The following is a 144,179-nucleotide window of genomic DNA, read 5'->3' as shown; positions in this document are numbered from 1 at the left end:
AGCAATCCTAACATCCAGCTCTGCCATAAACCTGAACTTTTTTTTTCCATGATGGAATAAGCCTCAAGCAGGCCAGCCATGGAGGATATATGTTAAAACCGTTAAGGCTTATTAGGACAGAGCAGCAGGCTTGTGAGATGTCGATGCTGCTGAGATTTTCCTCCAGTCCAGGCACACACACACACAGTGAGAGAGTTCAGCTGGATGAGTCTTCCAGTTTATTAATAGCAAGGGAAGGAATCATTGCATATGAATGTGTAAAAAAATGTAATTTTTTTCCCTTGAATTCAGTGTCGTGTTTATTAATCCTAGAAGAAAGAAACACTGGGAGGTGACATATGATGATCAAGGATATTATGTTTTTTCATCATTCTAATAATGAATCTTAGAGCCTTGTTGGGCTGACAGGCTGACTGGGCATCTACGTAAATTCCAGAGGCGTTCCTTGCCTTTGTCCTTGGAAACACGCTACAGTGGAGAGTTTCATTTGACAGCACCCTGGACTGTTGAGAGAACTGAGAGAAAGAGTTGACAAGATGATCTAATAGATCTTTTGTGTTTCTTACTTTTTTCCTGGGTGGAAATAGTAAGCAAGTATTCAGAAGTGGTTCTTGTCCTTTAGTGGGTGAATAGAAAATGTCCATATTTGTACACACTTACTCTAAATATCCTTTCATGTGTGAATTTGCATTGTTGTGGACTAGTAGAAAAATCAAAGATCAGCAGAAATGCAGGGACTCTGGCCAGAAGTTAAATGTGGCCATAATAGCTCCTGGGGATGAGACCACTGGCCACTGTAAAACTCTTTGAATGGGAAGCTGGGTTTGCACCAAAATATTTCTCTTCCAGACTTTCTCCATCTCTCAGTACTTTTTACCTGGCCTCTTTTGTAATGAAACAGTGACAACCATCTCTTTCATGGTCATCAGGATTCTGGTATTTTTCAGAATACAAAGGTCATTACTATACTTGGGCCAACATTAATTTTAAATCAGGCTGGGGACATATCAGAGTCATGTCTTGACATTTTGATATGGGCATATTTAGATGCTGCTTGACTTTATTTTTCCTTCTGACTCTAAGTCTAGGATGAGGACAAGATGACTTCTCATAGAGTTTTCTACAACGGTGGGATACACATGAGATTATATGGGGAAAAAATGTGATGCACAACAAAGTTGTAGTCCTATTGTGATTACAAAAGCTAGTCAATCCATCAAAGCTGCCTTGTGTGACAGTCCTCGGTGTGATGGGCAGCTGGCATGATTCTATTCTTCTTTTACATTACACATTCTCAATGTCTAGTCCTCTTTTAACAAGCTTATAGCAGCTTTTGATTGCATTCTGACTTCTGTCCAGGTGTCTTAATTCCTACTATACTACTTTGCTGAGACCATTCCCTTCCATCTAAAACACCTGCCCTTCCTCTGTCAATTTGTGCTTCTTCATGACAATGAAAGTGCCTCCGAAGTCCACTGTTTCACGTGTCATTCACATCTGATCAGTTCTTGACATTCGTTGAGATGAACAATGCAAGATTCTTATTTACCATTTTGGAAGTAATAGGTCATTTTGTGCATGTTTCCTCCCAGCCAGGTATCAGTGTCCTTAAAACAGGTCCTGAGACTTGCAATCCCCTCTCTCCTCCTCAGTGCACAGTGAATGCCACCTAATTCAGGATGACACACTAATTGCTTGGTGAATGAATCTGATATGCTTAGTATAATTTTTAGTATTTTATAGAGAACAATAGCAATAGAAGTGGGATCTGGGAATGCATATGAATTAATACAAATTATTTATATATCCATTGTTTACAGTCTAAAAGAATAAGAAAACTTTCTGAAGAAAATGATGCTGTGAGCCCAAATAAGCCTTGTTAAGTTTCACAGTTGCTTATTTTGGAGGGCTCCTGAATACATGTATTCAATGATTATATATCCCTGACTGAGAATCTAAGAGAAGTCATTAGCTCAGAGATTGTTACTAGAAAATAATAGAGAAATAAGTTAGACATGAATTGATTTATCTATTTCCAAGGCCTTAACAAAAATCATCATTTTGAGCCCTTAGAATTGATTCAGTTATTTTAAAGACATTTTTAAATTTTAATTTTAAAGATAATTTTGGAAAGATACTACTAATGAGGAAAAGTTGTGATTGAAGAAAGATATTTTCCTAACATTTATTTTTTAGGTACATTGGAAAAAATTATCCCCCAATGAAGAACCAGTTTTGTCCTTCTGAACATTCAATTATAGTTAATGCCTAAAATGCCACATCTGAGAAAATGAGAAAAATTACCCAACAAAGTGTTAAAACATTAAGACAGGTAGAGACACAATACTGGGTGGGATTCCAGTCTGCATATTAATTCCATGGTCTAGAGAATTAACATATTTTCCCAGAAAAATCACATTTGTTTTCTGGGAGTAGTTATGATTAATTTAGTACCAAAATCAGTAGCTGCTTAATAGGTTTATATATTACTTTCTTGGAATTGAAAATCTTTCTTAAAACAACAGCAATTAATATTATTTTCCTAGTCCTGTAGCTGAAGTGAATATTTTGTGTGATATTTGCCATCCAAAAATTTTTTTTCATGTTTTTGTTTCTTTTATTTGTGTCTAATTTCAATAGGTTGCTTGGAGGAACCAAGTATTTTAAAAGAAGATACTTTGAGTGGGGAAGAATTGGTTACAGTGGAACTAATGAGCTCATTCATTCTTGATTTCTTGATATTTTATCTAGAGAAGAATCTGAGGACTATAATGTGTTGTATTAGTACATGTGTTTATGTCAGTTAATTTTATTGGTACTTGAATCCCATATTGTACATGCAAATAGAGCTCTGAACATGCAAATGCATTTGACTTCAACATGAAAATATTTACTTGTGCATACAAAAAAGTGAGATTTCCTACTCATAAGCTATAGTGTTATATACTTTCAATTTTAAGTTAATATACAAATTTCTCTCTATATATAGAAGACATTAATTGCCCATATAATAACAAATTTTTACAAATACTTTAAACCAGACTTCAAATTATGCTAAATGCAAAAATAAATAAATAAATAAATACAGCCTGGACAACATGTCTAAGAAGAATATATTCAACTCTACAATTTTCAAAATAATAACATAATGTAGCATTTCACAAAATAGCTTAGACTAGGAAAATAAAATATTCACAATATCAAGAATTGTGACCTTGTGAGACAAAACATACTGGCTAGAGTAAAACAAAGACGTCAAAAGTGTAATTCTCATAATTCTTCCTATTTTCTATTTAAGGGTGATTTCAAGTACTTCAAAATGTTCCTAAAGGTAGCCTTTTTAAATTGACAGGTGTAGGTGGTTTTATTACCCTGAAAGCTAATCTAATATAATGATGTTAGATGATTGTACTAGTGGTTAATATTCCTTCTCAAGGAAAATTTCCACTTCTGAATAATCAACCTCCAATAGTGAAATGATCTGAGATGGACCTTGAATATTTTCAGTTGACTCAGTAATATTTTTTAATGATTCCACTTGGTTTGGGAAGAGTGAGTTGTTTGTTTTTTTTTTGAGTGAATATTATTTGATGAGGCCATTACCTTCAAGAATCAATTGGCTGGAGGAGCTTCAAGATGGCGGAAGAGTAAGATGCGGAGATCACCTTTCTCCCCACAAGTACATCAGAAATACATTTACATGTAGAACAACTCCTACAGAACACCTACTGAACGCTGGCAGAAGACCTCAGGCCGCCTAAAAGGCAAGAAACTCCCCACGTACCTGGGTAGGGCAAAAGAAAAAGAAAAAACAGAGACAAAAGAATAGTGACAGGACCTGCACCTCTGGGAGGGAGCTGTGAAGGAGGAAAGGTTTCCACACACTAGGAAGCCCCTTCGCGGGTGGAGACTGCGGGTGGCAGAGGGGGGAAGATTCGGAGCTATGGAGGAGAGCGCAGCCACAGGGGTGCGGAGGGCAAAGCGGAGAGACTCCCGCACAGAGGCTCGGCGCTGAGCAGCACTCACTAGCCTGAGAGGCTTGTCTGCTCACCCACCGGGGCGGGCGGAGCTGGGAGCTGAGGCTCGGGCTTCGGTCAGATCGCAGGGAGAGGACTGGGGTTGGCGGTGTGAACACAGCCTGAAGGGGCTAGTGCGCCACGGCTAGCTGGGAGGGAGACCGGGAAAAGGTCTGGAGCTGCTGAAGAGACAAGAGACATTTTCTTCCCTCTCTGTTTCGTGGTGCATGAGGAGAGGGGATTCAGAGCACCGCATAAACGAACTCCAGAGACAGGTGCGAGCCGCGGCTATCAGCGCGGACCCCAGAGACGGGCATGAGACGCTAAGGCTGCTGCTGCTGCCACCAAGATGCCTATGTGCAAGCACAGGTCACTCTCCACACCTCCCCTCCCAGGAGCCTGTGCAGCCCGCCACTGCCAGGGTCCCGTGATCCAGGAACAACTTCCCCGGGAGAACGCACGGTGCGCCTTGGGCTGCTGCAATGTCACGCAGGCCTCTGCCACCGCAGGCTCATCCCGCATCTGTACCCCTCCCTCTCCCCGGCCTGAGTGAGCCAGAGCCCCCGAATCAGCTGCTCCTTTAACCCCGTCCTGTCTGAGCGGGAACAGACACCCTCAGGTGACCTACATGCAGAGGCAGGTCCAAATCCAAAGCTGAAACCCAGGAGCTGTGCGAACAAAGAAGACAAAGGGAAATCTCTGCCAGCAGCCTCAGCAACAGAGGATTAAATCTCCACAATCAACTTGATGTACCCTGCATCTGTGGAATACCGAATAGACAACAAATCATCCCAAATTGAGGAGTTGGACTTTGGGAGCAATGATATATATATGTTTTCCCCTTTTTCTCTTTTTGTGAGTGTGTACGTGTATGTTTCTGTGTGTGATTTTGTCTGTATAGCTTTTTTTACCATCTGTCCTAGGGTTCGGTCTGTCAGTTTTTGTTTTTTTTTTCATTACTTAAAAAATTTTTTTTTCTTAATAATTATTTTAAAATTTTATTTTCATAACCCTACTTTATTTTATTTTACTTTATATTATTTTATTTTATCTTCTCCTTTCTTTCTTAATTTTTTTTCTCCTTTTTATTCTGAGCTGTGTGGAGGACAGGCTCTTTGTGCTCCCGCCAGGCATCAGGGCTGTGCCACTGAGGTGGAAGAGCCAAGTTCAGGAAACTGGTCCACAAGACACCTCCCAGCTCCATGTAATATCAAACAGTGAAAATCTCCCAGAGATCTCCATCTCAACGCCAAGACCTAGCTCCACTCAAAGACCAGCAAGCTACACTGCTGGACACCCTATGCCAAACAACTAGCAAGACAGGAACACAACCCCATCCATTAGCACAGAGGCTGCCTAAAATCATAATAAGGCCACAGACACCCCAAAACACACCACCAGATGGGGAACTGCCCACCAAAAAGACAAGATCCAACCTCATCCACCAGAACACAGGAACTAGTCCCCTCTACCAGGAAGCCTACAAAACCCACTGAACCAACCTTAGGCACTGGGGACAGACACCTAAAACAACAGAAACTACGAACCTACAGCCTGTGAAAAAGAGACCCCAAACACAGTAAAATAAGCAAAATGAGAAGACAGAGAAACACACAGCAGATGAAGGAGCAAGGGAAAAACCCAACAGACCTAACAAATGAAGAGGAAATAGGCAGTCTACCTGAAAAAGAATACAGAATAATGATAGTAAAGATGATCCAAAATCTTGGAAATAGAATGGAGAAAATACAAGAAACGTTTAACAAGGACCTAGAAGAACTAAAGAGCAAACAAACAGAGATGAACAACACAATAAATGAAATTAAAAATTCTCTTGAAGGGATCAATAACAGAATAACTGAAGCAGAAGAATGGATAACTGACCTGGAAGATAAATGGTGGAAATAACTACTGCAGAGCAGAATAAAGAAAAAAAGATGAAAAGAAGAGAGGACAGTCTCAGAGACTTCTGGGACAACATTAAACACACCAACATTCTAATTACAGGGGTCCCAGAAGAAGAAGAGAAAAAGAAAGGACTGAGAAAATATTGGAAGAGATCATAGCTAAAAACTTCCCTAATATGGGAAAGGAAATAGTTAATCAAGTCCAGGAAGCAAAGAGAGTCCCATACAGGATAAATCCAAGAAGAAACACGCCAACACATGTATTAATCAAACTATCAAAAATTAAATAAAAAGAACAAATATTAAAAGCAGCAAGTGAAAAATAACAAGTAACATGTAAGGGAATCCCCATAAGGGTAACAGCTGATCTTTCAGCAGAAACTCTGCAAGCCAGAAGGGAGTGGCAGGACATATTTAAAGTGATGAAAGAGAAAAACCTACAACCAAGTTTACTCTATCCAGCAAGGATCTCATTCAGATTTGACGGAGAAATTAAAAGCTTTACAGACAAGATATAGCTAAGAGAATTCAGCACCACGAAACCAGCTTTACAACAAATAATAAAGGAACTTCTCTAGGCAGGAAACGCAAGAGAAGGGAAAGACCTACAATAACAAACCCAAAACAATTAAGAAAATGGTAATAGGAACATACATATCGATAATAAACTTAAATGTAAATGGATTAAATGTTCCAACCAAAAGATATAGACTGGCTGAATGGATTCAAAAACAAAACCCATATATATGCAGTCTACAAGAGACCCACTTCAGACCTAGGGACACATAGAGACTGAAAGTGAGGGGATGGAAAAATATATTCCATGCAAATGGAAATCGAAAGAAAGCTGGAGTAGCAATTCTCATAACAGACAAAATAGACTTTAAAACAAAGACTATTAGAAGAGACAAAGAAGGACACTACATAATGATCAAGGGATCAATCCAAGAAGAAGATATAACAATTGTAAATATTTATGCACCCAACATAGGAGCACCTCAATATATAAGGCAACTACTAACAGTGATAAAAGGGGGAATTGACAGTAACACAATCATAGCAGGGGACTTTAACACCCCCACTTTCACCAATGGACAGATCATCCAAAATGAAAATAAATAAGGAAACACAAGCTTTAAATGATACATTAAACAAGATGGACTTAATTGATATTTATAGGATATTCCATCCAAAAACAACACAATACACATTCTTCTCAAGTGCTCATGGAACATTCTCCAGGATAGACCATATCTTGGGCCACAAATCGAGTCTTGGTAAATTTAAGAAAATTGAAATCGTATCAAGTATCATTTCTGAAAACTTCACTATGAGACTAGATATCAATTACAGTAAAAAATCTGTAAGAAATACAAACACATGGAGGCTAAACAACACACTACTTAATAACCAAGAGATCACTGAAGAAATCAAAGAGGAAATCAAAAAATACCTAGAAACAAATGACAATGAAAACTCAATGACCCAAAACCTATGGGATGTAGCAAAAGCAGTTCTAAGAGGGAAGTTCAGAGCTATGCAAGCCTACCTCAAGAAACAAGAAACATCTCAAATAAACAACCTAACCTTACACCTAAACCAATTAGAGGAAGAGGAACAAAAAAAAAAAATTCCAAAGTTAGCAGAAGGAAAGAAATCATGAAGATCAGATCAGAAGTAAATGAAAAAGAAATGAAGGAAACAATAACAAGGATCAATACAACTTAAAGCTGGTTCTTTGAGAAGATAAACAAAATTAATAAACCATTAGCCAGACTTATCAAGAAAAAAAGGGAGAAGACTCAAATCAAGAGAATTAGACATGAAAAAAGAGAAGTAATAACTGACCCTGCAGAAATACAAAGGATCATGAGAGATTACTACAAGCAACTATATGCCAATAAAAATGGACAACCTGGAAGAAATGGACAAATTCTTGGATATGCACACTCTTCCGAGACTGAACCAGGAAGAAATAGAAAATACGAACAGACCAATCACAAGCACTGAAATTGAAACTGTGATTAAAAATCTTCCAACAAACAAAAGCCCAGGACCAGATGTCTTCACAGGCGAATTCTCTCAAACATTTATGGAAGAGCTAACACCTATCCTTCTCAAACTCTTCCAAAATATAGCAGAGGGAGGAACACTCCCAAACTCATTCTACGAGGCCACCATCAGTCTGATACCAAAACCAGACAAAGATGTCACAAAGAAAGAAAACTACAAGCCAATATCACTGATGAATATAGATGCAAAAATCCTCAACAAAATACTAGCAAACAGAATCCAACAACATATTAAAAGGATCATACATTATTATCAAGTGGGGTTTATCCCAGGAATGCAAGGATTCTTCAATGTACACAAATCATTCAACGTGATATACCATATTAACAAATTGTAGGAGAAAAACCATATAATCATCTCAATAAATGCAGAGAAAGCTTTTGACAAAATTCAACACCCATTTTTGATAAAAACCCTCCAGAAAGTAGGCATAGAGGGAACTTTCCTCAACATGATAAAGGCCATATATGACAAACCCACAGCCAACATCATCCTCAATGGTGAAAATTGAAACCATTTCCACTAAGATCAGGAATAAGACAAGGTTGCCACCACTCACCACTATTATTCAGCATAGCTTTGGAAGTTTTAGCCACAGCAATCAGAGAAGAAAAAGAAATAAAAGGAATCCAAATTGGAAAAGAAGAAGTAAAGCTGTTACTGTTTGCAGATGACATGATACTATACATGGAGAATCCTAAAGATGCTACCAGAAAACTCCTAGAGCTAATCAATGAATTTGGTAAAGTAGCAGGATACAAAATTAATGCACAGAAATCTCTTGCATTTCTATACACTAATGATGAAAAATTTGAAAGTGAATTTAAGAAAACACTCCCATTTACCATTGCAAAACAAAGGGTAAAATATCTAGGAATAAACCTACCTAAGGAGAGAAAAGACCTGTATACAGAAAATTATAAGACACTGATGAAAGAAATTAAAGATGATACAAATAGATGGAGAGATATACCATGTTCTTGGATTGGAAGAATCAACATTGTGAAAATGACTCTACTACCCAAAGCAATCTACAGATTCAGTGCAATCCCAATCAAACTACCAATGGCATTTTTCACAGAACTAGAACAAAAAATTTCACAATTTGTATGGAAACACAAAAGACCCCGAATAGCCAAAGCAATCTTGAGAAAGAAAAACGGAGCTGGAGGAATCAGGCTCCCTGACTTCAGACTATACTACAAAGCTACAGTAATCAAGACAGTATGGTACTGGCACAAAAACAGAAATATAGATCAATTGAACAGGATAGAAAACCCAGAGATAAACCCACGCACATATCGTCACCTTATCTTTGATAAAGGAGGCAAGAATATATAGTGGAGAAAAGACAGCCTCTTTAATATGTGGTGCTGGGAAAACTGGACAGCTACATGTAAAAGAATGATATTAGAGCACTCCCTAACACCATACACAAAAATAAACTCAAAATGGATTAAAGACCTAAATGTAAGGCCAGATACCATCAAACTCTTAGAGGAAAACATAGGCAGAGCACTCTATGACATAAATCACAACAACATCCTTTTTGACCCACCTCCTAGAGAAATGGAAATAAAAACAAAAATAAACAAATGGGACCTAATGAAACTTAAAAGCTTTTGCAATGCAAAGGAAACCATAAAGAAGACGAAAAGACAACCCTCAGAATGGGAGAAAATATTTGCAAATGAAGCTACTGATAAAGGATTAATCTCCAAAACATACAAGCAACTCATGCAGCTCAATATCAGAAAAACAAACAACCCAATCTAAAACTGGGCAGAAGACCTAAATAGACATTTCTCCAAAGATATACAGATTGCCAACAAACACATGAAAGAATGCTCAACATCATTAATCATTAGAGAAATGCAAATCAAAACTACAATGAGATATCATCTCACTCCTGTCAGAATGGCCATCATCAAAAAAATCTACAAACAATAAATGCTGGGGAGGGTGTGGAGAAAAGGGAACCCACTGTTGGTGGGAATGTAAATTGATACAGCCACTATGGAGAACAGTATGGATGTTCCTTAAAAAACTAAAAATAAAACTACCATACGACCCAGCAATCCCACTATTGGGCATATACCCTGAGAAAACCATAATTCAAAAAGAGTCATGTACCACAATGATCATTGCAGCTCTATTTACAATAACCAGGACATGGAACCAACCTAAGTGTCTATCAACAGATGAATGGATAAAGAAGATGTGGTACATATATACAATGGAATATTTTTCAGCCACAAAAAGGAACAAAACTGAGTTATTTGTAGTGTGGTGGATGGACCTAGAGACTTTCATACAGAGTGAAGTAAGTCATAAAGAGAAAAACAAATACCGTATGCTAACACATATATATGGAATCTAAAAAAAAAAAAAAAAAGAAAATGGTCAGAAGAACCTAGGGGCAAGATGGGAATAAAATGCAGACCTACTAGAGAATGGACTTGAGCATACAGGGAGGGGGAAGTGTAGGCTGTGACAAATTGAGAGAGTGGCATGGACATATATACACTACCAAACGTAAAATAGATTGCTAGTGGGAAGCAGCCGCATAGCACAGGGAGATCAGCTCTGTGCTTTGTGACCACCTAGAGGGGTGGGATAGGGAGGGTGGGAGGGAAGGAGATGCAAGAGGGAAGAGATATGGGGACATATGTATATGTATAACTTATTCACTTTGTTATAAAGCAGAAACTGACACACCATTGTAAAGTAATTATACTCTAACAAAGATTTTTTTTTTTAAATAAAAAAATCAATTGGCTTTTACATCTTCAATTTGGCCTCCCTTTCCCATCTGAACTCATTCTTACATTGACTTCTCATTAGGAAAAAAGGAGACAGATTGCTTGTGGTAAGGATGACATGGCAGGAAATGCTCTGAACTGGATGTCCTGAAAGTTGGGTTTCTCTTCTTCTACAAGTAAGCAGATTATTGAACTCCTTGAACCTTAATTTTGTAAGGGAAACATTCTCTTCTTTTAGATTGGCTAAATTGTTTCTTTAAGTAACAGAGATGAGACCTAAAGATTTAAAAGACCTGAATAAAATGTATTCAATTGGATAGAAGTACAGTCAAAAGTACAGACTCCACATTGTTTTGTGCTTACCTCTGCTCTCTACCATGACTCCTGAAAGCTTCATGGCTGTGTTTCCTAGATAACCTCACCAATTCTCAGTTGAACCATGACACATTATACCTAAATACACTACCTTTTCTACTAGTATGATTTTCTACCATTATTTCTACTAGTAAAAAACTTACACTGTCTTCCCATACAAAATGAAATCAGTATCAATAGATCTAAGAAAGAAAGAAACATGTCAAAACAGCAAAAGTGTTTACAATTTATTGGCCCTGCTTCTTTAACATATCCATCAATTAAAAAATTCTTATAGATGTGTATTTAGGGACATATATTATTGCAGAAAAATAAAATTTATTGGCATTTTGCTGTACATTAAGTGGAGAATGTTAACCTTCTTTTGGAATTACTCTAAGGTTGAGAATGTTAATCTGAAAGAAACCAGACTGAGGAGGTCAGACTAGAGGACAGGACCAGAAAACAGGGTCATGAAGTTATGTAGTTATATTTAGCCATTTGAATTAGAATTCGAGTTAGAAAACTATAAACTTATTTTAGAATTTAACTATTTTGAAGAAAAGGCAAAATAAAAAGCTTTCTTTTTTTCTTTTTTCTCCTAGGGAAGTCCACTTAAATAAATAGTAAATATGTAAATAGTAAAACAACCACGATTGTCTTCAATAAAGTACAATGGGTCTCAAAGCACCTCTAACATTTTTAGGGGTTTAGGTCAGTGCCTTCTCCTTGATCCCCCCCCGCCGCAAGATTTTACTTTGATACCTGTATTACCCTACGGTTTCCACAGTTGTTTATCTCTCTGTGATGATGATATTGATCACCAGTTACTTAGTCTGATAACATATCATTTTTTTTCAATGATTGACAGCTAAGAACAATTATAACAAAGTAATGTCTTTTCATTTCTATTCTTTCCCTAAGTAATTTCATTTGAACTCATGGCTTTAATTAAATATTCCCTAAAAATGAATGACTCTAAAATCTATATTTAAGTTCTAACTACTCCCCTGGGGAGGTATCAGAATACCCAAGTGCCTACATGTTGGTCATTTATCAGAATGTTAAAATCAATCTGTTCAAAACAGAACATTGCAGCAAATAGATGAGTGCTATTTTTTTATATTATATAGAAGTATAAATGCCAATGATCTGGCACAAAATGATATTCCTTTTTTCCTTTCATAAAACAATCTAAATGTTAGTCTGATATTTTACTTTCACAATAATACAAAAAAATGTGGCAATAATTATTATCCAAAACTGTTATGCATAGCAGAGTGAAGATTCTTTTCTTCCATTTCCTGTTTTCCTCTTATTATTTGAACCAGAGTTTATTGTTAATTATAAGGGGAAACATCCGAAAACTAAATCCATCTCCCAAATGAACTGAATGGATTTACCTGACACAAAATAGACTAGAATCATTTGACCACAGATACCACAAATTTGAGGAGTTCCCACATTGAAAAAAGTTATTTTTATCTATCAGCTTCTGCAACAGCAGCTTCATCTGCTTGCATGTTCTTTCTTCTGTTTTGCAAACTGGCTTCATTTTAAAAGCAGATTTAGAAATTTAATAGTAAAACCATTAGAATGGGAGAAGTCCCCTTAAGAAAACTTGAAAAAATTATGAAACATAAAAGGCAGAGAAAGAATAAGCAAGAACATACTTGGAAAAAGACAAACATGGAAAAGAGGAGTGGTGGATCATGGCAAAGCCTTTCCCAGTGTCGTCAATACCCTATTTAGGGACAAAGGCAGTCACTTCAAGACCACTGCAGCTGAAGTCACCACAGGGCCACCTGTGAACTCAATAATACACACAATATCATTGTTAAAAGTAATAACAATAATACCATAACTGTTAATAATAATATTAGTATATCAATAACTACTTAACTGAGGCCATGGAGAATACCAGACATGTGGCATGATATCAAAATTCATCAGTTAACTCTAAGAAATGGATACTGTGTACACTTTACAGATGAGGAACTATATTCCTCTGTTCCCTTGGTCCTTCTCTCTCTCACCTTCAGAATGACTCCCACAACCTTCAGCTTTCTTCAGCTCAACAAATATTTATCAGATGCTTATAATATAACACAATTACAGATGACACAATTACTTTTCTCTTAAGAGACTCATAATTTAGAGGGTTGGAGTAGCAAAGAAAGAAAGAAAGTGTAAAAAAGAAAAGAGAAAGAGAGAGAAAGAAAAGGAAAGGAAAAGAAAGAAAGACTTAAAAGACTTAAGTGATCAACACAAAAAGCTATCTACAAAGTAAAAGTAGTTTGTGTAAAGAGTGATTAACATTTTGTTGGGCTGGGCTGGTTTGGTTCAGGTGACATTTGAACAGTGATGACTGAGAATGTATTAACTGAATTGTAATTAACCCTCAACAAGTAACTGAGGATGGTAATTCTTCCATTGTTAACATTTCTAAGCACCCTACCTGAGAGGTCCAGTGAGGTTCATGAAAGCCATTGAATGAATCAAACACTTGGCCAGATGTTCCTAAGTCACCATAATGATTCTCAGCTCCTTTGTGAATTGAGTAGTGCTGGAAGGGAAAGACCACTGAAGGTGAAAGAGAAGCCTCAGTGATGGTCTTCCCCCAGACTATGATCTCAATGATTTTGCCCTAGTGGCATTCCATATTGGTAGCTATGCTCTGGCTCCAAAGCTTTGCCTTTGACAGCTCTACTATGGAATTCTCCCCCGCCCCCCATCATGATGAACTTACCAGCCCTGGAGTCATTTCCTTACTGAACTATAATTGCCATTTAATGTAATTCTTTCATCCCCTTTTAAAGGATTTAATATTGAAGGCTTATTTTCTCTTTTTTTCCTGGCCAAGTTTCTTTCCATTGCTTTCAGCTTTATTGTCTTTAGAAATCCTTTAAATTCTATGACAGAGCACTAGAGGAAATGAAGCAAGGAGCTGAGTATATACCACCGGAAACCAGCCCAGAGTTAATACCTACACCATTTCTCTTGAGTGTATGTCTGATTTTATAGCTTCATCCAGAGCACATGTGATGAAATGATTTGTGACTGATGGGAATGGAGAACTCCAGGATCCTTGCTCTCCCTCCACAAAAAGAGGTAGGAAGGGGCTCTCTGCAGTGAGGCAATGGATGCATTTCCCAGACACTCAGGGGCTCTTGTAAAGCCCCCTGGAAGGCGTCCCTGTTCCATTGCTGACAGGCTGACTGGCAGTGCAAGCACACAGCTGGCTGTAGATGAGAAAGGGCAGTGAGAGGAGAGGGAGTGGCCAAGGAAGGACAGAGAAGAGGGTAAAGCTCAGGAGTGCGCTTTGATACCAAATCTGGTAGAACGATTCTAGATTTTACCGTCATCTCAGAGGACACAGCTACTCCATGATGGTTAGCACAACCTGTGAGTATGGTTAGCACAACCTGTGAGTTTTATTAGAGGTCGTAACACACATTATTTAACAAATGTCAATGTATACTCTTTTGCTCTCTGAATCTGAAATAAATGTGGGGAATTCCAAGTTCTTTTCTATGCAAACAACTGGAAGAGGAAGCTATAGCTCTTAATGCAATAGAGGCAAATTGTAGTGTCATAGGCTTGTGTCCTATGAAGCATGGTAGCTGCCAGTGTGGAAGATTCCAATCATCAGGTGTATTTTTCTTTCACTAAGGGAAACTGATCCTTAACCAAAGTGATGCCGTCTTCCTAGGTGGCTGATCACAATCGTTTTTAGAAATCAACTTTTTTTTTATAACAACCACTAATTAGGAAATCCTGAATATCTTAATTACATCTCTTCTACAGAGGGTATAATCTGAGCCTCTCTATTCTCATTCTATCTTCAGAAGAGACAGAGAACAGCAGGTCACCATCTTTAATAAAACAACTTTATGTAGTTCCTGGAGATTATTAAGCCACTCATCAGCTTGGGTCTTTACTTTAGTATGGAATAATCATTGTAACATTCATATGAAGTCACAGCTTTGAACACCAGTCAAGAGTGTTAATTTATTTCTTTGGACTCTCCTCTCTAGTTGTCAGTATTTTCATCTTAAAGTGACAAAGTCATAGTTAGGAGACCATGCAATAGCAGAAAAAGCAGATATTCTTTGGCTCTCTCCCCTGAGAGACACAGACATTTTCCTGCAGAGATGAAACAAAAAGTTAAATTGATAAATGAAAAAAGGGCAACCATCCCAGGACTGAAGCAACTTTACTCTTAAAGATGCTAGCCTAGGTCTTGCCTCGTATGTCATGCTTAAGAAATTTAGCCCTGAAAGGTTGGCAACAGGAATCTTTCCTGAATTGCTCCATGGGTAGGAAAACTCAAGTCAGTTCAGAACAAATTTGAAGAAGAAAAGTCATGTTTTTCTCACATTTTCAATGAATTAATTTGGTGAAAGGTGCTGGATTTGTAGTACTTAAAAGTAATTCTCTCTCTCTCTAGGATATACATATTGATATGAGGATGGTAAAACTGGTGTCCCCTTTTAGCCTTAAATTGCTATCCATTGTGTTGCAGTGGTCCTGTTACCAATCACTTTCTAGCTTTTGCTGAAACTACAAATTATAACCCAAAGTCAGCCTAGCAGATGACTTTCAAAAGTCATGAGAATAAAACAAAGACTCAACCTGGAAAACTTGCATTGGGTGCCATCCTTCTTTTCGCTCTTTCTTTCTCTGATGTGCTGTTCCCTGCCTCTGACCCATGCTCATCCCCATTGGATCAGCCCTAACTTTCTCTTTCAGGAACTCCTCTAGCACCTAAACATGATAGATACAGGACCACCCAAGTATTGCATTGTAATCCTAAATTGTTCCCATATATACAGTAGTCCATAAAGAGCAGGTAAAAAGAGGATAGAAAGAAGTTTGCTTATTAAGTCACCTTTAGTTCTTATATTTCTTGGGCTCTAAATTGTCTTAACCCTTCTCATGTCACTGCTTATTGATTTTTTTGGTAATTTACTATAAATTCATCTCACATTTTCTCGAGACAGGGCTTTGATAATCCTAATTCAATGATACTAAAGTATAGGGTTAGATTTGAAATGTGTTAATATCTGTGATGAGCTACCTCTAGTTGGGTGCTTCTACAATATGGTCCAGTGTATAATTTCATCAGGATGATAATTTTCAAATATGGTAGTACCAGCATTTTATCTTAATTACCACTTATTATCTTAATATGACACATTCATAGTTGGGAAACAGTGATTTTAATGCCTAAAAAATCCAACAACAAGTGTCAATTTTCTAATTGACATTTTTTTATTCATAAAGTATGTTCCTGTGTTTTAGGAGTGTATTCCTTTTTCTTATCACAATATATAACTCATGAATGAAAAAAAATGTGGCATATGGGTATATTAATATTTCCTGAGTTTTCTTTCTTAAAAAAATGATTGCATGTGATAGCTCAAAATGAAATTTTGAAAGCTTACTAAATTTTAGTCAAGTAGCGGTCAGACTTGATGTATTTTATTATGTATTTAAAAAAATCCCAGGTTCAGGATAGCGTAATACATAGTTGTCAGAATTTTTAAACAAATAAATAGAAGAAAAAAGTGAAAGATTATTGCCTAATTCTGGGAATAATAGGCCAAAGAAGGAAAGTTTAATTAGCCAATTTTCATACAGCACTGATTATATTCCTTTTATACATGCGATTACTGACCAAACACTGATGTCTAATAAGAGTCTATCAGAATTGAAGCAAATAGAAGATCTCATGAGCCGTGACCTACAAGGCTGCTTAGTGATGGGGAGAAGAACTCTGAGGCTTTATTTTGATATTGACCCCCTTTGAAAGATGCTCAGCACCGCAGGGATTCATTTGAAGCAGCTGTAGGCCCTCTGCTTTCCCATCTGTTTGCTTGGACTTCTTGTATTTTGATCAACATGTCAAATTCATGGCTTCTGCTGTCTTCCTAGACAAATCTTTCATGACAAAGGAAAAACATCCCTGTCATATCTCAGCTCTCTTTTACTGAGCTTCAAAGGGCAAATGGTTAGGAGCCATATGGCAAAGTCTGCTTTCTGTTAGATCTCTTGTTGGTCATTTCCCCTTCCAGCTCTAAACGAGCATAGTCCAAGATTCCACTCAACAGTGAGCCACGCTGAATTCCTGAGGATGTGATCAAATCAAAACCCTATCTATGTGTGTCTGGAAAATGAAAAAAGTAACAGAGTGCTACCAGGGCTTGATTATAATTTTACGTGCATAGTCAAATTGTAACTGAAAGGCTCTTTCTTCTAACTATACTTTAAAAACCTGTGTCTCAAGTTATTAGTAAATCAGGTATATTATATGATTCCAAGTTAGGCATTTTTGATTTCTTAATGGAGTTGTTTATAGTTGATATGAAACTTTCCACTTAGACCAAAAATTAGAAAATGTTTGAAGAACAGGGTATAAGAAACTGTCTCAATTATTTAAAATATTTCTTGATAATATATGCTTAAGCTTTGGGCATATTTAAAATAATTTGTCAGAACATTTGTAGATGCTGAGCACAACTTAGAATAAATTTATATTATTTGAAAGACTTATATACTGATTTTAAGCAATTTCTTTCTTTTGCATTCCAAATGTTTAGTTGAAACAAGTCAGCTATTCAAAATGACATTTCAAATATATATAATATGTAAGATGTATAATATATAAGAAAGGGAAATAAATATTTGGCCAAATTTTCAGAAATCTGAATTTATTTCTTCAGTGCTACCTGCTAGCCACCAAGTTTTCCACCATTATAGATTTCAGTAACTTATTTGACATTTTCTTTCTTACTATAGCCATAATATTACTATAGCCATAAATTTATTATTATTTTTTTATAAGAGAGCCTTTATATCTGGAAGGTCTAAAAGAGTTCCTGAACTTTTAAAACTCTATCCTTAGAATTTATTTTAGAATCTGTTAATTCAAATTTAAATAGGATAAATCATGGTTATATTTTTACAGGGTTAAAAAGCAGTGGAATCCATTCTCTCCCTCTTAATGTTGAAGGAAATGCACCAAGACCTCATACAAGAGTGTGGAATCAATGATTTAGAGTGCTGGGATGGTCCAGAAGAAGAGCATCTTACTTTTGCTTCTTGGATGATGATCTGGAGCAAAGTTTCTTTTGAAATTATGTCGTATTTTGATACAGGCAGTATTTGTCACCTGAAGTCCATCTCTCTCTTTTTTTTTTTCACTCCCCTCATCATTTCTAGTACCCACCTTTGTCCCTAAACAGTTTTCATGCCACCTTTATTGCTAGTTAGGAACCAGTGATCCAATAAGGCCCTTCTTTGAGGGCATTTCTTCTTCCAGAAGTGGTTGTGTTATCTAGTATAAGTCCAAATCTATGATGTAAAAACCTTAGGACCAGATAAGTTTTGGAATTCAGAAATTTTACAACTTCAGATTCTGATAGGTGTTATGGTACATATACCCCTAACTTGTAATCAAATATACTCATATTTTTACAGTGAAATGTAACAACTAATTGGGATAAAGTTAATAAAGACTGCGCATAGTTTCAATTCAGATTTTGCCACCAAATGAACTGGGGAAAAAAACCAAACTTTCAGTTTCTTAGATTTCAGAATGGCAAATAAATGATTACAGACCTATAAAAACATCACAAGGAAATACAACCAATTGAATGAATTTGTGGGGTTGGAATATGAGACAGAGGTGGGCCTTCCCCTTCCAATGCATTCCAAAACATCGTTAGGTTTCTTCTTTTATCTACAAGGAAAGAATACTAATGGGCACCTAACTTGTTCATTTCAGGAAGATTAAGACCCTGTTTCCTAAGGCTTCTTTTCAAAAATTCTGAAAGCATGCTAACACCCCACTTCACCCCCAAATTCACACATATACACATCCATACAGAATCACACATTTCGAAGGTAAATGACAATAAACCTATTTTACAAGATACATTCTTGCAAATGACAATAAATGTTAATTTAATTGTAGAATACAGATACCATGAATAAAGCTCAATTTCTTTGAAATTGTAAAAGTATAATTGTATTTAAGGATGAAGATGTTTGCTCTACTTTTTATTTAAATTTCCTTTAAGATAAATGCTAGGAGGGGAGCACTTTTTAAAAACTGTTTTTGTGGGAACAGAAAATGAATCTTTCTTTGATCCTTTTTGAAAGAAATTGATATTGGCTCTTGATATTACCACAGTCAGAAATGCATCGAGATCAATCAGAAAGAGCCAAATTCATGTCAACTTTAAAGGATAAAGAAGGTTTGAAGTCATAAAATGTGGTTTTTGGTAAATAAGTAACAACAAAAGAAATTTTCTTTAAAAACACAGGGTAGTTAGAAAATACCCATGTGCACTCATTTACTTTGGAATGAGCATGAGACCTATTTAAACAAAAATTACTCCTTATTCCAACAATTCAGAGAAAAGTACAATTTTACCATTCATGTTGATGTTCATACATTTTAGTGAGCAAAGGTCCCATGGGGACAGCCTTGTTCTGCATATTACTTTTACTGATTGCAGTTTAGGAATAAAAGCCACTAAGACTTCCATGAAAAATTAATCACTGTTCTGGGAGAAATACTTCAGAGAACATTGGGACTGACATTTTTTTCTCTGTAACACAGAGTGGGGTCAAAGGTTATTTTCACTCCTCCAAGGTGCTTTGGATACACCAAGGAGCTTATTCTGAGGCACCAAGGAACTGAGGTGAATTGATTTCATGTTGACCACTGGGTAGCACTGGAGGAAAAGGAATGGACTCTTGGTAGTGTTGCTTAATGTATCCTGGTCCAGCTGCTGGGAAAACAATGCAAAAGTCACCAAGAGTGAGGCTGAAAGAGGCCTTGAGAAGTCTATCTTTTTTGCAAGGCTGGCGTGTAGGGCACTGATACAAAGGTGGTACTGAGGGTGGTACTCAAGAGAGTCTAGAGTAACAGCAACTGAAAGCTCATTGGGAGCCACCTCAGAAGGAGGACTTAACAGGTTAGCATCAAAGGTCACTGTGGGCATAAAGAGAAGTTTCAAGTGAAAATCCAGCCAATGTCATTGGGAGAAAAAGGGATGCTGCAGCTATGGAATCAGGTCATAAGAAAGCGGAGTGGAGAGCCCAGTTACCCTGGAACGAAAGCACTGCAAAGATTGCTAAAGAAAACATCTATGTGCTTAGTCTGGTGTGGCCGGGGAAACAAAGGGCACATAAAACAGGCCCCTGGTGGCAGGACACTGGACACGTGGTCTTTTGAGGGCTTTTCCAGTACTATTTTTTGATTTCTAAGCAAAATTCTGGGAGGATGTAACAAAATCAAGTTTCCACTGTCCAAAATGAAAGATTTTTATGCCTGAGGTCTTTTGTTATGTGATTACTGATTTTTCCGCTTTGTTTTCATTGGTCAAGAAGCATGAAGTGGAAGGAAACCATCTATCAGTTCCTGCAGCTCTTCCTCCGGGACAGACATATCAGATGGGCAAGCCTAGAGCAATACAGTATCCCAACAATAGCACTGCCAAAGTGGAGAGCTAGCCTTCCCTCCGGCAAGAGATTCCCCAAACAGGTACATGGCACTGACTTCAGAGATGTTTGTTAGTGGAAGAACCTGAGTGGTTCAGAGACTTGAATCTTGGCATGTTTTATTTTAACTGAGGCTCCTGTTGGAGATAATTCTTAGATGCCTTGAGAAGTCCTATCATGTAGAGGAAGCCAATTAATTATAGGATCAAAGACTCAGATGAAGGGTGACTTGATCCAGAGGATATGAGTAATGCTTTTCAAATGGAAGTTTTGAATTACACTCATCTGTCTCCACCATCCCCCAGGTAAAAATACAATATGAAGTTAAATTTCTCCTGAAAAGATGACTTTATCTGTGCTTATTTTGATACTAAATATTTCTGCTTATTCTTTTGACTCTAGTGCTATATAGCATGAGACCAAATGCTACCTCTCTAGAAGAGCTCTTTGTAATCTAGTAGAAGGTACACTGAATGATGCCCTCCACATAAGACCCCCCCCAATTACTGTTCTTGCTATCCCAAATCAGGTTCAAGTCTAGTTCCCAGGATCCCTTTTCAATCAAAGAGCTACTTCAAATTTCCTCTTAAATAGAAATTCTGTGCTGGCTGGAAATAACCTTACAATATCTGCCATTGCCTTTATAAATTTTCCTGAGATGATTTTGTAGTCATAATTGTGAGAAAGAAGTTTAATAGTTTATTCCTTCATTGAGTCCAGAATACACTTGTTACTCAGGGCAGTTGCCAACTCTCTCTAATCATCCTCTCATGTAGCTGACAAGTTGATAACATTAAAAAAAATGTATAAAGGGCCATACGTTTGTGGAATTGACAGGTAAACATTGAATTGGTAGGTTACCAATGGGAACTTTTGTATTTTCATTCTGATGTTCTATGATTAATCTTACATTTCTTAGATTACAGGAATATTTAAGAGCTAAAATCACTTTTGGACACATATGCAGTAGTGAAATCAATGCATATCAATTTGGCCACATAACCAGAAATCACAGGGCCTAAAAACTCTTTTAATTTTGTGTAATAAACCAGAGCATTTTTTCCTCTTTGTAGTTTTTAATTTTCTTTTTCAAGCGGAAATGCCTAAATTTTAAAAGTTTTGAAAACTGACTCATGTTGAGTGAATATCCAGACTCTCCCAGATAGAGAAAATGTCAAGGCTCCAAGATTTGAAAATTCCTTGCAGCATCTCAATGAGATTGTGATGTCTTCTTGCCTTCACTTGGAACATGTTACCATCTAGATGTTCTATGGGAACCCTGTCAGGACTAACTTCTGATCCAAGCATGAAAGAGTCGCATAAGAGTAAAACTATTGAGGATAAATCTTTAATTCTGAGTATACTTCATTAAAGTACTTATGTGTTAGAATTCTAGTGATGGTTTAAGGGACCCACAGCCTGAAGTTCACTCTTTTTCTGTGTTCCGTTCCCTTAAGTCTCTGCAGAACCCTCCAGGCTGGATTCAGAATGTTTCTGTTTCATCCCTCCAACTAGCACTCTTGATGAAAACTGAGAGATACTAGGCAGACACAAGATGGCAGTAGCATACCATGTAAACCTTTATGATTTGATCTCAGGGATTAGAGTTGTATTAGAAATCAGAAGTATTTTTTCACGGTTATTTTTATCCCTTTTTTGGGGGGTCAGGGGGCGGGTCATGGACCTCTTTGAGAATCAGATGAAAATAAATGATGGTTTCTCTCCATCACAACCACTATATATGTATGTATATATATACATTTCTGATGAGGCTCTTCCATAGACTCCTAAGGATAAAAATACCCAATTATAAGTCTGGTTCTATGAATGCTAACATATCATCAATTTGAAAATAAATACACAAAAGGAACAGAACGATACAAAATGTTCAGAAATTTAAGTGTCAAGGGAAAACAGACTCAGAAGTCCAGGCCAACTTTTATAGCATTTCATCTTCTGTGCTGTCTTTCTACGGAAGACTGATAAACTGGAAACCTCTAAACATTTGTATTGTTTCTTAGCACTTTCCACTATAAGAGTAGAGACACATCAATTAATTTGGTGATTATTTCTTTGTTATTGATGGGTTCTTTTTTGTGTGTTTGTTTTTTAATCCCATAAGTGATCATTTTCCAAAGTTTGGTGGTTTCCTTCTATGAATTATCTGAATTCAAAAAGCACACACAACTTTTCCTAGGTCCTAAAAGATGTAATTTTTAAAAATTATGAACTTGTATTCTTTTATTGTTCTTATTATTGTTTTTAAAAATATAGCACAATATAATCTCTGTGGTCTAAGTTATCAACTAGTAATTCAGCAATTCAGATGTATAAATACATCCTAAATTTAAAAATATGTTTAAAATAAAATAAAATTTCAAGCAGAATAGCACATGGTTTCAATTAAAGTTTTGTTATTTGGCTCTACAAATCTTAGTAAAAATCCTGAGGAATGAGTTCTAAGTCTGGCACAGGTACAGATAAAGTAACCAGCTTCCATGATTGGTTTGTGCAAACTTGGGAAAAAAAAGAACCGGGGCGGGGGTGGGGGCACAGCTGATTATTCTAGAATTCTGATTCAGAGTTACAACTTTCAAGTTGGCAAGAAAGTACTGGCGATTTCCCAGAAACAAGCAGCTACCCTGGATTTTACAGAACGCCAGGGGGCAGAATTGCTCTTTTCAAGTCTCTGCCCCGAATCAAAATTTAGAAAATTTTGTAAAGAGCAACAATTGTTGAGACACTAAATATCCACAAACTTTAGGGTGATAATACATGTAACAAAAGAAAAAATGTAATATGAAAAACACATTATACTAGCTTCTTGTAATTTACATAAAGAAAGTGAATATGTTATGGTAAGTTATTTTTAAAAAGCGTGTTTAGTAAGTTACTAGAGGTTCACAGTGAATCATTCTCATATTTTAATAACTACCTGTGTTTTTTTATGAGTTGCAATAATGCAAAGTTCTAAAGTTAGAAAAGGTATACTCAAGAAGTATCATTTTAGTGTATAATTTTAGGTGAAATTTCATACAAAGTCTAAAATGTATATTGACACCAGATTTTTGTACCTAAAAATACAAATTTTGTTTGTTACACAAATATATAAAAACATCTTATAATTATGGAAAAGATAGCAACACAATATGATGCGAGGACCATACACCTTCAAACATCAGTATTTGAGAATTATGTAATCTATAATAAATGTTAGTCATTCTAGTAGATATGACACAAGGACGTTTTCCTAAATTTATCTGAAAGCGTTAAATGAATAAGTTTATTTATCAGATATCACCATGTAAAATATTTAAAAATTTTTATATTGTAGCAGAGATTGTCAGAATTTGTGTATTAGTATGAATAGTATCCTGAAAAAGTAAATTCTCTGATTGAAGAGCTATATACAGCCCCTATTTTATTTTCACATGGAATGTTTATGAAAATGTAATTTATAACTGAATCACTTTGCTGTACACCGGAAACTAACACAACATTGTAAATCAACTATACTTCAATATAATGTAAACATTTTTAAAAATTAAAAAAATGTTATTGGAAGTCAAACAATAAACTTAAAGACTATAAAGAGGGTTAAATTTCTGAGACCTAAAAAATGCTCTCAAGTCCTCAATTCTGGAGTGTGAAGAGACGGTGTCCATCAGACCTGGACAATCCTTTAGGTGATGTGAGCTCCAGAGAGCACCAAAACTCAGCGTTCTGGGACAGGAAGCAACTTCCGTCAAGGTGGTTGATGGCCACACAACATTCACCTAACTATTGGGGAAAACCAACAGGGCATTTTTCTTTTCTGCAGGTCCACAGCTACTTCCTTGACTTCTTTTTTTTTTAAACTTAGTTCCCTGACCAGGGATCAAACCCTATCCCCCTGCAGAGTCTTTAACCACTGGTCCCCCAGGGAAGTCCCACTACTTCCTTGACTTTTGACTTCTCCAGGGCACTGGAGGTGGTAATATGGGCAGTCACCAACCTCTTACCTCAGCATCAGGTTACTTGCTTTACACAGCAGGGATCACAGAAAGATACTGTGCTTTCCTCCACCCTGCAGCCTGGTCAGTGAGTTTGGGACCTCTTTTGGCCATATTCTCACATGGGCAGGGGTTACTTCGGTCAACCTCTCCTCTTTCCACCACTTATTGCAGCTCTACCCCCATCACCAAGGGATAGAAGAAGAGTTTGAACTAAGAGAGGACACGACCTCCTAGTGCCCCACTTGTGCAAGCAAGTTTAGGGTGCCTCTGTGGGCCCATATTGGCCCAGGAGAGAGGAAAGCTCTTCCATTTGATGTTAGCATTTGCTCACAAATACCCTTAAACACCTGAGAGGGGGCAATTCCAGTTTCCTGTCCCTGTCCCTCATCCCCAGCTACATGAGATAGAAATAATGTGTTTGCTTGGGTCTGTCAATAATCAGAGAGTATCTGAAAAAAAATCAAATATAATGTACTTAGGAAGATAGATTTAGTCTAATCAATGCATGATTTATGGTGGGGATAAAAGGTCAGAATATCTGAAAGACAGATTTAGAGTGGTCAGTATAGGATACCTGTATGTAGACTATCATACATAGAGAACTGATAGCTTTTTTTTTTTAATTTTTTTTAACAAAGGAGAATTTGTACTTATGCATACCAATGTGCTGGTTTGCCATTTGGTCTATGGGATGTGAAGGACTTAAGTGAGGAGAAAGAGAATTAGAATTTATTGAGGATATACCGTGTTCTACACACTATGCTATTCATTTCATTCCCTTTATGTTGTGATAGCTTTACAATAACTCCCTGAGGTCCCATCATGAAGCCCACAACGGTTTGGTCTCTATAAGTAGGACTTCAGCTTATTGATTTTTCTTTCTCCTTCCTGTGTTCACCTGCTGTTTTAAAAAAAAATTATAAAAAGCCTATTCTGTGGTCATTAATAATGATGGTATAAAAATCATGATCTCTCTCATGTGTGTTGGGTCTTACACAAATGAATATATCTCCATTAGCAGAATTTCTAGTCAGTGGCTGAGAGGGAAATGGTTTTAGGTGAGAGAAACAGTGTGGACCAGGATAACACTAACAATACCCATATCTCTCTAGGCATAAAGTATGGGTGTTGCAAAGGAAGCCGTCAACAAAATGAACAAGCAACCTATGGAATGGGATAAAATATTTGCACATCATATATCTGTTAAGGGGTTAATATCCAAAATATATAAAGAAGTCATAAAAATCAATAGCAAATAAATAAATAGGGACTTCCCTGGTGGCGCAGTGGCTAAGAATCTGCTTGCCAATGCCGGGGACATGGTTTCGAGCCCTTGTCCGGGAAGATCCCACATGCCACGGAGCAACTAAGCCCGTGCGCCACAACTACTGAAGCCCGCGTGCCTAGAGACCGTGCTCCACAACAAGAGAAGCCACTGCAATGAGAAGCCCACGCACCACAGCAAAGAGTAGCCCCCGCTTTCCACAACTAGAGAAAGCCCATGCACAGCAATGAAGGCCAAATGCAGCCAAAAATAAATAAATAAATAAATTTATTTAAAAATAAGTGTAATTTTTTAAAAAAGGAAAGAAATAATCCAATTGAAAAATGGGCAAAAGACCTGAAAAGACATTTTTTCCCAAAAAGGCATAAAAATGGCCAACAGGTACAGGAAAAGATGCTCAATATCACTAATCATTAGAGAAATGCAAATCAAAACCACAAAGAAATACTACTTCATACCAGTTAGAGTGACTGTTATCAAAAAGACAAGAGATAGCAAGAGTTGGTGAGTATGTGAAGAAAAGGGAACCCTCATGGACAGTTGGTGGGCATGTAAATTGGTGCAGCCACTATGGAAAATAGTATGGAAGTTCCTCAAAAAATTAAAAATAAAACTACTATATGATTCAGCAATCTTACTGTTAAAGGAATTAAAAAGTGTCTCGAAGAGACATCTGCACCTCTATGTTCATTGTGGCATTATTCACAATAGACAAAATATGGAAACAGCAGATGTTGTCAACAGATGAATGTGTCAACAGATGAATGGATAAAGAAGATGTATGTAGTATGCATATTACTCAGTCATGAGAAAGAAGGGTATCTTGTCATTTGGGAAAACATGGATAGACATTGAGGACATTATGCTAAGTGAAATAAGTCTGATAGAGAAAGACAAATACTGTATGATACCACTTATATGTGAAATCTAAAAAAGCTGAACCAATAGCAACAAAGAGTAGAATGGTAGTTACCAGAGTGGGGGGTAGGGAAAATGGGAGATGTTGGTCAAAGAGTATAAATTTCTAGTTATAAGATGAATAGATTCTGGGCATCTAATGTACAGCATAGTGATTATAGTTAATGATACTATCTTACATACTTGAAAGTTGCTTGGAGAGTAGATCTTGAATGTTCTCACCACACACACAAAAAGAAATAGTATTTAGGTGATATGATTTAGGTGTTACCTGATGCTATGGTGGTAATCATTTTACAATATATAAGTCTATTAAATCAAGACACTATCTCTTAAACTTGCACATCATTATAGGTCAATTATATATATCTCAGTAAAGGTGGAAAACAATAAAATAGGTGTGTCATGTCTCCACATTAACTGCTTGAACATGTTTTCTAACATCTCGCAGATCAGTAACTAATATGATACAATTTTACCTATTCTAATAGTGAGGCCAACTTAATTAAAAAGAAAAATGGGGGCTTATCTTTTCTCTTTGAGCTTGTGTTCACTCTTCAGTCTCTGAATTCTGACTAAGTCTTTGAAGAATCCCCTTACCTCCTAGTTGAGTAACTAAAAAATGCTCAGTTTCTCACTATATCCATGAGTTAACATGAGTACAGCTGATGTACAAAACACCCATAATGGTTTAACAGAGCCCAGAACCTTTTGAGATGAAAGAAACAGACTAGTGTTATATGCGTGTTCTGTTTGGATTTATATTAACAAAAAGTCTCAAGTAAGAGCTAGAAAGGTACTTTTCAATTTTAAGCCAGTTCAAAACTGCAATATCTCTGTTTAAGACTGAGCATCTCCCTGAATTGGGTTTGCCAGATTTTATAGTTCTAAGAGAGAAAAACATTTACCAAAGATTCTTGGTAAACACTATTTAAATCATTTGGCTGTAAATTTTTCCTTGACATATTTCCAAAGGTTTCCTCCAAAACAAGCGTTTCAAAATAAAAGAGAACTACGTTTAAAATCATGAATAAAAATGAAAACATTTGAAAAAATCTCCAGAGGTCTGAACTCAAATATGCTAATTAGTCTTATCAGTCCAATATGTTTTGCCAAAACAATCTTCTGCTTGATTTTAGTGTTGTTTTTCAGTGAAGATCAGTTTTTGGATATGTTTCATAAAGAATGAGAAAGAACAAGGAAAACAGAATAGAATGAAGAGCTATTTGCATATGATATGACAATGCATGGGATTATTATTTCATTTCAGAACACTATATACAGATTTGGGTACAATTCTAAATGGCGAAGACTGTATATGGTTATTTCTACTTGAATTTTCATCAAACCTATTTTTATAATTCCACCATGGAATAGATTCTTCTATAAACACTACTTTCTTATTCTACCTAGATTCCCACACTCAGAATATTGGTATGTGTTTATGGATGTGAACAAAACTAACCAAATACAATCTGCAAAATTATGGGGAAGACATAGAGAAAGAAAAAAGAAAGCTCAAAGTAGTCATGAAGGTAAGTATGTAAGAGAATGTCCTTGTTCTTGGGAAGTACGTGCTAAAGTGGTCAGGGAATAAGGAAGTGTGATGTCTGCAACTTAATCTTAAAGGTTTAGATTTATATGTATATATTATTATATTATTTATGTGTATATTTAAAGAGAAGAAGAGAGGAAGAGAGAGAGCATGAGTGAGCAAGTTGGCAAAGTGTTAATTGTTAAATATGGCTGGAGGAAGCAAGAGAGTTCTTTGTAAATTTGTAACAACTTTTCTGCAACCCAGAAGTTATTTTAGGATAAAATATTAATGCATAAAATAGCAACATGAAAGAAAAATCATTATGAGTTGAGAGTAGGAAACAGAAGTTCTATTGCATTTAAATGCTTTGACATTCAATTTCTTCAGAGATGTTCTCTTGGTGAATTAGAACTCTTTTTCCTTTCATCAGGAAAACTCTGATATCAAACATAATATACAACAAATATAAATCAAATAAACATGGAGCTAACATGATTAAACTGGAAACATGGGACATTTAGCTTCTCGTCACCTTTTTAATCCTACATTGGTCTCTGTTGTAGCTCAGGCTGCCATAACAAAATACTATAAACTGAGTGGCTTAAACAACAGAAATTTATTTTCTCACAGTTGTGAAGGTTAGAAGCCCAAGATCAAGGTTCTGGCTAATCTGTTTCTGGTGAGAACTCTCTTCCTGGCCATCTCACTATGTTCTCATATGGCCTTTCCTCAGTGCTTGCATGTGGAGAGTGAGAAAGAGAGCTCTCTGGTGTCTCTTCTTACAAGGACACTAATCCTGTCAGAACACAATCCCACCCTTAGGACTTCATTTCACCTTCATCACTTCCTTAGAGGCCCCGTCTCCAAATATAACCCCATTGGGGTTAAGTCTTGAAGATATGAATTTTGGAGGGAAACAAACATTCAGTCTATAACAGTCACCTTCAAAGAAAACCAGGTTCTCAAGAAACATAGAGAATCAATGCTTTATACTATATGCTAAATTGTTTTTATGGTATAGAGTACAATTATATGGGATAATATTCCTGACTCCAGCCCATACTTCTCTCAGCAAAGCATCATCCTATATTTTATTGTGACGCTATTTTCTCAAAAGTTTGTAGCAAGTGAAGTACACTACATGGTTTCCTTATTCTTGTTTTCTATGACTTGGTTAATATATTTGTTATGATAGCATATTATGAAGTATCATCATGATATATTATGGCTTTTATTTCCTCAGTGTTGATTTCATTTATATTCTGTTTTGTGTTAAGAATTTAGTCATCTGGACATTATATAGGCTGATTCTAAAAGTTGAAAAACATAAATTGCAATTAAATTGGCATGTCTATGTAAATAACCTTTACAACAGTGTCAAATGGTGTGATATAATTATGTCTCCTTTTCTACAGTGACAACCCCATTGATACTGCTAGGAGAATGTTCAAATCAATTCTCATTTCTTACTGAGTTTCAAATACTCAAAATCATGACCCATTTTTGTTTTCTTCATATCTTTACCATGCTTTTTTTACTACCTGGGGTTTCTAAATGTTTTCATTTTGTTTTGTTTTTCTTGTTGGAAAAAAGAAACATATGTTTTCTTTGTCACATCATCTAGCTTTTTGCTCATTCTATCTATTGCTTAAAATCCATTCCATTTTTCCTATAGATGGTCACTGGCTTCCTGTTTTAATTTGGACCAGTAATGTGATATGTGGACCATAATTGCTTATGCAGATGTTTGTTTTACTTGGAGTTTGGGATTCATTTCTTTTATTTCATGTTTTGATCATAGCCTTGATTTTATCTCTTCTCTCAGTCATGCTATCTATTCTTCAGAGTTTGTTTGTTTGTTTTGCCTGGAGATTTTTCTGCTGAAGTCCATGTTCTTATGATCTGTCTGAACTGGTTACTTTCTGATTTACACAACTATCATCCTGGGTCAACAATTCATAACTTTCTGGGTTGTTGAATTCACCCCTTTATTGATCTAATGTTGTCTTTATTTTTGACACTCCCCCCCCTCATTTTGCTGCAGTATATTGTATCAGTTAAGGTTCAATCAGAGAAGCAGAGCCAACATAGATAAAAGAATAAATTCTTGGGATCAGACCACATATAATAGTGGGAGCTGACAAAGAAGTCTATGGAAGACTGTTGACGTTGTATCTGGTGGTGGACCTGAAGTTGTCATAGGTCTACAAGGTTGGTAGTTAGGGGAAAAAGTTGGATATGGAGTAGAAGAGAGAGCAAGAACAAACTGGAATCTACGAGAAAAAATTGGAATCCACGAGGAAAAACTGGAACCAACGTCTGAGTCTTACCTCCTCCAATCTTGATGATATGAGTGTCCTACAGTAGGAACAGATCTCTCCACCTGGGAGCAACATCTATACCTGAAGCTAAGGAAGAGATCTGGCAGGATCTGAAAGAGCTGTGGGTCTGGCTGCTTCTGCATTCCACAAGGTGATTCAGCAGGTCAGCGACAATGTATGTGAGCTGCAAGGTTCCTAACATCTGCTAGTGACCTACAGAGATTAACAGCCACTACTTGGCTTCCGCTGTCCAAATCTTGTGCAATTTATCTTTTGGCCTACCCACATCCAGAATATATAGGAAACAGAATTCTGGAAGACCTAGTTCTAGCTTAACTAAGTTGACACCATAGAAAGATACCATAGTCTTCCCCTTATCAACTTGACATTCAACTTGAGTTTTTTTGTTTTTGTTTTTAACACCTTTATTGGAGTATAAATGCGTTACAATGGTGTGTTAGTTTCTGCTGTATAACAAAGTGAATAAGCTATACATAAACATATATCCCCATATCTTCTCCCTCTTGTGTCTCCCTCCCACCTTCTCTATCCCACCCGTCTAGGTGGACACAAAGAACTTGAGTTTTTTAACTTCCAAATAAAGACATAGAAAAATCATGTTTCTTGCTAACAACAGAACACATGATAACCATCTCACGAGAAGAGAAAACAATATCCCTCTGGCCATCTTTGGATAAAGTTCTTTTCTTTTCTAGATTTCACATTCCCTCTTGGAAGCTCTGAGCTTAAATGTTGAGATATAAGGTTAATTACTATTAATTATGTATATTTTATGTTAGTAAGGGAATGAGAGAATAATATTTAAATTTTTTTTAAATTTAAAAAATCAGTTAATATATACACTAATATATTCATGTTAATGTAATGAAGAATGTTCATAACAGTATAGTTCTAATTTCTTCAACTTATGTTGTCATTTTGCATTTTTGAAGATTAGAATGGAATTACCTGTCTTCCTCGTCATAATGTATGTTCTGTAGAAGGAAAGACTATATTGGAATTGTTTATTACTTTATCCCCGAGGACAACAGCTGACACAGAGCAGACATTTAGATAGCATTTAATTAGTATTGGACTGTTTGTGTATGTGTGTGTTTGTGCTTATGTGTAAATGTGCACATACCTTGATGTTCCTGGGTGTTTTAAGAACAGCTTTCAAGTTGAATGCTGACTGAAGAAATATAGCTACTGTACAGATACGATTTCACATGCAATTTCCCAACATCTACACTAACAAATGTCCCCTCTTGCTCCTTTGTGCCATTTTGGTCTCCAGCTAAAGCCACTTGAAGTTCTGCTGTTTGAGGGTTTCAAAACTGCTTTGATGTGAATTCCCCTTCATAAATATTTTCTTGTTTTTGTTCCTTGGAGCTACCCAGTGAGGTACCCAGAGCAGCTATTATTATTTTTCTAATTTACAAATAAGGAAAGACTCAGAAAAGAAGTCGTGTCATCAGTGGTCATAAGTACTCAAATTCAGGTCTTCTATTAGTCCAGTGCTCCTAGCACTATAGCATATTGGTATTTCACAATTTTAAATGTTTACTAATGGACTGAACTTGAATAACACACTAATGGAAACATCAAATGGATTTCCTCTTCCTACAGCTGTGGTTTTAAAGCCACATAATATTGCTCAAGGGACAAACTAAATGTAAGTTTCTCTGCTATAGTTCAGTCATATGACACATGATTAGAAACATATAAAAATTACTAATAAAGTTAGTTACTGAAAGCATTTCTAGACATTTGGCATGACCCATTTTAGTGTTGCAAACTGTTTTTGATTTTTGGTCTTTATTGTACAGGATTTGGCTGTTTTTCTGGCCCCTTTGTCACCAATACTGACTCTCTGGGTATGTGCTTCAGAGTCCCTCCCTCACATATCTGTGGTTTAGAAAACCAAAAGTGGTATCTCATTTTCTCTACTAAAGGACCTTCTTAAACATTTTGAAATGCTGATGACATTTACAGAACACAACCCTGAAAAAATAGCCATATGCTTTGGGTTTGTCAAATTCTTACCCAAAGCAAGTGTTCAACATGCAAAGAGATATTTTAAAAATGCCAGCACAGTCATTTTTAATTAGTGGACATTCTTTGTCAGGAAGGTAGGGTTTCACATTTCTTCAGGTATGAAGTTATATATGAATATGTTCTGTCTCTTTCTACTTAAAAAACAAACAAATAAATAAAACCTCTTCATTTTATAATTAGACTAGAGTGAACTTAGCTTCAAATTCTAATACTCAGATTGTTGTCTGGGAACAAGTCATCATTCTATTAAATCTGTTCCTCATTACAAGGGGTATCTATTACCTGAATAAATGCTTTCAAGATCTTTTTCCATGGCATGCCTTTGCCATGAGCCAGGCACCAGGGCATTGTACACCATTACCAGATTATCCAAAGGAGCTCAGAGGGTTCATAACACAGTGATGATTTTCTTTATTCTGAAATTTCATTTACCATCTCTACAAGGGAGTACTTAGATTGATTTTTGCTTCATGTGTTTCTATATTTTCAAAATTAAAGGAATAGATCTTTCTTATTGGCTGAACATCCAGAAGCAAAAAGAAAAGTTCATTAAACAGTCTCCAAAAAACAAATTTGGACCAAAACACTTAGTACTAAATCCTATTGTGGTTATAAAACCAGTATTAAGCAGGTGGCCACCAGGAATCTGATTGTTCCTGCTCATGATAGAATTCTGAAATAGATACTAATTGTGTGGTTTTGCCCTCCCTGGGCTCCAGAATCTTGACTCTAACAGTCAGGTAAATCTATTTTCTGTAATCAACTTCTCATGTTGAGTTAGTAAGCCTCCATCTTCTCTGTGGTTTGATCCCTTTTGCCTCAGCAAAATCGTTGCATTCTATTTACCTTAACATCAGTCATTTCCTTGTCTCAAGGCCCTAATTTTAAGTCATGGATGCATAACTATGTATGCATTTGATCAAAGTTTCCTCCCAGTATGATTTTAAAAATCAATCTCTCTCAAGAGAATTTCTGTTTCAGGAAAGATAGAGTATATGTACTCCTACTAACTACAGCTGAAAACCCCAGACATTATATATAAAACAAACATAAGAAGACATTGAAAGATGAAGAGAAGAAGGCAGACTAGCTAAGAATCTTGAAACCCAAAGAATGACATGATGATGAGTTCGTGTGTTTTCTTTTTGCCTCATATATATCAAACTTGGAGCTGAAGGAGCTGGAAACCCAGAAAAGCCAACAGCTGTGGAAACAAAAATCCCCAACAAAAGCCTGCTCTCTGTAGCCAAAGGACCAGGAAAGGGGCAGACTTGCAAGAAAGAAAACTTTTAGATAATAACTGCTCTACTCTGGCCAGACACCATAGAGAAAACTGTGGTCTTACCCCAAACCCAGGCAGCAAAGGCCAAGTGAGGGGCCTAGATTTCCACTCTTCTTCGATTGTGGAAAGGTACCTCAAACTCTCTCTGGGGTGGTGTCAGAGAAGGCTGAGTAGGAAGTTGTAACTTTAATCCCTACTCAGAGAAATGAGTCACACTTGTTGGGCTTTCAGCCTCACCTGGAAATAAAGAGAATCTCTCCACTTCCTTTCTAGAGGAGAGTCAGGGCTTTCACCATTGTCCACATTACCTTCTCTGTGGTGTCAATGGAGGCCACATGGGAAGCAATAATAAAGCACACTACTCTACTCAGCCAGGATGATATCAGGGGATGTCTAGTGGGGGAGGTGGAACTCCCACACTCATCCAACAGTAACAAGGATCGCCTCTCCCCCTTGGGTGATAATGGAAGGTAGATGGGGAACCTGGACTTCTATCCCCACCTGGCAATAACAAGTAGGCATTATCTCCTGTCTGTGCAGAGACAGCCAGCTAAAACAGGCTTCAATAAGACCAGAGTCTCATAACATAATACTGAAAATGTCCATGATTTAATAGAATACCACTCATCATGCCAAGAAACAGGAACATCTCTAACTGAATAAAAAGACAATCCATAGATGCCAATACCAAGACAATGAAGATATTACAATTATCTGACAAAAATTTCAATATAGCCTTCACAAAAATTCTTCAACAAGCAATTACAAACACATTGAAAATAGAAAGTAAAAAGTACCAGCAAAGAAACAGAAGCTATAAAGTAGAGCAAAATGAAAATTTTAAAACTGAATAATATAATAGCCACCCCCACCTAAAAAGAAAAAAACAACCCTCAAAAACCTCAATGAATGGGCTTTACAGCAGAATGATGAGTTCAGGGAAAAGAATCAGTAAACTGGAAGACAGAGCAATAGAAATTACCCAATCTGGTATTATAAAAAATATTAAATATTCATGTCATCAGAGTTCCAGAAGGTGAGGAGAAAGAAGGTGGAGCTAAAAAAAAAAAAAAATCCAAAGAAACAATAACTAAAAACTTCCCAAATTTGGCAAAAAACATAAATGTACAGATTCAAGAAACTAAGAAACAGGTTATCCAAACATGATAAACTCAGAAACATTCACACCAAGACATTTCATAGCTAAATTTCTGAAAAGTGAAAGTAAATACAAATCTTAAAAGCAGCTAGTGAGAATTGAAATCTAACCTATAGGAGAAAAACAATTTGAACAACTTTAGATTTCTTAGCAGAAATCAGTGGCACAGCATTTTTTTTTACATGCTGAAAGAAAAGAATTGTCAACCCAGAATTCTATATACAGTGATCATTCCCATCAGAAATGCAGAAAAAATTATGACATTTTCCAAGGAAGGAAAATTAAGATACATACTTTATCAGCAGCAGACCTATCCTAAAAGAATGGCTCAATAAAGCTCACTGTATTAGTCTGGGTTACCATAACAAAATACTAGAGACTGACTGACTTAAACAACATTTATTTTCTCATAGTTCTGGGGCTTGAAGTGTGATATCAGAGAGCCAGTATTGTCAGTTTCTGGTGAGGTCTCTCTTCCTGTCTAAAGAAGGTGGCTGCCATCTCATTGTGCATGTTCACATGACCTCTTTTCAGTGGAGAGAGACAGAGATACAGAGAGCAAGCTAGAAAGTGATTGCTAGTTCTTTGGTGTCACTTCTTATAAGGTCACTAATCCTGTCATATCAGGACCCCACCCTTAGGATCTCACTTAACCTTAATTACCTACTTAGAGGCCCTATCTCCAGATATAGCCACACTATGGGTTAGGTCCTCAACGTATGAATTTTGGAAAGACACATTTCAGTCCATAGCATTCTCTAAACAAAAAGAAACTGATAAAAGAAGCAAACTTGAAATATCAGGAAGGAAGATAGAGCATGTTACAAGCAAATATATGGGTAAATAAAATACATTTTACGTCTCCTCTTGAGCTTTCTAAGTCATGATTGATGGTTGAGGCAAAAATTGTAACACTGACTCAGTTGTTCTAAATGTATAGGAAATATTTAAAACAATTATATTATAAACAGGAGAGGGAAAAGTGATGTAAAGGGAGGTAAGCTTCAACACTTCGCTTGAACTGGTAAACATTCAACATTAGTAGAAATGATGTTATACAGATATATACTGTAATACCTAGAGCAACCACTAAAAAGCTATATCAAGATATATACTAAAAATCTTGATAGATAAATCAAAAGGAAATTCTTAAAAATTGTCACATTACCTATGGGAAGACAGGTAAAAGAAAACAGACAGAAAATGAAACAAGACCTAGATGACAGACTTAAGAAGACCCAAAATATTAATAATTACATTAAATATACCAATTAAAATACAAAGATTCATAATGTAGATTAGAAAACATGACCAAGCTGCATTCTGTCCATAAAAAACTCACTTTAAATATAACAATATAGGTAGGTTAAAAGTACAAACATGGAAAATATATGTCATGAAACATTAATAAAAAAAAAAAAAAAAGCAGAACTAGCTATATTATTATCACATAAAGTAGATTTCAGAACAAAGAAAATTGCCAGGGACAGAGAAGGGTATTATATAATGACAAAAGAGTGAATACTCCAAAAAAGTTATAGCAATCCTAAATGTGTATGCTTCAAACAATAGAAGTGCAAAATATGTGAAACAAAAGATTATTGAACAGAAAAGATAAGTAGACAAATTCACAGTTTTGTTGGAGACTTCAGCACGCTTCTCTCAACAATTGATAGACCAACTAGACAGAACATCAACAAGGGTCTAGAAAAATTCAACAACGTCAACTTTTAAGATCTGGCTGATGCTTATAGAACATTTCTACACAACAGGAGAAGAAAAATTTTTATTAATGTCCCTGGAACATGTATCAAGACAGATCATATGCTGATCTAAGCAAACCTAGACAAATTTAAAAGAATTAAAATGCAAAGTGTGTTCTCTGATCACAACGGGATCAAACTAGGAACCAATATGATAAATATAAAAAGGAGAATCTCCAAATACTTGGAAACTAAACAGTGCATTTCTATGTAATCAACGGGTTAAAGGGGAAGTCTCAAGAAAAATTTTAAAAATCACAAAATGAAATGAAAATAAAAATATATCACGTTTGTGGGACATAGCTAAATTAATACTGGAAAGAAAATTTATAACACTACATACACACATTAGAAAAGAGGAAAATCTCAAATCTTGCTCTCACCTCACAAATCTAGAAAAAGGAGAGCAAAATAAACCTGAAACAAGCATAAGGAAGAAAATAATAAAGGTAAAAGTATAAACTGATAGAATTAAAAACAGAAAATTAATAGAGAAAATTAATGAAACAAAAGCTGGTTCTCTGAAAAATCAAAAAAATGACAAACCTCTAGCAAGATGAACCAAAAAAAAGAGAGAAGACGTAAGTTGCCAATTATCAGGAATGAAATGAGGATATCAGTACAAAGCCTACAGAAACCAAAAAGAAAACTACCAAGAATTGTATTTACAAAAATTTGTCAACTGAGGTGAAATGGACAAATTTCTCAAAGAGCACAAAATGTCACAACACTCCAATCCGTAGTAAATAATTTGGGTAGCCCTGTAACTATAAAGGAAAGTTAATTGTAACTAGATCAAATTTGTAACTAAACTCCTAAAAAAAAAGAAATCTCCAAGCACAGATGGTTTCCAGAGAATTCTACTAAATTTTAAAGGAATTAACACCAATTCTACACAGTCTCTTCCAGGAGAGAGAAGTGAACATTTCTCATTATTTTTATGACGTTTGTATTCCTTGATACCAAAAACAAAGAGAATAACACTAACAAAACTACAGCAGACCAATATATCTCATGAATAAGGATGTAAAACTCTTTATCAAAATATTATTAAATAGAATTCAGCAATATAGGAGAAGAATTCTGCACCATGACTAAGTGGGATTTATTCCTGTAACGGGAGGCTCATTTAATATTTGAAAACTAATCGATGTAATTCAGTATATTAACAGGCTAAAGAAGAAAAATCACAAGATTATATCATTAATACAGCAAAAGCACTTGGCAAAATTCAACACCCAATCATGATAATAACTTTCAGAAAAAATAGGAATGAAGGAAACTCTATAAACATGCTAAAGAACATCTATAAATCACTTCCATCTACCATCACACTTAATGGTAAAGGCTGAATGCTTTGCTCCTAAGATCAGAAACGAAGCAAGGACATTCACTTTCACCACCACTATTCAATGCAGTGCAAGAAGGTCTAGACAGAACAAGATAAGGCAAACAAAGGAAATAAAAAGCATGTGTTTCAATAGAAAGGAAAGGAAGAAGTAAAACAGTCCCTATTTGTAAACAACATGACGGTCTACATAAAAAAATGCCAAAGAATCTACAATCAACTCTCCCCACACCCAAATAAAACTAGAAGTAATAAATGAGTTCAGAAAGGTCACAGAATACAAAATAAACATAAAAATGTCAATTCTATTTCAGTACACTAGTAATGAGCACATGAATTAAAAATGCAGTGCTGTTTACAATTGCTCAAAAAAATGAAATGAAATACTAAGTTGCAAATTGAACAGAACACCTATAGGACTTGTATGATGAGAGCTATAAAACACTGATGAGAGCAAGCAATGAAGATCTAAATAAATGGAGAGACATACTACACTTAATGGATTCATAGATTCATGTGTTCATGGATTGGAAGACTCAACATGATAAACATGTCGATTTTCCCCAAACTGATATACGGGTTTAATGCAATTTCTATCAAAATCCCAGTGAGACTTCTATGTAGGTATAGACAAGACTATTCTAAAATTTTCATAGAAAGCAAAATAACTGAAATAGCTAAAATAATTTTAAAACAGAATAAAGTGAGAAGAATCAGTCTACCTGATTTCAAAACTTTGAAATATAGTCATCAAGATCATTTGGTATTGGTTAGACACAAAGACCAATCCATAGTGGCTGTTGGAGTCCTGATTTTCACATCTACCATGGTTTTGAGGCTGCTGGTTCTCAAGGCTACTGCAGAGTTACAGGAGTATGGGTGGATGGAAATAGGGCAAGTTAGGAACATTACACATTTCAACTGTTCTCATTGGGATCCACCTTTTTTTTCATGAGCAGGCTATAGATGATTGAAAACCTTTCATTAATTTCAAAAAGTTGTGAAAATGTTGATTCAGAAAATTTCTGCCAGTATTCTCATAGCTTTTATAGAGAAATGGATTTTCAGAGGTCTTTATGCTGCTGAAAGGGTTTCTGCCTTTTAAGTTTTAATTACTCATGAAAATTAATTCCTGTTTCCCTACACGGACATAAAAGTACATATCAACTTTACATTATATAAGTGAATTCACCTTATAAAAGGGTTTTGTTTGCAAATATTAGAATAATAATGGAATATGTGGGAAGACCTGATGCCATAATTGCAAGTTGGTATCAGTAATAATTCATTAGTAATTGGTCTTAAGCTTTACTTCTTCTATGAGTTTTGGAGTTATCAGTGTCTGTATTGCAACACACTTAAAGATGCTGAGATTTCTAGAGACCTGGGGTGAGAAAGTGCAGGAATAGCAAACATACCCATCAGAACTAGGTATTTTAAGAAAGGAGAATTAGGTCACACACAAAATCATAAAGATGATAGGAACGCCTCCTTTAAAAAATTATATGTTCCATTTTTTGGTCTATTCTTTCCTTTGAAGGTCATTTGCCAAGCTCATCCCCAAGGATATAAAAGTTACACACAGTAAAAACTCAATTAGTATGCCAGAAAAGTTAATTGCCCTCTAAATCCATATTAAGTGTCTCCCTTCCTATGGAAATACTAATAATACTTGATTGTTCCCTTTAGAAAAGTGAAAAATAGTTATTGATTGCTGATATAAACTACTTGGTTCACTCTCCTTAACTTCTCATCTTCTCTCTTTTTCAAATGCTTGGCATCAAATTAAAAAATAATTTTGGACTATTTTAAACATTCTGGAAGATATAGAGATATTCTAAGAAGCAAAATGTATTCAAACAGATATTTGCAGAACATATGTTAAATACCGGTTTTATCTGTAACTACTCAGTCTTTTCCTTCACGTCTTGTCAACTGCTAGCCTAGTGTCACAGAAATTCAATTAGAGAGACCCCCAACGTCTGTGTAGTGCTCAGATTCGGGACTCTGGTTATCTCTGCCTGTTTAATTGGGCTACTCATTTCTTTATACTCTCTGACTTCTAGTCAATTGACATCTCTTATTTTTTATTTTTTTTAGATTCCATATATATGTGTTAGCATATGGTATTTGTTTTACTCTTTCTGACTTACTTCATTCTGTATGATGGATTCTAGGTCCATCCACCTCACTACAACTAACTCAATTTTGTATCTTTTTATGGCTGAGTAATATTCCATTGTATATGTGTGCCACATCTTCTTTATCCATTCATCTGTCGATGGACACTTAGGTTTCTTCCATTACCTGGCTATTTTAAATAGAGCTGCAATGAACACTGTGGTACATAAATCTTTTTGAAGTATGCTTTTCTCAGGGTATATGCCCAGTAGTGGGATTACTGGGTCATATGGTAGTTCTATTTTTAGTTTGTTAAGGAAACTCCATACTGTTCTCCATGGTGACTGTATCAATTTACATTCCCACCAACAGTGCAAGAGGGTTCCCTTTTCTCCACACGCTCTCCAACATTTATAGTTTGTAGATTTTTTGAGGATGGCCATTCTGACCAGTGTTTCCTTATTTATTTTCATTTTTGATGATCTGCGCATTGGTGAAAGTGGGGTGTTAAAGACCACTACTATGATTCTGTTACTGTCAATTTCCCCTTTTATGGCTGTTAGCTTTTGCCTTATGTATTGAGGTGCTCCTACATTGGGTGCATACATATTTACAATTGTTATATCTTCTTCTTGGATTGATCCCTTGATCATTATGTAGTGTCCTTCTTTGTCTCTTCTAATAGTCTTTATTTTAAAGTCTATTTTTTCTGATATAAGAATTGCTATTCCAGCTTTCTTTTGATTTCCATTTGCACAGAATATCTTTTTCCATCTCCTCACTCAGTCTGTATGTGTTCCTAGGTCTGAAATGGGTCTATTGTAGACAGTATATATATGGTTCTTGTTTTTTCATCCATTCAGCCAGTCTGTGTCTTTTGGTTGGAACATTTAATCCATTTACATTTATGGTAATTATAGATATGTATGTTCCTGTTCCCATTTTCTTAATTGTTTTGGGCTTCTTATCGTAGGTCTTTTCCTTCTCTTGTGTTTCCTACCTAGAGAACTTCCATTAGCATTTGTTGTAAAGCTGGTTTAGTTGTGCTGAGTTCTCTTAGCTTTTGCTCGTCTGTAACAATTTTAATTTCTCCATCGAATCTGAATGAGATCCTTGCTGGGTCGAGTAATCTTGGTTGTAGCTTTTCCCCTTTCCTCAGTTTAAATATGTCCTGCCACTCCCTTCTGGATTGCAGTGTTTTTGCTGAAAGAGCAGCTGTTAACCTTAAGGGGAATCCCTTGTATGTTATTTGTTGTTTTTCCCTTGCTGCTTTTAATATTTTCCTTTGTATTTAATTTTTGATAGTCTGATTAATATGTGTCTTGGCCTGTTTCTCCTTGTATTTATCCTGGATGGGACTCTCTGTGCTGCCTGGACTTGACTGACTATTTCCTATCCCATATTAGGGAAATTTTCAACTATAATCTCTTCAAATATTTTCTCTCCCTCTCTTTTACTCTTCTTCTGGGACCCCTATAATTTGCATGTTGGTGCATTAAATGTTGTCCCAGAGGGCTCTGAGATTGTCCTCAATTCTTTTCATTCTTTTGTCTTTATTCTGCTCTGTGGTAGTTATTTCCACTATTTTATCTTCCAGGTCACTTATCCGTTCTTCTGCCTCAGTTATTCTGCTATTGATTCCTTCTAGAGAATTCTTAATTTCATTTATTGTGCTGTTCATCATTGTTTGCTTGTTCTTTACTTCTTCTAGGTCCTCATTAATCGTTTCTTGCATTTTTTCCATTCTATTTCCAAGATTTGGATCATCTTTACTATCATTCCTCTGAATTCTTTTTCAGGTAGACTGCCTATTTCCTCTTCGTTTGTTAGGTCTGTTGGGTTTTTGCCTTGCTCCTTCATCTGCTGTGTGTTTCTATGTATTCTCATTTTGCTTAACTTACTGTGTTTGGGATCTCCTTTTCACAAGCTGCTGGTTCATAGTTCTGGTTGTTTTTTTTTTTTTGTCTGCCCCTAGTGGCTAAGGTTGGTTCAGTGGGTTGTGTAGGCTTCTTGGTGGAGGGGACTAGTGCCTGTGTTCTGGTGGATGAGCCTGGATCTTTCCTTTCTGGTGGGCAGGACCACGTCCAGTGGTATGTTTTGTGGTGTCTGTGACCTTATTTTGATTTTAAGGAGGTTCTCTGCTAATAGGTGGGATTGTGTTCTTGTCTTGCTAGTTGTTTGGCATAGGGTGTCCAGCACTGTAGCTTGCTGAACATTGACTGGAGCTGGGTCTTAGCATTGAGATGGAGATATCTGGGAGAACTTTCACTGTTTGATATTACATGGAGCTGGGAGGCCTCTGGTGGACCAATGTCCTGAACTCAGCTCTCCCACCTCAGAGGCACAGGCCTGACAACCTGGTTGGAGCACCAAGACCCTGTCAGCCGCATGGCTCAGAAGAAAAGGGAGAAAAAAAGAAAGAAAGGAAAAAATTAAAAAATAAAATAAATAAAATAAATAAGTTATTAAAATCAAAAATAATTATTAAAAAGAAAAAAATTAAAAAGTAATAAAAAAAGGAGAAAAGAAAGAAAGAAGAGAGCAACCAAACCAAAAAACAATTCCACCCATGATAACAAATGTTAAAATCTATACCAAAAAAAAAAAAAAAAATACAACAACAACAAAAAACGGGCAGGCAGATCCCTAGGACAAATGGTAAAACAAACCTATATAGACAAAATCTCACAAAGGAGCATACACCTAACACACTCACAAAAAGAACAAAATGAAAAAAATATATATATCATTGTTCCCAAAATCCACTGCTTCAATTTTGGGATGATTCGTTGTCTATTCTGGTATTCTACTGATGCAGGGTACATCAAGTTGATTGTAGAGATTTAATCTGCTGCTCCTGAGGCTGCTGGGTGAAATTTCCCTTTCTCTTCTTTGCTTGCACAGCTCTTGGGGTTCAGCTTCGGATTTGGCCCTGCCTCTGTGTGTTGGTCTTCTGAGGGCATCTGTTCTTTGCTCAGAGAGGACGGGGTTAAAGGAGCAACTGATTAGGCAGCTCTGGCTCACTCAGGCCGGGTGGAGGGAGGGGTATGGAATGCAGGTCGAGCCTGAGGCAGCAGAGGCCAGCATAACAATGCAACAACCTGAGGCGCGTCCGTGTGTTCTCCCTGGGAAGTTGTCCCTGGATCATGGGACCCTGGCAGTGGAGGGCTGTACAGGCTCCTAGGAGGGGAGGTGTGGATGGTGACCTGTGCTTGCACACAGGCTTCTTGGTGGCTGCAGCAGCAGCATTAATATTTCATGCCCGTCTCTGTTGTGTGCGCTGATAGCTGTGGCTTGCGCCCATATCTGGAGCTCATTTAGGCGGTGCTCTGTATCTCCTCTCCTTGCACACCCTGAAACAATGGTCTCTTGCCTCTTAGGCAGTTCCAGACTTTTTCCCGGACTCCCTCACAGATAGCTGTGGCTGACTAGCCCCCTTCAGACTGTGTTCATGCAGCTAACCCCAGTCCTTTCCCTGGGATCCGCCCTCTGAATCTGGAGCCTCAGCTCCCAGCCCCCACTAGTCCCGGCGGGTGAGCAGACAAGCCTCTCAAGCTGGTGAGTGCTGGTCAGCACTGATCCTCTGTGCAGGAATCTCTCCACTTTGCCCTCCACACCCCTGTTGCTGCGGTCTCCTCCATGGCTCTGGAGCTTCCCCCCTTGTGTAATAAATCATCTGTTTTCATGTTAATCTGCTTTGAGGAGCCATGAATTTGTAAACACTCTTTGCAAGTGTATTTAAGGACATGCAGGTTTTACATCAAATCAGAGTTTTCAAAGAATGAACTACAAAATGGAAATGAAACTTAATTTTAGATGAGATATAATTACCAGAGAACTACAATTTTACTTGTGTCTGGAAATTGATCAAGAAACCAAAATACCTGAAAAACCTTTTAAAATAATAGAAAGGCCTTAGGAAGGCAGAAGTGAGATGTTTCTCACAGAATGTGTGAGGACATTTACAGTGGAGACCCCAGGGAATAACATAATTATTACTATTAATTTTATTATGTTTTGATTCATTCTGTTGTTGGTTCTGGCTTTTTTTGTTCTTTTTTTTTTTCTTTCTTTTTTTAATTTGTTTGGTGTTGCTTTAGTATTTATTATTATTATTATTATTTTATTTATTTTTTTGGGATCTCTGTATTATCACATACTTTTTAGTTTTAGCTTTTTTATATACTTCTATTTTTACTTTGCTTTTCTGTTGTTCTGAATTCTTATTCCTTATTTTTTTTCATCTTCTTTTTCTTTAATTTAATTTTTATTTTAATATTTCCATTTCTACTTTGCTTTATGGTTGTCCCTTTTTTCCCCTTTTTATTTGATTATTTTTTTAAATTCTTTTTATTGGTTTGTTCTGTTTCCTTGCTTTATTCTTCAGTTCGCACACTGCTTTGGTTTTGTTTTTAGGTTAGATGTTTCTGTTAGTTTTAATCCTAATTGTTTGGTTTCGTTTTTGAGTTTTTCTCTTTCTCTGGTTGTTCTCTTGCCTTTTGTTTTATTTGGTTCTGTTTTTGTTTCTTTTATGTGTATGTGTGTTTCCTTGTTTCTGTTTGATTTTGTTTTTACCATTTCTCTGGGGTTGTTTGTCTTTTTTTTTTTTTTTTAATATGTTTGCTTTTTTTATATTTCTATTTCTACATAGCTTTTCTGTTGTTCTATCTTCTTTTCCCTTTTTCTTTTTTTTTAAATCATTTTTGTTGTTTATTTTGTTTGTTTGTTTCTTTGCTTCATTCTTCACTTGGCACTCTGCTTTGTTTTGTTTTTTGGTTTTTTGTTTTTGTCAGTTTTCTTTTTAATTGTTTAATTTCATTCTTGGGTTCTTTTGTTTGTCTGGTTGTTCTCATGCTTTTTGATTTATTTGGTTCTGTTTCTGTTTCTTTTGTGTGTGTGCATGTTTCTTTGTTTCTGTCTTTGTTTGACTTTACTTTTTACCATTTGTCTGAGGTTGTGTTAGTCTTTTTTTTTTTTTTTTAATCCCCTTTTTTGTTGGGATGATTGACTTGCGGGTTCTTGGTTCTTTGTCTGGAAGTCGGGCCTGAGGCTCTGGGGTGGAAGCACCAAGTCCAGGACGCTAGACGACTAGAGAATTCCAAACCTCAGGAAACATTAATCTCTGAGAGCTCTCACAGAGGCCTCTATCTGAATACAAGACCCGGCTACACCCAACTGTCAGCAGCTCCCAGCGATGGATGCCTCACACCAAACAACAAATAAGAGAGGAACACAAACCCACCCATCAGTACACAGACTTCCTAAAGTCACACTACTAAGGTCACAGACACCCCAAAACACACCACCTGACACGGCCCTGCTCATCAGAGGGAAATGACTCAGCTTCACCCACCAGAAAGCAGGCACTAGTCCCTCCCATCAGGAAGCTTATGCAAGACAAAGGACCAGCCTCACCACTGAGGGCATAGGATAGAAGCAAGAGGAACTACAACCCTGCAGCCTGGGGAAGGTGACCTCAAATACAATAAATTAGACAGAATGAGGAGACAGAGAAATATCTTGCAGGCAAAGGAGCAAGATAAAAATCCACAAGACCAGATAAATAAAGAGGAAACAGGCAAACCACCTGAATAAGAATTCAGAGTAATGATAGTAAAGATGGTCCAAAATCTTGGAAATAGAATAGAGAAAATACAAGAAACGTTTAACAAGGACCTAGAAGACCTAAAGAGCAAACAAACAGTAATGAACAACACAATAACTGAAATTAAAAATACTCTAGAAGGAATCAATAGCAGAATAATTGAGGCAGAAGAACGGAGGAGTGAGGTGGAAGATAGAATGTTGGGAATAACTGCTGCAGACAGCAAAAAAAAAAAAGAATGAAAACAATGAAGGAGAGTCTCAGAGACCTCTGGGACAACATTAAGCGCATGAACATTCAAATTATAGGCATCCCAGAAGAAGAAGAAGAAGAAAAGAAAAGGTCTGAGAAAATATTGGAAGAGATTATAGTCAAAAACTTCCCCAACACGGGAAAGGAAATAGTCAATCAAGTCCAGGAAGCTCAGAGTCCCATACAGGATAAACCCAAGGAGAAATATGCCCAGACACATTTTAATCAAAGTAAAAAAAATTAAACACAAAGGAAAAATATTAAAAGCAGCAAGGGAAAAGCAGTGAATAACATACAAGGGAATCCCCATAAGGTTAACAGCTGATCTTTCAGCAGAAACACTACAGGGCAGAAGGGAGTCACAAGGTATATTTAAACTGATGACAGAGAAAAACCTACAACCAAGATTACTCTACCCAGCAAGGATCTCATTCAGATTCGACAGAGAAATCAAAAGCTTTTCAGACAAGCAAAAGTTAAGAGAATTCAGCACCACAAAACGAGCTTTACAACAAATTCTAAAGGAACTTCTCTAGGCAGGAAACAGAGGAAAAGGAAAAAAACCTCCAAAAAAACCCCCAAAACAATTAAGAAAATGGTAAAAGGAACATACATATCAATAATTACCTTAAATGTAAATGGATTAAATGCCCCAACCAAGAGACACAGACTGGTTGAATGGATACAAAAACAAGACCCACTTCAGACCTAGGAACACATACAGACTGAAAGTGAGAGGATGGAAAAAGATATTCCATGCAAATAGAAAGCAAAAGAAAGCTGGAGTAGCAATACTCATATCAGACAAAACAGACTTTAAAGTAAAGACTACTACAAGAGACAAGGAAGGACACTATATAATGATCAAAGGATCAATCCAAGAAGAACATATAACAATCACAAATATCTATGCACCCAACATAGGAACACCTCAATACATAAGGGAAATGCTAAAAGCCATAAAAGGAGGAATAGACTGTAACACAATAATAGTAGGCTACTTTAATACCCCACTTACACCAATGGACAGATCATACAAACAGAAATAAAATAAGGAAACAGAAGCTTTAAATGACACATTAGACCAGATGGACTTAATTGATATTTATAGGACGTTCCATCCAAAAAACAATAGAATACACTTTCTTCTTAGGTGTGCATGGAACATTCTCCAGGGTAGATCACATTTTGGATCACAAATCAAGCCTCAGTAAAGTTAAGAGTATTGAAATTGTATAAAGCATCTTTTCCAACCACAATGCTATGAGACTAGATATCAATTAGAGGAAAACAACTGTAAAAAATACACACATATAGTGGCTAAACAACATTCTAGTAAATAACCAAGAGATCATTGAAGAAATCAAAGGGGAAATAAAAAAATACCTAGAAATAAATGACAGTGAAAACAAGAAAACCCAAAACCTAAGGGATGCAGCAAAAGCAGTTCTAAGAGGGAAGGTTATAGCAATACAATCCTACTTCAAGAAACAAGAAAAATATCATATAAAAAACCCAACTTTACACCTAAAGCAATTAGAGAAAGAAGAAGAAGAACAACAACAAAAACCCCAAAGTTAGCAGAAGGAAAGAAATCATAAAGATCAGATCAGAAATAAATGAAAAAGAAATGAAGGGAAACAATAGTGAAGATCAATAAAACTAAAACCTGGTTCTTTGAGAACATAAAGTAAATTGATAAACCATTACACAAACTCATCAGGAAAAAAAGGGAGAAGACTTAAAACAACAGAATTAGAAATGAAAATGGAGAAGTAACAATTGACACTGCAGAAATACAAAGGATCATGAGAGATTACTACAAGCAGTTATATGCTAATAAAATGGACATCCTTGAAGAAATGGACAAGTTCTTAGAAAAGCACAACCTTCCAAGACTGAACCAGGGAGAAATAGAAAATATGAACAGACCAATCACAAGCACTGAAATTGAAACTGTGATTAAAAATCTTCCAACAAACAAAAGCCCAGGACCAGATGGCTTCACAGGTGAATTATATCAAACATTTAGAGAAGAGCTAACATCTGTCCTTCTCAAACTCTTCCAAAATACAGCAGAAGGAGGAACACTCCCAAACTCATTCTATAAGGCCATCACCCTGATACAAAAACCAAACAAAGATGTCACAAAAAAAGAAAATTACAGGCCAGATACACTGATGATCATAGATGCAAAAATCCTCAACAGAATACTAGCAAACAGAATCTAAAAGCACATTAAAGGATCATACACCATGATCAAGTAGGGTTTATCCCTGTAATGCAAGGATTCTTCAATATATGCAAATCAATCAATGTGATGCACCATATAAACAAACTGAAGAATAAAAACCATATGCTAATCTCAATAGATGCAGAAAAAGATTTTGACAAAATTCAATACCCATTTATGATAAAAACTCTCCAGAAAGTGGGCAAAGAGGGAATCTATCTCAACATAATAAAAGCTATATATGACAAACCCAAAGCCAACATCATTCTCAATGGTGAAAAACTGAAACCATTTCCACTAAGATCAGAAACAAGACAAGGGTGCCCACTCTCACCATTACTATTCAACATAGTTTTGGACGTTTTAGCCATGACAATCAGAGAAGAAATATAAATAAAAGGAATCCAAGTTGGAAAAGAAGAAGTAAAACGGTCACTGTTTGCAGAAGACATGATAGTATACATAGAAAATTCTAAAGATGTCACCAGAAAACTAATCTATGTATGAGCTAATCAATGTATTTGGTAAAGCAGCAGGATACAAAATTAATGCACAGAAATATCTTGCATTCCTATACACTAACAACAAAAAATCTGAAAGAGAAATTAAGGAAACACTCCCATTTAATATTGCAACAAAAAGAATAAAATAACCTAGGAATAAGCCTACCTAAGGAGGCAAAAAACCTGTGTGCAGAAAACTATAAGACACTGATGAAAGAAATCAAAGACAATACAAATAGATGGAGAGATATACCATGTTCTTGGATTGGAAGAATCAACATTGTGAAAATGACTATACTACCCAAAGCAATCTACAGATTCAATGCAATCCCTATCAAACTACCAATGGCATTTTTCACAGAACTAGAACAAACAAGTTCACATCTTGTGTGGAAACACAATAGAATAGCCAAAGCAATCTTGAGAAAGAAAAATGGAGCTGGAGGAATCAGGCTCCCTGACTTCAGACAATGCTACAGAGCTACAGTAATCAAGACAGTATGGTACTGGCATAATAACATAAATATAGATCAATGGAACAGGATAGAAAGCCCAGAAATAAATATATACATACACGGTCACCTCATCTTTGACAAAATTGGCAAGGATATACAATGGAGAAAAGACAGCCTCTTCAATAAGTGGTGCTAGTATAACTGGACAGCAGCATGTAAAAGAATGAAATTAGAACAGTCCCTAACACCATACACAAAAATAAACTCAAAATGGATTAAAGACCTAAATATAAGGCCAGACACTATACAACTGTTAGAGGAAAACATAGGCAGAACACTCTATGACATAAATCACAGCAAGATCCTTTTTGACCCATCTCCTAGAGAAATGGAAATAAAAACAAAATAGAAAAATGGGACCTACTGAAACTTAAAAATCTTTTGCACAGCATAGGAAACCATAAACAAGACAAAAAGACAACCCACAGAATGGGAGAAAATATTTGCAAATGAAGCAACTGATGAAGGATTAATCTCCAAAATGTACAGGCAGCTCATGCAGCTCAATATCAAAAAAACAAACAACCCAATCCAAAAATGGGCAGAAGACCTAAATAGACATTTCTCCAAAGAAGACATACAGATGGTGAACCAACACATGAAAAGATGCTTAACATCATTAATCATTAGAGAAATGCAAATCAAAACCACAATGAGGTATCACCTCACACTGGTCAGAATGGCCATCATCAAAAAATCTACAAACAGTAAATGCTGGAGAGGGTGTGGAGAAAAGGGAATCCTCCTGCACTGTTGGTGGAAACGTAAATTGATACAGCCACTATGGAGAATAGTATGAAAGTTCCTTAAAAAACTAAAAATAGAACTACCATATGACCCAGTAATCCCACTACTAGGCATATACCCCGAGAAAACCATAATTCAAAAAGAGACATGTACCGTAATATTCATTGCAGCACTCTTTACTATAGTCAGGAATATGGAAGCAACCTAAATGTCCATCGACAGATGAATGGATAAAGAAGATGTGGCACATATATACAATGGAATATTACTCAGCCATAAAACGGAACGAAATTGAGTTATTTGTAGTGAGGTCGTTGGACCTAGATTCTGTCATACAGTGGAGTAAGTCAGAAAGAGTAAAACAAATACCATATGCTAATGCATATATATGGAATCTAAAAAAAATGGTACTGATGAACCTAGTGGCAAGGCAAGAATAAAGATGCAGATGTAGAGAACTGACTTGAGGACACAGCGGGACAAGGGGAAGCTGGGTCGAAGTGACAGGGTAGCACTGGCATATATACACTGTCAAATGTAAAATGGAAGACTAGTGGCAAGCTGTTGCATAGCACAGGGAAATCAGCTCGATGCTTTGTGACAACTTAGAGGGGTGGGATAGGGAGTGTCAGAGAGAGGCTCAAGAGGGAGGGGATATGGGGATATATGTATGCATAGAGCTGATTCACTTTGTTTTACAGCACAAACTAACGCAACATTGTAAAGCAATTACACTCCAATAAAGATACAAAAAATATAAAATAAAATAATAGAAAGGGAAAAGTCATATGTAACCATGATAATATATCTTAGTCCATTCAGGCTGCTATAACAAAAATTCCATAGACAGAGAGGCTTTTACAATAAACATTTGCCTGGAAGGGATTCATATCATTTTTGTTCATACTAGTTTAGTGAAAACTAATCACATATCCACATATGGTCATAAGCAGGGAAAGTAAATGTACTTCTTAACTGGGTAGCTGCTTCCTAGCTACAAGTACATAGTGAGATTAGTGAGGAAAGAGCTACTCCTACAGTCCTTTTTTTCTAACCACCAAATTTACCCTTATTTCCTTGGGTGGGAAACGTGCACCTTTCTTCCCACCCAAAGCATACACCCAACTTCTGATTAAGTTACTGCATCCAGCTCAAAAGCCAGGATCTCTGGGTGATGTAGAGTCTCCTCCATGCACCAAATGGGGCTTTTTTTTTTTTTTCCTCCTGTTTATTGGCCTGTCAACTGAAAACATAAGCTAAATGCCTCTGCTTGTCCCCACACCAAATATACAGTGGAGGAAGAAGGGTAGGCTATTACGTCAATGATCTCATAGTAGTTACTACTTCTTGGTCATATTTTGCAGAGCATACATTAAAACATTCCCTATGAAATATTATGGATTAAGCCTCTATTTCTCCTTGAGAAGACTCTCATGTCCATTGTTCTCCAGGGCTCCTGGTTTCATTTCTAAAGTTTCTTTCCTCACCCATTTCCTCCATGGCATCACTGGAAGTGAATATTGGGGATTCTGGTGAGGGCTGACCAGCTTTCATAGCTGACTCCTTGTTCATTCCAGCTAGGAATCCAAGGGTTAAGGTTGTGCATTAGTCACTGGCTTTTGGAGTCCAGGCTCATGTTTCTTTGTCAATACAACTCTTTCAAAATATTAATAGGCTTCAGAAGTATTTGCTCCTTGTTAGTTCCTTGTGCCTATAATCACATTCAAAATTCTTTCCCAGACATGGTTCTTAAGTCTGTCTTACAATTTTGCTTTCTCTCTCTCATGCCTGTTTCTCCAAACTTAATAGGTGCTATCTTAAAACCATCTACAACAAGCTGGCGTGGGAAAGCAATGCCTTTAATTGGACCTTTGCCACATGGCTGCTTCTTTTTTTCTGAAAAGTCTAAACAGTATCTGGGGAGCAATTCTCTGTGGACTCCAAGAGCTGCTGACTTTTCCAGCCCTGCTACTTTTTGGTCAGTCATATATGAGCTAATCCTGTTCTTAAAATACTTTGCTACATCTAGCATGAAAAGCCAACACACACTAATACTTGGGCTCCTTCCAACAATTTTCTTAGAAACACAGTTCTAAGAACTCTTCTGATTTCCAACTTATCTCTGACAAGATTTTAACTAAATATTCTGACACTGCATAGCACAGGTCCCCAACTTCCTAGCCTACATCATGTTTTTTTCTCACTACCCAACTCCTAAGCCCATGCTGTCTATTTTAGTTTTCTGTTTTTTTCTATATAGGAGTATTTCATTTCAAGGTGCCAATTTATAAGCTGTGATAAAAAATATGCTAAATGTGTAATGGCTCAACGCAAGAGATTATTATATTTTCACCCCCATAGTAACACTTCCAGGTATGTATTTCTGATTATTGGGCAGTTCTTTTCTATATCACAATTCAAGGACCCAAGCTTCTCCCATCTTCTGTCAGTTCCTGGGACCATAATCATTTTTATCTAGTTTATGGAAGGAGAAAGAGAGCATGGAGATTGCACAAGGTTATGACCTTGGTCAGAAAGTGGCACACCTAATTTTCATTTTGTTGATATGAACTAGTCACAAGGCCATACCTAGCTGCAAGGTGGTCTTGGTAATGGAGCTCCTATAGCTCCATTAAGCAGCTACAGCAGTATACACAGAAGTGGAGAGGCAGTTTTGATGGACAGCTAGCTGCCTCAGCCTCTTCATCTAATTAACATCTTTATGTGTCTGTATAGATTGCAAAGCACCTCTCACTGTATAATGTGAATATCCTAGCAATTCTGTAATACAAGAAAAAATATCTGCAGAGAAATTAGTAATTTGCCCAAGATCATACAGTTAGTAAAAGTCAAAGTCTGGATATGAACCCAGTAATTCTCTTTTGAGAAACTGGTTAGGAAAAAAAAAAAAAAAAGAAAGAAAAAGAAATGACTATTCAACATGATACAAAATTTGAAATTAATACCTACAAATCGTTTAATAAATATCTAATGAATTTTTGATCAGTATCACATGGCCACAAATCTGAGACCATTTAATATTATATTTTTCTGACAATAATAAAATTATAGAATCTAATCCTATTAGTGAATTTAACATGGGTGTATTTTTTCTTTCATAACTTCAAAATTGACCAGAGTCTTCAAATATAACTCTTTTTCTTTTAAGAAAACAGAATAAAATGATTTTTTTGTGAATGGGAAATCACAGTTCATATTTGCCAATCTCTGAATAATAGATACATTTAGCGGTTTATTTAAGACTTCAAAACCAATTTTTCTAATGTGCAATGTATATTAGGAAATTGTTTCTTATTAGACAGTCATTTATTCCTCTCTATTTTTTAAAGTCATTGAGAAATAACTGCTTGAAAGGAGGCTCTGTACCAACTCTTCCAATATTGAAAAGACATGAAAAGAAAGTTCAATGAAGATACATTTCCATCTTTTTTTTGTGCTTTTAAAAAATCAAGTAAATACAGTCAGCATCATGGAGGGAATTTTATTTGTTTTCTTTCTGCCTTATCTTTTTCTACTTTAAATTTATTACACATTCATAGAATCTTAAAATTTTAAATTGGAAAAGAGCTTTGAGATCATCTCTCCCAATCTCTCATTCAACTTCAGTAGAATTTAATGTAGTTATAATAATCTTAATATAGTTTAAAGAAATTAACTTATAGCATACAGACTTTTTTCTTTCATAGATTATGCAATTTGAGTTTATTACCTCAGCCAAATTATTTTTAATGATAACTTTCTAACTTTCTTGGCGGGGCAAGGAAAGTTCTGATGGTCTGCCCCTCCATTGGACAAGGCTATTAAAACTGGCTTTTCATTTTTGTGGGAAAGGTTTTATGAATTCTATGATTTTTCTCAGTTTTTATTATTGCAAATGATCTGATATAGCCCTTAACCATGTGGAAGTAATGTTTTTGAATTTAAGAGCAAACATATTTAATGAGCTGAACAGGGACACCATTTTGGGTGGTGTTATCATGTCTCAATAATTACTCTGACTAAAAAGAAAGGAAGATGAAAATGCTAGTCCTTTCTTTGCACAATCTTATTGACATAATGACATTTGCAATTACTATCATAAATTCCCTGCTTTTAGACTAAAACTCGCTATTTGTAAAAATTAAAATTCTTCAGTGAGTAACTATGGTTTCTGTAGGCTAACACAACTTTACTTAGATATTGTGGGTTTGTCTAATTGAACATACTGGATTAGGCAAATAGTTAATTAACAAGTGCTATGTAATAGTATCTTTGTTAGCCTGACAATTTCCTGTACATAGTAAGATTGATCTTAGATTTTTAATGTCAAGGATGCTTTGAATTTGGCCATCTGTCTCCATATAGGATGTTAGACACGTTTTATTTGACATGCATTCCCACTTTATTAGAGATTTATTATTCTTGAATTTTTCTTCAGTGATTTGGGGAAAATAAATTTATTCAAGTTATGTAACAACAGAATAGCCTCTATATTGGGATTTGTGGCTCACTGTCTAAAACATGGTCTAGACAATAGCAAATTACTCAATTCTGAACAGGCAAATGTAAGTTGACAACTTGAACACTGATTTATCTGAAACATTACATTTCATATTTCAAGGTTGCATTCCATATGATTGCACTAAAATGTTGGACATAGAAACAGAATTCTGGTGTTCTGATTCCATGATCTAGCTATGAGTTTGTGCTGCTTGGATACGACCCAGAAGACCGAAGTCTGCTCAGAACACTGAACACCAGCTGCTTGACTGCAAGCACTAGACTGTGTATGCTTCTTACCACTTTGATAAACACCAAAGTGAAAAGCCCAGTACACAATGAATCAGATTCTTCCAGTGTGTTGGTCATAGCCTCAAAGCTAGCTTGGCCATCTTGGTAATCAAATTAATGGTTACAGGTCACTAAGATGCTAAAGAGGTCATATATTGAAAGGTATGGTTTCCAAAGTTACATAATTTTCTCCCCAAATAGTTAATACTAATAAACCAGTCATGTAACTCCTGAAGCAGTACATTTTTATACCCAATATTTTGATAAAATATGCCAGTTCTTGCTATTCAACCAAAGAATAATTTAAAATGACTTTTGTCAATCAAATTAGAACTGCTGATGAAGCAAGATATTATCACATTTACCTTTTCCTTCTGATTTCTACTGGAAACATTAAGAAGGATAAAACCCATGTGGTCAGAGGGAATAGGAAAGGAGCCATCACTGCAAGTGAGATGTTGATAAATGCCTACCCAGGTGAAATCAATAGAAAGTGAGACGGTTCACACCACAGAGAGCAGGACATGGAAGCATCACATACTTAGCAGACCTTATCAGGTGGGTCAGGTGGGATGCTTATTATAGAAGACTTAGATGAAAATATGTGTACAGATTGAATTTTTAGTGCCTCTATAATTTCCTATCCTACACAATCCTACCCAAGAATGCTATGTAAGGCAGGACTTCTGAAGTGGATTCTATAGACAAACTGAACCTGAGGTCATATAAAAGGTGTCTTAGCTCAGGCTGCCACAATAAAAGTCATAGACTGGGTGGCTTAACTTTCTTACAGTTCTGGAGCCTGGAAGTCCAAGATTAGGTGACAAGGATTGTTGTGGTGAGACTTTCTGTCTAGCAGAGAGTCGCTTTCACACTGTCTTCATAAGGCAGAGAGAGAGAAAGAGATCTCTTGTGTTCCTCTCCTTTATGTCTTCCTTATAAGGCTGTAGTCTTGTCAGAATAGGGTCCTCCACTTATGACCTTACTTAACCTTAATTACCTCTTAAAGACACTATCTCCAAATACAGTCACATTGGGGGTTAAGGCTGCAACATATGAATTTGGCAGAGGGGTACAAGTCAGTCCATAGCAGAAGACTAAATCTGTGACTGAAATAGATCACCCTTGAGTCTACGTGTGCTCAGTATGCATATAACCCTGTCATAGTCTAATGATATACCTTATTTCTAGAGGTATCAAAGGTTCATAAATATCCATGAGTAAGCCCCTTGTCTTTCATTCTGAGAACTATTGAGAGGAATACCCAGGTTTTACTCACAGAATGTGAAATGTGGTTCATTTTCTAAGAATAATCACTTCATTTTTAATCTAACACATGTGTCCTTTAGAATTCATCCTATAAACAGGAACACTAAAGGTATTATGGGTGGAAGGGTTTTATTATGGCAATTAAAGCTTACAAACATGTAGAAGGATGTGGGCATGTGAAGGTCTGGAACAGGGAAATGAAATTCAGCAAAAGTCACTAACCAAGAGAGCCTGTTGTGGGTGGACTGATCAGAAGTTGCAGAAAAGTTCCAGAAAATGCACATGTCTGGCTACTGAATTGGGATTTTATATAAGGGCCAGGTGTTTGAGGAGATGTCTGTGGAAGCTACCACCTCGGTGTAGCTCAGAAGTTGGCTTGAGCCACTGTTGGTTGATGAAAACATTAAAATGATAAGTTAAAATTGGAACCCAGTCAACACTATGCAACTTTCTGTCACCTTGTTCTCCACAATCACAACCTTCCAGAAGTATTGGTTTCTTCACTCAAACAAGCTCCTCTTTTATCTAACTCAAATCCAGAAGCACATGGAGAAAGGGATTCTAAGGTACATAGATCCCAGTCTCAGCTAAATTGACATAACAAAATCCAGTATATATATGTATTTTTATTAAGGATATATGTTGTGGATTATTATGTAATTATTGAAAGATGAAAGTACAATACTAATTTCAGTGGATCTCATAAGACCATTTCCAGGATCAGCTGAGATTTCAAGATACAGAAATGGACAATGCATGAAAAACTGTAGTGAGGTCAACAAGGATGAGATTTAACATAGCTTGTTAGGTTTGGCAATTTGGAAGCCATTGGTGACCACTGAAAGAATGATCTCATTAGAGCCATGATGAGCAGAAATCTGATGCAGAGTAAACTAGAAGTGAGGAAATAGAAGTATATAGTCTATATATACACATAAACAAATGCATGTATAAAATATCTATGCTATAATATAGTTCAGGAGCTCAGAGGTTATTGTCTATTTTGTTTACTACCACACTTGCAGTCCCTAGTGTCAAGATGAAAAGTCTGAGATCTTAATCAATTGTAATTTGGCAAGTTAGCCAAATAGGCTGCCATGTAATCAGCTAAAAAAATTGAGACATTTTATAACTAAGAAAGGAGAGAAAGGAATTTGTAGGTGACTGGCAGTCTCTACAACAGTGACTGTGACCATTTACTTCCATTTTCTGAGACTTAGTTAATATTGATAAAATTGGAAAAATAACATCTTACAGGAAATGTAAAATGCCTGACACATGGTAGGCACCACATAACTTGAGCTTCTTTCCCTTCTTCCTTCCTCATTTCTAACCTGATTTAACTTCCCACCAATATGAGAATTCCTTTTCCAACATCATTGAAAATAAAGTCTTTGGTACAATGATTTCATTGATAGGAAGCCTATTTTCTAATAAGTCTACTTACTCCATTGTTTAAAATCTCCTCTATTTGGAGGCTGTGTCTGCATATTGAGCTTAAATTAATTTTCTGTAACTTTGACCAACTGATTTGTTTTATAGCCACTTAACAGGGAATTTTCTTGCTCATGTAAAAGAGCTCCTCATAGTAGAAATAGTTACAAATACATATCTGCTTTACTATATAAATATTTACTTCTTTTTTTACCTGGTTTGTTACTCTGGATTTTATCTTAATAAATATAATGCCACAAAGTTATGAGATTACTCACAATCACATTTGGAAATGAGCTATTCCTGGAGAGTCTCAGCTTTTATTTTATTTGTGGGTTCCCTATGTCATTAAAACGTCTATCTTTTCTCATCTTTTCTTTTGAAATGGTACCTCTTCTACAAACTGTGATTGAGTCTCTGGTTTTGGAAGAAATACCTTGTAACCAGAGATCTCTTTGTTCCTCTTTAAACCTGTCACAGTGCTGGCCTGGTACAGGAATCAGTCACAACCCTTTCACTCAACAGGGTTTTCAAGCTGCTACTCCAGGACTCTGAACTGCTCCCTCATTGCCCATTCTCCTGCTCTATGCACTGCAATATAGCCTCTCTAGAACAAACCCTCTCTCTCTTCAGGGGTTTCCCTCTATCCCTGAGCAACACAAACCAGCCCTGCTCTCATTGCTTTTCTTCAAACCTCACAGCAGCCCTCAATGTTCTATTTCGAGAACAGACACTGTCTTGTACACAATCAATGACTTGGGACATTGAAAGACAATCACTATCCTTGTCTAATTAATTCACTCCCTGTTCACCAAACATAAGAGATATTCTCATCTCACCTGTACACTCTTTTTTTTAAATTAATTTTTATTGGAGTATAGTTGCTTTACAATGTTGTGTTAGTTTCTGCTGTACAGCAAAGTGAATCAGCTATACGTATACATATATCCCCTGATTTTTGGATTTCCTTCCCATTTAGGTCACAAAAGAGCATTGCGTAGAGTTCCCTGTGCTATACAGTAGGTTCTCATTAGTTATCTATTTTATACATAGTAGTGTATATATGTCAACCCCAATCTCCCAATTCATCCCACCTCCCCTTCCCCCCTGGTATCCATATGTCCATTCTCTACATCTGTGTCTATTTCTGCTTTGCAAATAAGTTCAGCTGTATCATTTTTCTAGATTCCACATCTAAGCAATATTATACAATATTTGTTTTTCTCTTTCTGACTTACTTCACTCTGTTTGACAGTCTCTAGGTCCATCCATGTCTCTGCAAATTGCACAGTTTTGTTCCTTTTTATGTCTGACTAATATTCCATTGTATATATGTACCACATCTTTTTTTTTTTTCAAACATCTTTATTGAAGTATAATTGCCTTAAAATAGTGTGTTAGCATCTGCTTTATAACAAAGTGAATCTGTTATACATATACAATATGTTCCCATTTCTCTTCCCTCTTGCATCTCCCTCCCTCCCACCCTCCCCATCCCACCCCTCTAGGTGGTCACAAAGCACCGAGCTGATCTCCCTGTGCTATGCGGCTGCTTCCCACTAGCTATCTATTTTACATTTGGTAGTGTATATATGTCCATGACACTCTCTTACCCTGTCACATCTCACCCCACCCCCTCCCCATATCCTCAAGTCCATTCTCTAGTAGGTCTGTGTCTTTATTCCCGTCTTGCCACTAGGTTCTTCATGGCCTTTTTTTTTTTTTTCCCTTAGATTCCATATATATGTGTTAGCATACTGTATTTGTTTTTCTCTTTCTGACTTACTTCACTCTGTATGACAGACTCTAACTCCATCCACCTCATTACAAATACCTCCATTTCATTTCTTTTTATGGCTGAGTAATATTCCATTGTATATATGTGCCACATCTTCTTTATCCATTCATCTGTCGATGGACATTTAGGTTGCTTCCATGTCCTGGCTATTGTAAATAGAGCTGCAATGAACATTTTGGTACATGACTCTTTTTGACCTATGGTTTTCTCAGGGTATATGCCCAGTAGTGGGATTGCTGGGTCGTATGGTAGTTCTATTTGTAGTTTTTTAAGGAACCTCCATACTGTTCTCCATAGTGGCTGTATCAATTTACATTCCCACCAACAGTGCAAGAGTGTTCCCTTTCCTCCACACCCTCTCCAGCATTTATTGTTTCTAGATTTTTTGATGATGGCCATTCTGACCGGTGTGAGATGATATCTCATTGTAGTTTTGATTTGCATTTCTCTAATGATTAATGATGTTGAGCATTCTTTCATGTGTCTGTAGGCCATCTGTATATCTTCTTTGGAGAAATGTCTATTTAGATCTTCTGCCCATTTTTGGATTGGGTTGTTCGTTTTTTTGTTATTGAGCTGCATGAGCTGCTTGTAAATCTTGGAGATTAATCCTTTGTCAGTTGCTTCATTTGCAAGTATTTTCTCCCATTCTGAGGGTTGTCTTTTGGTCTTGTTTATGGTTTCCTTTGCTGTGCAAAAGCTTTTCAGTTTCATTAGGTCCCATTTGTTTATTTGTGTTCTTATTTCCATTTCTCTGGGATCTGGGTCAAAAAGAATCTTGCTGTGATGTATGTCATAGAGTGTTCTGCCTATGTTTTCCTCTAAGAGTTTGATAGTGTCTGCCCTTACACTTAGGTCTTTAATCCATTTTGAGTTTATTTTTGTGCATGGTGTCAGGGAGTGTTCTATTTTCATACTTTTACATGTTCCTGTCCAATTTTCCCAGCACCACTTATTGAAGAGGCTGTCTTTTCTCCACTGTATATGCTTGCCTCCTTTATCAAAGATAAGTTGACCATATGTGTGTGGGTTTATCTCTGGGCTTTCTATCCTGTTCCATTGATCTATATTTCTGTTTTTGTGCCAATACCAAACTGTCTTGATTACTGAAGCTTTGTAATATAGTCTGAAGTCAGGGAGCCTGATTCCCCCAGCTCCATTTTTCGTTCTCAAGATTGCTTTGGCTATTCGGGGTCTTTTGTGTTTCCATACAAATTGTGAAATTTTTTGTTCTAGTTCTGTGAAAAATGCCAGTGGTAGTTTGATAGGGATTGCATTGAATCTGTAGATTGCTTTGGGTAGTAGAGACATTTTCACAATGTTGATTCTTCCAATCCAGGAACATGGTATATCTCTCCATCTATTTGTATCATCTTTAATTTCTTTCATCAGTGTCTTATAATTTTCTGCATACAGGTCTTTTGTCTCCTTAGGTAGGTTTATTCCTAGATATTTTATTCTTTTTGTTGCAATGGTAAATGGGAGTGCTTTCTTAATTTCACTTTCAGATTTTTCGTCATTAGTGTATAGAAATGCAAGAGATTTCTGTGCATTAATTTTGTATCCTGCTACTTTACCAAATTCATTGATTAGCTCTAGGAGTTTTCTGGTAGCATCTTTAGGATTCTCTATGTATAGTATCATGTCATCTGCAAATAGTGACAGCTTTACTTCTTCTTTTCCGATTTGGATTCCTTTTATTTCTTTGTCTTCTCTGATTGCTGTGGCTAGGACTTCCAGAACTATGTTGAATAATAGTGGTGAGAGTGGGCAACCTTGTCTTGTTCCTGATCTTAGTGGAAATGGTTTCAGTTTTTCACCATTGAGGACAATGTTGGCTGTGGGTTTGTCATATATGGCCTTTATTATGTTGAGGAAAGTTCCCTCTATGCCTACTTTCTGCAGGGCTTTTATCATAAATGGGTGTTGAATTTTGTCAAAAGCTTTCTCTGCATCTATTGAGATGATCATATGGTTTTTCTCCTTCAATTTGTTAATATGGTGTATCACATTGATTGATTTGCGTATATTGAAGAATCCTTGCATTCCTGGGATAAACCCCACTTGATCATGGTGTATGATCCTTTTAATGTGCTGTTGGATTCTGTTTGCTAGTATTTTGTTGAGGATTTTTGCATCTATGTTCATCAGTGATATTGGCCTGTAGTTTTCTTTCTTTGTGACATCTTTGTCTGGTTTTGGTATCAGGGTGATGGTGGCCTTGTAGAATGAGTTTGGGAGTGTTCCTCCCTCTGCAATATTTTGGAAGAGTTTGAGAAGGATAGGTGTTAGCTCTTCTCTAAATGTTTGATAGAATTCGCCTGTGAAGCCATCTGGTCCTGGGCTTTTGTTTGTTGGAAGGTTTTTAATCACAGTTTCAATTTCAGTGCTTGTGATTGGTCTGTTCATATTTTCTATTTCTTCCTGGTTCAGTCTCGGCAGTTTGTGCATTTCTAAGAATCTGTCCATTTCTTCCAGGTTGTCCATTTTATTGGCATATAGTTGCTTGTAGTAATCTCTCATGATCTTTTGTATTTCTGCAGTGTCAGTGGTTACTTCTCCTTTTTCATTTCTAATTCTATTGATCTGAGTCTTCTCCCTTTTTCTCTTGATGAGTCTGGCTAATGGTTTATCAATTTTGTTTATCTTCTCAAAGAACCAGCTTTTAGTTTCATTGATTTTTGCTATTGTTTCCTTCATTTCTTTTTCATTTATTTCTGACCTGATCTTTATAATTTCTTTCCTTCTGCTGGCTTTGGGGTTTTTTTGTTCTTCTTTCTCTAATTGCTTTAGGTGCAAGGTTAGGTTGTTTATTCGAGATGTTTCCTGTTTCTTGAGGTAGGCTTGTATTGCTATAAACTTCCCTCTTAGCACTGCTTTTGCTGTGTCCCATAGGTTTGGGGTCGTCGTGTCTCCATTGTCATTTGTTTCTAGGTATTTTTTGATTTCCCCTTTGATTTCTTCAGCAATCACTTCGTTATTAAGTAATGTATTGTGTAGCCTCCATGTGTTTGTATTTTTTACAGATCTTTTCCTGTAATTGATATCTAGTCTCATAGCGTTGTGGTCGGAAAAGATACTTGATACGATTTCAATTTTCTTAAATTTACCAAGGCTTGATTTGTGACCCAAGATATGATCTATCCTGGAGAATGTTCCATGAGCACTTGAGAAAAATGTGTATTCTGTTGTTTTTGGGTGGAATGTCCTATAAATATCAATTAAGTCCATATTGTTTACTGTATCATTTAAAGCTTGTGTTTCCTTATTTATTTTCATTTTGGATGATCTGTCCATTGGTGAAAGTGGGGTGTTAAAGTCCCCTACTATGATTGTGTTGCTGTCAATTTCCCCTTTCATGGCTGTTAGTATTTGCCTTATGTATTGAGGTGCTCCTATGTTGGGTGCATAAATATTTACAATTGTTATACCTTCCTCTTGGATCGATCCCTTGATCATTATATAGTGTCCTTCTTTGTCTCTTGTAATAGTCTTTATTTTAAAGTCTATTTTGTCTGATATGAGAATTGCTACTCCAGCTTTCTTTTGATTTCCATTTGCATGGAATATCTTTTTCCATCCCCTCACTTTCAGTCTGTATGTGTCCCTAGGTCTGAAGTGGGTCTCTTGTAGACAGCATATGTATGGGTCTTGTTTTTGTATCCATTCAGCCAGCCTGTGTCTTTTGGTGGGAGCATTTAATCCATTTACATTCAAGGTAATTATCGATATGTATGTTCCTATTCCCATTTTCTTAAATGTATTGGGTTTGTTATTGTAGGTGTTTTCCTTCTCTTGTGTTTCTTGCCTAGAGAATTTCCTTTAGCATTTGTTGTAAAGCTGGTTTGGTGGTGCTGAACTCTCTCAGCTTTTGCTTGTCTGTAAAGGTTTTAATTTCTCCATGGAATCTGAATGAGATCCTTGCTGGGTAGAGTAATCTTGGTTGTAGGTTTTTCTCCTTCATGACTTTAAGTATATCCTGCCACTCCCTTCTGGCTTGCAGAGTTTCTGCTGAGAGATCAGATGTTAACCTTATGGGGATTCCCTTGTGTGTTATTTGTTTTTTTTCCCTTGCTGCCTTTAATATGTTTTCCTTATATTTAATTTTTGACAGTTTGATTAATATGTGTCTTGGCGTGTTCCTCCTTGGGTTTATCCTGTATGGGACTCTCTGTGCTTCCAGGACTTGATTAACTATTTCCTTTCCCATATTAGGGAAGTTTTCAACTATAATCTCTTCAAAAATTTTCTCAGTCCCTTTCTTTTTCTCTTCTTCTTCTGGTACCCCTATAATTCGAATGTTGGCACGTTTAATGTTGTCCCAGAGGTCCCTGAGACTGTCCTCAGTTCTTTTCATTCTTTTTTCTTTATCCTGCTCTGTAGTAGTTATTTCCACCATTTTATCTTCCAGGACACTTATCCTTTCTTCTGCCTCAGTTATTCTACTATTGATCCCATCTAGAGTATTTTTAATTTCATTTATTGTGTTTTTCATCATTGCTTGGTTCCTCTTTAGTTCTTCTACATCCTTGTTAAATGTTTCTTGCATTTTGTCTATTCTATTTCCAAGATTTTGGATCATCCTTACTATCATTATTCTGAATTCTTTTTCAGGTAGACTACCTATTTCCTCTTCATTTGTTAAGTCCAGTGTGTTTTGAGCCTGCTCCTTCATCTGCTGTGTGTTTTTCTGTCGTCTCATTTTGCCTATCTTACTGTGTTTGGGGTCTCCTTTTCACAGGCTGCAGGTTCGTAGTTCCCGTTGTTTTTGGTATCTGTCCCCAGCGGCTAAGGTTGGTTCAGTGGGTTGTGTAGGCTTCCTGGTGGAGGGAACTAGTGCCTGAGTTCTGGTGGATGAGGCTAGATCTTGTCTTTCTGGTGGGCACGTCCACGTCTGGTGGTGTATTTTGTGGTGTCTGTGGCCTTATTATGATTTTAGGCAGCCTCTCTGCCAATGGATGGGGTTGTGTTCCTGTCTAGCTAGTTGTTTGGCATAGGATGTCCAGCACTGTAGCTTGCTGGTCGTTGAGTGAAGCTGGGTCTTGATGTTGAGATGGAGATCTCTGGGAGATTTTTGCCGTTTGGTAATACGTGGAGCTGGGAGGTCTCTTGTGGACCAGTGTTCTGAAGTTGGCTCTCCCACCTCAGGGATAAGTATTATAATTGAAGAAGACACAGCTGAAAAGGATGGCCGGTCTCCCCCGTCCCGCGGCGCGGGGCGGCAGCGGGGCGGAGAGGAATCCACTGAGGAGACAAGTGCCTGGGACTCTCCGGCTCCGATCCGGACCCGGAGCCGGGCTCCCACATCTTCTTTATCCATTCTTCTGTTGATGGACATCACTTGTACCCTCTTACTTCATCTGTACTTGCTCTGTAATTCTTCAACTCCAACCTTCTTCCCCATCTTTTTTTTTTTTTTTTAAGTATTTATTTATTTATTTATAGCTGTGTTGGGTCTTCATTTCTGCACGAGGGCTTTCTCCAGTTGTGGCAAGCGGGGGCCACTCTTCATCGCGGTGCGCCGGCCTCTCACTATCGCGGCCTCTCTTGTTGTGGAGCACAGGCTCCAGACGCGCAGGCTCAGTAACTGTGGCTCACGGGCCCAGCTGCTCCACAGCACGTGGGATCTTCCCAGACCAGGGCTCGAACCCGTGTCCCCTGCATTGGCAGGCAGATTCCCAACCACTGCGCCACCAGGGAAGCCCTTCCCCATCTTTTATGCTATCTTCTATGCCTTTATATTGAATATGGATACTCTTGAAAATCCTTAGCTTTTCCAAGAATGCTCTTCTCTCTCCTTATGCTAAATGAAACCTGAGAATTCTCCAAGGACACCAGAAAGATCCTGCTCTGGGTGGTTGATCATTCTTATACACCCGACAAACTGAGGAGACAGGTGAGATTGTCAGCATTCTCCTGGCTCCCTACTGCTTCTTCCAGAATATCATTCCTTCACATTGAGATCTTTTACCAACCTCTGCCCTTCCTCACTACTGTCATCTACTAACTTTCTGGTCACTTCTCCTCAAATCCATGGGTATTTGGCAAATGGTTTCTTACAAACTTGCTCTTCATTCCAGCTTCTGCCAAAATCTTCAGGGATTTCAAAAAGTGAACACCTCATACCAAGTAGCAGCATAATTTCTGGGTTTTTGGTTCATCACCACAAGACCTTTACTCCAATCCATTTCAATGACACCACTTAAAAGAGAAAAGAAGACAATTCTCACTACAATCTGAGTAATATTTCAAATCACATTAAAATTGAAACACAGAGTTATAGAAATAGAGAAGAATAAGTACATAAATTGTTTACTCTTGCTCCTTTTTAATCTGAACATAAAACCAGAATTCCTACTCCTTCCCTATGACTTAATCCACATTTGCAGCTGAAATGTAGGTGGTGTTCATAGCTATTTTAGATGACTCAGTTCCTTAAATCTGGTGATTCTTATTTCTTTTTCTTCACTGACTTTTGTTCCAAATTTCTTTAGTCATGGAGAAAGTTTTTCATATTCCAAGGAACAAAAAATCAGAAGGAAGAAAAAAACCAGGATGTTAACTGTCATGCAATATTTAAAATAAATGCCAATTTGACTTCCTACTTTTTGCTGAATATTTGTAATTCATTTTTAGGATTACTATCATTTCAGTAGGCTTCACAAAGCACAGAAGAAAATGAAAGAAAAGAAATACTTTGTAAGAAAGCAATTTTGTTTGATTTTGGGGGACAAGTTAGTCTTGTCTTAAAAGTTTGGGTTTGTAATCATGAGAACCTATCCATAAAAATTTCAAAACCAAAAATTTGTTTCCATAATGTTTTGTTGTCTTGATAACAAGAACTTGACACTTCAGTTTGGCTCTTGGTTTAATATTTTCTTATATATTGCCTGCCAGTGAAAAGAATTTGAAGTGCCATGTATAATTTTTACTTTTGAAACAAAGCCTTATTTGGTGAAATTTTTATTTTTTTGAAGCTGGACAAGCATCTTCTCTGTGGCTAATGAGCCTGAAACAGGAAGAGATTCTGATTCAAACAATGACAGTGCACAGCTTGGCCAAACGACAGAAAACTTTAATATACTTCACATTCCATGGCATACTAATTTAAGACAAATCACAATTTCAGTGAGCTTTTGTTTTCTCCTTTGTAAACTGTAGAAGAACATTTTACCTGCTAGAAGAAAGAGCTGATTATAAAGTCTCTTTCATTCCCAAATATTTTTCATAAACTGTAGGAAAATCACTGTGCTAGATTTTATGGCTAATGTGGACGTGAGTAACAGACAAGAGAGCAGCAATATAAGCTGATGCAAAGAGTATGGCATATAGAATAAAAAGTTGAATCCATGCTCGAATTCTGTCATTTATTAGCTCTGTGACTATTACAAAAAATTCAACATTTCTCAGTTTCTTCATTGGTTAAGTAGAGACAGCGTTGTGTGAGAACTAAATATAATTGCCTCTAAAATCATTATTTGAACTAGAAAACATTCTACAAATGTCTGAATTCCAACAGTGCTTAAGATAACTGACCACATGAAGCCTTTAAAACAATTGGAAGGACATTTTTTTTTTCTTTTTTAAAGTTTACTTAGGTATAATTGACAAACAAAATTATAAAGTATACAACAAGTTGATTTGATATACATATATATTGTGAAAGGATTCCCACTCTTGAGTTAATTAATACATCCATTACTTTGTATATTTATTTTTTGGTTGAGACCACTTACATTCTACTCTGTTAGCAAATTTTAATTATACAATACAATATTGTCACCTATAGTCACGATTGTACATTAGATCCTCATAACTTTTTATCTTATAACTGAATGTTTGTACCATTTTATCAACCTCTCCTTGTTTCCCCCAACTCCCAGCTTGACTTTTATTTTTTAGATTCCACATATAAGTGACACCATGCAGTATTTGTCTTTTTCTTTCTTGTTTTTTTCACTTAGCATAATGCCCTCCAGTCTCATCAATGTTGTTGCAAATGTCAGGGTTTCCCTGTTTTTTAAGACTGAATATGAATAATATTCCATTGTGTGTATATGCATAAATGTATGTAAATATACATATACACAATGGAATATTGTTCAGTCACATATATAATATGTATACATATATGTACACAGGTACATCTTATATATATATATATGTATAATATATATGCCCTGTTTTTGTTACCCATTCATCCTTTTATGGACACTTAGGTTGTTTCCATATGCTAGCTATTGTGAATAATATTACAAGGAGCATGTAGATAGAAATATAACTGTAAGACAGTTATTTCATTTCCTTTGAATATATAACCAAAAGAGGACTTACTGGGTCATATGGTAGTTATATTTTTAATTTCTTGAGGAACCTCCATACTGTTTCCATAGTGGCTGCACCAATTTACATTCCCACCAACAGTACAGTAGGGTTCCTTTTTCTCAACATCCTTGCCAGCATTTGTTTTCTCTTGTCTTTTTGATGATAATTATTCTAACAGATGTAAGGTGCTATCACACGGTGGTTTTGATTTGCATTTCTCTGTTGATTAGTGATGTTGAGCACCTTTTCATGAACTTGTTGGCCATTTGTATGTCTTCTTTGGAAAAAAAAAATCTGTTCAGAAACTTTACCCATTTTTAAATTGGGTTATTTATTTATTTATTTTGTTATTAAGATGATGAGTTTGTTGAATATATTAGATATTAACTCCTTGTACATTCTTAGCTCTTTTGTTAAAAATTAATTGACCATATATATGTGGTTGTATTGCTGCACTCTATTCTGTTCTATTGATCTATTATGTCTGTTTTTATGCCAATACCATACTGTTTTGATTATTGCAGCTTTGTAATATAGTTTGAAATGGAAGTGTGATGCCTCCAGCTTTGTTCTTCTTTCCCAAGATTGCTTTGTCTATTCAAGATCTTTTGTGGTTCCTTAAAAAATTCAGGATTTTTTTTGTTCTATCTCTGTGAAAAATGTCATTGGAATTTTGATAGGGATTGCATTGAATCTGTACATCACTTTGGGTAATATGGACATTTTAACAATATTAATATTTCCAATCCATGAACACAGAATATCTTTCCATTTATTTGTGTCTTCTTCAATTTCTTTCATCAATGTTTTATAGAATTAGTGTATAGATTTTTCACCTCTTTTGTTAAATTTATTTCTAGGTATTTTATTCCTTTTGATGCTATCATAAATATGATTGTTTTCTTAATGCCTCTTTCTGATAGCTTGTTGTTATTGTATAGAAACACAACTGTTTTTTGTGTATTGATTTTGTATCTTGCAACTTTTTTCAATTTGTTTACTAGTTGTAACAATTTTATTTGTGTATGTGTGTGTGTGTGTGTGTGTGGAGTCTAGGGTTTGCTATATATAAAATCACATTATCTGCAGAGACAGTTTTCCTTCTTTCTTTCTGATTTGGCTGTCTTTTATGTATTTTTCTTGCCTGACTACTATGGTGAGGACTGCCAGTATTGTATTGAATAAGATTGGTGAGAATGGGCATCCTTGTCTTGCTCCTGATCTTAATGAAAAGTTTTCACTTTTCAGCACTATGTTGTTAGCTGTGGGTTTGTCATGTATGACCTTTATTACACTGAGGTACATATCTTATATACCCATTTTGTTGAGAGTTTTTACCATAAACAGATGTTGAATTTTTTCAAGTGTTTTTTTTTGTGTCTATTGAGATGATCAAGTGATTTTTATCCTTCATTTTGTTAATGTGCTGTATCACATTGATTGATTTGCGTACGTTGAAATCATACGTATCCCTGGAATAAATCCATTTGATCATGGTGTATGATTCTTTTAATGTACTCTTAATTAAGTTTGCTAGTATTTTCTTGAGGATTGTTGCATCTATGTTTATCAGGGATATTGACCTGTAATTTCCTTTTTTTGTAGTGTCCTTGTCTGGCTTTGGTATTAGGGTAATGTTGCCATTGTAAAATTAATTTGAAAATGTTCACTCCTATTCAAATTATTTGAAGAGTTTGGGAAGGGTTGGTATTAGGTTTTCTTTAAATATTTGGTGGAATTCACCAATGAAACCATCTGGTCTTGGGCTTTTCTTTGTTAGGAGGTTTCTGATTACTGATTCAATCTCCTTACTAGTAGTTGGTCTGTACAAATTTTCTATTTCTTCAAGATTCAGTCTTGGTAAGTTGTAATGTTTCTAGATTTATCTATTCCTTCTATGTTATCAAATTTGGTGGCATATAATTGTTCGTAGCAGTTTCTTATGATCTGTAGTATTTCTGTGTTATCAGTTGTAATGTCTCCTCTTTCATTTCTGATTTTATTTGAGACTACTTTCTTTTTTCTGAGTTAGTCTAGTAAAGGTTTCTCAAGTTTGTTTATCTTTAAAAAAAATAGTTCTTAGTTTTATTGATCTTTTCTATTGTGCTTATAATCTTTATTTCATTTATTTCTTCTCTGGTTTTTGTTATTTCCTTCCTTCTACTAACTGTGGATTTAGTTTGTTCTTCATATTCTTGTTCCTTGAGATGCAAAGTTAGGTTGAATTCTTTCTTTTTTTCCCTTAATGTAGGCTATTATTGCTATAAACTTTCCTCTTAGGACTGCTTTTGCTGCATCTCATAAGCTTTTGTTTGTTGTGTTTCCTTTTTCAATTGTCTCAAGAATTAAAAAAAAATCTTTTTGATTTCTTCTTTAAACTATTGGTTGTTCAAGAGCATGCTGTCTAATCTCCATGTATTTGAGAATTTTCCAGTTTTCTTTTTGATTTCTAGTTTCATAACATTTTGGTTGGGAAAGAGGCTTAATATGATTTCCGTCTTCTTAAATTTATCAAGACTTGTTTTAAATTTATCAAGACTTGTAGCCTAACACTTGATCTATCCTGGAGAGTATTTCACATGTGCTTTAGAAAACTGCTTATCCTGCTGCTGCTGGATGAAATGTTCTATATTTTTCAGTTAGGCTCATCTGGTCTAACATGTCATTTAAGTCCAATGTTTCCTTATTAATATTCTGTGTGGATGATAAATCCATTTTAAGTGGAGTATTAAAGTGCTTTATTATGTTGATTACTATTTATTTCTCTCTTCAGATCTGTTAATATTTGCTTTATATATTCAGGTGCTTCAGTGTTAGGTGCAATAAATATTTATAATTGTCATATCCTCTTGATTAAGTGACACTGTTATCATCATATAATGATCTTGTCTCTTGTTACGGTCTTTGGTTTAATGCCTATTTTGTTTGATATAAGTATAAATACCCCTGCTTTCTTTTGATTCCTATGTGCATGGAATACCTCTTCCCATCCCTTCACTTTCATTCTATGTGTAGCTTTAAAGCAGTAGCTGGGAACATCAGGATGTTAGATTAGCCCCTATCAGAAGAGAAACTGAAGATGGGCATTTTTGCTCACTCACTCTGTGCTGAGTCAGAGGGAATAGTCACTGGGAGTGTTTGTGAGCCTAAGAAGGACCTCTTTGTTTGTGTGGCCCCTGGGGGCTCATGAATGCTGAGTGCCATTAGCTCCCAGAGGTAGGTGATTTTGGAGCCAGTTCCTTGGGTGGTCTCCATAGCCGTTGATGTGCCAGATGTGTAGACAAACTCCTTCCAGGGATATGCTGGTAACTTGGTTTTACTGGAGGGAGCCACAGGCAGAAGTGGGGGAAAGTGCCCAATGACTCTTTGGGCTCCAGCGAGGATCACAGCCAGCACTTAGATGTGTGCTAATTAGAAGCCAGACCCTCAGGCATCAGCTTATAAAGCATGCAGTCAAACCCTTTCCAGGGAAAGAGTGGGAGATGGGTGTTTTACCTGCTCCCGCTGCACTGGGCCTTGGGGGTATAGCCATGGTGAGTGCTCATGTGCCTATTAAAAACTGATTCCTTATTTGCTATAGTGTCCTGAGACTCATCAACACAAGCCCTGTGGGCTTTCTGAGCTAGGTGATTTGGAGACGTGTCTCATAGGTGTCAGTCTTAAAAGTTGGGGTGGAAGATGTTTGGTACGACCCTTTACTTCTTAGAGAGAAGCTGGGAGTTGAAGGTTCCCTCCTGATTGTATGGCACTGTGCCAAGGGTAGGGTTTATGGTGAGAGTGTTTCAAGTTTTCCTCTCCATTTCAATGCAGATATTTTCTCATCACCCAGTGTGTCAGAGTCACTCAACTAGTTCCTGGATTTCTTTCAGAGGGAATTCCTCACTGTGGGACCATATATTCTATGAGCAGTTGGAGGAGGGAAATTTAGGACCCTCTTATGTTGCCATCTTGGTGATATGGAAAGGCAATATTAATATAGATGAAACAAATGGGCAACGGGAGGCAATTAAACTCAGAAAATACTGATCTAACCATAAAGAAATTACTGAAATATGTTTTATAACTGTATGAACTTTAAACCACCTAGACCCAAATCTGGCCATCAATATCTGTCTAGTTCCAATAGATGGAATTCATTTATGGCCAAATTAATATAGGTGATTTTTGTTGTTGTTGTTGTTGTTGTGTATTGGCAATTACTTGCAAAGTGAACTGTAGGATATTTTGTTCCTTAGAATTTGTGTCAATTTCAGAATAAGGAAATGAATCTGAAGAATAATATAAGTGAACATTTCCAAATATTAAAAAAAAATAGAAAACAAAAATGTGATTTGGACTTTATTTAATTTCCTGTTGTCATCACATGAAGAATTCTTCAAGTTCTGTAAAAAGGGAAAAGGAGTAAACATGTTTCTTAAATTTAATGACTTTGGCCCAAGTTGACAAATGTTTTTGAATATCAATTCAAAACTATATGACTGCCAGCTATTATCAATTGCTCATTGCAAAATGAGTTTAGTGGGCAGAAGGAGGATCCCAAGCCTCACAGTTGGAGGACTAAATTCAGGCTATGTCTGTAAAGCAAGACAAGACAAACATTACCTCAGAATACCTAACAGTCTGGTATTCTCTACCACCTTAAAAACACATTGGAATATTAAAAAAAATTAATCTGGTATCAATCATATTGTTTGAAGTGGTCTCCAATTCAATAGTGAATGGAAATGGAGATCTGGTTACTATGTGTAAATCCATGGAAGAGTTGATACCAGTGTAAAACAAACCTTTTGAGTCTGCTGTTTCATGCAACAATGATTAAAGCCTTAGCACATGTGACTGGCACATAGTAAGTCTTCAAGGAACGTCAGCTATTGCACTACTTTCACTAAGGACCCAGTCTCAGAACAGCATGCAGGAAAGGAGAAATGAGCTATTATCACACTATTCTACATGCAAGTAGAGAAGTCACAGATTTATTTTTAATCCATAGTTAAAAAAAAAGGTTGTGGATAGAGACCTTCAAGATGGCGGAGGAGTAAGACGTGGAGATCACCTTCCTCCCCACAAATACATCAGAAATACACCTACATGTGGAACAACTCCTACAGAACACTGGCGGAAAACCTCAGACTTCCCAAAAGGCAAGAAATTCCCCACGTACCTGGGTAAGGCAAAAGAAAAAAGAAAAACAGAGACAAAAGAATAGGGACAGGACCTGCACCTCTGGAAGGGAGCTGTGAAGGAGGAAGTTTCCACACACTAGGAAGCCCCTTCACTGGGAAAGATGGGGGGTGGCAGGGAGGAAGCTTTGGAGCCACGGAGGAGAGCACAGCAATAGGGGTGTAGAGGGCAAAGTGGAGAGATTTCCGCACAGAGGATTGGTGCCAAAGAGCACTCACCAGCCTGAAAAGTTGTCTGCTCACCCACTGGGGTGGCTGTGAGCTGGGAGCTGAGGCTCTGGGTTCTGAAGTCTGATCTCAAGGAGAGGACTGGGGTGAGCTGTGTGAACACAGCCTGAAGGAGGTTAGTGCACCACAGCTAGCTGGGAGGGAATCTGGGAAGAAGACTGGAACTGCCTAAGAGGCAAGAGACCATTGTTTCAGAGTGTGTGAGGAGAGGGGATTCAGGGAACAGTCTAAACGAGCTCCAGAGAGAGGTGTAAGCCATGGCTATCAGCACGGACACCAGAGATGGGCATGAAATGCTAAGGCTGCTGCTGCAGCTACCAAGGAGCCTGTGTACAAGCACAGATCACTATTCACACCTCCCCTACCAGGAGCCTGTGCAGCCTGCCACGGCCAGGGTCCTGTGATCCAGGGACAACTTCCCTGGGAGAACACATGGTGCACCTCAGGCTGTTGCAACATCACACTGGTCTCTGCCACCACAACTTGCCCCGCATTCTGTACCCCACCCTCCCCACCATGAGAGTGAGCCAGAACCCCCTAATCAGCTGCTCCTTTAACCCCATCCTGTCTGGGTGGGGAACAGATGCCCTCAGGCGACCTACATGCGGAGGCAGGGCCAAATCCAAAGCTGAACCCCAGGAGCTGTGTGAACAAAGAAGAGAAAGGGAAATCTCTACCAACAGCCTCAGAAGCAGTGGATTAAATCTCCACAATCAACTTGATGAATCCTGCATCTCTGGAATAACTGAATAGACAATCATCCCAAAATTGAGGCCGTGGATTTGGGAGCAACTGTAGACTTGGGGTTTGCTTCCTGCATCTAATTTGTTTCTGGTTTTATGTTTATCTTAGTTTAGTATTTAGAGTTTACTATCATTGGTAGATTTGTTTATGGATTTGGTTGTTCTATCCTTTTTTCTTTTCTTATATATAGATATATCTTTTTTCCCTTTTTCTTTTTTTCTGAGTGTGTATGTGTATGCTTCTTTGTGTGATTTTGTCTGTGTAGCTTTGCTTACACCATTTGTCCTAGGGGTCTCTCTGTCCATTATTTTGTTTTTGTTTTTTTTATTTTTACTATAGTTTTTAGCACTTGTTATCATTGGTGGATTTGTTTTTTGGTATGAGTGCTACCTTCTTTCCTCTTTCTTCTTTTTTTTTCTTTTTTTTATTACTTTAAAATTTTTTTATTTTTAATAATATTTTTATTTTAATAACTTTATTTTATTTTCCAAAATAAAATTTAAAAATTATTTTAATTACCATATATTATTTTATTTTATTATTTTAAGAGTTCTTTAAAAAGTTATTAAACTTTTTATATGAATATTTTTATTTTAATAACTTTTTATTTTATTTTATTATTTTTTCATTTTTTCTACCTTTTCTTCTGAGCTGTGGGGCTGACAAGGTCTTTGTGCTCCAGCTGGGTTTCAGGCCTGTGCCTCTGAGGTGGGAGAGCCAAGTTCAGACATTGGTCCACCAGAGACCTCTGAGCTACACGTGATATCAACCAGCGAAAGATCTCCCAGAGATTTCCATCTCAATGCTAAAACCCAGCTCCACTCAACGACCAAGAAGCTACAGTGCTGGACACCCTATGCCAAAGAACTAGCAAGACAGGAACACAATCTAACCCATCAACAGAGAACCTGCCTAAAATCATAATAAGGTCACAGAAACCCCAAAACACACCACCAGACACGTTCTTGTCCACATGAAAAACAAGATCGAGGCTCACCCACCAGAACACAGGCACCAGTCCCCTCCAACCAGAAGCCTACACAACCCACTGAACCAACGTTAGCCACAGGGGGAAAAACACCAAAACAACAGGAACTACGGACCTGCAGCCTGTGTAAAGGAGAACCCAAACACAGTAAGTTAAGCAAAATGAGAAGACAGAGACACACACAGCAGATGAAGGAGCAAGGTAAAAACCCAGCAGACCAAACAATGAAGTGGAAATAGGCAGTCTACCTGAAGAAGAATTCAGAGTAATGATGGTAAAGATGATCCAAAATCTTGGAAATAGAATGGAGAAAATACAAGAAATGTTTAACAAACACCTAAAAGAACTAAAGAGTAAACAAACAATGATGAACAACCCACTAAAGGAAATTAAAAATTCTCTAGAAGGAATAAATAGCAGAATAACTGAGGCAGAAAAATGGATAAGTGACATGGAAGATAAAATAGTGGAAATAACTACCGCAGAGCAGAATAAAGAAAAAAGAATGAAAAGAATTGAGGACAGTCTCAGAGACTTCTGGGACAAAATTAAATGCAACAACATTTGAATTATAGGGGTCCCAGAAGAAGAAGAGAAATAAAAAAGGGACTGAGAAAATATTTGAAGAGATTATAATTGAAAACTTCCCTAATATGGGACAGGAAATAATCAGTCAACTCCAGGAAGTTCAGAGAGTCTCATACAGGATAAATCCACGGAGAAACACATCAAGGCACGTATTAATCAAACTATCAAAAATTAAATACAAAGAAAAAATATTAAAAACAGCAAGGGAAAAACAACAAATAACATACAAGGGAATCCCCATAAGATTAACAGCTGCTCTTTCAGCAAAAACTCTGCGAGACAGAATGGAGTGGCAGGACATATTTAAAGTGATGAAAGGGAAAAACCTACAACCAACATTACTCTATGAAGCAAGGATTTCATTCAGAGTCAATGGAGAAATTAAAAACTTTACAGACAAGCAAAAGCTAAGAGAATTCAGCACCAACAAACCAGCTTTACAACAAATGCTAATGGAACTTCTCTAGGCAGGAGACACAAGAAAAGGAAAAGACTTACATTAACAAACCCAAAACAATTAAGAAAATGGTAATAGGAACATACATATTGATAACTACCTTAAATGTAAATGGATTAAATGTTCCAACGAAAAGACATAGACTGGCTGAATGGATAAAACAACAAGACCTGTATATATGCTGTCTACAAGAGACTGCCTTCATACCTAGGGACACATACAGACTGAAAGTGCGGGGAAGGAAAAAGATATTCCATGCAAATGGAAATCAAAAGAAAGCTGGAGTAACAATTCTCCTATCAGACAAAATAGACTTTAAATAAAGACTATTACAAGACACAAAGAAGGACACTACATAATTATCAAGGTATCAATCCAAGAAGAAGATATAACAATTGTAAATATTTATGCACCCAACATAGGAGCACCTCAATACATAAGGCAAATACTACCAGCCATAAAAGGGGAAATCGACAGTAACACAATCATAGTAGGGGACTTTAACACCCCACTTTCACCAATGGACAGATCATCCAAAATGAAAATAAATAAGGAAACACAAGCTTTAAATGATACACTAAACAAGATGGATTTAATTGATATTTATAGGACATTCCATCCAAAAACAACAGAATACACTTTCTTCTCAAGTGCTCATGGAACATTCTCCAGGATAGATCATATCTTGGGTCACAAATCAAGCCTTGGTAAATTTAAGAAAATTGAAATCATATCAAGTATCTTTTCCGACCACAATGCCATGAGACTAGATATCAATTACATTAAAAAGTCTGTAAAAAATACAAACACATGGAAGCTAAAAAATACACTACTAAATAACCAAGAGATCACTGAAGAAGTCAAAGAGGAAATAAAAAATACTTAGAAGCGATGACAATGAAAACATGACGACCCAAAACCTATGCAATGCAGCAAAAGCGGTTCTAAGAGGAAAGTTTATAGCAATAAAATCCTACCTCAAGAAACAAGAAAAAACTAAAATAAACAACCTAAACTTACACCTAAAGCAATTAGAGAAAGAAGAAGAAAAAACCCACAAAGTTAGCAGAAGGAAAGAAATCATAAAGATCAGATCAGAAATAAATGAAAGAGAAATGAAGAAAACAATAGCAAGGATCAATAAAACTAAAAGTTGGTTCTTTGAGAAAATAAACAAAATTGATAAACCATTAGCCAGACTCAAGAAGAAAAAAAAGAGAAGGCGCAAATCAGTAGAATTAGAAATGAAAAAGGGGAATTAACAACTGACACTGCAGAAATTCCAAAGATCATAAGAGATTACTACAAGCAAATATATGCCAATAAAATGGACGACCTGGAAGAAAAGGACAAATTCTTAGAAAAGCACATCCTTCCAAGGCTGAACCAGGAAGAAATAGACAATATAAACAGACCAATCACAAGCACTGAAATTGATACTGTGATCAAAAATCTTCCAACAAACAAAAGCACAGGACCAGATGGCTTCACAGGTGAATTCTATCAAACATTTAGAGAAGAGCTAACAGTTATCCTTCTCAAACTCTTCCAAAAGATAGCAGAAAGAGGAACACTTCTAAACTCATTCTAAGAGGTCACCATCAGCCTGATACTAAAACCAGAGAAAGATGTCCCTAAAGAAGAAAACTACAGGCCAGTATCACTGATGAATATAGATGCAGAAATCCTCCACAAAATACTAGCAAACAGAATCCAACAGCACATTAAAAAGATCATACACCATGATCAAGTGTGGTTTATCCCAGGAATGCAAGGATTCTTCAATATACGCAAATCAATCAACGTGAAACACCATATTTACAAACTGAAGTATAAAAACCGTATGATAATCTCAATAGATGCAGAAAAAGCTTTCGACAAAAATCAACACCCATTTATGATAAAAACTCTCCAGAAAGTAGGCATAGATGGAACTTACCTCAACATAATAAAGGCCATATATGACAAACCCACAGGCAACATCATTCTCAATGGTGAAAAACTGAAACCATTTCCTCTAAGGTCAGGAACAAGACACAGGTGTCCACTCTCACCACTATTATTCAACATAGTTTTGGAAGTCTTAGCCACAGCAATCAGAGATGAAAATGAAATAAATGGAATCCAAATTGGAAAAGAAGTAAAACTGTTATTGTTTGCAGATGAAATATTACACAAAGACAATCCTAAAGATGTTATCAGAAAACTACTAGAGTTAATCAGTGAATTTGATAAAGTAGCAGGATACAAAATTAATGCACAGAAATATCTTGCATTCCTATACACTAATGATGAAAAATCTGAAAGAGAAATTAAGGAAACACTCACATTTACCACTGAAACGAAAAGAATAAAATACCTAGGAATAAACCTACCCAAGGAGACAAAAGACCTGTATGCAGAAAACTATAAGACACTGATGAAAGAAATTAAAGATGATACAAACAGATGGAGAGATATACCATTTTCTTGGATTGGAAGAATCAACATTGTGAAAATGACTGTACTACCCAAAGCAATCTACAGATTCAATGCAATCACTATCAAACTGCCAATGTCATTTTCACAGAAATAGAACAAAAAATTTCACAAATTGTATAGAAACACAAAGACTCCAAATAGCCAAAGCAATCTTGAGAAAGAAAAATGGAGCTTTAGGAATCAGGCTCCTGGACTTCAAACTATATACAAAGTTGTAGTAATCAAGACAGTATAGTACTCACACAAAAAAAGAAATATAGATCAATGGAACAGGATAGAAAGCCCAAAGATAAACCCATGCACATATGGTCACCTTATCTTTGACAAAGGAGGCGACAATATACAGTGGAGAAAAGACAGCCTCTTCAATAAGTGGTGCTGGGAAAACTGGACAGCTACATGTAAAAGAATGAAATTAGAACACTCCCTACCACCATACACAAAAATAAACTCAAAATGGATTAAAGACATATATATAAGGCCAGACACTGTAAAACTCTTAGAGGAAAACATAGGTAGAACACTCTATGACATAAATCACAGCAAGATCCTTTTTGGCCCACCTCCTAGAGAAATGGAAATAAAAAGAAAAATAAATGGGACCTAATGAAACTTAAAAGCTTTTGCACAGCAAAGGAAACCATAAACAATACGAAAAGACAACCCTCAGAATGGAAGAAAATATTTGCAAATGAAGCAACTGACAAAGGATTAATCTCCAAAATATGCAAGCAGCTCATTCAGCTCAATATCAAAAAAACAAACAACCCAATCCAAAAATGGCCAGAAGACATTTCTAAATAGACATTTCTCCAAAGAAGATATACGGATTTCCAACAAACACATGAAAAGATGCTCAACATCACTAATCATTAGAAAAATGCAAATCAGAACTACAATGAGGTATCACCTCTCACCAATCAGAATGGCCATCCTCAAAAAATCTACAAACAATAAATGCTGGAGAGGCTGCAGAGAAAAGGGAACCATCTTGCACTGTTGGTGGGAATGCAAACTGATACAGCCACGATGGAGAATAGTATGGAGGTTCCTCAAAAAACTAAAAATAGAACTACCATATGACACAGCAATCCTACTCCTGGGCATATATTCTGAGAAAACCATAAATCAAAGAGTGTCATGTACCACAATGTTCACTGCAGCACTAATTACAATAGCCAGGACATGGAAGCAACGTAAGTGTCCATCGACAGATGAATGGATAAAGAAGACGTGGCACATGTATACAATGGAATATTACTCAGCCATAAAAAGAAATGAATTTGCGTTATTTGTAGTGAGGTGGATGGACCTAGAGACTGTCATACAGGGTAAAGCAAGTCAGAAAGAGAAAAACAAATACCGTATGCTAACACATATATATGGAATCTAAAGGACAAAAAATGATGAAGAACTTAGGGGCAGGACGGGAATAACAAGGCAGACATAGGAAATGGACTTGAGGACATTGGGATGGGGAAGGGTAAGCTGGGACAAAGTGAGAGAGTGGCATGGTCATATATACACTACCAAATGTAAAATAAATAGCTTGTGGGAAGCAGCTGCATAGCACAGGGAGATCAGCTCAGTGCTTTGTGACCACCTAGAGGAGAGAGATAAGGGGGATGGGAGGAAGACTCAAGAGAGAGGATATATGGGGATATGTGTATATGTGTAGCTGATTCGCTTTGTTTTAGGACAGAAACTAACACACCATTGTGAAGCAATTGTACTCCAATAAGGATGTTGAAGAGAAAAAAAAGGTTGTGAAGATCAATTCAGATTAATTTCACAATCAATATTATTTACATTTCTACATTTTTCAAAAGTCAAATTATACAGTATCTTACATATATCATAGCTAGGAATGTGTGTTGAAACAAATAGGTCAAAAGAAAAAATTATATATGTGTGTGCATATATTATCTCTGTCTTCCTATCTATCTATCTATCATCTATCTATCTATCTATCTATCTATCTATCTATCTATCTATCATCTATCTATCTATCATCATCTCCTTGAGTACATTTAAGAAGCTGAAACTGTTGAACTACTGATTCGGCATTTTGTTTTATTTTTACAACTGGTAAACTAGTTCTGTTTCAAATTCAATTAAAAAAGTTGATCGTGTAGCCATGATAAAATACATTCTTTCCTGTACTGCATATTTTACTATTATATGAAACCAAATAAATTATTGGGAAAATTTATTCTTTAATGAGCTACATTTTATGATGTGGAAAAAAGGTTTTGTAGAAAAGAAAAATAGCTATTCTTCCTTAATGATGGCATTCTATTGGAACAGGACCACAGGAACAATATATATTTCATTGCGAATAAGAATTTAACCTTCATGTTGTTAACAGTCTCATTCCCCATGTAAATAATTAGATAATCCATTAATCCAGTAACAGTATCTCTACTTATTTGTTTCTTATATCAACCACAACTGGTGTATTAGTTTCCTACAGCTGCCATAACAATGTACCACAGACTAGGTTGGTTCCTTCTGAGGATTCGATTCTGGGGGAGAATCTGTTCAATGTTTCTTTTAGAAATTCAGAAATAGCAAATTTAAAACCACCAAATTAATAAATAGTATCTATAAGAGTTTATTGTGCATAGAAAAACAGTTCATGAACTGGGAGCTTCCAAATTCAAAGACTAATGTGAAGCTCAGAGGTATGAAGTTACGTGATGGGTTGTAAAGTGAAAATGAGGAAGTTATTAACATTTATAACAATTGGTTATTACAAAGGGGGTTCCTAAACAGCAGGGGATTGGTTAAAATGATTATTTCATACCAATTTTAGGAAGATGACTTAAGTTTCTCTTATGATTGTCAGAGGCATTTACAAAAAATAATCTAAGTTAAGTTTCCTTTATGTTCATGAAAAAAGCTAGATTTAGTTTTCCTTACATGACTTAGGTGGTTTTGTCTGTTCGGGGAAATCTCAATTTTGGTCTCTGTTTTTTTTTTTTTTAATTTTAACACTTTGCTCCTAGTTACTGGTGAAAGCCAGCAATATTTGGCATTCCTTGGCTTGTCCACTCCAAACTGTGTCCCCATCCTCACATGACATTCTCTCTGTGTCTGTCCTCACATGGTCCTTATAAGTGTCCTTATAAGGACACTAGTTATACTGGGTTAGTAACCCATCCTACTCCAGAATGACTTCATTTTAATTTAACTGCAAATGCAAAAACTTATTTCCAAATAAGGTCAGATTCTAAAGTACTGGGGATTTGGACACCAACATATCTTTTTTTGGGCATGGGCAGTGATTCAACTCATAATTGCAAAAGGTTTGATTGGCACTGGTATCGACTCTTCCAGGGATTTACACTGGGGACTTAATTGTAATTTTACTTTATTTATTTATTTAGTTTTTGCTTCTTAATTTCCATCTTTGTCTCCTTATACCATGGAGAAAAAAATGGAGGGTATTTTATTCCTATAGATGATTAAGTTATAGAATTTGGCTTCTTGAGGAAAAATAGGAGGCAGAGGTTATTGCTACTCATTCCAAGATATGTCTTCCCAGATATGAGTATCAGAGTGAACAGAGTTGAGACACAGCATGGTGTGAATAAGCCTTAGAAGGAAATGAAGTGAGTCCAACAGAGACTTCCTGGGAAATAGCATTGTCAATGCTAACCCAGGCACCAGTATGGAGAACCAGAGTGGAGGTAGGAGGGAGGATGAAGGTTTCAGACAAAGGCACAAGGGCCTCATGGTTATGATGAATGAGCCTGAAAGAATAACCTTTTGTAAAAGTAGAATTTGGGGGATGAGAACCAAGTAAGTAATTGCACTCAGTGCTGAGGACATTATTGGGTCAAACAATGCTGGCAAATAAAATAGGAACTTAGAAAAATTCTGAAATTACAACAGACAGGCACATAAGTCCTATAAAAAGTCGCAAAAGATTAAAAAACCAGGATAAAAGTCAAGAGATTGACAAAACAGAAGTGAGAGGTAAACAACTTGGACAAGCTATCCTGTCACTAAAGAATGAGATGTGTGAAAAAAGAATGCAGTCATCAGTCCAGATAGGTCCAAAAGGTGAGCAAAAGGGGGACCACAGGTAATGAAAACTTATTGCCATCCCAGGCAAGAAGCTACAAAGGCAGGAGCCAATTACATCCTGGAACCTGCAAATGAGAGCTAGCCCAGTGGGTTCACCTGCTGGAAAGACAAGGTCAATCGAAAGGTACTCGAGGGCTTGCTGGAGGTGGAGATAGGAAAGAGGATGAGGATGTGGAGTCCACACTGCTGTGGTAATTTTCATTCTGACAATTAACCTGAGCAGTCTGGTTGACTCTTCATCCTCAGGGTGAGGTTGGGGAATGTAGTTTGAATGAATCCATGAGGATTCTCAAAGAGAGTAGAAGCAGTTTCTCTCCCCAAACAAAAAAAAGGAACACATTCCCACCAGGCAAGAGTGCACTAAAATTAGTAGCCTAATTTTGTATGCAGGATGTAATGGTGGCTCTCCCTCTTCTTGAGTATAGGCTTAAGATAGTAGGAAAATACAATGAACCCCAAGGAGGTATAGGGTAGCTGATGTGCAGGTTCCCACCCGATACTACAATCTCCAGCTAGCAGCTTCTCAGGACTCCCTGACACCCCATTAGCCTCATCATCTACCTGAACATGGTTCCAACTCACAGCCATATGAAGCATATGGGAAGGTCTTTGGGCAAGATGGCTTAGAGGTTGAGAATAGGTAGATATCTGGATTTTACTGAGGTAAAAAATGCCATGTACTGCCTTCTTTGATTAATGGAACACATGAAAATTATTGAGGAAGTATAAATGTAAGAAGAAGCTGTGTCAAGGAAAAAGAATTTGCAACATTAACTTCAAATATAATTTTATTTTATTTATTTTTAAAACTATTTTATGTATTATTTTTTTGGCTGCATAGGGTCAGTTGAGGCACGTGGGGTCTTCGTTGAGGCGTGCTGGAGTCTTTCGTTGCAGTGCGGGCTCTTTGTTGCAGCGTGCGGGCTTCTCTCTAGTTGTGGCATGTGGGTTTTCTCTCTCTAGTTGTGGCACATGGGCTCCAGGGCACGTGGGCTCTGTAGTTTGCAGCATGCGGGCTCTCTCACTGAGGCGTGTGAGCTCAGTAGTTGTGGCACATGGTCTTTGTTGCCCAGCAGCATGTGGTGTCTTAGTTCCCCGACCACGGATCGAACCCGCATCCCCTGCAATGGAAGGCAGATTCTTTACCACTAGACCACTAAGGAAATCTCTTAAATATAATTTTAAAAGTTGATCTTTTTTCGAATGGAAGAACAAGGGGTGGAGTGGGTCACGTATGAGCTCTCTTGATATGTATCTTAGAACATATATGCAAAATTCATTATTTATAAAATATTTCTGAGCCTGAGAAAGGTTAAAACAAATAAAAAAATCAAAAAGTAAATTCAATGCTATTGCTGTATGTATATTAATAAATTAACTTGACAAGGAGGATTAAAGAAATAAAGCAAAAAGCAGGTCAGTTTCGGTGAGAAATAACTATTACTGGTCGATGAACTGATTTTAAACTTTAAGAACAACAACAAAAAACTTTAACATACATTTGGCATAAAAGGAAGGTCATGTTGCATATATGTTTCTATGGAGAGTGTCTCCAAAACTGATAATGGTAGTTAAATCAGGGATTCAAGGAAAAACTGAGTGACAGGGGTTCAGAAATAGGAGGAAGATATATATTTTACTGCATGTCATTTTATACATGTTCAGTTTTATACAATGTAATATCTATACAAATTATTAATAAAGTTAAAAAATTGAGTGAAAGTAGGAATGTTTAGAATGTTACCATATTATGATGACATTTATGCATATTTTCAAAAAAATCTTACCTGTTGAAAATGATGTATATTGAATATGTGTAATATCTATGTAATTCTAAGCACAGAAAATGAACTCAAGGATGCAGAGCAAAATTGTAGTACTGATGTCTCAGACTTAGATGTAGAAGGAGAAGAGAGGTGAAAGGTGATTAAAGAGAAATTTGGTATTATCTACAGGATTTTAATTCTTAAAAAATTGATTGACACTGTGTGAAAATGTTACCATTGGTAACTCTAGATGGTATGGATATGTTTATTTGTTTTAGTATGCTTTGTGTATCGCTGTATTTTTAAAGTATTTGATAGTTAATATAGTTGACTTTACCCACTATGGACCCATGTGGGAATATCTTTGAGCCACATCCCCAGAATCAAAATTAGGGTTATGCAGGCCATAACCTTTCTATTCTGCATACCTATCGAGAGATTTGCTCTCTCGATAGTGAATGGCACTATTCACCACTGCTCCTATATCCCTGAATTTTTACCAGTACATGACATTATCTAGTCTTTGTCTAAAAGGTGCAAAGTAAAATCTTGTTTTCATTTACATTGTCTCATTACTATGACACTAATCATCACTTAATGATTTTAAGTATCTCTTTATGTGCTTTTCTGGTTTCTTCTAAAAATAATCTGCTCTGCTCATGAGTTTTTTTGTTTGTTTGTTTGTTTTCCCTCCAGGGGCATCTTTATTTATTTCTTTGTTGATTTGTAGAAACCTATCCTATAATATTTTACAAATTTCACATATCTTCTGCCCTTTGGCCACCTGCCTCTTATCTTGTCTATGCTGTGAATCATTGACTAGAAATCTTTACTTTGATGTAGCAAAAATGATCATTTTTTGCTTTATATTTGTGTTTTTGGTATTTTTTTTAAAGATATCTTTTCAGGACCTTGCCACAAAGATATTCTATGACTTTTTCTCTATAAACTTTACTATTTTACCATTTTTATTTAGGTCTTTAGTGGATCTAGAGACCACACTTGCATATGATGTTATGTAAGAATCCAGGTAATTTTTCTCTGTTTATAGTATGAATCCTCCTCAAATTGAGATCTAATTACAGCTATAAGTTAAAAAAAAATAAAGGATTATAACAACATTAACAAAAATATGACATTTTCCATAAAAATCTCCTGCAAAGCCAAAATAGGTACAGAACAAAAAAAGAGGACTACTTGAAAGATTCAAACAAATGTACACCCCTGCCAAAATACCATTAGCCAAGCGTCACTGTTTTATATTTGATATTCTAGAATTATAGACTATTAGGAAAACCTCAGACTTAGCTAGCAGAAGCTGTTGGCAGGCATGAGGTTTTTCTTGTATCTAATGGTTTTCATGTGGAGGCTGACTGATAGATGGAAAAGGAAAACCTCTTTTTGATAAGGTACAAACAATTGTTTCAAGCACTCTGACTTCACCTTGACCGTTTCCCAGTGAGTAAATAGCTTCAGCTTAGACAACCCTTCACCCCTGGCTCTCTGACCTCAATTCCTTCACTATTTATATCTTTAGAGGCTGGCACCACTTGTTCATGTAACAATGCAACAATGACTCCTAAACTGAGATCTTTTTATCTTCTGCCTAACCTCACAAAAAATGCTGACGTTCAGAGTGTAGTACAGTAGACAGACAATCCATCAAGTCCATTGTGGGGCCGACTGGCTGACTTCTGCGTGGATGGAATTCAAAGACTTGCCAAGTAAATAAATATAACAAAAAACACATCCAAAATTAGACATACCCCTAAATAAGTTATTATGGGTAATTTGCCAAGAGTTTTCTTCTGTCTCCCAGATTGCCTGCTGTTTAAGGTCAACACATTATGCCTAGCAGAGGCTAGCATCGGTTCATTCCACTCTGCCTGATGAACTTTCATGCCTATCACAGCAAGCCTAAAGTAATCCGTTTGAATTTATTGAAGGATTTCTGTGGCAAACCTGCCAGAGCTTCTGACCCTTTTTTCACAACCACTGTTATCTCCTCTTTGAGCCCTGAGCACAGTTTATCTTTCCTCAGAAAGACAGATATGGAGGCTCTTAAGGGGTACACACTCTCTCTACCCAAGGATGAAAAATCAAGTTCAAAAACTAACTCAAATGAGGATTTATTTTGCAAGTTCTCAGCTACTGGGTCATTCTGTCTGATTTCTAAATAGTTCCTGTTTTTGTTAAGGAAATTTCCTGCTTTGAAGAAAACAGTAGAGGGTAGGAAAGCTAAGTGGGATGAGGGGCAGAAACTTGGATTGGAAATAACCGATAAAGAGATGCCTTTCATTTCAAAGCCAACCAAAAGGAAGTTTTTGTTGTTGTAAAACTAGTCTAATGTCAATTAAGCTTAAAATGATTTACTTTTAGGAGAATACAAACCAAAGGAATTTGCTAAGAAGCTTTAACAGTTATAGCTCTATTAAAAAAAAAAAGATAAATAAATACACCCCTGCTGTATAAGTTAAACATAAAATATTTCAGCTCTAATTCTAGTTTATCCTAGAGACGCATGATCAAGTGTGGACCTTGAATGTCACACACTGAAGTGTAACTCTTTTTCTACACAGACCAGGGCATAATTTAGTAACAACACACACATCTGGGGCTCAGAAGTCTAACAACCTTTCCTGGCTTGAGCATTGTCAGGAGTTGGAATTGAGGACTAAACAGTTCCCAAACGTGTCTGAATGGTTAAATTAACAACACAAAACACCAGCTTGAAAGCAGATATAAATCCTACAAGTGAATCTCCTGCCACACCTCAGTAGATTAACTTGATTTTTAAAATTACTTTTTCCCTTTTCACATACAAGAAAACTGAAACACAGAGAGGTGCAGAGAGCAGGCTGGGCCCATGTTATTCTATTCACCCTACAGATGAGAAAACTCAGGCTTAATGAGGTTAAATATATTGCCCAAGTTCACCTATCTAATGTTTTCAGTTTTTTGGAGACTATGAGTATATCTAGCTTAATAAAGATGTGTCCCAATAGCCTTAACTATCAGAAACTTCCTTCTCTGAGCACAAAGTGAAGGCATAGGACTGTCCTTGCAGGCTGGTATTTGTCTAAGCGAGAGCTGACTATTGCTGGCCCTTCAGCTGCCAGCTCTTTCTGCCAGCGTTGCTGGGTCATGAAGGTGTTTTGCCAACTTATAATAAGTGACTGAACTAGATCAGAAGAGAGCTAAAGAAAGTCTAAACCAGGGAAGTGGTAACAGGAGCAGAACCGAGTTAGATTTGAGAAGTGTTTTGGAAACAATATTTGGGACTGACCAGAGGTCAGCTTTCATCACATGCTCACATCCTCTTTGGGAAATATCTCGTGGTCTGTGGGTATCAGCTACAGAGGTAACACTTCATATTATTTACACTCATGTGATCTGTATGTGACTGTTTAAGAACTAGCTCCCAGTCATATTTGACCCATAAGTATTAATAATAAACTTTCAATTGTTTTCTAGATGCATAGATTTTATGACCAAACTAAACAATGGCTGGATTTCTGCTTTAGACAAATGAAATATCAGAAGACTAGACTATATGCTCCCTGATGTGTCTTAGCGATGTAACTCTTGATGAACACAGCCCTTGACAAAGCCTACTAGCCACACCACTGTTGCACTAGTCCAGCTGTCAGCTTTTTTTTTGGCAGTTACTAGATCATTCCCGAAGTGTTCAATGACTTTAAAAGCCATTCCCTTATCATGTAACCATTACAGTTATAACACAGCAAACACACTCTACTAGGGCTGTCTTGTTGAACATTAATTGTGCAATCATTGTAAAAATCACGACACCTGTGGAGGTGAGCGTTCCCTTCATCCATCCTCTTTTTAGCCGCATCTTCATCCTCCTATTGAAAAAGAGCTTCTTACACGTGACATCATTATTATACAATTAATCTTCATTATTCTCGGATTGGGTTATTACAAATTTGCCTACTCACTCAAATTTATTTGTAACTCCAAATCAATACCTACAGATCTTTCATGGTCATTCACCAACGTGTGCTGAGTGACAAAGAATTGAGTCACCTGATGCGAAGGTTCCCAGCTGAGGGAAAACAAGGTGATATTCTGCCTTCCTGTTTTAGCTCTGTTTCAGGAAACAACTGTCCTTTTCCTGTTCTATTTAGTGCCATGTGTTGTGTGTTTTTTGCATGATTGTGCTTTTTATTTATTTTATATTTAAATGTAACTGTTTAAAATGGCGTCCAAGAGTAGTACTGAAGTGCTACCTAGCATTCCTAAATGCAGAAAATACGTGTGTGAGAGAAGCTTCCTTTTCCTAACTAGGCATCGGTTATGGTGCTGTGGGCCACAAGTTCAATGTTAATGAACCAACAATATGGCACATCCAGAAAAAGGAAGAGGAAATTTGCGATCTGTTTGTGAGGCCACAAGAGAAAGAGTGAAATTAACACCCAGATGCAAGATAAAGCGCAGGAACAAAGGAAAAGTGGCTGAATCTGTGGATTTGTGACCTGATCACCAAGAAAAAAGCGTAGTGGACAAGTCTGCTGTGATGCTGAAAGCCAAAGAAATTTCTGGCCACGTCATGTCACCCAGGGTCACAGTAAACCCTCCTTGACTAGTACTGGGAAGCTTGCACATTTCAAAAGGTGTTTATGTTGTGAAAACATTGAACTTGCAGGAGGGACAGATTCTGCAGATCAGGAAGATGAAGAAGAATTAAAAAAAAAAGAAAACCTCCTCTGTATTAAGAAGAAAGAGGGTTTTGTGAAAGAGCAGGTCTTCTACTCTGATGAGACAGGCTAGTTTCAGGAAGATATTGACAAACAAATAATATGCAGGTTTCCCCCCTTTTCAAAGTTCACTTTATGCCCCTTTGCTTTTACAAAAGGTCTACATTAGCACCTGTTTTGGCTAGCTGAAATAAATCTGAAGAGGATTTTCACGTTTATGAAAAAAAGGTGAAAATAGGATTCAACTTTTGTTTTGCAACAAGCTGTTTCAAAGGCAGCGTGCACCCAGAGCAGAGCAGTGAGAGTGGCATCGCCAAGCTCCTTCCCTGGAATTACACTCAGCATCTAAGCATCAAGCTGCCATAGCTTTAAACTGTGTCTGAGCATCTGTGTTTTATCTTGATTTATTTTGTTCATACATTAGCAAGATGTGTCCTAAGGTAATTGCTTTTTCACTTTGCACCATTTCAGCTTAAGAAAGAAACGTTCTACGATAGTGGTGGAAACGCTGAAGACAATGTTGTGAGCAGAGGCTTGGGAGAATCTAACCTTGCATATCCCCTAGAAGCAATAGTTCAGTATTTGCTACCTCAGTGTTTGTGGGGAGACTTTTTAGAGCATACAAGCCCAAATATTAAGAACTGACTCTATTTGTTTTATAGATAAAAGCAGGATTTTCTGTTTTGCAAAACAGATTTCTAAAACTGTATCATAGAATAAGTACTATTAAAAATGGTTGATTCTGTAATAAAATAAATGATACAACAAATAGATAATTTAAAAAATTAAAATCACCCAATTTCATAAAACACTGGGTGAAAGAAAATTAAAGTTTTAAAAACTAATTTCCTCTGCTGGATTGCTCAAAGCTGTTGAAATAATAATCTGTAAAGAAAAATTGTATTTGTCTTTGTCTGAAATCTTTTTAATACCTGTGTGCTGTGGAATAGTAAAAAACACTTCTCAATACTTTTTGTGGACAAAGCATCATTTTAAACACTTCTCTATATTAACACACTTGATCTTCACAGTGACACTGTGAAGATATGGCTTATTTATTAGACCATTTTCAAGATGAGGAAATTAAAGCAAAGAAGGGTAAAACATCTTGCCCAAAGCAACAACTAGCATTGATTAGAGCCCAAGAAAACTGGCTTTACTCTGTACTCTAAATATTATATTTTACTAAACATTTTTAAGAAAATAATGTCCTAAACATGAAGGATCAAACATGGATCATAGAGCTCAAAATTCAAGGTCTTTTGTAATTTGACCTTGACCCATCTGTGCAGGTCAAGGTCAGGTCCCTTTTCCCTTAAACAACTCCAGTTCAGTAAAGCCATCCATTCATTGACCAGGCCTCATGCTTTCTGCTGCTGCCCACCTGCCACACTCAGGTGCTAAGTATCCTTTTCTCCAGCAATTCAATTCCAATTACTCAGTGAAACCTCTCCAGACCTTTCCAAGAAAGGGAAGGGGAAAAAAACAACTAATATCTGTCGTGACACCTTATTACTGTCACTTGTTTTAATTGCAATGTGGAGAATGGCTGGAAGAGGGAGTAGAGTGTATGTAGGGATTTACTAGGTTCAGAGATTTGCCTAGTAGTCCTATCTTGAGTATATATTCTGATTTTCTAACCAAACTCCTTGAAGACTGGGGTAAAGGATTCTGTTTATTTCCCCTGTAAGATATGGAACTGTATTTTAGACATAATGTGCTATCACACATTATAGGAAAATCACTGCCCGTAAAAAAGTAATACACATTTTGTTATTGTATATATTAGAAAGCCAAAATAAAGTGAATATATGTTTTAACCAAAAAAGATGCTTACATATACAAGTGTCTTTTTGTTGAAGTTTTTAATATCTCCCTGAAAATGTAGTATTTAATTTGGAAAGAAATAAATGATCAATTGAACACTTTCTTTCTTTCTTTCTTTCTTTCTTTCTTTCTTTCTTTCTAACAATAAACATGAAATAATGCTTGTTAAACAAAACATAGTGGAAAAAAGAGTTCTTAAGTGTGTGTCATTTGAAACTAAGCATGAGCTAACAGATTTTGAGTAATCTTTCACCCTTTTATGTAAATAGAAAAAGATATATTTTGTAGCAAGTCAGAATTGGACACCTGTAATTTTCATCTGCTTTTGGAAATAAGCCAACTATAAGGGAAGACATTGAAAAAGACTTGGATGGTGATCAAATTTGCATCCACAACAAAGGGATATACATCTGGCCAGAATTTAAACTTAATAAAATTTGATAAATGTCTTTTTTCTTCCTGCATTTAGGAAGAAGTGGCAGTTTATCATCCATAAATATGTATTTGGCTCATTTTTTTCACCTTTATTGTGCATGTAGAAAATGTATACTTCCAGTTGAGTAGACAGAGGCACTTCTTTTACCTAGCGTGGAGTGGTCTTTATTCTGGATGTGAATTTCCCTCCACTAAGATGAGACGCACCATGAAACCTGGTGTCAAAGAGGCCTGGGTTCCAGCTGTACCTTCCAGATGAAGGTCAATGAGATAACTCCTAATTCCTCTGTATTAGTGCTCTTTGTTGCTGAAACAAATTACTACAAACTTAGTAATTTAGAACAACACAAATTTATTCTTTTACAATTCTGGAGGTCAGAAGTTCTAAACTCAAAGCATTGGCAGGGCTGCATTCTTTCTGAAGACCATAGGGGAGGATCTAGTCCCTGGCCTTTTCCTGTCTCTGGAGACCACCTGCCTTCTTTGGCTCATGGCCTCATCCTTCATCTTCAAGTCCAGCAACACAACATCTTCAAATTTCTCTCTCTTAACCTCTGCTGTCATCACACCTCCTTCTCTAATTCTTCTTCCTCTTTCCTTTATAAGGACCTTTGTAATTACACTAGGCCCCCCCCAGGTAATTCAGAATAATCTTTAGATCTGAAGACCCTTAAGTCACATATATTTTTGCCATGTAAGGTAATATATTGACAAGTTCCAGTGATTATGTGGATATCTTTGGGAAGACATTATTCTGTGTACTAGACTGTCCGAGTCTCCTTTTCATCATGTATAAAATGGGCACCATAAACAGTCCCTCACACACAGGGTTGAAATGAACTCAACATACAACTTGGCAGATAGAGGACACTCAACTCCACAGAATTATTGTGTGAGAGTATGTGCAGTGATGCTTTATTTATCTTACATTGTCTCAGAATAAAGTATTCTACAGATAAACACTTTCTATATGTTTAATATTTTAAGCTCTTAAGTTTATATATGTACTGTAATGATTTTAAAAGGGGAAGCTTTCTAAGTTATATTACCATTTCTCTTAGTCTATAACATTGTAAAGAGAGGATAAAACTTTAGAATCAAATAAACATGGGTTTAATCTGTTTCCTCACTTATCAGCTAGGTGGCCCTCAGCTACTTACTTAACTCCTCTGAGTTTGCTTCCATGCTTGAAAAACAGAAACAGTAGCATTTATGCCTTAGGGAGGATTGAATTAGGAAAAAAAAAATCTATATTAGTTTCCTAGGGCTGCTGTTAACAAATTACCACAAACTTGAAGGTTTGAAAAAACAAAATTTACTCTATCATGATTCTGGAGGCCAGAAGTCTGAAATCAAGATGCTGATAAGGTCATGTTCTAGGGGAGAATGCTTCTTCCAGCTTCTGGTGTTCCTTGGCTTGCGGCAGCATAACCAGTCTCTGCATCTGTCTTCTTCTCTGTGTACTTTCCTGTGTCCTCTCTTCTAATAAAGATATCAGTTATTGAATTTAGGACCCATCCTAAATCCAGGATGATCTCATCTTAAGGTCCTTAACTAATTCCATCTGTAAAGATCCTATTTCCATCTAAGGTTACATTTTGAGATTCTAGGTGGTTATGAATATGGGGGGAGGCACTATTCAGCTCACTACAATGTCTTTAACACAAAATGTTTTCTTTGTTGTTTTCCTTTTATTATCTAAATCTTATTGCCTTGAATCATAGCACTCCACATATTATTTATTCAATAAATAATGATTGCAATGGACTCAATGATTATGTCCTATTAAATTCATATTTTGAAACCCAAATCCCCAAGGTGATGGTATTTAAAGTTGGGGCCATTTAGAGGTAATTAGATCATGAGGGTGGAACCTACATAAATGGGATTAGTGCTCTTATAAGAAGAAGCCAAGGAGCTAGCTAGTTTTTTTCACTATCATGTTAGGAAACTGGAAGAGGGCTGTCACCAGAACCCAACCTGGCTGGAACTCTGATATTGGACTTCCAGCCTCCAAGACTGTGATAAATAAACTTCTGTTGTTTATAAGCCACTTAGTTTATGGTGTTTTGTTGTAACTGCCCGAGCAGACTAATACACATAGTAAGTACCAGCAGCTAAAGGCCCTGTGCTCAAATTTTCTTAATTTTTCCAAAGCTAAATTACCTCAGATTACTCCTTTTCTCTTGGTATTTTTCATGTCCTTCATTGCCCTCCTGATTTCACAACCCTCCTTTCCAGATTTTGGTTCTTGCTGTCTTAGTCTGTGAACCCTGTGTTGCCTGGAGGAATGTGTCTGTTCCACACCTCACATGGGTTCCTTGGCTAAGTATGGCCTCAGGCTTAGTTTTCATAACAGAATTTCTTCTCCTATCATCAGCCCCACACTCATTATTAGGTCCTATCTTAACCTCTTGGGCTGGATTCCTGTCTTGATATGTATAAAGAGAGATGCAAAGAATTAAACATACTGGTGATTTAGCAAGGGAGTCTGAGAGGTGAAAACACCTGGAAGAAGGGTTAGAAAGGTAGGGGTATTCATCACAGGCAGCGTCAAATGTAGGGACCCAGAGAGGGGACAGAGTGCTGTATGTTGAGGGCGATACAGGTGTTGCTTTTGGTGCCATGGCAGTAAATGAGGTGAAAATAACAGTCTTGTGTAATTTCATGAAGACCTTTATATGCTGTGTGGAGAGGAATGTCACCTGCCATATCAGTAAAGAAAGGATTTTGCTGCCATCAAGCCCTCAGCCAGTGGAACCACCCCCAACTGTGCACTCTGAGGAGACTTAGGATGGGAAAGAACAGAATAATGGTCGTAGATAATTAAGGTGCACTAGATAATTAAGGTGCATATCAAAGGAAAGATTTCAGTGAGCCCAGACTCTTGCATCTTCTCATACATAGACAAGCGCTAAATTCATTAACTTGAGATGTCTGGTTTTCTTTAATTAACAGTAATATTTTGATGTTCTGGCTACTTGGGTTTGTTTGTTTGTTTGTTTTTGCAAAAACTTCTATATATTCTGGCTCCTTCCATACCTCTTTGGAGCAGTCCCTCAGAGCTATCTGAGAGGTTGTCTTCCAGGATTAAGTCCTCAGGAAGTCTGCTAAATAAAACATAATTCTCAACTATTAGGTTGTGCTTTTTTTTTTTTTTTTTTTTCAGTTGACAGCTATGTGCATTGACAGACTCAGGCAGCTCCTTGACCTACTGAAAGAAGTTTCCCTTTGATGGTCTCTACCTCTCAGTTAGCCCTTGGAGGTGTTAGCTGTTTTTTTGTACCTAGTGGCCAAGCAGGTATATAATCAGAAACTCTACAGCAAGAGCTTGCTTTGGAAAAGGGGCTACCCAATACAGATTACTGTAATATTGCTGATGAGAAATGTTGACCCAAAGCCCTAACTATTGGAATGAAATGAGGATTCCAAGCATATGAGACCTGCCTTTATGCAGGTCTAGCACTTGGAAATCTAGCACTTGGAGTAGGCATTAAACAAGTACTTATCTAAATATTTAACAAACTCCTTGATTCTAAAACATATATTGCTCTTTCTTCTGTTTTAACATCTCTGAAATTGCAAGGCGTCTTACGATCACTGATGACCTTCCAGTAAGTGTGATGTAGTAGTTATAATTAATTGACTATGCAAAGACATTAAAAATTCCAGAATGGGTGACAGCATCCAGGAACAGGCAAGAGTGAAACACTTTTTTAAGAAACACTACACCATCACAGGAAACACATTCCTGATGATACAGAAAAAGTTATTGTGTGGGTAATATAGACACCAACCATTCTGACTTGAAAAGTATTTCAAATTAGTTGGGCTCTGAGTGAATATAAAGATGTTTTATAAATACTTTAATCAATGTCTTTGTTCTTTTCTACTTTTGCAAAAGAGGGGGAAATATTATAAAAATATAGGTGTACATATGGCTAAAGAGGTCTTTTAATAAGTATAAAATCAAAATTCCAAGTGATAAGAATGGAAATGCCATAGTTTAATTGGCAATGTTTTTTCTAAATAATGTGTCTTAAAAGGAATAGATTTTAATTTGATGAAGTATGGCAATAATGATCACAATTGCATCTGTGATGTAAAGACGTATAGAATGAAATGAAAGTCTAAAATGGTGAAATAATAAACTTAGTCTTATAATTTAAGAAGGGTTAACCTGAGGACGTGGCATTAACATATTGATTGCAGACTTCTGGTTTCCAGAACTGTGAGAGAACACATTTCTTATTTTAAACTACCAAGTTAGTGGTAATTTGTTACAGCAGCCACAGGAAATTAAATGCCTAGGGTGAGAAGAGAAGCAGGACTGGGTTTGAATGAAAAACTCCAACATGTAAAATCCACTAGAAATGGAAAAGTTGACAAAGAAGGAAGAAATGCACAGAAAAAGAGAAGTGTGGTGTCATGAAAGCCAAAGGATAAAATGCTTCCATAGGGAGGGAGTTGACATCTGTATCAAAAATTGCTGAACTATGAAGTAACATGACTCTAAATAGTGATCTTGGATTTAGCTACATGGAGGATATTAGGACCCATATAAATATAAAACAGGATGTGTAACAGGAATTAAGTTTTACAGAGTATCTCCCTGAGTATTATTCCCTTCCCCTTAGTAACAACTCAGGTTTATGACTTACTTATAACAAATAAAATGTGATGCTTTGTGACTTCTAAACCAGTTCATAAAAGATTACTCTCACTTCGCTTGTTGGAACATTTGTGCAAGAGCCTTGAGCCGCTATGCTGTGAGGAAGCCCAAACATTCCATGCAGTGAGACCATATGGAGAAGGAGAAAGCCTGTAACTACATGGAAAGAGGCTTATAACCAGACTCCAGCTGACTGAATATCATAAGAGACTCCAAACCAGAACCAACCAGGTGAACCCTTCCTCCTGACTAGAAAGAGCTGGAGAGAAAATAAAGTATGTTTCTATATTAAGCCACTGGTAATTCATACAGGAATAGTAATCAAAACATGAGATAAATAGTTAAGTGATGAAAGACAATATGCTCCCATAGTATGAATCCATTCAAAATAAGAAAAAAAAAGAGAATTTCAGAGCCGCATTGAATCATTTAATTTTGCTGAGACAAATTGATACTTGAAAAATTTTCGTACCGAAGTTTTTGTCACATTTCATTCTGGGATGTATCAGAAGGTTGTTTGATTATCTCATAAAATTAACAGTAGATAGAACTTACATGCACGACTTAATATTTTTTTAACATCTTTATTGGAGTATAATTGCTTTACAATGGTGTCGTTGTTTCTGCTGTATAACAAAGTGAATCAGCTATACAGATACATATACCCCCATATGTCCTCCCTCTTGCGTCTACCTCCCACCCTCCCTATCCCATACCCCTAGGTGGACACAAAGCACCGAGGTGATTTCCCTGTGCTATGCGGCTGCTTCCCACTAGCTATCTATTTTACATTTGGTAGTGTATATATGTACATGTCACTCTCCCACTTCGTTCCAGCTTACCCTTCCCTCTTCCCATATCCTCAAGTCCATTCTCTACGTCTGGGTCTTTATTCCTGTCCTGCCCCTAGGTTCTACAGAACATTTTTTTTTAGATTCCATATATGTGTGTTAGCATACAATATTTGTTTTTCTCTTTCTGGCTTACTTCACTCTGTATGACAGTCTATACGGCCATCCACCTCACTACAAATAACTCAATTTCATTTCTTCGTATGGCTGAGTAATATTCCATTCTATACATGGACCACATCTTCTTTATCCATTCATCTGTCAATGGACACTTAGGTTGCTTCCATGTCCTGGCTATTGTAAACAGAGCTGCAATGAATAATGTGGTACATGACTCTTTTTGAAATATGGTTTTCTCAGGGTATATGCCCAGTAGTGGGATTGCTGGGTCATATGGTAGTTCTATTTTTAGATTTTAAGGAACCTCCATATTGTTCTCCATAGTGGCTGTATCAATTTACATTCCCACCAACAGTGCAAGAGGGTTCCTTTTTCTCCAAACCCTCTCCAGCATTTAGTGTTTGTAGAATTTTTGTTGATGGCCATTCTGACTGGTATGAGGTGATACATCATTGTAGTTTTGATTTGCATTTCTCTGAAGATTAGCGGTGTTGAGCATCCTTTCATGTATTGGTTGGCAATCTGTATGTCTTCTTTGAAGAAATGTCTATTTAGGTCTTCTGCCCATTTTTGGATTGGGTTTTGTTTTTTTCATATTGAGCTGCAAGAGCTACTTATATACTTTGGAGAGTAATCCTTCGTCAGTTGCTTCATTTGCAAATATTTTCTCCCATTCTGAGGGTTGTATTTTTGTCTTGTTTATCATTTCCTTTTCTGTGCAAAAGCTTTTAAGTTTCATTAGGTTCCATTTGTTTATTTTTGTTTTTATTTCCATTTCTCTAGGATGTGGGTGAAAAAAGATCTTGCTGTGATGTATGTCATAGAATGTTCTGCCTATGTTTTCCTCTAAGAGTTTTATTATGTCTGGCCTTACATTTAGGTCTTTAATCCATTTTGAGTTTATTTTTGTGTATGGTGTTAGGGAGTGTTCCAATTTCATACTTTTACATGTAGCTGTCCAGTTGTCCCAGCACCACTTATTGAAGAGGTTGTCTTTTCTCCATTGTATATTCTTGCCTACTTTATCAAAAGTAAGGTGACCATATGTGCGTGGGTTTATCTCTGGGCTTTCTATCCTGTTCCATTGATCAATGTTTCTGTTTTTATGCCAGTACCAAACTGTCTTGATTACTGTTGCTTTGTAGTATAGTCTGAAGTCAGGGAGCCTGATTCCTCCAGCTCTGTTTTTCTTTCTCAGGATTGCTTTGGCTATTCAAGGTCTGTTGTGTTTCCATACAAACTGTGAAAATTTTTGCTGTAGTTCTGTGAAAAATGCCATTGGTAGTTTGATAGAGATTGCACTGAATCTGTAGATTGCTTTGGGTAGTATAGTCATTTTTGGAATGTTTATTCTTCCAATTCAAGAACATGGTATATCTCTCCATCTGTTTGTATCATCTTTAAATTCTTTCATCAGTGTCTTATAGTTTTCTGCATACAGGTCTTTTGTCTGCTTAGGTAGGTTTATTCCTAGGTATTTTATTGTTTTTGTTGCAATGTAAATGGGAGTGTTTCCTTAATTTCTCTTTCAGAGTTTTCATCATTAGTGTATAGGAATACAAGATATTTCTGTGCATTAATTTTGTATCCTGCTACTTTACCAAATTCATTGATTAGCTCTAGTAGTTTTCTGCTAGCCTCTTTAGGATTCTCTATGTATAGTATCATGTCATCTGCAAAGAGTGACAGCTTTTCTTCTTCTTTTCTGATTTAGATTCATTAATTTCTTTTTCTTCTCTGATTCCTGTGGCTAAAACTTCCAAACTATGTTGAACAATAGTGGTGAGAGTAGGCAACCTTTTCTTGTTCCTGATCTTAGTGGAAATGGTTTCAATTTTTCACCATTGAGAGCGATGCTTGCTGTGAGTTTGTCATATATGGCCTTTATGATGTTGAGGTTGGTTTTCTCTATGCCCACTTTCTGGAGGATTTTTATCATAACTGGGTATTGAATTTTGTCAAAAGCTTTTTCTGCATCTATTGAGATGATCATATGGTTTTTATCCTTCAATTTGTTAATATGGTGTATCACATTGTTTGATTTGGGTATATTGAAGACTATTTGCATTCCTGGGATAAACCCCAATTGATCATGGTGTATGACCTTTTAATGTGCTGTTGGACTCTGTTTGCTAGTATTTTATTGAGGATTTTTGCATCTATGTTCATCAGTGATATTGGCCTGTAGTTTTCTTTTTTTGTGACAGCTTTTTCTGGTTTTGGTATCAGGATGATGGTGGCCTTGTAGAATGAGTTTGGGAGTGTTCCTCCCTCTGCTATATCTTGGAAGAGTTTGAGAAGAATAGGCGTTAGCTCTTCTCTAAATGTTTCAGAGAAATCGCCTTTGAAGCTGTCTGGTCCTGGGCTTTTGTTTGTTGGAAGATTTTTAATCACAGTTTCAATTTCAGTGCTTGTGATTGGTCTGTTTATATTTTCTAGTTCTTCCTGGTTCAGTTTCGGAATATTGTGCTTTTCTAAGTATTTGTCCATTTCTTCCAAGTTGTCCATTTTATTGGCATATAGTTGCTTGTGGTAATCTCTCATGATTCTTTGTATTTCTGCAGTGTTAGTTGTTACTTCTGTTTCATTTCTAATTCTATTGATATTGAGTCTTCTCCGTTTTTTTCTTGATGAGTCTGGCTAATGGTTTATCAATTTTGTTTATCTTCTCAAAGAATAAGCTTTTAGTTTTATAGATCTTTGCTATTGTTTCCTTCATTTCTTTTTCATTTATTTCTGATCTGAGCTTTATGACTCCTTTCCTTCTGCTAACTTTGTGGGTTTTTTCTTCTTCTTTCTCTAATTGCTTTAGGTGTAAGGTTAGATTGTTTATTTGAGATGTTTCTTGTTTCTTGAGGTAGGATTTTATTGCTATAAACTTCCCTCTTAGAACTGCTTTTGCTGATCCCATAGGTTTTGGGTCATCGTGTTTTCATTGTCATTTTTTTCTAGGTATTTTTTGATTTCCTCTTTGATTTCTTCAGTGAGCTCTTGGTTATTTAGTAGTGTATTGTTTAGCCTCCACGTGTTTCTATTTCTTACAGATTTTTTTTCTCTAGTTGATATCTAATCTCATTGTCATCAGAAAAGAAAACTGATGCGATTTCAGTTCTCTTAAATTTACCAAGGGATAGTTTGAAACCCAAGATATGATCTATCTTGGAGAATGTTCCATGAGCACTTGTGAAGAAAGTGTACTCTGTTGTTTTTGGATGGAATGTCCTATAAATATCCATTAAGTCCATCTTGTTTAAAGTATCATTTAAAGCTTGTGTTTCCTTACTTATTTTCATTTTGGATGATATGTCCATTGGTGAAAGTGGGGTGTTAAAGTCCCCTGCTATTATTATGTTACTGTCGATTTCCCCTTTATGGCTGTTAGCTTTTGGCTTATGTATTGAGATGCTATGTTGGCTGCAAAAATCTTTGCAATTGTTATAACTTCTTCTTGGATTGATCCCTTGATCATTAATTAGAGTCCTTCTTTTTATCTTATAATAGTCTTTATTTTAATGTCTTTTTTGTCTGATATGAGAATTACTACTCCACCTTTCTTTTGATTTCCATTTGCATGGAATATCTTTTTCCATCCCCTCACTTTCAGTCTGTATGTGTCCCTAGGTCTGAAGTGGGTCCCTTGTAGACAGCATATATACATGTCTTGTTTTTGTATCGATTCAGCCAGTCTACGTCTTTTGGTTGGAGTATTTAATCCATTTACATTTAAGGTAGTTATCAATATGTATGTTCCTATTACCATTTTCTTAATTGTTTTGGGTTTGTTTTTGTAGGTCTTTTCCTTCTCTTGTGTTTCCTGCTTAGAGAAGTTCCTTTAGCATTTGTTGTAAAGCTGGTTTGGTGGTGCTGAATTCTCCTAGCTTTTGCTTGTTTGTGAAGGTTTTAATTTCTCTGTCAAATCTGAATGAGATCCTTGCTAGGTAGGGTAATCTTGGTTGTAGGTTTTTCCCTTTCGTCACTTTAAATATGTCTTGCCCTTCCCTTCTGGCTTGCAGAGTTTCTGCTGAAAGATCAGCTCTTAACCGTATGGGGATTCCCTTGCATGTTATTTGCTGCTTTTCCCTTGCTGCTTTTAATATTTTTTCTTTGTATTTAATTTTTGATAGTTCAATTAATATGTGTCTTGGTGTGTTTCTCCTTGTAGTTATCCTGTATGAGACTCTCTGTGTTTCCTGGACTTGACTATTTCCTTTCCCATATTAGGGATGTTTTCAACTATAATCTCTTCAAATATTTTCTCAGTCCCTTTCTTTTTCTCTTCTTCTTCTGGGACCCCTATAATTCGAATATTGGTGTGTTTAATGTTGTCCCAGAGGTCTCTGAGAGTGTCCTCAATTCTTTTCATTCTTTTGTCTTTCTTCTGCTCTGCATAGTTATTTCCACTATTTTTTCTTCCAGGTCACTCATCTGTTCTTCTGCCTCATTCATTCTTCTATTGATTCCTTCTAGAGAATTTTTAATTTCATTTATTGTGTTGTTCATCATTTTTATTTGCTCTTTAGTTCCTCTAGATCCTTGTTAAATGTTTCTTTTATTTTCTCCATTCTATTTCCTAGATTTTGGATCATCTTTACTATCATTCCTCTGAATTCTTTTTCAAGTAGACTGACTACCTATTTCCTCTTCATTTATTTGGTCTGGTACCTTGCTCCTTCATCTGCTCTGTATTTCTCTGTCTTCTCATTTTGCTTATCTTACTGCATTTGGGGTCTCCTTTTGGCAGGCTGCAGGTCCATAGTTCCCATTGTGTTTGGTGTCTGTTCTCAGTGGGTAAGATTGATTCAGTGGGTTGTGTAGGTTTCCTGGTGGACAGGATTGGTGCCTGTGTTCCCGTGGATGAGGCTGGATCTTGTCTTTCTGGTGGGCAGGACTGCATCTGGTGGTGTGTTTTGGGGTGTCTGTGAACTTATTATGATTTAGGCAGCATCTCTGCTAGTGGGTGGGGTTGTGTTCCTGTCTTTCTAGTTGTTTGACATAGGGTGTCCAGCACTCTAGCTTGAGGATCATTGAGAGGAACTGGGTCTTAGCATTGAGATGGAGATTTTGGTGATAGCTTTTGCCATTTGATATTACATGGGGCGGGAGTTTCTCTGGTGGACCAATGTCCTGAACTCTGCTCTTCCACCTCAGAGGCTCAGGTCTGACAACCAACTGGAGCACCAAGACCCTGTCAGCCACATGGCTCAGAAGAAAATGGAGAAAAGTAAAGAAAGAAAGAAAGAAAGAAAGAATAAAATAAATGTATTAAAATAAAAAATTAAAAAATATTATTAAAAATAAAAAAATTAAAAAAATAAGAAATTACTTTAAAAAAAAGAAAGAAAGAAGAGAGCAATCAAACCAAAAAACAAATACACCAATGGTGACAAGCAATAAATACTATAGAAAAAATAAAAAATAAAACAGAAACAACAATGGACAGACAGAACCCTAGGAGAAATGGTAAAAGCAAAGCTATACAGACAAAAATCACACAAAGAAACATACACATACACACTCACAACAAGAGAAAAAGGAAAGAAAAAATTTTATAAATATAAAGGAAAAAGGAAAAGAGCAACCAAACCAAACCATTAAACAAATCTACCAATGATAATAAGCTCTAAATACTAAACTAAGCTAAACATAAAACCAGACACAAATTAGATGCAGAAAGCAAACCCCAAGTCTACAGTTACTCCCAAAGTCCACCTCCTCAAATTATGGGTGATTCATTTTCTATCCAGTTATTCCAGAGATGCAGCGTACATCAAGTTGATTGTGAAGATTTAATCCACTGTTCCTGAGGCTGCTGGGAGAAATTTCCCTTTCTCTTCTTTGTTTGCACAGCTCCTGGTGTTCAGATTTGGATTTGTCCCTACCTCTGCGTGTAGGTCACCTGAGGTCGTCTGTTCCCTGCCCAGACAGGATGGTATTAAAGGAGCAGCTGATTAGGGGGCTCTGGATCACTCAGGCCGGGAGGAGTGAAAGGTATGGCATGAGGGGCAAGCCTGCGACAGCAGAGTCCGGTGTGACATTGCAACAGCCTGAGGTGCACCGTGTGTTCTCCTGGGGAATTTGTCCCGGGATCATGGGACCCTGGCAGTGGCGGGCTGCACAAGCTCCTGGGAGGGGAGGTGTGGATAGTGACCTGTGCTTGCACACAGGTTTCTTGGTGGCTGCAGCAGCAGCCTTAGCCTTTCATGTCCATCTCTGGTGTCCGTGCTGATACCCATGGCTCACTCCTGTCTCTGGAGCTCGTTTAGACTGTGCTCTGAATCCCCTCTCCTCGTGCACTCCAAAACAATGGTCTCTTGCCTCTTATGCAGGTCCAGACTTTTTCCCGTACTCCCTCCCGGCTAGCTGTGGCACACTAGCCCCCTTCAGGCTTTCTTCATGCAGCCAATCACAGTCCTCTCCCTGGAATCTGACCTCCAAAGCCCGAGCCTCAGTTCCCAGCCCCCGCCTGCCCTGGCATGTGAGCAGACAAGCCTCTCAGGCTGGTGAATGCTGGTTGGCACCGATCCTCTGTGTGGGAATCTCTCCACTCTGCCCTCTGCACCCCTGTTTTTCTGCTTTCTTCTGTGGTGCCGAAGGATCCCCCCACCCACCCCCTGTCTCCACCAGTGGAGGGGCTTCCTAGCATGTGGGAACCTTTTCTCCTTCACAGCTCCATCCCAGAAGTGCAGGTTCCTTCCCTATTCTTTTGTGTCTGTTTTTCTTTTTTCTTTTGCCCTACCCAGGTATGTGGGGAGTTTCTTGCCTTTTGGGAAGTCTGAGGTCTTCTGCCAGCATTCAGTAGGTGGTCTGTAGGAGTTGTTCCACCTGTGGGTGTATTTTTGATGTATTTGTGGGGAGGAAGGTGATCTCCATGTCTTACTCCTCCGCCATCTTGAAAGCATTAATTTAATTTTTAATTTTCATCACATACATGGCATCATTCTTGAATTCGGGTTGACAAAACATAAAAAATTAAGTTTTTTGTACCTATCCCAAACCTAAATGGATGTTTATGCTAAATCTACCATCTCTTATCAAAATCCATTGAGTCTAAACATAATTCAAAATTCAGTTAAAAAAATATGTAACTCTTCTAACAGGATCTATGGTAGTACCTCCCAATCTAATAAAATAAAGTGATATAACAAACAAAGTGTATTATATTCACACTAGTTTGGACAAATATAGACGACAAATGACTTCATATCAGTTCACTGGTTTTCAGCCAAAAGAATTTGAAAAAAAGATATGGTTTTCATGAAATTTTGGATTTTAGAATCTTGAATAAGTGATTGTGAACCTACACCTGTCCCCTTTCCCCCTCCCCACCACTATAACTAAACAACTGAGCCCTAGTTTTGAAAACACAAGTTGGTTCTATTATAAATTAATCATCAGCATACTCAAAGGGACCCTTGAAATTGCTTGGCCATTCCAAGTTTTTCTGGTCTCTCAAAATTTCAATCAAACTGTTTTTCTCTGTTTTTAGTAGTTGACTCCATGTTGTAATTTCTAATGAAAATAAAAGCAATTAAGACAAGACTTTCTCATGTTTCTGATACTGAACATGACTCTTGCTATAATAAAGGCATTTCCTATATCTCTTACTTAAGGCCAGTTTTACCTTATCCTTGTAATCCTATTCCCATCTACCTTCACAGGAACCTTATGCTACTGATTTGCCCTTTTATATATTAAACAGGATAACTCTTAGTTTTCTGTTTTGATTACTAGATGAGTGATGGTGACCTAGATAACACTGGAACATTGAAAGATAAATAAACTTATGAGATCAAGTTTGTTTATGTGTTTGTGAGTAGTTTGTATGTAGGTGGCTGAATGGATAGAGCTGGAGCTATCAATTTATAAGTTATCTATCAAAGTTATTGAAAAATTTGACTTTTGACAAGAGGAAGCATATAGAGTGCAAAGGGAAGAGGATTTATATATGGGTCATGAGTTAAATAATCAGGAAGATAGGATGCTTTCAAAAGAAACTGACAAAAAGTGTCCAAAGAGGAGGAAAATCAAGGCACCACACTCCATGCAGAAATTATATACAAACCTTCCAGAAATTTGACTGTAAAAGGGAAAGTTAGAGCTATAGAGTTGTAACTGGAGAAGAATGAGGGGAATATGTAAGGATTGTTTTTACTTATTCTTCTAATGTGGGAGAACACTATCATATGTTTATGAATGTGTTCCTTCCAGGGAATCATAAACTCCTAATTATGGTTATGGTCATAAAACTGATTATGTCCTATTATTAATTATGTCCTATTAATTAGTCTATAATTATAGTCAAGAAAGCTATTAAGTCCTATTAAATCTATTAGGCTGGGAGACTAGAAGTTGAATAAATCATATTTGTTGCCCTCAAAATTGTCACACACAAGTGAACTTGCTATCTAACATTTTTGTTACAGAATTTTGTCACTGTACCTGTATGATTTTGGGTATAAATGCCCCTAAAAAGTGGTAAGGGAGAGAAAATTGAAGACATCTTAAGAAAAGAGAAAAAGGAGCAACATAGTTATAAACATTGCCCTTCATTGTGTGATTTATGATCAAGGTCCAAGACACATTTGAAGTTAGAGACAATGAAAAGGAAAACAATATAAAACAAGGTGCCAGATCAGTGTGGTTATCTCAAAAGAGTCTCCAAATGGACAGACTGCAAAAACCTCAAATCTTTGCTATTAGAGTTATATGATTCAGGACATCTTTCTTCTTAAAATATTATTTTTGGCAAATAGATTATTAATAGGTGGGATTTTTAAAACAGTTTCATTATAAAAATCGCTATTTGAGATAAAATATCATATTGGAATCACAGGACTCAATATCATTACCCAATAGAGCCACTTCTAGTGAGGTGTGTACTCTGAATTTTTCCACCGTCTGTCTGTGGGATAGTCTAATACATTTTAAAAAATATATATTACTGATCTCTGCTGACCATAGATTTTTTTAATAATGTGTTACAAGCAAAAACAATTTCAGGAAAATTGTTGTATGCAAATATTTCCCAGATTTCATAAGTGAATGTTCAAAATGTATGTTTTAATTTATTTCTTAGTTTGACAAATATTGCTTATCTTTGAATTTCAAACCTTCTGGAATGAGTGAAATAATGGATTTCTTTTTTGTTATCTCTAAGGAAGGATAATTACCGTGTAATATATGATCTGTTTATTGTTTCTATGGATGTTATCTAACCTAAAAAGTGAGTGATCAGCATGAAGCAAAGCAGATGCTGAAGTATCTGGTTTGTGTCTGTAAGTGAGTGTCCAAGAGCTATAATGTCCTCACACAACTGTGGGTCATCGTCATGCCCACTGGCATTCTGCAAAGAGGCCCTTTGAGGCTGAAATCATTATCAGACAATTATTTGGGAACTTTGAGATTAGAAAACAAAAACACATGAACTTTCTTATGTCTTTCATTTGGATAGTTCTGTATCACGCAAACGAAACAAAACAAAAACATAGAGACTCTGCAATGAATGATTATACCCAAATAAAATATAAAATATTTAAACTTTAGTTACCATGAATTACAAATTTTATAGAAATTAACATTGAATTTTGTTTTCAAAGTTGATATGAATTTCACTTTTGCAACCAGAACCATTGTTAAGTTACTTGGGCTGGAACTGTATTTTATAGACTTTGGTATAGGGTTCTCTATAAGTATATAACTCTGATAGAATGTTAACACTGTATTATTGTATTATAATGATCTGTTTCTGTATCTGTCTTTCCACTATGAATTCTTCAGGGTATAATTTCCATCTCGTTGTATCCAGGTGCCTCGTGTATGTCTTGGCAAATACGAAGTCCTCAATAAAATTCTTCAATAAAATATAGGTGTTTTACGTATCTGTCCAATATAAATACATATCACATACTAACTAACTAACTAACTAAATAAATAAATAAATAAGAAAGAGGATACCTTTTCATTTACAATGTATTTTTCATGTCTCTCAGGATCTGGAATGAGAATATACTTAATAAAATATATTTATCCTACATTTTACTTAATTGTAATGTTTACATTGCTTTCCTCATACCCAAATTCTAAAATAAACCTAAAATCAGTTCTTATCTTACAGTTATATCAAGTGTAACTGTAGATTCATATATGTCAGCAAGTCAGTGGATGTCTAGAAAATAATTCATAAAAAAGTGTGTTTACAACTTTATATTTAACTTCAGTGAATTGTTAGTGTGAGATTTCCTTAGTGCATTTCTTATAAAGTATGAGAGAGTAAATCTTCTTACAATTTCATATTTAAAGCTTGAGCTGTCTTAAGAACTGCTATATATAATGGTTAAATATAGCATTAGGAGATATCATTACTACCTATTGCCTTTCACTGAAGATGTTAGTGAATTCAAACTGTGGATTTGAACTTATATCTAAATTCAATGATTATGTCTTTCTCAGAATGCCTTTGAAGATGATATGTTCTATAGTACCTCATAACAGTTTTTATTAATTGAGATATGACTTAAATACATTTACAGGCACTATTGAACTGCTTGGTTAATTTTTATATTTGTGTATACCCATGTAATCAATGTCAAGAAGTTTGACCAACCTTGAACCACCCAGATCAAGGTCTAGAACTTTTCAAGCACCCTAGAAGGCTCCTATGTGTCTGCTCCCAGTCAGTTTTCCTCTCCACTATTGTACTGGAATAAACACACTATCAATTACTTAAGTGTATTTTGTATTATACACGTGATCAAGGTGTTATTATAAATCTGAATTGCAGTTTTAGAATGCATAAGTAGAACAACCTCAGAAACTAATACAGACCAGGAACCCCTCTTTCTTTCAAGCATCTACTATTTCTTGACTCATTCAATATATAGCCCAAATCAAATTTTTAAAAAAGAAAATCTGTTTTTGAACTATCAGAAGGATTTCTGCTTCTATTTCCTGTTTATCATGCAATGAAAATCTCATCAGTTATAAGTATCAAAAAGGGTCAGCCCCATGATGATGCAGAAAGACAGATTGTATTTCTAGATGGTTTTACTTTTACTAACCTTATGAGTGTGCTTTGTAAAGATCCTATAAACAAACAACAGAGTATGCTTTAGGTTTTATCACACTTCCATGGCATATGTAAATAGAGATCAAATAATGCATTGTCTGCTTTGAAAACTTGTATTGGCTTCCTTTACACAGCTGATTAATTTTATCATCAATTCCTTACTTTGGTGCTCCTATTACACTTGACTGGAGGTAATAGCATCTTTCTCACATTGCTCTACATTTTCAAATTTATTAGGAATTAAATGTAACTTTATTTATTTGAAATCATAGTCAGGTAAGCATGTTCTTTATTCCTCTTGACATCTTGCTGGCTATCATTTTCTAAGTTTTCACATTTAGTCTATAGCTAAACTGTTAATTAATAACAAATCAGGTATATTGACATCAACCTTTCATAAAGATATCAGTCATTCCATCTATATAATACAAGACACAGATTCATCATTTTTGCTCATTATACTCATTTGCAATAATATCTAACAATCTGAGGAAATTATTTATTTTTCAAAGCAAATGATGGGCCTAGGAAAAAGTAAAAAAGTTCTTTAAGAAGTAGGAAAAAAAGCTAGTAACAATACCCCATAGCTTTATCCCTAGGACTAGTTTATTTTAGAATTGTATACAAAATCAACTATACTGTCTGTCTCCCTCATGCTTATTGTTTTTCTCTACTTTTTCTTGACACAGGGGTCACTTAGTCATCAGTCCTCTTATTTCCATATGGTCTTTTTTCACATCCTTCCTCTTCTTCATTTCTTCAAAAGACGAGTGAGATATTCAGCTGGGGAAATGAGAAAAGGAACTGTGATGCTAGACAAGCTCCTTTTACTGGGGGTTACAGCTCATTCAACAGATGCTCTGCTCTCTGTTCTACCCTATGGGACTTGTCTTTGGGGGTAAGACTTGTGGTTGAACAGTTGTGTCAGCAAGGCTACACCCATCTCAGATCTAAATTTATATTTTCCACTAAGCACTATCAATAGTAAAGGTAATGCATCATTTTGACTTTCATCTCTGCGATTCCTATGTCATTGCCACAATTGATTCTGAATGCAGATGGGGAAAGAGATATTATTTGTTAACTCTCCTCAAAAGTCACAACATTCTTTTCTTGCATTTTCAATTTATGTCTTTCCATTGACTTCCTCTTTGTTACTTCTAAAAATGTAAGTATGTGCTAGTGTACTATCAGTCCTACTATATTCTTTCTATCTCTCTTTTTTCCCTCTTGTCTTTTTTTAGCATGAACCTTCTCAAAATTTATTTTGTATTTGCTCTTTCAATAGTTAAATCTCTCTGACTCCTCTAATTTCACCAAAACTACTTTTGGGAAGGTCTCCAAAGTTCCCTAAACCCTGTATCTTTTTATTAGTCATCATCTTCCTAGGTAAAAGCAGGTTTAAACTTGGTTATAGAATTCCTGATGAAAAAGGCAATATGTCCAGTTTTATAAGGGTTCATGTTTCTGAAAAAGTACTACAGTCTAAAATCAGTTTCCCATTCTTGGCTTTGTACAGAAAGCCTTGATAATGTAGTGCGCTCTTGTCACTTAAACAAGTACACTAACCCTGTAGAGTCTCTTGATAAAGGTGAGACAGAAGCAATCAGTGAAGGAGATTCTTCAGGTGTAGGTATGTCTCTGGTGTAAGTAACAACTTAGAATACTGAAAGAACTAGATGAAGGAAGTAATGCTTAAGCAAGCATTTAATAAGTACCTCTTTGTTAGAATTTTGAGGTTTGTCCTTTATGAAATAACGAAGATTATCAGCATTCTGTGCCCACGAATGAAGGTAATTGATCATGTTTTATAAATTCAAAATTTCATACTTTTATTCCTTAACCATCTTTTGGATTACTTTACATTCTGAATGTCTAGTGGTTTCCTATTTATCCTGCCAGTACATTACATCCAGAAAGTTTAAAAGAGAACTTTCACCTGTGTCTCTCTCTGCCTTAAAACAACTTTGCTTGACATTTTAATCTTTTTTTGAACTGGGAGATTTAATATTTCAATCACTATTGATCTTCATTCATCTTTCATTATGCAGTGTTATAGAAATGTGTTTGATTTACAGCTACAAATGTGATGGGTTGAAAAGACAGAGACTGAATTTAAAGCTGAGAGAAGGTTATCAAAGATGGCTGTGAAAGATACTGAGGTTATTTGTCAATGTGAGAATGATAGAAAGTCTCAAATGATTCTTAGCAGAAACAGGGAGAAGTCAATTGAAAAGAGGAGAGGGGATAGTTTGGACCAGCTGCTCCAGCCATGGAATAAAAAAACATTTCTTTCTGTGGGTGATTTTCCTAAGATTTGTACTTCTGCATCTTCCTTTTCATAACATGTTATGTAAATATGAGGTTGTGAATATAAGGGAAAAAGCCAAAGATGCTCATATGCCAACCCTGATTCTACAGAATCAGAGTCTTAGAGGTTCAGATATGGTACAGCTCACCTGTTCCATGGGGTCTTACAACTAAAACCATATTGGTACAGCCATATGATATTCTTCTTAATTTTAAATTTAACATCGTGGATATTATATATTATCTGTTGCCTCCATAAAACTACAGCAATGACATTTCAACAGATCTAACAGAAACTCATTAGTAATCCCTTTTCCAATTGCCGTCAAATAATGAAGTCTCCATTGGGAATGGATTTAAATCTTCTGGTAACTTAAAAAAAAAAAAAAGAAACAAACAAAAAAAACCCGAAAACAACAACAAACCTAGATGTTCTTAATATTAGAAAGCTGTCAACACAAACCATCTTTTTGAGATCATTTGAATTATTGAACGATGTTGTTGGTCTTTCAAAGTATATGTATCAGCTTTGTGGCTTTATTTTTCTCTAGAAAAGCAATAATATTGTATATTATATTTTCTAGAATGAAACATGACTCTGTGTTAAAATATTTAACAAAACTGGATTTCATATTCCTAGTCTTGCTTGCTTCAGTGTTTGTTTTGATTTTAAAATTAATGTACTGTCTAGAAACTGACGAAGTTAAAAGAGAAAGTTTCATAACTAAAGGCAAAACAAATATATGCATCAGAGATTTTGATACTACTGTGGTAGAGTGTTGTCAAAAAAGGAAAGTTTAAAATTCATATTTAAATTTATTTCTACTGGGAATAGAGTGACTGACTACCCCTTTTTGGATTATTTACACTGGTAAAGTTTCAAGGAAAACAAATAGTAATTAATTTAATTAACACAACTTCAATCCAACTTCTTTCATTCAACATTATTAATGTGTTTTAAAAAAGAAAAGTAAACTATTGACCAATTCTTAGGAAATTAATGAGTCTGTTGACAACAGTTAATTTCAAAACAGGTCCAAATCACTTACCAGCCAAATGGAAGGAACTAATTCAAATACCTTGGTATTTGAGGATTTGGGAAAAGGTTTGGAAAATTTGATTGAACTTTCCTATTTCCTCTACACTTTTCTTATCCTTTAAAGCACTAAAGTTTTTTAATAGATGCCAAATTCTTGAAGAAAAATTCAGTTCTTATTACACATGCACATGATTTTTAATCAATTTGAACCCTCTAGGGATTGCCATATATATATATATATATATATATATATATATATATATATATGAGAAATAAAACCATTGTTACAACTACTACACACTTTTTTTTTCCCCCTGGCTAGGATTAATAACAATTCATCCATACTTCCCTTATATAACTGTCATTTATTGAACTAATGACTCAAAAATTTCTCTATGTGGAGAGGTTTAGTTCTGCTTGATAAGAGTTCCTCTGCAAAACAATGGTTTTGAAGTCATAAATGTTTTCATATAAACCACAATCTTAAATAAAACACAAAACTCTGCCAATCAATCATAAAACACAAATCTAGATAAGCAATAATTTATATTATTAAAACTGTAAGATTTAACTTTTTACTACTTTAGAGATCTTACTACATACTTTTCTGACTATGGATATAATAAATAAAGACTTTGGAGACTTACAATTAAATTTTGAAGAGAGTGATCTTTTTCCATCCCAAAGTACTCTTCCAGGACAAAATGAAAAAAATGAATTTATATTTATTAGGCTTTTCAGGAATATGAAAAGTTATTGTCATTGGCTGCATGGTCTACCAGTTTCCCATTAGTTAATAAAATTGCTTCTGTAGAAGCCAACATGTGGAAATAAAATCATTTCATACACTTAAGAGCATGGGGTCAAGAGTCAGAATCTTGGAGGCTAATCCTGTCTTTATCACTTACTGACTAACTGACCTTAGGCAAGTTGCTTAACCTGTCTATTCTCCCACTTTTTTTTCTTCTCTAAAATCCTCTACTTCCCAAGGTGTGATGATTAAATGAGATAATGCACATGCTTGGCACATGGCAAGCACCAACTCTATAATAGCTATTATTATTACATCACAATCTAACTGAAATTAACATTTCTCAAGTGAGAAATTAAAATTTTAGCTGTGATGACACAGTAATAATATATTCATGTGGATAGCAATTTCCTCATTTTGTCATTTAACTGTCATAATAACTCCAAGTCATAAAAAAAAAAAAATCATCCATTAGACTCCTAACATCTTAGTACATCAAACAATGACTTTATGTCAAGAATACTAGAAATTATTAATCACAGACAACCTTTAGATATTAGCTGAATATTATACATAAAATATCATGTTTTTAAAAATTACTTTAATATTGGATAGTTATTTGTGTCCATCATTTTGCAAAAGCCATTAACAATGCAGAGAAAAAAGTATTTTTAAAATGTGTTTTTAAAAGTGTTGATAGCTGATGAGTCATTGAGGAACTACTGAGCCATAATTATAAAGAAAGCAGGAATTCAGATATGAGAGAAGGACACATAGGAATAAATCAAGTTTTCGTCCAAGGGTAGCAGATTTGGGCTACATATTTGGTGGTCTTGAACAGAGAGGGGGACAAAGTCAAGGTCCTAGGCACACCAAGGTAGGAAATGTATTAACAGCCTTCCCATAATTAAGCTGGGTCTGTAAAGGTTTACACACTCAGAGTTATGGTGACCTGAAGTAAATTCCTAACAAACCTCCATTTCTTGTGGATTTTAGAGAAGTCTCCCTTGATTCTAAATTAAGTATAGAGGATAAAGAGAGGTGAAAAAATAGTATCTGTGAATTTTTTATCCCACTTTGGGATTGAGTGTTTCCAATGTCCTCAAACTATAAATTTGAATTGAAAAATTTTCAGAGTGACAGTGTCCCCAGAAGCAGAGCCAAATCCTCTTGAGGAGACCAACTTCATCTAATCCTTAAAGAGTCCCATGATTTTTTTTTTTAATGAGTGTATCCTTCTAAAAACACCAGTACACAAGAAAATAAAGCATGATGACAAGTCATAACAGAAAAAGAAAAGAAAAGAAGCAGCAGAAACAGACCCACTCAGGTTTCAAATATACTGGCAGTGGACAACATCAGAATAGTGCAATTGAAGAGATAATTAGTAATCTAGGATCTAAGTAAAAAAAAACCCAAAATGGTTCACATGGAGCCAAAAAGATGGAAAATATGGAAAAGAGGTTAAGAGATATGGTGGTGGTCAGTAAGTTCCAACATATGTTTAATTGTAGTTCAAGAAGAAGAGTGGAAAGGAAATGGAATAGGTGCAAAATTTTGAGGTGTTACAGTTGAAAATTTCCCAGAAGTGATGACATATACCATCCACAGATTCAAAATCCCAGTGAACTCCCAGGAGGATAAATAATAAGAAATCCACACTGAAATACAACATGGTGGCACAGCACGACATTAAACACTAGAAGGGAGTTCTTCAAAACAGCCAGAGATGAAATGGCAGGTTTCTTTCAAATGAGAGCCGATTAGGTTGTCAGCTGATTTTTCAACAGCCACAGTATAACTGAAAGAAAACTTTCATTCTAGAATTCCAGACTTTGAAATATAAATTTCAGGAATAAGGAGTAAACATGGGTAGACCTAAAGATTATTGTATTAAGTGAGGTAACTCAAGGGTTTCCCTGGTGGCGCAGTGGTTAAGAATCCGCCTGCCAATGTAGGGGACATGGGTTCGAGCCCTGGTCCGGGAAGATCCCGCATGCCGTGGAGCAACTAAGCTCGTGCACCACAACTACTGAGCCTGCGCTCTAGAGCCTGTGAGCCACAGCTACAGAAGCCCACGTGCCTAGAGCCCGTGCTCCGCAACAAGAGAAGCCACCGCGATGAGAAACCTGCGCACCGCAACGAAGAGTAGCCCCCACTTGCCGCAACTAGAGAAAGCCTGCACACAGCAACGAAGACCCAATGCAGCCAAAAATAAATAAAAATAAAAATAAATATAAAAAAAGAAGTGAGGTAACTCAGACAAAGACAAATATGTGATATCACTTATATGTGGAATCTAAAAAAATGATACAAATAAACTTATTTACAAAACAGAAATAGATTCACAGCCATAGAAAACAAAAGGGAAAGTGGGGTAAGGGAGAAGAGATAAATTAGGCATTTGGAATTAACATATACACATTGCTATATGTAAAATAAACAACAAGGACATACTGTATAGCACAGGGAACTGTATTCAGTATCTTGTAATAGCCTATAATGGAAAAGAATCTGAAAAAGAAAAGAAAAAAAAAATATATATATATATATAACTGAATCACTTTGTTATCCACCTGAAACTAACACAACATTGTAAATGAACTATACTTCAATTAAAAAATGGTCATTAAAAAAAAGAATAAAGAGTAAATAAAAACAGAAAAAGGGAAAAAGAGAGAAAAACAAAAACTGAGAATTTGTTAAGAGTAGACCCTTACTTCAGGTAGAGGAAAATCACTTCAGGTAGGACAGTGAGCTCGGATGCAGAGTTTGAGAAGCAAGAAAAATGCAAAGAAAATGGTAAATGTGGGTAAATCTGAGTCAGGTTTTCTCAACACCAGCACTATTGACATTTTGAGCTGGACATTCTTTGTTGGGAGGAGCTGCCAAGTTCATTATGTTTGTCACTATCCTTATTCTCTACCCACTAGATGCCAGCCAGTAGTACCTCTTACCTCCCCCAATGCCTCGGTTATGACAATCAGTAACTGTCACTAGACACCGTCAAATGTTCCCTGGGGGGCAAATAGCCTCTATTGAGAACAACTGATTTAAATAAATATTCATTTATAAAACAATAATAAATAATGTCTTGTTAAAAAAGATTGAGTTAAAGCAAACGACAACAATAATCTATAAATCAGAAATGGAGAAGGGATCTGATAGAAGAGGAAAAAATAAAAGTAACAAGAATAACACAAAGGAAAGGATGGGAGGAGAGAAAAATCAACATAGAACAGGCAGGAGACAGAGTAAACACCAATTAAGATGGGAGACTTAAGTATAAATAAATCAGTAATTACATTAAAGGTAAATGGAACAAATGATCCGATTAAAGGCAATGCTTTACAGACTAGATAAGGTAGTAAAATTCTAACTACATACTGCTAATCAGTAACACATCTAAAGCCAAAGGACATGGACAGTTTGAAAGTGAAGAAGGAAAGAAAAGATGTGTCTTGAATAAAGGAACCAAAGAAACTTTGTGTAACTATGATCAGACAAAACAGTTCTTAACCATCATGAATTAGTTAACATGTCTACCTTGATTGTCTCATATCTGTGATGCAATGGAAAGAGTTGGCCTTTTGTTGCCCTTTCTTGGTGTGTTTGTTCAGTTTGTTTTGCACATGTAAATCCAGAAAAGAAGCACTGTGAGGGCATAACAGGATTTTACTGTAGCCAGGAGCAAAACTGATAACAATGAGAAGCAAAACACTTCCAGCAGGTTTTACGCCAAAAAAAGGCTGGCTTTCATCTTAGTGACAGATATAATAACACTTTAGACAATATCTATTGAAACTCTTTTAACGAGAAAGCAGGGCCCCTGGTTTGTCTTGAAAACATTCTTAATTAAAAAATATACAACTGTGTTAACTAGCTTTTGATGACTCTACAATTATGACCTTTCTCTCTTACTTAGCTTTGCATTTCTCTCTCTCTTTCACACACGATAATAAACAAGAACCAGCACATGGAGACATTTTGTACTCCCTTAGAAAGAAATCTGAACCTGTTTAAAAAATTGTTTAGCGTAACCCCACAGAATCATCTGCTTAATTTTATTTATTTTGGCAAAGATGCTGTCACAGATGTTCATTATTACACAACGAAAACACTTTCAGAGTGCGGAGGGGTTGTGCGTAAAGCAAAGAATCCCAGTAAAATTTATAAGGGAGCTGATGTGTGACCTGGTCATGAGTTAGTAAGTGTATATTAGCAACTTTAAGAGTCTGGTTTCCTTTTAGAACACTGAGGTAAATTCACTTAACCCTATTAGAAGCTGTTGAGATAATTGAGCCATAGTGTTAATGGAAGGGGGTTGGAATTGCACCTAGGTAAAAAAGCCTTCAAAAGGAGGTTTTGGAGGATCTGGGGAAGATAAAATGCCCAGGCTGCTCTTTTATCACTTTCTCATGCCAGTGTAGCTTCACTTCAACTTGGGGAATTTGGACCTTGAGGTTAGTGTCTCTTCACACGGGAATTCTGCATGACCTTGTCAACTCTCAGAGCAGTAGGATAAACGGCCCAGAGCTCTCAGGAATGGCCATGTTTTGAAAATTCTATAAATAGACTCTGTGGTTAATTATTAAGCTCTCAAGGCTGTCTAGTAAGTGAACAATGAAACTACCAACCTGAAAAGGCTAATTCCTATGCAGTTTCAAAGCCTCTGAAGTTTGGATCAGCTTCCTTCCTCATACTGTTATTGACAGAGCTCTCCTTCTCTTCCTGTATTTTTGAAAGTGCATGTTTCTTTTTATATCTTCACATTACTTGCATTGCTAATAAAAGTTCTGTATATACAGGCAGTATCCCAATTTAATGAATGCATCAAAATTGCTTTCTTACATATAGATATAATTTTAATGAAGACCTACTCTTCAGAAGTGGTCATTCTGAATAGACACATTATATTATAAATTAGTGCATTTGCTGAAATGCACAGTTTCAGTTACACATTCTATTCTATTTTCTTTATTCTGATTTTACTAACAAATCCTTCTTTTTTGTAAACATTAGCTCTTTAGTCCCTAAAGGATGTTGTCTCTACCATTATAAACTCCTTGGACCTTTGTTCTCTTCGAAACTCCCCAAACCTCAATTCAATATTTTGTAAAAGCCTATTACATTTTAAGACCAGCTTATATCATATTCAGATACAATAATCCAAGAATGATAATACTAAAACAACAATGTCTTTGTTTAAGAGACTTGCCCCTACATAGCAGGGCTGGTGAAAGCATATGTTAAAATTCTCAGTAACTAGATCAGGCAACCACTGTTACTATAGGCTACCTGCCAGGACATATTACACTTGTTATATGGAAGCAGCCATTACAATGGTTTTCATTTAGATGAATTCTGCTTTGGGGACGGAAAACAGGTTTAAGCTCATGAAAATATTCACTCTCTCCAGTATGAAGAGGTTACCACGCTCATTTTATCATTTCAGTTGTCATTTCTCATATTTATCCTAGGACTAAAATTGTGCTGTCCTCTCTTATAAAAGATGATACATTCTTTTATGTATTTGCTCTGAGTTGTGTTTCCAGAAATGGTGATTGCTACCAAGTTAATTCTGCTGTTATCATACTACATGAAAGGCAAGCTTTTGTCTTACATCAAAGAAGTACTTTAATTGTGTTAATTGTGTTTAACGGCACTGATACCTCGCCCCTTTTTATCTCCTTCTGATACGTGTGTATTTTGTTGTCTAATATTACCAGAGAATGAAAGCCCTCTTGTGTATATCAATTGAGGGATGAGGTGAGTCATCAAGAATATGAACAATAATATTTAAAGCCTTTGACAGAAGGTATTTTTGTGATCAACTTTTTATAGACAAGATGTGTGAGACTCGGCGGATATTGCTAATATCTTAAATCTTTGTATTTAACTGACAAAGGCAACAAGATACACGTGGAAAGAAGGTAAAAATAGGCTAAGACTTGTATTTGCATTATGAAATTCTTTCTTTCTTTTTTTTTTTTTTTTTTTAATTTGGTTGCGCCGGCTGTAAGTTGCAGCATGCGGGCTCTTAGTTGCGGCATGCAGGATCTAGTTCCCTGAACAGGGATTGAACCCGGGCCCCCTGTATTGGGAGCGTGGAGTTTTAACCACTGGACCACCAGGGAAGTCCCTATTATTTCTTGACATTCAAATAAATTCAACAAATGTACATAGAAACTTTCTTTTGTTTCAGGCCCTATTGTTGGCAAAGGAGAAAAAAAAGATTCAGCCTGCAGGGGCTGACAGGCTAGTAAGGAAGTTAGCCAGCTCTCCTGGGTTCATTACACATCTGTGAACTTAAACTTCCTAAAAGCAGAAATTATTGTCTGTTTTGTTCACTGATAGGAGCATTTACAAATGGGCCTTGTAGTTAGTAAATATTTGTTGAGTAAAAGAACAGATGTAGACATACTGTATGCTAATATTATAAACCATAGGATTTATTATATTGCAGATATCATTGAGTTTATTCCTGGGAGCCGTGAGGATGAACACTGAGGAAGGCATACCCCAGTCACCAGTTTAGGTCCATTGAAGGAAGGGTTTAGCATTTATTTGACTTGCCTGGGATTTTTAAACATTTTAACATGCCTTTTGGCTAGCACATCTAAGAGATTATAGGCTCTGGGCATGATATACCTTAACAGATAAATGAAACTTTCATCTTGTTATTACTATTCAAAGTCATCCTTGTTAAAACTATGCCCTTGTTTTTCACAGTTCAAGACCAAATGTAGACTTGAAAATTAGTCATGCAGTAACCACCAGAGGCACATCTGCAGAGCGTGCCAAAGCGAAGAGGCAAGAGAGACACAAAATGCGCCCTGGAATATGTCAGGGTGTCCACAGCACGATCCTCTGCTAAACGAAAGCACTCCAGAAAATGATTATGCGGTGGCGCGTTCATAATAAGAAGGGAACAAGCATGGGAGGCAAAGGGGGGTAACTTAAAGCTTTTTTGTTTTTTTCCTTTTTCCCACTATCTTCTCTTCCGGGAAAATGCAAAGCACAACCCATCGTGGGCAAAGTCAAAATCATAGTAATGACTCATCATACAGCACAAATATGCAAAGTGCAGAATATCGTTCCGAGCATTTGCATTATATTTGAAGAGCAGAGGCAATGGATTTAGAATAGTATGTGCTAGGGAAGGTCAAAAATGAATTTCAAAATAGAAAAATGACACACACACATTACATAACACTGGAGGTTTACTTTGCATAAAAACTTCAGAGATGCATTAGAAATGCTTGCAGATTGGGAGATAAAAAGGACCCTGTTAATTACTATTATGTGGGATACAACTCTGCTGATAGCATGTGAATAATCGTTTTCTGGCTGTACTCATTCAAGAATAACTCATGCAGTGGGACAGAAAAACCGGTCATCAGTGAATTGTGTCTCAGTTAGCTATGCTCAAGAATGTTCCGAAGTTTTGAAAAATATCACTATGTACTGAGTATATTTAATTATTCCTCTGACAAATTTAACTGGGCTCCACCCCTCCCCCATCTCTCTTCTTTCTCACACATGGAGTTTCCATATCTTTCTTCTTCTCAGTTTGAGCATGCAATTAAAAATATAGTTTATGTCTCTCTAAGAAATTTAAGATGCCATCCATTTGCCATTTCTAATACACACTGAGATGATTTGACAGCAAAAGATAAGATGACATTATGGGAAACCTCTTTTCTTTAAAAAAATTAACTTAATGTTAATATCGTAAAAATATTAACGTATTTAAAGCATGTTTACAGTGAGTGAAAAGAGTGGAACCAGGGACAGTACTCCACTTGCCAGGCTTTCTTCATCAGATCAAAAGCCAGTAAATGTTTCATGGGTTTTGTCAAGTTCAACAAAGTTTAGGGACATGGCCTGAATAGCAACCCGAATATGGTTACCAGATTTAGCTAATAAAAATACAGGATGCCCAGTTAACTTTGAATTTTGATTAGCAAAGTATATTGTTTTAGTATAAATACGTCCCAAGTATTGCATGGTATCCCAAGTATTGCATGAGACATACTTATCCTGAAAAATTACTCATTGTTTATATGAAATCCAAAGTTAACAAGGTGCCCTGTGTTTTGTCTGACAAACCAGAACGGAAACACACAATGGAAGAGGCTGTTCTCAATAATAGTGATCAGATTATTCCTTGGCAAGAGGAAGAAGATACCACACGTGAGAGGGTTTGTAGTATGATTAGGCCAGTACTATAGCAGATTAATTGATAAAAAGCTGGGTTTTCTATGGAGAGACTGTCTATGGAGCTCAGTTTGCCCCAGTGAAAGTATTCATGCAAAGACACTTAATTATAAAAAGTCATTTTATTCAATAAATACTTATTGTCTACCCTTTGTCAAGCACTGTAAAAACAGCTTGTGATGTCTCTTATGAAAAAAAATTTAGGACTGAGATGCATGCATGGGCTTCATAAACTGACAATGTGATGGTATTCAGTACGTCAGTTTATAAATAAACACATTTCCCTCTTTCCTGTTTCTTCATTGTTGAATTTGATTCATATAAGCCTCCGTGTAATTTAACTGCCCATCTGCATGGAAATGTAGGATGCGATGTTGCTTCTGCATCTCACCAGCATTCTTTTTATTCTTTGAATTTCTAGAACACTTATAGACTGTACCGCATTATTCCTTTCTTACTTATACCCTATCATAGATGATTTTGATATCATTGTTGCACATGTATGAGTTTCCTCACAAATAAAATAAAATTTTGAAAATTATTTTGCTTTCCTTTAATAACTTATGGTATTTACTTTACTGAATAAAGAATAAGCCTTGAGAAAGATTTCAATGTGCTTGAAAATATACTCAGAAACTGTCAAGGGAATTGATACATCCCTTAATGTTTACTCTAATTATTCCTATGAGAAGAACAAGACGCAATCATAGATAATAAAGAGAGATTTTCCTTTTGTTATTCACCTTTAATCTTGTATTCAGAAGGAACCATACACATTCTTTATAAGTTGGACTCTTAGAGCAGTCTGGAACCCAGTAAGAAGATGAAAAATTGCATTGCATCTGTTAAATGAGTTAATATATAATGGTGATTCATATTGATTATTTTTTATCTTAATGGCCTCAGCAATTATTTAAATGCCCAAAGGAAACAGGTTTTACCACCATGAAGAGTTATCTTATAACCAAAGCAATAACCTACTGAATTTGGCATAAGTTGTATAGACGGTCTTTTGTGCAGATCCCTCATCACTTGCTTTGTTTGGTGACTCTCCTATAAAACTGGCAAATACACATGTAGTTTTTGGGTTTTTTTTGGCCCTGATCACCGTATCTTCACTTATTTATTTTGTCCTGCTTCTAATAAAATATTGAATTTTCTTCAAAAAGTAGCTCATTTTGAATGCTTTCTTCAGGGAAAATTTCATTCTGTTCATTGTCTTTTGACCTAAATAACTCTTTCATGATAGGATCATCAATAAACTGCCTTCACATTTCATAAATCATTCATTAATTTCATTTCAATTAATTTTTGTGAGAGGAACCAAAAAGCCACCTATGTTGATTAAGACAATTAAAATAGAGAGCAACGTGAAACTTGGGGAGACATTTTGGAGGAAGCTTTGGGCCCAAACACAAACAAAAGGAGATAAATCCTTTGCTGTGGTTTTAAGTAGTGTGGCGCCAGAGCAACATGATAAACGTGCTGAGATTTACAGAGGCCCCAATTAGAGCCAAGATATCTTAATGCACTCTTTGGCATCTCGGAGCACACATACTCTATATGAAGGACTTTGAGATTTATGGTGTGAAAGCAGGCTACCATATGCACCTCAGATATTTCTTACTTAGCACTTTCCTCCAGCATTTGTACAGACATGCTCTTTTGTTTTGATCATTCCTTTCTTAACTATTTGTGGACTATGTATTGCTTTTTTTCCCAAAACTTTTTCATGGATTTTCTTCTCACTCTAATCTTCCAATATACATTTGAAATAGAACAGGGAAAGGTATTTATGCCTATTTCACTACTCATAACAGGAGTTCTTATATGTTACTAACCTACCTGTGATGTTTTCCCCCATCACACGGAATATAACTATTTTTGAGGGAGGGTGGATTGGGAATGTGGGGAAAACAGGTATGTTACTTGGTTTTTGTCCTGGGTAATATTTACTGTTGCACTAATTTTCACTAAGGAATACACTGCTTATGGAAGAACATAGATTGAATCACATAAAAATAACTTTTGAGACCACAAAGATGTGTGATAACCATTTCAGTTAAAAGGCACTCCCAAACACAAAATGATTGAAAACCTAGAGATTACTTCTGAATTGAGCCTGTTTAGAATTTGATATGGCAACCAATCAGGGTACATGCCAATCTGTATTGAGTATATTAGGTGTTAAAAATGTCATTAAAGGAGGAAAGCTATTTCAATATGGATGTAGCTTAATGGTTTTTGAAGGTTTTTACTGTTTTAAAGTGATTAAAATCATATTGAATTGAAAGTAATTTTCCTTAAAACTATCTCTAATATATTGAACTCATGTGGACTGGATTTTATATCTCTTAAATTTGAATGGTTGGCATTTATTTAAATTTAACACAACATGCTAGTTTGAGAAAGCTTCTTTGATGAGTGGGTTCACAAGGACTCCTTGCATAATATTTTATGATATTTTTATGATTTTATGAAATTTTATGAATTCTTATATTTATAACAATAAATGCATTGGAAATTATTTTCATTGTTTATTGAGTTGTAAAACGCATGACATTTTGGAAGTGAGTAAAACATGAAATCAAATTTATGAAAGTTACAGAAATAATTGATATTGCATAAATAAACCAGTCATATTTGGTAATTTTAAATTGTGTTCTTTAGATTGAGTTGATATTTCATCACATTGTAATAATTCTATACCCTTATGAACTGTAATTCACTATTTATTTACATGTCATAAGGTGTTAATATTTATTTTTGTGATATAATCCAAAATTAGTGCTTTAAAATGAGCATGTTGCTTCCAAAAATAGTCTAAAGGGAACCCATTACACACATATTTTAAAATATTTTTGTAGATAAATTTAAGGTATCAAGTATTTTAGTATAATACCATTATTTTAGGTCACAGTCTTAATACATATTTAAAATATGTTTTCTTCATTATAATAGACATTCATGTTCATAGAAGAAATTGTCTGACATTTTTACAAAGTAGAATAAGAATTTAGGAATACTGCCATGCAATTTAAGTGTAGAATCCTCCTAGGTTTTAATTTTTTCTCCAAGGTTTTATACTTGTCTTATCTACACTGAAAGCAACAGCAATTCTTTTAGAAACTCATTTTAATCTAGTTTTCTCTAATTATTCAATTGTTTTCAGTAAAATGACTTTTTAATAATTATACTTAATCTGTTCATGGATAAATTAATTAATGTACATAATTAAAATAACAGGCATGAATAGAATAAGCAGGTTTAAGAAAACCATGATTGACTTGGAAGCTAAAACTCAAGTGGCAAGGGTGGCAATGTGCAAGTCACCTATCATAGGATGTTTTACAGGAGAAATAGAGACAGAAGCAAATTGGTTAAGGAGAGTTCCATTAAAAGAGCTTTTGTGGAATTAAAAAATAAGAAGAAAGTAAACATGTCATTTTATAAGAATAAATACGTAATATTTTTGATATTTCTTTTCAGATGTGTACAGCTATACTTAGCTGATGGTTAACATGTTTATTCTGCTAGGCAGTAGCCTAAATAATTTATCTTACTTAAATATCAAGACAACTAGATACTGTTCAGGAATACTGGTTTGAAGCCTAATTAAACAGTAGCTGAATTTGTAGTTGAATAATACTTGTTTCCTAGAGCAAGGGAAAATGTTTTCAACAGGAATATTTCTTAGTAACCCTCATATCTCCAAAAATCATCATTAAATGTAGGCTTACTAGATCAAATAAAAAGTCATTTTGTTTATTGTTGTAATAATATATTGCTATCATCATTAGATTATATCAAATTATTATTACTATTGTAAGGAAATATTGACAATGATTTCAACATATCTGAGCCAGTTAATAAAATCCTTGTTAGAAAAAGTAAATATTGTAGAAAGTTGGAAATGCATAGAAAAGCATAAAGAACAAAATAAAATGGGTCACTTATAATTTCATCATCCAGTTATAATAATGATTACAATTTGGGTGCATAGTCTTTTAGTCATTTATCTGTGTGTGTGTGTGTGTGTGTGTGTGTTTGTGTGTGTGTGTGTGTGTGTGTGTGTGTTAGCAAAACATGATTATCATATGCAGACAATTTTGTTACATCACTGTTATCATTGTTTGGTGTGGGATGGGAACCTATTTCAGTACTGTACAGTGTTTAAAAGCTCAGGTTTCTGGAATCTGCCTGCCTGATGGATGACCTTCTGGTTCCATCTCTTGACCCTGGCAAGTCAAAGGGTCTCCTAAGCCTTAGACTCCTCATTGCCAACATGAGAATAATAGCAAAATCTGGCTTATAGATTTAAATGGGGGTGATCCTTATGAAGTATTTGGTTCAGGGAATATTAAATTTTTCCTATTTGCTACTTAGTGAGCCACTATTTTTACATGTTTTAGTTAAACAAGCACACTGGTGTTTCACAGAAAATTCCTTTGTAAGTTAGGGGAACATATATATGTTGCTACACTCATTTTCTAAAGACTATGATTATTCAACTTTTGTTATAGTCATTTACGTAAGGCAATTAAATCATGAAAGGAGAAATTTCACAGTAAAGATAGAAGTAACTACCAACTGAAATAAGAAAACGGCTTCTGAAAAAAATTAAATTATAAATCCTCCATTTCAGTGGACTTTCTTCTTTGTTGCATTTATTCTTTTTAAAGGATTATATGTTGCCCACTGGTACAAAAGATTATATCTTGAGTATTTATAATCTGAATTTTCAGAATGTGATCAAGGTTTTCAACTGGTTACTAAGTCTGTGTTGATAGAAAATGTAACAGGTTAATGGGGCATAAAACGTTGTTTAAAATTGTCGTTCCTGGTCTAACACGGTGGTTAATATTTTACCGACTTAACGTGTTTTTCCTGTTCACGCTTATTGAATCCCTTAAATCCCACGATTCAAAGAAAGTAATTAACGGGAAGAGTTCCTATTTGCAAGCATGTCACTTCTGGGAATTAATGCCTTTACAATAATATCTATGTCATTTTTTACACTGACTAGTATTACTGGACAAGGATGAATCATACAATATCCATTAAGTTTTAAATGTCTCAATAATGTATTATAGAACCAAGGACTTCCATTTTTCTCTAAGATTACACAGTGAAATCCTCTTGGTTGGTTATAGGTTGAGTCTGTGAGAATCATGACAAATGATGGTTTTCAATTTCTTCTCCGTCTGAAAGATCATAACTGAGCATGTGATTTGCAAAGACATCTTTCCCTTTCCAGCTTCTTATCCTTCTGAATTTCTTCATTCCTGTGGGCCCATTGTTTCTTTCAAGTGTCCCTTTTCTCAAGTGTTTTATGAAATAAGAAAGATCTAGAAGCATTATAGAAGCATTATAAAGCACTGGAAACTTTAATACTCTCAACCATGTTGATTAATGCTCAAGGATCCAAAAACTATTATTTCATTTGTTTATAAAATTTTTAGTTTGGAAGGCTGATGTGGGCTTACTATGATCAAAGTCCAAAAATCTCTGAAGCAGTAATGGGCAGAGAAGGAATCTCAGTGATAAAGCAGTTGATTACCAGCATGCCTGTATCTTTGATTAATAATCTTCTAAACTGTATGCCTCTTGAAAACTGAGACATTTTATTTTTCTTTGTATTCTGAATATGTTGCCTAACCCATAATATTAACTTGATAAATATTTGTTGGATATCTGAATGAGAAAATATATTCATTTTCTATTCCAGCTTTCCACTGGAATAAGCGATCTTTTCAATATCTTGACAAACAAGTATCCAATTATATTTACATTTAGAGTCATGAATCTTACCATTCCACAATTCGTTCATTTTGCTTCTGGGTAGAATCTTCTTCTCTCTTCACTATTTTCTGGGAGATCTTAAGCAAGGAATTTAAATGCTTCAAGAGTTATTTTCATTAAATGTACATTTATTATATGATTGTAATGCTTACTTCAAGACTTTTAAAAGAACTACATTATTTAACATATAGGAAAAATTCGAATGTAGCTTTGGGCTCATTATTTGTGCTCAGTATATTGTAGTTCGACTTCAAATGGATTTGTTTCTTTCACTCAATCAGTTGCCTAAAACAAATGTTCATATTTGGACCATTCTTGCACAACTTTTTTTTTTTTTCCTGGACTTTTCATTTAACTTTGTTGTTATTGAGTAAAAGGGATATATGCCTTTAATTTTTGAAAACCAACAGGCTATTCTTAATTGTACAGTTTGGGTAATGAGTCATTTTCTTCCTGAAGAAAATTTTGGTAAAGTAAAATTTTACATATTAATTCCTGTTTAAATCATTCTGTGATTTCCTTTCATATCACTCTTCAGTTCGGCTCATTCTCTCAGATCCATGACTTCTTTCTTGCTTCCTATTTTGTTTTTCTGGATTTTAAATTTAAATTAAAAAAATTTTTTTTTTTTTTTTCAGAAGAGACTCATGGACACTAGGACCTTGCAGCCTAAAATGTTTTTTTTTTTTAATTCCTTTCATATTTGGTTGAAAAGTTTCCTATATACAGAATTCTAATTAAGTACATTTTTTGAGATATTTAATGCTTTTTTCTGGCATATCATGGTGTAATAGGAAGTCTGATGCCCATCTAATACTCTTTCCTCTGCAGTTTATTTATTTTTTCCCCACTGGAAGAAATTTTATGATTTTCTTTTTGTGCTTGGAATTCTGAAATTTCACAGTTCTCTCTTACAGTTTGTACCTCTTTTCATTTTTCTTGTAATTGTGGAGTTCTTCAATTTGAGTCTTTTTCTTAGAGATTTGTTTTGTATTATCTCTGTGGCTCTTTGTACCCATCAACTGCCTCTCCTCTTTCTTTCTGGTCCTCCAGTGGTCTTTAACATTCTGGATATAACTGATTGGCATTTAATTTTTTTAATACTTTCCATTTCTTAGTGTTTCAAATTTTATATTCTGAAAGATATCCTTGTCTTTATCTTCCAGATTGTTAATCCAGGATTGCCCATTTTATTAGGTATTCTTATTAATTTGTTTCAATTAATATTGGCAATCATACTTTTAATTTCCAAAAATTCTTTCTCATTTATTGTTCTTTTTTATGGCAGCTTGTTCTTATTTTAGGCAGGCAACATCTCCCAGATCTCTCTGAGGTTACTAACATGGATTTTTTAAAAAAATATTTTTATTGTTCTTATTTTGCCATTTCTCCTGTGATCGCTGGTTTTCTCTGTTTAGATTTTATAACTGGTGAATCTCAGTGTATCACTCACTAATACTGACAAGTTAACTGCTAAGCTGATGAATCTCTTTGCCAGCTGAGTTTGCTCTGCAGATTCATAGATCTGTTGCCCTAAAGGCTCCTCTTGTGTGGACAGAACGCTGACTGTAAGCCAGTCCAGTTGCCAGGCAAGCCTCTCTTTAGGTTAAATTTGCTCTTGAGAGCAGGCATGCTGACAATGACTATAGGGTGAAGGACTTGACTTTGGGGGTGGAGTATGCTGATTTATTTTGTTAGGGGTAGAACTGCTTCTCCTTCCCTCTCCCCAACACCCAGCTTCATTGAACGGATCTAGAGCCATCCCCTGCTGCTTTCTGCCTCTCCTTTCAACCACAGTGACTGCCTTTGTGGATCATCCAAGAGGATCTTCTGCTCAGATGGAAGGTGAGATCTTCAGCCGGGAAGATAAAAATCTACAGTCAGCTGCTCCACACATACTGGGGAGGGGGTGACAGCTGAATGACACAGAGGTTCTGTAAATGGGTCTTTGCTTAAATTCTGTCAAGGCCACGTAGAGCTCTCTGCTGCTTTCTGTAATTCATAAGTCCAGAGTTAGAGCCACTTAGCTTTATTTTTTCACCACTCCATAAGAGCTCCAACAGCTTGTAACCTTCACCCATGCATATATTAAGATGTGACTTCTTTGATATGGATTACACTTCTCTACAACCCTATCTCCTTACTGTCTTCTAAAATTTTATTAACATTTCTTGTTAGCTCAAGGCAGACGCCTTTTCCACTTTTAGCATACTTAGGGGTTTATTTACTTATTTGTAATATCCTTTACTCTCATTTCAATAGTACATTGGAAAAAGATTATTCAGCATACTGTATTAGAAAATGGATTATTTTATAAATATAATTTGGCTGTAGACATAATTTCAGAATGTTGACAACTGCAGTCAGTCCATTTTTTTGACAGAAAGAGATGGTAATCAAAGAAAGTTTAATAGAGAGGGGGTTACTTCCAACAGTTTGGACAAAGTCCAAGAAAACCAATTTAAGGTGGAGTAATGCCCTGGGACTAGAAAAGGTCAGGGGGGTAGGTGTATTCCCCAAGCCTTAAGAGACACTAAAGTGGCAAGGGGAAAGACTGGTTATTAGAGCTCAGAAGAATAACCAATGAAAAGGTTGTCTTGTAGGAGTTGTGGCCTTTGATAGAGGGATAGTCAACCCACCGAAGGAAATGGGGAAATAAATTCATCTCACTCCTCTTCCCCTCTCCTCTGATCTGTTGGTAATTCTCTTGAACTAAACCCAACTGGTAGCTAGAAGGTGAAGAGAGCTTGTTTATGTCTTTTATGTAGGTCAGGTTCCTAGGTCACAAAGGGTAGAAAATGATGAAGAGTGGGTCTGGACAAACAAATGGGAATTATACAGCAGGGCTCACCCTTTTGCATTCACTCTTATATTTGTCCAGATGAAATGTTATGTACCCAACCCAGGGACCACCCACATTTCTATTAGCTATGATGATGGCAACTTAGTGATCTGCCCACCTGAAACTTAAACAGAAGATATCACCTGTATGCTCCTATACAGCAGGAAAGTGAGGGAGAAGGGAAGGTAAAAAACATTTTATTTCTGTAGTCTTCATTTCTGATGCTAGTCATGAGGGCCGATTCTAGGTAATTCTAGCTTCCTTTCTTTACTATTTGGTCCATGTTTTTTTTGTTTTGTGTTTTGTTTTGTTTTGTTTTTTTTTTTTTTTTACATCTGACAGGATCTCAGCTGTATGGAAGTCTTTACCTGATGAGATGATCCTGCCTAATCTGGGTCCGTGGTGGTCCTGTCTTTATTGTGTTGCTACAATTTCCATTGACCAGGATTCTTGGGAAAGAATGTACCAAGAAGCACTCCAGTCAACCCCCTGGGTTTCACGAATAGTCCTCCTTGTTCCAACTGTTTAGCAGGAATTCAATTTCACCTTGGTGATTAAGATCAATCACTTCGGTTGATAAGTGACCTTCTTGTCTATTTTATGGGCTCAGTTGTATGAGGACCCCTGAAAAATAGATAAATAGGCAAGAGAAAAAAAAAAGATTACAAGCAGAGATGAAAGGAAACAGACTCACAGACTTAGAAAACAAACTTATGGTTACCAAAGGGGAAAGGTTGGGGGGAGGGATAAATTGGGAGTATGGGATTGACATGTACATGCTACTATGTATAAAATAGATAACCAACAAGAACCTACTATACAGCACAGGAAACTCTGCTCAATATTCTGTAATAACCTAAATGGGAAAATAATTTGAAAAAGAATAGATAGATATATGTATATGTATAACTGAATCACTTTGCTGTACACCTGAAACTAATACAACATTGTAAATCAACTATAGCCCAATATAAAATAAAAATTAAAAAAATAAAATAAAGTGCTTAAAAAAAAGGAAGGAACTGAAATTATAAGGAGGTATGAAATATTTAGGCTAGTTATTCAGTATGGTCCTCATGGATTATGTGAGAAGGAAGGAAGTAGGAGATAAGGCTGGGGAGGAAGCTGATGTAAATTATTTATATTTCTCCTTTCATTAATATGTACAAATGACTGGTATCTGAACTTTCTTAGACTCTATATTCATGAGAATAAGCCACAAATAGATTTTCTCTCTTATTATTTGTTCTAATAAGCAATAAAATTCTGAATCTTGCAATAGTTAATATGTTTATAGTTAGAGATCTATTGTATTCATCTTATAATTTACCTATTATAAACTTTAGTTTTAATTGATACATCATTAAATTTAGTGATACTTGATGGCTTCTATACATAAAATCATGTTATATGGAGAAGATGAATTCTTGACAATTTACACGAAACACTTTAATTTATTAAGTTTTAAAGAATTGCACTAGATTATTTCAAAATTTCCACCCACTTTTAGCTATCTTCTATCTCAAATACAATCACTGAAGACAAAAATAAAATGTGTCATTTTTGGAGGGACACGTGAAGATTGTCCAAAGTTTTTCATGTTTTCATTGCAAAAGAGAGTGAGCAGAGTCTCTAGGGCCTGAAGCTTGGACATTTAGCCATGTTTACATTCTTAAAGCCAGCTCAAGAACAAACAGTTCAAGTACATACATGACACATTGCTAAATTTTTCTTGGCAAGGTTGCAGAAATGTTTTAGCCACTGGCATATTATTTCATTTTTATTTTTTCTTAGCATCACTGATGGCAAAATATGCCTATATAACTGTTGCATTTTTGCCCGTTTTCATTTCTTATGTGTGAAAATATATTTCGTATAGATAGAGCAGGCTTTAGTCTATCAAAGAAAGAAAGAAATAAACGTGACCCTGGACTGAGCGCTGCAGATTGAGTTTTCTATTCTCTGCCTGTTACGCTAGAGCTGAACAAATAGAGCTCAGCAACATTTTATAGCCAGCACTTGTATGCATATTTACACACACACACATACACATACACACAGATTTGCATACAGTTAATGTTCAGTGGCTGAGCAAAAGCAAAGGAGGAGAAAAAAACTTAACTATGAAATTACAAGCATCAGGAATAATTCTCAAGAAACAGAGATGTTTTTCTAACCAGTTGTCCATTCAGCACCTTCAGAATTTGGACGTATAATTTATATAAACCATTTCTGTTCTCTCTTTTCCCCGAATGTCTGCAGCTTGTTTGCGTTAGTGAAATTAACAAGGAAGCCAATGTAGCATTAGCTCATTACTACTAAGCTCTCTTCTCTTTAACCATTTCTTTTCTCCTTTTCACTCTATACCATGCACGCCACCCAATCTGGAATCTTTCTAGAATAAGTTGAAATATTTATTTTAATAGCACAGGGAGATCAGCTCGGTGCTTTGTGACCACCTAGAGGGGTGGGATAGGGAGGGTGGGAGGGAGATGCAAGAGGGAAGAGATATGGGGATATATGTATATGTATAGCTGATTCACTTTGTTATAAAGCAGAAACTAACACACCATTATAAAGCAATTATACTCCAATAAAGATGTTAAAAATAAATAAATAAATAAAATTTAAAAAAAAAATAAATAGAAGATTTCTTCAGAATATATTTGATTATGATTTTTACCTTGGGAAAAAGTATTACATAAATATTTAAAATATTCTCATCTAATAGATAGCAACATAATATTAATGTTAGCATGCATATTAATTCTCTATTGGTAATTTTGTCTATGAATACTTGTATATTCTATTAATATGCAAGTTATGCATCCCTGGAATTTATACTATTAAATAATTTTAAATGAAATTCTTGGATTATGTTCTCTTTCTGGTTAAAATTTCAAGTCCTCAATTAACTTCTTTTCTAATTAGAAGTTATTATGAAATATATCAGTTTAACGAAACCACAAATAACATTAATTAAAAAACCATACGTATTAGCTGAGAAATTTTCAGAAATATTTCTGAGAGAGTTACAGCTAAGATCAAATGAAGACATTTCCATTTCAAATTCTTTTGACATTCTGGATACTACAACAATGTCAAACTAAAACGAATATTTTCCAATATCTTTAATAGTATTGTAATGTAATAATAGAGTACAAGTAGTTTCAATATTATTAATAGTAACTTAATGTAATAATAGCAATGATTGGTGAAGAAAAGAGACCTCAGAAACGACCTTCCAATATTCCTGCTGGGACCCTTTAAATGTCTGCTGACTCTCAGGTCTGTCCATTTGCTGCCAGTGCGGAAATTGTGATTGAAACCTTTAATCTCAGTTTCACAGGCACTTGGAACAGAGGGACTAGACTAGGTGGGTATGTGAGTGAGTGTGTGTATTGTCCCACCTCTTTGTATATGGTCCACTTTAGAGAAAGATGACATAGTGAAAGGAGGGCTACTCTTTGCCATTCCTACGTTGCTGCCTTCTGAAATAGTAGTGAGGCAGCGGTGAGAGGAGTCTGGATGCTCTCCACTGGCTTCTGGAAACTTCCACCTTAGTACTCTCAGCTTCCAAGTGTGAAGCAAGGACTTTGAGTGTCACCTGGCAGTTCTTTGAAAAACTGATGTAATAAAATATTTTTTTCTCTTTCAAGCAAACATTTTAAAATTGAGTTTATGTCAATTATTTATTGTTTGTGCAAACTTCAGCCGTCACACAACTCTTGGCTGCGCATCCGGCCCTGGGGATTGCATGAAACCGTGCCCTAGTGCACTGAGTGATTGGTGTTCATTCACATTCAGTCTCCAGATCTACTTCATTTTTCAAATGCGGTAGGGAATAAGTGTACTCCTACCACCACATCTAGGATAAACCGATAAACCTTTGCTTATTCTGGTGTGTATTGGAGCCCAGCATCCTTGGAGGTCATTTGAGCATTGATTTTTTTGTTGTTGTTTTGGCGGTGCAGCGTGGCTTGAGGGATATTAATTCCCCTACTAGGGATTGAACCCAGGCCCTGGGCAGTGAAAGCGTGGAGTCCTAACCACTGGACCACCAGGGAATTCCCTGAGCATTGATTTTAAAAAACCAACTTTTAAAGCAACCACAGACATTAAAGAGAAGTGGAGTTTATGCTCACTGAAAAATCAGTATTGCCACCAAATTGTGATTTGATGAGCATGTATACTATTTTCATACATTTTATATCTTTCACATAATGTAATTTAATTAAGAGACTAGCTGAAGCTATTTTCTTTTACAATTTCTGGAACAATCAATCTAAGTTTGAAAGAATAGTATTCTTTACCTGAAACTATCGCAATTATCTTTAGCTATAATCTAGGCAAATACACATATTTTATTATATTTAAAATTTTTTGATAATGAGTAAATGACCTGTTTAATGTTTTATATGCCTAAATATGACTTTCAATGTCCACATAATAAAAAAATTAATAAGAACTAACAATATATAGAACTTACTATATATTATTTTTTTCTGAGATGATTTAACATATATATTAATTTATTCAATCCTCACAACAGTAATATGAGGTAGGCATGACTGTTACTATAGTTTATCAATGAGTAGTTTAGTCATAGAAATATTATGTAAATTTCCCAAGTTTCACAACTAATGAGCTGCAGTTCCAAACCAGGTTGTCTGATTCCAGTATTTATGTTTTTAATGACTGCTGCAAAGTTTCACTACAGAGTAAAGGTTAACATAAAACAGAAAATTCTGTACAAGTGCTTGGTAAAACAAAACAAAAAGAACACACTAATATTGGTTTTGTCCCACTTAGGCCTTTGAATAATTTAATCGCTGTGTTTTAAAAACAGAAGGTATACAACCCAAGATCTATTATGATACTCTAACAATTACAATATGATTTATTGTGCTGGATGAAATGGTAACACACACATGGAGCCTAGACTGGCTCAGGGGAAATGTAGGTAGGACTAGCCTGTAAAGGCGACTCTGGGAACGGGGGTAGTTTTCCAAGCAGAGTTGGTAAAGCCCTGAAGAACAGAGAACTACGGCATATTTGAAAATCTGAAGAAACTGGAAAGCAAGGCCCACAGTACAATGGTGGAGAATTTAGGTTTTGGATCTAGACTTTTCTGAGATCAAATAAAAACATCATTTTCTAATTGATATGACATTATGTGACTTGGAAAAGATGACCTCACTTTTCAAATGACCAACTTTTGAAAAGAAAAGGACATATGACTTATCTTGAACAATCTTAGGGAGGATTAAAGGTGAATTGGTGTGTAAAGCGTCAAGGACAGTATTTGGTACATAACCAGTTTTTGATGCGTGTGCTCAAATTCACTGTGGCTAGGCTGTAGATAGTTGATGGGAAGATCTCTGGGAGGGGTGGCTTGAGGATTCAGCCCATGATGGCCTTGTAGCCCAGAATTTGGACTTTGTCCTAAGAATAATGGGGATAATCTGAAGGGCTTTAAAGTAAGAAGTTATACTATCAAATTTGCATTTTGGAAAAATTTAATATTGGGATACAGTCATGTAGTACTATAAAATGAAAAATACTTTATTGTGTAAGGTATTTTGAAGATAAGATTGAATAAAAACAAATATGTGGACAGTGGCAGCAACAAAAACCAATATTCTTTAGAAATGTGCAATTCATTTATTTTTTCCTACACATAGAAACATCCTGGCATCACATAAGATCTTTAGAGACCCACCTATATACAGAGGATGTCTCTGGACCACCAAACCATTACATAACTTGTTCATAATTCTTAGAAAAACATATGAACATTCCAGTTGTTGACATATCCACATGTGCAGAAAAATAAAAATCACATGTGTAGGAGATGGTCAGAAATTTTGATTACTCTTAAACTCAGTATTATTTGTGATTTTTATGTACTTTGATTGTTCCTGCCTGTTACTTATTATCTTCTGTGATTGCATTCAATAAACGTTTGTTGAACCAACATTTATGTGGAAATCACTTCATTTTTATACTTACTGTCACATCTTATTGATTCTATTCATGTGTTGTCTTACTATGTAATATAAAATTGTATGTTCCCTGTTGGATTACTTGTTCTTTCTTATCTCATTGTATAGAATATGTTCCCAATAAGCATTGCTGACATTGCATTTCTTATGTGCCCACATCGTATTTCTATGGGTTGAAAATTAGTACATTTTTCCCTTTACAACAAATAACTGCCAGTGTTTTTCAAAAATACAGTCAGAGGACCAACTATGTAGGAAAAATCTAGGGAGAGAGGAGTCTTTATTACAAATGAAGAGAGCCTTACTCCAGATTTACTAAATCAAAATGTTCTGAGTACATTCTGGATTCCTGGAATGTGCATTAAAAAAAAAAAAAAAAAAAAAACAATGTTTAAGGAATTCTTACATGAATTCAAGCTAGAAAACCACTTCAGAACATGTGTACAATTCTTTTCTGTTGAAATGAATAGAACTGGACCATCTCAGTGTTGCCATTTCTGTAAGTATTACTTGAATGGTAAAACAATATCCATGATAAGAGTATCTTGATTTCTGCTAAATTAATCTGAAAAACAATCTCATGAAGCATTGATGGATAAGCAGGTGCTATAATCTGCATGTTTGTTTTCCCCAAAAATTCATATGTTAAAATTCTATTGCCCAATGTGACGGTATTAGGAGGTGGAGATTTTGGGAGGTGAGTAGGTCGTGAGAGCAGAGCCTTCATAAATGGGATTTGTACCCTTATAAAAAAGGCTCCAGAGAGCTCCATTGGCCCTTCCTCAAGTGAGATACAACCAGAAGTCTGCGACCTACAAGAGGGCCCGTCACGAAACCATTTGGGCATTCTGATCTCAGACTTCCAGCCTCCAGAACTGTGAGACCTAAATTTCTATTGTTTATAAGTTAACCAGTCTGTGGTCATTTGTTATAGCAAATAAACTAAGACAGCTAGTAATGTATACAATAAGTTAAATAACTTCTGTAAGGACAGAGAGGTGATGATTTAAACATTATCATCCTGAAATGTATGCTCGAATGATATGTACTTGGCTCTATCTAACTTAGTATTTTCTTTTTTTGTGTGATTTTTTAAAAATAAATGACATAACATTTCATGTGACCCAAAACTGGGAAAGAGAGCTAATTTTTAAGAATCAAGATTCAAAAATCTATCCACAGTGTGAAATATGATTGAATATATCACAATTAATCTTCCAGTGTAAAATCTCATACTAGATTAAAAACATCCATTATATAAATCCAGGATGTGGAAAGAGCTGGACTAAAGACAGTTTATTTGCAAAAAGTAGATGACTTTTAGTTGATTGCAAGCTGCATATGAATCGATAATGTGAAGCAGTTGCCAAAAGTGAAAAAATTGTTTTTACTTTAATTATAATGTTTCAGCAACTACAAAAGTAAGTAAAAATTATTGTAATTCCATCAGCATTACACAATTTTAATTGTTTTGTATTCTCTTCCAGGTGTTGAGCACATACAAGCCTAATTCAAATAGCTTAATCATAATACACACATCATTATTTAAACGTTGTTTTTCTGTCTAATATCATATCATAAAGCTAATGTGATCTTAAGCTTCATTAATTGTAGTACAATGCTGAAGGCTAGGAAAATCACAGTGGAGTCTTGTTCCATGCATGGCCCTGGCAGACAGCACCACATCTGGAGATGAGGTCCCAGTGGCATGGAGTCTGGAAACATGGGGCCAATGACCTGCCAGGAAAAGAAGATTCTTAGAGAATCATGAAAGCTGTTTTTATGTACTTGAAGGCTCATTTTGTGGAGGAGAGATTACCAGGACCTTTTGTTATTTTCCCTGCTTGTCTCTAGAGAGCACAATCAGGATCAGTTGAATTCAATTCAACAAGCGTTCATTGATTCTCTATTGTATTTCAGGCATTGGGTTTGGAGTTCAGGGCTAAATGGACAAGGAAGACACAATATCTGCACTCACTGATCTTAGAGCCTAGTTGAGAAACAAGCATGAGACTCCTTGTCAACACCTTTTAAATCTCCTGAGATAAATTTCCAAATTGCTTTCCTAAAGTATTGCATCAAATTTCTCTCCCACCAGGATTATACATGAGAAAACTGTTTCAACACATTCTTATAGAAATATTGTGTATTAACATTTTTCCTAGTTTTACATGAAGATGGTATGTCATTTAATTTTTTTTCATCTTTATTATGAGTAAGATAAGTTATTTTCAAATATTTACTAATAATTGTCTAGGATATGAATTGGTTGATCATTTTCTTTTCCCTGTAATCTATTGCAGGACACTGAAAATTTTATATGTTAAGTGTAATTATAATAATATCTCCTAGTTTTTTTGTGATTTATAAAACTTATCGAGGATCCTTTCTAAATAAAGTTTTTATCATAGTATTTTCCCTGTCTCAATAAAATAATATACTTTGAGGACTTTTGAAACAGTAAAGAGCCATGAATTTTCAGTATTTTCATAATTGCCAAAAGTCTATATTCAATACAGGATCATACTATATGTATTGAACATTTAATTGGTTGCAATGATATCATATTGAAATTTTATGCAAAGTAAATTTTATGCAATGTAAAATACAAACTTTATCTAGGTTATTGAATCCCACTATAATGGCTTCTTATTTGTGCATGCAGAGAGAGTGAGAGAACCCAAAAGGAGAGTCCTCACCAGACATAAACTCTGCTGGCTCCTTGATCTTGGACTTCCAGACTCCATAACTGTAAAAAACTAAATTCCTGTTGTTTAAGCCACCCTGTCTGTGGTACTTTGTTTTGGCAACCTGAGCAGACTAACACAGGTGCTATCACAGGATGAAATACTGTATTTCCTCTAAATTAGAAAAACTACAAACAAAACCATCTCAAGGTTCTTGGTTCAATAGAGCATTGTTTGTCCAAACTCTGTAAATCAACACATTTTCTTGTCATTTGCCTTTCCAAATGACATATTTTTTTGTAAGCTGCAGTATTAGTCCAAAAAGAGAGAAAACACACATAAATATTTTCAGTTTTCTTCTATGTTATGTTACTGTATGAATATTGTATGTTATTTTACACATTACCTTGGCAGTACAGCTTTCTTTTTATATAATTATATACATTTATTGGTAATGATGATACGCTAGAAACGTTCATGTACATTCATGGAGAACACAAAATTACTGAAATTAGTATTAAAATTACGTTATAAGATTTCCAAAGGGTTAACAAAATAAAAAGTTAATGTATTGATTGATAAGTAGGAAAATTAAATTGGGCAATCTAGACTTAATGACATAATATATTTTCACTAACAATGATTCAGTACAAAGGGGAAAGTAGGGGGAGGGATAAATTAGGAGCTTGGGATTAACAGATACACACTTCCATATATAAAATAGATAAACAACAAGGTCTACAGGGAAATAGACTCAATATCTTGTAATAATCTATAATGGAAAAGAATCTGAAAAAGAGTATATATATAGAGGATGCAGAAGATGGCGGAAGAGTAAGACGCGGAGATCACATTCCTTCCCACAGATACAGTAGAAATACATCTACACGTGGAACTGCTCCTACAGAACACCCACTGAACGCTGGCAGAAAACGTCCGACCTCCAAAAAGGCAAGAAACTCCCCCCGTACTTGGGTAGGGCAAAAGAAAAAAAGAAATAACAGAGACAAAAGAATAGGGACGGCACCTGCACCAGTGGGAGGGAGCCGTGAAGGAGGAAAGGTTTCCACGCACTAGGAAGCCCCTTCGTGGGCGGAGACTGCGGGTGGCGGAGGGGGGAAGCTTCGGAGCCACGGAGGAGAGCGCGGCCACAGAGGTGCGGAGGGCAAAGTGGAGAGGTTCCCGCACAGAGGCTCGGCGCCGAGCAGCACTCACCAGCCCGAGAGGCTTGTCTGCTTAGCCGCCGGGGCGGGCGGGGCTGGGAGCTGAGGCTCGGGCTTCGGTCGGATCGCAGGGAGAGGACTGGGGCTGGCGGCGTGAACACAGCCTGAAGGGGTTAGCGCACCACAGCTAGCCTGGAGGGAGTCCGGGAAAAAGTCTGCAGCTGCCGAAGAGGCAAGAGACTTTTTCTTGCCTCTTTGTTTCGCGGCGGGCAAGGAGAGGGGATTCAGAGCGCCGCCTAAATGAACTCCAGAGAAGGGCGCGAGCCGCGGCGATCAGCGCGGACCCCAGAGACGGGCGTGAGACGCTGGGGCTGCTGCCGCCGCCTCCAAAAAGCCTGTGTGTGAGCACAGGTCACTCTCCACACCTCCCCTCCCGGGAGCCTGTGCAGCCCGCCACTGCCAGGGTCCCGGGATCCGGGGACAACATCCCCGGGAGAATGCACTGCGCGCCTCGAGCTGGTGCAACGTCACGCCGGCCTCGGCCGCCGCAGGCTCGCCCCGCCTCCTCTGTACCGCTCCCTCCCCGCGGCCTGGGTGAGCCAGAGCCCCCGAAGCAGCTGCTCCTTTAACCCCGTCCTGTCTGGGCGGGGAACAGATGCCCTCAGGCGACCTACACGCAGAGGCAGGTCCAAATCCAAAGCTGAACCCCGGGAGCTGTGCGAACAGGGAAGAGAAGGGGAAATCTCTCCCAGCAGCCTCAGGAGCAGCGGATTAAAGCTCCACAAACAACTTGCTGTGCCTGCATCTGCTGAATACCTGAATAGACAACGAATCAGCCCAAATCCAGGAGGGGGACTCTGGGAGCAGGAGATATTAATTTTTCCCCTTTTCCTTTTTTTTGTGAGTGTATATGTATATGCTTCTGGGTGAGATTTTGTCTGTATAGCTTTGCTTTACAATAGCTTTATTTTACTTCACTATATTATAGCCTCTTTCTTTCTTTCTTTCTATTTTTTCTCCCTTTTACTCTGAGCCGTGTGGACGAAAGGCTCTTGGTGCTCCAGCCAGGCATCAGGGCCGTGCCTCTGAGGTGGGAGAGCCAACTTCAGAACACTGGTCCACAAGAGACCTCCCAGCTCCACGTAATACCAAACGGCAAAAATCTCCCAGAGATCTCCATCTCAACATCAAGACCCAGCTTCACTCAACGACCAGCAAGCTACAGTGCTGGACACCCTATGCCAAACAACTAGCTAGACAGGAACACAACCCCATCCATTAGCAGAGAGGCTGCCTAAAATCAAAATAAGGCCACAGACGCCCCAAAATACACCACCAGACGTGGACGTGCCCACCAGAAAGACAAGATCTAGCCTCATCCACCAGAACTCAGGCACTAGTTCCCTCCACCAGGAAGCCTACACAACCCACTGAACCAACCTTAGCCACTGGGGACAGATACCAAAAACAACGGGAACTACGAACCTGCAGCCTGTGAAAAGGAGACCCCAAACACAGTAAGATAGGCAAAATGAGACAACAGAAAAACACACAGCAGATGAAGGAGCAGGCTCAAAACACACTGCACTTAACAAATGAAGAGGAAATAGGTAGTCTACCTGAAAAAGAATTCAGAATAATGATAGTAAGGATGATCCAAAATCTTGGAAATAGAATAGACAAAATGCAAGAAATATTTAGCAAGGATGTAGAAGAACTAAAGAGGAACCAAGCAATGATGAAAAACACAATAAATGAAATTAAAAATACTCTAGATGGGATCAATAGTAGAATAACTGAGGCAGAAGAAAGGATAAGTGACCTGGAAGATAAAATGGTGGAAATAACTACTACAGAGCAGGATAAAGAAAAAAGAACGAAAAGAACTGAGGACAGTCTCAGGGACCTCTGGGACAACATTAAACGTGCCAACATTCGAATTATAGGGGTACCAGAAGAAGAAGAGAAAAAGAAAGGGACTGAGAAAATTTTTGAAGAGATTATAGTTGAAAACTTCCCTAATATGGGAAAGGAAATAGTTAATCAAGTCCTGGAAGCACAGAGAGTCCCATACAGGATAAACCCAAGGAGGAACACGCCATGACACATATTAATCAAACTGTCAAAAATTAAATATAAGGAAAACATATTAAAGGCAGCAAGGGAAAAAAAACAAATAACACACAAGGGAATCCCCATAAGGTTAACATCTGATCTCTCAGCAGAAACTCTGCAAGCCAGAAGGGAGTGGCAGGATATACTTAAAGTCATGAAGGAGAAAAACCTACAACCAAGATTACTCTACCCAGCAAGGATCTCATTCAGATTCGATGGAGAAATTAAAAACTTTACAGACAAGCAAAAGCTGAGAGAGTTCAGCACCACCAAACCAGCTTTACAACAAATGCTAAAGGAAATTCTCTAGGCAAGAAACACAAGAGAAGGAAAACACCTACAATAACAAACCCAATACATTTAAGAAAATGGGAATAGGAACATACATATCGATAATTACCTTGAATGTAAATGGATTAAATGCTCCCACCAAAAGACACAGGCTGGCTGAATGGATACAAAAACAAGACCCATATATATGCTGTCTACAAGAGACCCACTTCAGACCTAGGGACACATACAGACTGAAAGTGAGGGGATGGAAAAAGATATTCCATGCAAATGGAAATCAAAAGAAAGCTGGAGTAGCAATTCTCATATCAGACAAAATAGACTTTAAAATAAAGACTATTACAAGAGACAAAGAAGGACACTATATAATGATCAAGGGATCGATCCAAGAGGAAGGTATAACAATTGTAAATATTTATGCACCCAACATAGGAGCACCTCAATACATAAGGCAAATACTAACAGCCATGAAAGGGGAAATTGACAGCAACACAATCATAGTAGGGGACTTTAACACCCCACTTTCACGAATGGACAGATCATCCAAAATGAAAATAAATAAGGAAACACAAGCTTTAAATGATACATTAAACAATATGGACTTAATTGATATTTATAGGACATTCCACCCAAAAACAACAGAATACACATTTTTCTCAAGTGCTCATGGAACATTCTCCAGGATAGATCATATCTTGGGTCACAAATCAAGCCTTGGTATATTTAAGAAAATTGAAATCATATCAAGTATCTTTTCCGACCACAACGCTATGAGACTAGATATCAATTACAGGAAAAGATCTGTAAAAAATACAAACACATGGAGGCTACACAATACATTACTTAATAACGAAGTGATTACTGAAGAAATCAAAGGGGAAATCAAAAAATACCTAGAAACAAATGACAATGGAGACACGACGACCCCAAACCTATGGGACACAGCAAAAGCAGTGCTAAGAGGGAAGTTTATAGCAATACAAGCCTACCTCAAGAAACAGGCAACATCTCGAATAAACAACCTAACCTTGCACCTAAAGCAATTAGAGAAAGAAGAACAAAAAAACCCCAAAGCCAGCAGAAGGAAAGAAATTATAAAGATCAGGTCAGAAATAAATGAAAAAGAAATGAAGGAAACAATAGCAAAAATCAATGAAACTAAAAGCTGGTTCTTTGAGAAGATAAACAAAATTGATAAACCATTAGCCAGACTCATCAAGAGAAAAAGGGAGAAGACTCAGATCAATAGAATTAGAAATGAAAAAGGAGAAGTAACCACTGACACTGCAGAAATACAAAAGATCATGAGAGATTACTACAAGCAACTCTATGCCAATAAAATGGACAACCTGGAAGAAATGGACAGATTCTTAGAAATGCACAAACTGCCAAGACTGAACCAGGAAGAAATAGAAAATATGAACAGGCCAATCACAAGCACTGAAATTGAAACTGTGATTAAAAATCTTCCAACAAACAAAAGCACAGGACCAGATGGCTTCACAGGTGAATTCTATCAAACATTTAGAGAAGAGCTAACACCTATCCTTCTCAAACTCTTCCAAAATATTGCAGAGGGAGGAACACTCCCAAACTCATTCTACAAGGCCACCATCACCCTGATACCAAAACCAGACAAAGATGTCACAAAGAAAGAAAACTACAGGCCAATATCACTGATGAACATAGATGCAAAAATCCTCAACAAAATACTAGCAAACAGAATCCAACAGCACATTAAAAGGATCATACACCATGATCAAGTGGGGTTTATCCCAGGAATGCAAGGATTCTTCAATATACGCAAATCAATCAATGTGATACACCATATTAACAAATTGAAGGAGAAAAACCATATGATCATCTCAATAGATGCAGAGAAAGCTTTTGACAAAATTCAACACCCATTTATGATAAAAGCCCTGCAGAAAGTAGGCATAGAGGGAACTTTCCTCAACATAATAAAGGCCATATATGACAAACCCACAGCCAACATTGTCCTCAATGGTGAAAAACTGAAACCATTTCCACTAAGATCAGGAACAAGACAAGGTTGCCCACTCTCACCACTATTATTCAACATAGTTTTGGAAGTGTTAGCCACAGCAATCAGAGAAGACAAAGAAATAAAAGGAATCCAAATCGGAAAAGAAGAAGTAAAGCTGTCACTATTTGCAGATGACATGATACTATACATAGAGAATCCTAAAGATGCTACCAGAAAACTCCTAGAGCTAATCAATGAATTTGGTAAAGTAGCAGGATACAAAATTAATGCACAGAAATCTCTTGCATTTCTATACACTAATGACGAAAAATCTGAAAGTGAAATTAAGAAAACACTCCCATTTACCATTGCAACAAAAAGAATAAAGTATCTAGGAATAAACCTACCTAAGGAGACAAAAGACCTGTATGCAGAAAATTATAAGACACTGATGAAAGAAATTAAAGATGATACAAATAGATGGAGAGATATACCATGTTCCTGGATTGGAAGAATCAACATTGTGAAAATGTCTCTACTACCCAAAGCAATCTACAGATTCAATGCAATCCCTATCAAACTACCACTGGCATTTTTCACAGAACTAGAACAAAAAATTTCACAATTTGTATGGAAACACAAAAAACCCCGAATAGCCAAAGCAATCTTGAGAACGAAAAATGGAGCTGGGGGAATCAGGCTCCCTGACTTCAGACTATATTACAAAGCTTCAGTAATCAAGACAGTTTGGTATTGGCACAAAAACAGAAATATAGATCAATGGAACAGGATAGAAAGCCCAGAGATAAACCCACACACATATGGTCAACTTATCTTTGATAAAGGAGGCAAGCATATACAGTGGAGAAAA

This window comes from Balaenoptera acutorostrata, chromosome 4 (genome assembly GCF_949987535.1).
Source record: "Balaenoptera acutorostrata chromosome 4, mBalAcu1.1, whole genome shotgun sequence".
NCBI classification, from domain to species: Eukaryota; Metazoa; Chordata; class Mammalia; order Artiodactyla; family Balaenopteridae; genus Balaenoptera; species Balaenoptera acutorostrata.
Note: the sequence above shows the minus strand (reverse complement) of the source record.